Raw genomic sequence first — 144,179 nt, 5'->3', positions numbered from 1 at the left:
GAGGCAAGCTCAAACAGCCTACTTATGTGTTTTGATGTGTCCTTTTTGAGGAGGCAAGAGAGGGAATTGACAATGGTGACGCAGTAGATCTAATTTATCAATTCCACTTGATACCTCCTCAAATAAGCATGGTTCTAACCAGAACTTTATTTCAGCAAAATCAATAAAAGGGACTATCCGATTGCCATGATAATTCATCTAATTCACAAATGTCCTTAAAAGAATGAAATCTGCTGTTTTTACCTTGTCTAACCTTTAAGTAATTTCAATTCCTTTACCTTAAGCTAGTCTCCTTGACCATTTTCATTCGCACCTAGCAATCTGTGAGCTGACTACTATCAGGACAATTGATCCAGTAAACTTTCTTCCTCTGTCAGCCTTCAGAAATCATCTAGCTGACTCTCATATAAACAACTATCTGACTCAGCATCAGACAACATAGAATATTTGCCTATAAGTGGTATTTCTAATCATCAATGTCAATCATTTATATCTGAGCCTGATTACCGCAAATGCTATTTGTCTACTTTACATTAGGTCACTAGCTACTATTACTTGAAAAATAAACTGACTTATCAAAATTAAAATGCAGAAAGATCATTGCATCAAAATGAGTATCAATAATAATGGTGTCTAGATTTCTGTGAGTATCCAGCTTAGCAATGGCCAGATCTCTCCCTGTTCGCTCTGCTGTCTTTGGAGAGGCCTCTGACCTCCACTGAATACCTCCCCCACAATGATCCAAATGAAATTAAGAGCATATCCAGTGGGGAGGTACAAGACCAAAGCTACACTTTATAACATGACTCTTAGCAACTACAGATCACCACAATAACATATAATAAAGCAATTGCACTTTTAAATAAACTATTCATTATTTCATATTTGTTTAAATAGTTAAAATGCAATCATTATAGCTACATACCTGTAAGCATGTAGAAGTCACTAAAATATTTGGGCTGCTCACCCTAAAAATGAAATTATTGTTCCAGAATTATATTCAAACATTTCATAGTGATATATCTGCATCATTACGTATTACAACTGAAGTGTTAACTTTTCTGAATGCCGAATATCTTCCTAACATTTTCAGCATATTCTGTTTTTATTTCTACACCTACAGTTTTGTTTTCTCCTTAAGAAAGAAATGCTATCTGTAGCTTCTAAAGAAATCTAAAAATATTCTATTCGAATATGTAAACCATTTTTGTTATTGAGCTAGCTCTTACTCAACTCCCTTGACAGTTGATGTCAATTCCCCGATCAGGAAAGTTTCAGCTTAAGGAGAAAAATAGAAATCGCAAATGATCCCTGCTCCTAATTGCTATTTCATGCCCTTTACTAAAAACGAGAAAAAGTAAAAGTAAGAAAGATGATTTAGTAGCAATAGTGGTAAACAAATGCTGCACAGTATATTAGAAAACAGTATGAACTATCAATATGGTTATAAGTCAGTTTAAAATCATGATTTAACCATATTAATAATGGTATGTTAAAGGCCTCCAAATCAAGGAGGAAGGAAATTGAAGAGAAAATTTGGAATCTTTTTGGAGAGATGAATGCAAACAATAAACTTATCATTCTGAGAGATTTTTGTTATTGACTGAGTAAAAAGAATGATATATTTAAAATGTGTACAGATTCCATCAAGCGGTATGCCAGCAGACCTACGACAGCAAAGGTGTTGCTAAATTTGGTTATGATTAATGCAATACTGTAAATCGGAGTTAACTGAATTTGAGCTTGTTTGGGGCAGTGGTTAAAATATGACAAGGTTTAAGATCCAACTAGAAAGACAGAAAGTCATTCCAAAAACTAGTATCTTAAAACGACGTTATCTTGAAATACACTGAATAGAAATGAAAGTAACACTGGCAGGAGTACTCACTTTCATACTGGTACAGCCTCCAAATATGAATGCAATGTTTCCAGCAACTGCCAATCCATGGCCATACCTACAAATGACAAAACTTAATTTTAAAGATTGCCTTGACAAAAGAAAATTAAATTACATACAGGTAGAAGACAAAGATGGATGCCAGAGTGGATTGGTCCATGTTATTTTGTGAGTTTGCAACTTTACACCCTGGAGATATTTCTATTATTTCATGGAATGTGGACATCATTGGCTAGACCAATATTTATTGCCCACCCTTAATAATCCTAGAGAAGGTGTTGGTGTGCTGATTTCTTGAGCTGCGGCAATCCTTGGGTGTAGGAACTCCCAGAATGCTATTGGGAAAGAGGTTCCAAGAATGCTTATACAGTTCCAAATCAGAATGGCGTGTGGTTTGGTGGGAAACTTGAAAGTTGTGGTTTTCCACACGTCAGCTGAACTTTTCCATGTACATGATATTGGTACACGTATGGAAGGTATTGTTGGGGGAGACTCATGAGTTCTGCAGAGTACCTCGTAGATAGCACACATTGTTGCCACTGAGCATCAGTGGTGAAAGGACTGAATGTTCAAGGTGGTGGATGGGGTGTCAAATAAGAGGAAAGATTTGTCTCAAAAGCACCTGTTATGTGTGTTGTTGGGAACCCACTTTAAGAGAGTGGGTCAGATAACTGGAGGGGAAGCTTTGGGTCAGCATAGCTGTAAAGACATATAATAAATTGTTCCTGGTTCAAGTTTGACAGGCCTACCACTTGGTCTTTTTATAATTTCTAAATTGACCTTAATAACTAGCAAAGAGGCTGAGTCACAGTCCATTCATCATTTTTGTAAGGAAGGGAGGAGATTGAACATCACTAAGACTTTAAAAATGGTGCGAAATTGAAAACGTAATGTGATGGATTTGCGGGGAGAAAGACCAAAATATCAAGGGAAGTGGTCATGATGGGACAGTCGATGCCAGAGTAGAAAGGGTGCTCACATGGTGGCTGTGAGGTGACTCAGTTTGAAGCAAATGGCTGAACAGGGGATACTAACCTGGGAGCTTCCTAAAATCATCACTAAAATCATCAGTGTTCACTGAGGAGACTCAGGTTGTAAGTGGCCATTGGCTACCTAGACACAAGTGGCAAGAAAATAGTGGCGGCCCAATTTGTTGTGATGGGATTGTTCAAGAAACAGACAGAAAGTTGGATTCTGTATACTAAACAGTTTAATGCTTACTTGAAAGCAAATAGAATGGGTGATGACCCAATGGTACTGGTTTTCTTGAGCACCATTGGGAGCAAGACATTTGGAAACCTAAGGAGCCTGATGCAACCATAGAAATCAGTGGAGAAGACCTATAAAGAATTATATGGAATGTTGGAAAGTCCTTTTGCACCAAAGCCACTGATGATTGTGGAACACTTCTGATTTTATAAATGGGTACAACAGGAGGGAAAGTCCATCACCCAATTTGTAGCTGCCTTAAAGAGGTCAGCTGACAGTTGCAAAATCAGAGGGTTCCTCCAGGATGCCTTACAGGACCAGTTGGTTTGTGGCCTCCGACATGAAGACATTCAATGGAAGCTACTAACAAGGACAGACCTGGATTTCAAGCTAGCTTTCAAAATCATTACCTTGATGGAGTTAGCAGCCAGTGAAGCCATACAGTTGGGTGTTGACCCCAGGTGCATAAAGCAGTGGATGTTCAGCAGAGTGTGGGATGAACTACAAAATGCTGCCAATTGGGCAAGTTTGACCACATAGAGTCGATGTATTGGATTCAATAAGCCCAGTGATGAAAATTTAGATTAGATTAGACTTACAGTGTGGAAGGAAATGTAAGGAAGGAAAATGTAAGGAAGTAAGTCAAATTGCCCAAAATTGTCAGTTACAATCCATTCAAAAGGAAATAATCCTAAGGACAAGGCATAAGGTGTATGTCAACAGGGTTTGCAGAAGCAGAACGCTCAGCATTTCAGTTAAACATTCTGAAGCTGCAGGGTGAAATTGATTTTTTCTGGGTTCTTCCTAAATTTAGAAGCTTGCAGTGGTCTCTGATTCCTGAAGCAGGCTATCGGGAGAAGTTAAAAGCATTCCCATTGAACCTTGCCAAGATTATGCTGTGGACAAAGACAGGACAAGTAGTGTCATTAAAGGGCTATGTACTGGTGGAAGTACAGGTAAGGAACAGTGTGCAGAACTGCCTCTGTATGTAGTGAAAGGTGACTACATTGCATTATTTGTATGCTTCTGGTTATAGAAATTAAACTGGGGTGAGGTTAATAGGCTACAGTGAGGATCGCCGATGCTGGAGAGTCAGAATTGATAAAGTGTGGCACTGGAAAAGGCACAGCAGGTCAGGCAGCATCTGAGGAGCAAGAGAGTCAATGCTTCAGGCATAACCTTTCATTAGGACTGGGCAATCCTGATGAAGGGTTATGCCTGAAATGTCGACTCTCTTGTTCCTCAGATGCTGCCTGACCTACTGTGCCTTTTCCAGCGCCACACTTTATCAAGATTAATAGGCTGGCAGATTCAAACATGAGTTTGAAAGAAATCCTGGACAAGTACAAAGATGTCGTCAAGGGAATTCTGGATAAATGAAAGGAATCGAAATTAATACAGCTAAAGCCGGAGCTCGTGCAAAGAATCTGAAGGCACATCCAGCATAGTACACCATTTGATTTAAAGTGGAGGTGGAACTGGAACAGTTGGTGAACCTGGAAGTAAATACCAGTGAATGAGTCATTCCAATCATCTTGGTTTTAAATATGACTTCAGCCAGTGGAGAGATTTCCCCGGATTCTCATTAACTCCTGTTTTGCTAAGGCTTAGTAAGTTTGCAAATGACACCAAAATTGGAGATATACTAGACAGTGAAGAAGGTTACTTCAGGTTACAGCAGGATCTTAATCAGATGGGCCAATGGACTGAGGAGTTGCAGATGGAATTTAATTTAAATAGGAAGCGCTGCATTTTGGAAAAGCAAATCAGAGCAGGACTTATACACTTAATGGTAAGGTCTTGGGGAGTGTTGCTGAACAAAGAGACCTTGGAGTGCAGGTTCATAGTTCCTTGGTAGTAGAGTCATAGGTAGATAGGATAGTGAAGAAGGCATTTGGTATGCTTTCCTTTATTGGTCAGAGCATTAAGTATGGGAATTGGGAAGTCAGGTTGCGGCTGTACAGGATAGTTGTTAGGCCACTTTTTGAATCTTGCGTGCAACTTTGGTCTCCTTCCTATCAGAAGCATTTTGTGAAACTTGAAAGGGTTCAGAAAAGATTTACATGGATGTTGCCAGGGTTGAAGGATTTGAGCTATAGTGAGAGGCTGAATAGGCTGGAGCTGTTTTCCTTAGAGCGTTAGAGGCTGACTGGTGACCTTATAGAGGTTTATAAAATCATGAGAGGCATGGATAGGATAAATAGACAAGTTCCTTTCCTCGTCAAGAGTGTGGTGCTAGAAAAGCACAGCAGGTCAGGCAACATCCAAGGAGCAGGAGAATCGACGTTTCAGGCATTAGTTCTTCATCAGGAATGGTCTTTGGGGTCCAGGAGTCCAGAACTAGAGGGCATAGGTTTAGGTTGAGTGGGAAAAGATATAAAAGGGACCTAAGTGGCAACTTTTTCATGCAGAGGGTGGTGCATATATGGAATGAGCTGCCAGAGGAAGTGCTTGAGGTTTGTACAATTACAGCATTTAAAAGACATCTGGATGGGTATATGAATAGGAAGGGTTCAGAGGGATATGAGCCAAGTGCAGGCAAATGGGATTAGGTTAGGTTAGGTGAGGATACCTGATCAGCATGGATGAGTTGGATCGAAGGGTCTGTTTCTGTGCTGTACATCTCTATAAATATGGCTTTTTGATACCACAATCAAATATAGTCTTGATGTCAAGGAGAGTTGCTTGTCATTCACCTTTGGATTTTAGCTGTTTTGTCTACGTTCAGACCAAGGTGTAATGAGATCAGGAGCTGAGTGTCCTTGGCACAGCCCAAACTCATCAATGAGCAGTTTATTCTTTTGTAAGGTGCCATTTGATAACACTATCAACAGACGCCTCCATTTTTTTGCTGATGATCTAGAGGGAGGTACTTGGCCAGGTTGGATTTGTCCCGCTAGTTGGACACAGACATACTATGTAGCTGTCCACTATGCTGTTGGATGTTAATGTTATTGTGATAGTGACACAGCTTGGATAGTGACATGACTAATTCTGGAGCACATATATTCAGTAATATCATCAGAACTCTGTCAGGATCAGTTGCCTTTGCAGTGTCCAATACCTTTAACCATTTCTTGATTTCATATGAAGTGAACCAAATTGGCAAAAAAACCGACGTCTGTGATGCTGGGGAAATCAAAAGAAGGCCAAAATAGACCATCCATTCGATACTTTTGAGTCAGGGTCATATAGCCAGACAGTATGGAAACAGACCCTTCAGTCTAACTCGTCCAGGACAACAAGATATTCTAAATTAATCTAGTCACACTTGCCAGCATTTGGCCCATATGCCTTCCTATTCATGTACCCATCCAAGTGCCTTTTAAATGTTGTAATTGTACTAGCCTCCATCACTTCCTCTAGCAGCTTATTCCATATACGCAGCACCCGCTGTGTGAAAAAGTTGCCCCTTAGTTCCCTTTTAAATCTTTCCCCTGTCACCTTAAACCTATGCCCTCTAGTTTTGACTCCCTGACCCTCGGGAAAAGACATTGGCTATTCACCCTATCCATGCCCCTCAAAAATTTATAAACATCTATAAGGTCACCTGTTAGCCTCCAATGCTCCAAGGAAAAAAATCCAATTGAATATTTCATTTGATGTTTTGCACCAATGTCTTAGGCTCTAAATTAGTTGAGGATAGGGATATCTGTTTGGTCTGCACTCCTGTTGCTTTTTTAATTGTTCACTACCATTTATAACTAAATCTAACAAGCCCACAGTGCGTCCTGGATGTCCAACTTTGAGTTTCCAGATCTGTTCGCAGCAAAGTGTTTTCTTTTCATAGAATCCCTACAGTGCAGAAAGTGGCCATTTAGCCCATTGGGTCTGCATGAACCCACTAAAGAACATTCCACCCACACCCAGACCTGCCACCCCATCCCCCATCCCTGCATAGGGTTTTCACTATGGCTAAACCACCTCGCATACACATCCTTGGACAATAAAGGGCAATTTACCATGTCCAATCCACTTAACCTGCAAATCTTTGGGCTGTGGGTGAAACTGGAGCACCTGGAGGAAACCCACATGTACACTGTGAGAAAGTGCACAGGGATCCAAGGCTGGAATCAAACTCAGGTCCCTGGTTCTGTGAGACCACAGTGCTAACTACTATGCCACCATGCTGCCCAGTCGTGGTAATGGTAGTTCCATGCAATATGCTGGAGGGTATTCTCAATGTGAAGGAGGACATCATCCCCACACTGACTGTGTGATGGTCACTTCTCTTCCTACTATCATGGACACATGGATCTGCAACAGATGGATCGGTGATGATATGATCAAGTAAATTTTTCCATCTCATTGGTTGCCTCCCCACCTGCTACAGACTTAGTCTCGCAGCCACATCCTTTAGGTCTTGGCTGACTCAGTCAGTAGAAATGTTACTGATCCACTTTGGGAATGGACACGTAAGTCCAAAGTAGATTCTGCATCCTTGCCACTCTCAAATTCTCGATCCAAGCAGTGTAAAATATGGAGGAGTGTAAAATATGCAGATTCATCAGCAACAGAAGTTTTTCTTCCCACACTTGACCAGATACCATGGGACATCATGGGGTCCAGAGTCAATGTTGAGGACCACCAAGACAATTCATTCCTGACAGGATGCCACTGTGAGAAAATGAGGTCTGCAGATCAGAGTCAAAAGGAGTGACGCTGGAAAAGCACAGCAGATCAGGCAGCATTTGAGGAGCATGACAGTTAATGTCTCGGACATAAGCCCTTTATCAGGAATGTGTAGAGAGAAGGTAAGGGGGCTCAGAGATAAAAAAGGAGGGAGGGATGGGGCTGGGGTGTAAGAAGGTAGCTGAAAAGTGATAGGTACTTGCAGGTGGGGTAATGGTGATAGGTCAGAGCAGAGGTTGGAGCAGATCTGTGGGAAGGAAGATGGACAGGTGTGACAGTTCAAGAAGGCAGTGCTGAGTTGGAGGATTGGATCTGGGATGTGGTGGGGGGAAGGGAGGTGAGGAAACTGGTGAAATTAATGTTGATGCTGTGGGATTGGAGGACCCTAAGGCAGAAGATAAAGCAATCTTGCTCCAGACGTCGGGTGGCTAGGATTTGACAGCGGAGGAAGACCAGGACATGCATGTCTTTGGCAGAATGGGAGAGGGATTGAAGTGGTCGGCCAAAGGGCAGTGGCATATCACTGTACTGCTACTTCTGGTAAGTCTGTGGGTCATAACACATCCAGGGATGGCAATGGTTGAGTCTGGGACATTATCTGCAATGATTTTGAAGAAGGTAATGAATCGGATTCCATGAGAATTATTATGCTGTGAGACAGCTCTTCCAATTTTGGTTCAAGCCAGTGTGGCTTGCTTAGCCATTTCAGAGGTCAAAATCAACTAGGCAAAAGTGAAGACTGCAGATGCTGGAAATCACAGTCTAGATTAGAGTGGTGCTGGAAAAGCACAGCATGTCAGGCAGCATCTGAGGAGTATGAAAATTGACATTTCGGGCAAAAGCCCTTCACCAGGACTGAAGGCAGGGAGCTCCAGGGTAGAGAGTTAAATGGGCTCTCTCTGCCTTTTTTCTTTCTCTCTCAGAGGTCAGTTAACTGCATTGCTAGAGGTTTGAAATCACATGTAGGTCAGACCAGGTAAGGAGAGGGTTGCTTTTAATTTTAGATTTAATTTAAATTTTGCCATCTGCCATGGTGTGATTGAAACCCATGTCCCCAGGGCATTAGCCTTGAGTTCTAGACTACTCCTCCAGTGACATTATCACTAGATCACCACCTATCAATAATATTGGAAAAGTGCAAAGCAATAGAGAAGTGTCTTGTAATTTCCCATTATGTACTACTAGAAGTGATAGAGGAAAGGAAAAATGCCTTTTGTTCACTTGAGCTTCTTCTAAATAAATTTCCATTTGAAGGGTGGATGTTTTCATTTTAATTTCATTTCCAGTGAAATGAAAAGCCAGGGCAGGAATGTATGAGGCAAAAAAAAATTCAGATGTTGGAATCCTAGGTAGACAAACAGGAGGTTGGAAGAACACAGCAAGCCAGGCAGCATCAGGAGGTGGAGAAGTCAACTTTCCCAGAAGAAGGGTTACACCCAAAATGTTGACTTCTTCACCTCCTGATGCTGTCTGGCTTGCTGTGTTCTTCCAGCATCCAGCCTGTCTACCAGGGCAGGAATGTATAGCTGATAAAAACTTAGCGGAGTCAAACTGATATTATCAGTCAAGTGCATAGACCTTCATAAGTTATGCGGCTGTGAGATAGCTGACTTAGTAATGGTGCCAGACTTTTGACTAATTGAAACTTGGTAGCCAAATTCCTCAGACAATGGCCTATGGTCAAGTGAGAACTAAAGCATTGTGATTCTGTAAATATCACCAGTTGCATTATTTGACTAATAACTCAGGAAAGGGTAAATTGAACAGAACAACAGGTTAAAACTAAATGTCTTATGCCAGAAACATCGACTCTCCTGCTCCTTAGATGCTGCCTGACCTGCTGTGCTTTTCCAGCACCACACACTTTGACTCTGATCTCCAGTATCTGCACTCCTCACTTTCTCCTGAAGCTAATGTTCGTTAAGTTAAACAGTGAGGTATTCCTTGCATTCAGAATGGAGAAATAAATGTATAAAAGGATGTGTCAAAAATGATTCTTCAAGAACCTGTCAAGCCCGAATCTGCAGTTTACCCTTTGAGCTTGAAAATCTGTAAAGCAGTGAATAATTCCATGAAACTGTATTATTGTTCATATAATATCAAATATATATGTTATCACTATTAATAAACATTAAGTATACACTAATAACAAAGAATGCCAATAAGTGGCACTGAACTCCTTTACCTCAAGGGATTGCTTTTCTCCTTGTAAGTACAAAAGATTATTGTGGAACAGTGAGACTCAACACCATCAAGACATTTTTGGAAAACCATCAAAACTTTTTTTTCACCTTGCAGGACTGTCAGCAAATCCAGATCAAACCAATGGAAAGAAAGCCATTTTCCCACCACTTCCAAAGGCTCAAATTGAAATGATTTTTATTGGTCAACCTTGCCCTTGTGGGTTTAAATGCAGACATGGTATTGCAAATAATAGGCATCAGATGAGGACTGTTGTGGAAATCATAAAAGTCACACTAACACAAACTGCAGAAGAGAATGTTCTTTTGGAGTTGAAGCTGAACAGAGTTAGCAGTAAAATACATGTGGGTACAGAGAACTGCATTATGCAAATATCCTTTGGACTGCAATAATGGCAACATTGGGTGGCATTCTCCTAAGCTGATTAAAATTAAGAAACAAGAAAAATTACATTTCACGGAGGTATAGGATGTGTTGTTATTTAAGTATGATTGTAAAACTCACAATGACAATGCTGATTTGGAGATGCCAGTGTTGGACTGTTATCCTCAAAACTATTTCTCCAGAAGGGATACAGCAACAATGAAAAGCCAAATTAAACAAAATTTAGCACTGATTGTTGTATTATTAGCTGTGCACTTGCTTCTGATTTTAAACATCAATAGTCTCTATTTTGCAAAATACACAATAATGTACTTAATTCTATTTAATTTTTAATACAATTCTGCTTCACAGGTGGAACAATATAACAACGATATATGGGTTTATTTTCAAATGATTATCCTAATGCACTTGCCTCCCTTCGCTTCCACTTGGTGGCAGAGGTCTTGTTTCAAGGTGAGCCTTCAATATGAACAAATTTACTTGCGTCAAGGTTGTAGTGGAGTGGAGATCACAGGAACATAGAAAATAGGTGCAGGAGTAGGCCATTCGGCACTTCGAGCCTGCACCACCATTCGATATGACCATGGCTGATCATGCAATCTCAGTATCCCATTCCCACCCTCTCCCCATACCCCTTGATCCCTTTAGCTACACGGGCAACATATAGCTCCGTACTGAATATATCTAATGAGCTAGCTCCAACAGCTTCCTGTGATCTAGAATTCCACAGGTTCACGACTCTCTGAGGGAAGAAATGCTTCCTCATCTCAGTCTTGAATGGCTTGCCCCTTATTCTTCGACAATGATCCCAAGCGCTGGACTTCCCCAACATTGGGAAAATTCTGCTCACATCTAGCCTGTCTATTTCCATCAGGATTTTACATATTCATATGAGATCCACCCTCATTCTTCTGAATTCCAGTGAATACAAGCCTAGTTGATCCAGTCTTTCCTAAAAAGTCAGTCCTGCCATCCAGGGAATCTGTCTGCTAAACCTATACTGGACTCCCTCAACAGCCAGAATGTCCTTCCTCAAACTAGAAGACCAATATTGCACACAACACTCAAGCTGTGACCTCACCAAGGACCTGTATAACTTCAGCAAGACATCCTTATTCTGATACTCAAATCCTCTCCCTATGAAGGATACCATTAACTTGCCGCACCGCCTACTGCATCTGCATGCCAACCTTCAGAAACTGTTCCACCGTGACACCCACATCTCATTGCACCTCACCTTTTCCTAAACTGCCGCAATGAAGATAATAATCTGTCTTCCTCTTTTTGCAACCAAAATGGATAAATGTATCCACATTTATCCACATCATATTGCATTTGCTACATATTTGCCCATTCAGCTAGTCTGTCCAAGTAACCCTGCTGAGAAGCCTCTTAGCATCCTCCTCACAGCATAAGCTGCCACCCAGCTTAGTTTCATCTGCAAATTTGAAGAAGTTTCTTCAATTCCTTTGTCCAAGTCATTAATGTATATTGTGAACAGCTGAGGTCCAGTACCGAACCCGGTGGCCGCTCACTTGTCACTGCCTGCCACTCTGAAAAGGAGAAAGTGAGGACTGCAGATGCTGGAGATCAGAGTTGAAAATGTGTTGCTGGAAAAGCGCAGCAGGTCAGGCAGCATCCAAGGAGCAGGAGAATTGACGTTTCGGGCATGAGCCCTTCTTCAGGACCCATTTATTCCAACTCTCTGCTTCCTGTCTGCAAACCAGTTCTCTATCTATATATGAGTTTTAATTTCTGTTACTAATCTCTTGTGTGGAAACTTGTGAAAAGCCTTTTGAAAGTCCAGATTCACAACATTTACTCATTCACCATTGTCCATTCTACTGGTACATCCTCAAAATATTCCAGAAGATTTGACAAGCATGATTTTTCTTGAGTGAACTCATGTTGACTAGGACTGATGCTGTCACATTCTTAATGATTGACTCCAGCATTTCCCCCACCATCGATGTCAGGCTAACTGGCCTATAATTCCCCATTTTCTCTCTCTCCCTCCCTTTTCAAAGAGTGAGATACATTAGCTACCCTCCAGTCCATTGGAAATTAGTCGACAGAATGCTGGAAAATGATCACCAATGCATTTACTTTTCTCTGCCAGCAGTGAAATCTTTTCTCGATTGCCAGCAACTCTATTTTCCTCTATTCAATTTGTCAGAAATTGTAGCTTAACTATAAATAAATATTAAATCATAATTTGGTTTATAGAAATAAGGACACACATTTGACTATACAATGGGAGTTGAATTAGGGTCTACATGTCATGACATTATTATACCTTATCCCTCTAATACTCATCTGAAATCTACTGAGACTGGTGAGTTAAAAGTAAGAAACAAGGAAATGGTACCAAGATTTTGAGCTAGCAATATGTATATGTGTTCATAGTACAGGTAGGAGATATTGGAAATATCACAAGATTAGAAGAAAATAAAGAGTCAGAAAAGAGGGGGTTAATTAAAGTAGTCACTACTGCTTGAGCAGAATATTTGAAAAAATAATTTAACGCTGTTAAAATACTGGACCTGCATCCTTGGTACTTCAAAAAGTAGGCTGCAGAGATAACAGGTTAATTGGTTGCAATCTTTTAAAATTTCTTGAATTCTTGAGGGGTTTCAATGGATTGAAAACCTGCAAGAGTAACACCTGTGTTCAAAAAAGGAGGGAGCTAGAAAGGACTAAAATACAGACTAATATACAGCTTCTGACATTCTAGATTGTGACTCCCGCAAAGGGGTTGTCAGCCAGAATTTTGGTGTTGCAAACTCTGAGTCAGCAACATTTGCCAATGAATTCTGAATGCATACAGATACGTGGCCGCTTTAAACCATTTTAATAGTGGAGACCTTTTAATAGTGAATGTGGCCTAATTGTGGATCCTGGAGGCCTGAATGCCTGAATGTAAAGATTGGGTGCTTTATAATTTGGATTAAACAGCTTCCCCCAAGAAATAGCTCCACAGAGGCCAGTATTCTGTCACCAAGTCACCCATCATTTACATGTGGAGAGTCCTTGATAATGACCCAGCTGCGTCAGGCCAGCTCTCAGAGTTATCAGGATGTCTGACGCCCTGGTCTTATCTGTCAACCAGGATTGGACCAGGTTAACTTCCCTAAGCAGGGAACTCATATTCTGTGAGGTCCCCTGGGCTGACCTCATTACAATCACTACAACCTACAACTATTGTTCTTGTAGCTCTTTGATCACCTATCATACACCATCCCAACCCATCCATTCACTCACACAGATCTCCTCTCCTGCCCATGTTCCCACAAGAGTGCAGCCCCAGTATAGGCTACTCATTTCCACCAAATTCACAGGTCTATACTTCCATCCTCCAAATGAAAATGCTTAAGAAGTGTTGATCTGACATCTGTCATTGGGAAAATACTAAAATCCACTATTAAGGCTGTAGTTACAGAACACCTAGAAAATCATTGTTTTGTGAAAGAACTACAAAAATAAGTATCAATCTGGGTACCTTTGTATATGAATCCAAAACTGTTAATTTGTAGGTACTACAATTATTAGGAAGGCAAATTGATTGTTGACCTTTATTGCAAGGGCATTAAAGTATGAACATACAGATGTCTTGATACAACTGCGAGGACAGATGAGAACTGTCCTTACAGTTTCAGTCTCCTAACTTAAGGATGAATATACTTGTATTGAAAGAAGTTCAACGAAGGCTCACTGGGCAGATTTCTGCAAAGATAGTGGTTGCCTAATAAAGGTAAGGTTGAGCCTTTATCATGAGGGAATTTGTGCTTTAAAGTTTGCAATTTTTGAGGTAAACCCTAACTGGAAGGGAAACAGAAAATTGAAATTAAAAAGAGGAAGGTTGGTAAGGAAATAAAAACCTCAGATGGGAGAGATATTAAATGAACATTGTGGGTCAGTTTTTATTGTTGAGAAAGAAATGGAGGCTAGAGAACACGGAAATCAATGTTTATGTTTTGAAAACAGTTCTCATTACAGAAGAGTAAATACATAAAGGCAGACAAATCTCTAAGACTTGATCAAGTTTATCCGAGGATATTGTCAGAAGTTACAGAAGAAATTGTGGGGCCCTGAACAGAAATATTTGTATCATATGTAAACATGGGTGAAGTACTGGAGGGTGGCTGATTTTGTAACCTTTATTTAAGAAAGGGTGTAAGGAGAAGCCTAGAAACTATAGACCATTTGAGTCTGACATTGGTGGTGGGTTTATTGTTGGAGGTGATTCTGAAAGATCAGATATCCATGCATGTGGAGAGGCAAGGTATGATCACAAACCTGATTGAATTTTTTTAATGAAGCAACTAAGAAGATTGATGAGAACAGAGCAGTAGACGTTCTTTACTTAGATTTTTGTGAAGCTTTTGACAAGGTTCCACATCATAGACTAACTAATAAGATCAAATCACTTGGGATTCAGGATGAGCTTGCCATTTGGATACAAAATTAGCTTTATAGTAGGATACAGAAAATGGTGGTGGAGTGTTGCTTTTCAGAATGGAGGGCTGTGACTAGTAGTGTTCCACAGAGATCAGTACTGGGTCCACTTTATATTTTGTCATTTATATGAATGACTTGGATGAGAATATAGTAGGCATTGTTAGTGAGTTTGCTGATAACACCAAAATTGGTGAGATAGGGACAGTGAAGAAGGTTATTTAAGCTTACAAAGAGATATTAATCATTTGGGCAAATGTGCCAAGGAGTAGCAGATAGAGTTTAATGTGAGGTATTGCATTTTGGTAATGCAAACAAAGACATCACTTATACAGTTAATGGAAGGGCCTTGGGTAGTGTGGTCAAACAGACAGATCTAGGGGTTCAGCGACCTAATTGCTTGAGATTTGTATCACAGGTAGACTGGATAGTTTAGAAGTTATTTAGCACAATTGCTTTCATTGCTCGGATCTTTGAATATAGGAGATGGCATGTCATGTTGAAGACGTACAGGACATTGGTGAGGCTTCTTCTGGAGTATTGTATGCAGTTCTGGTTGCCCTGATATAGGAAGGATATTATTAAACTGGAGAGAGTTCAGAAAAAGATTTTCCAGATGTTGCTGGGAATGGAGGTTTGAGATATAAAAATGGACTGGAAAAGCTGGGACTTTTTTTCACTGAAGTGTAGGAAGTTGAGGCTTATAAAATCATGAGCAGCATAGATAAGGTGAATGAAAAAAGCCTTTTCTCTGGGGTGAGGGAGTTAAAAATTGGGGGTATATTTTTGAGGGGAGAGGACAAAGGTTTAAAAAAGACAAGAGGGCAATGTTTTTATGCAGAGAATGATTCATGTGTGGGTTGAACTGACAGACAAAGTGGTGGATGCAGATACATTTGCAATGCTTGAAAGACATTTTAATAAATTCACGAACAGGAAAGGTTTGGAAGGATATGGGCTAAACACAGGGGGCTGGGACTAGTTTAGTTTGGGAACATGATCGGTGTAGAATGGTTGGACCAAATGGTCTGTTTCCACGCTGTATAACTCTATGAATATAAGTTAAATGAGATTTGGAATCCTAAATATCTGTGAAGACAGTCTGTTGAAAGATCAATCCAGGCTTGATGAGAAAAGCAGGATAAAGTGCAGAAGGCAGAGTTTAGATCCAGAAGCTGAGAATAAGTTCCTGAACTTATTTCAGGTAACAACAGGTAATAGACCAAAGATAGGATGAGTGGATCTGCACCATTCAGACAGAATTGAGCAGACATGTGCCATTCAATGTGAAGAATGTGCCCATGGAACTAAGGTTGTTTGTGAGTTTCCATCAGCTAGGGATTAACGAGATATCAAAAGGAGAGGAGCTTAATTCTTTAATAGGAAGACTGAGTTTAAAAAAACCTTGTGATTGATTTTAATGCCATAAATGGTGCTTGGACTGCTCAGACAATTTGTAGGATCTACCTCAGCTGTATTTGCTATTTAAGGTATAATCTCCAGTTTATAATTGACCACAATTTGCCTGTGAATTTATGTTTGATTTACTTTGATTCTGCATGTTAGAATATTGGTTATCTAACATAGTATTTAGTAATGGCTTGTTTGCCTGTTGTATGGAAAAAGGTTGTTTGTCTTAAACCATGGAATCTTAGATTCGTGGACTCAGAGAGGTTCTTCAGCCGCTGGAGTCTACACCAAGTTACATCTTGTGGCATCATTGCTTTCATTAAAAAAAAACCTGGGATTTTGACCTCTTCTCTTCATACATAAAAAATACTGTTCCTTGCTGAGATTTTAGCAATGTTCATTGGAGTTAAGAGAATGAAAGGTGGTCTTGCTGAAGCATGGTAGCACAGTGGTTAGCACTGCTGCCTCACAGCACCAGGAACCTGGGTTCAATTCCAGCATTGGGTGACTGTCAATGTGAATTTTGCAGGTTCTCCCTGTGACTGGGCAAGTTTCCTCCGGGTGCTCTGGATTCCTTCTACGGTTCAAAGATGTGCAGGTTAGATGGATTGGTCATGCTAAACTTGTCCATGGTGTCTAGGATGTGCAATCTAGGTGGGTTAGCTGTGGGAAAATGCAGGTAGGGTAGAGTAGGTGGATCATAGTGGGATGCTGTTCAGAGGGTCAGTGTTGCCTTAATGAGGTGAATGGCCTGCTCCCTCACTATAGGGCTTCTATGCCATTCTATGCCAAAAGATTTTGAGGGGGTTTCACAGGGTGGATGCAGAGGGAACGCTTCCCCTTCTGGGGGTATCTTGAACGAGGGGGCATATTTTAGAAAATGCATTTAGAAATGCAGAAGAGGAAGAACTTCTTCTCTCAGAGGATTGTTAGTCTTATTTTCCACAGAGAGCAGGACATTGAATACATTGAAGACATTGAATACATTCGATCAACAGAAAGCCAAGGATATGGAGGACAGTCAGGTAGGATCTTGCTGAATGGTGTAGCAGTTTTTTAAATGTTTACTCCACTTTTTTATATTTATGAAGAAGAAATTATATGCAATTATGCAAAATTCACCTCTGCTAAGTGAGTTACACTGGCTTGTGGTTAAGTGATTTCCCAATTTTCAAATTATATCCTCAATTTCAATCTATCTATGGTCTTACCCCTTCCCATCTTAGTACCTAAGTCCAGCCCCAGAGTCTTCCCAGATAGCTGCACTCCTCCAATTCTGGCCCCTTGAGCATCTCTGATTTTAATTGGTTGTGTCTGTAGGTCTGGAATTCCATCCCTAACTCTCTTTTCTTTAACATAATCCTTGAAACTACTCTTCCTCTTTCAGTTTGGTGTCAAGCTTAATTTGATATCACTTTTGCATAAATAGAAATTGTTGTTATCTTTGTTGTTGTTGAAAGAAGGTCTCAAGCTTGCAGGTTATAAGCACACCACTAAACACCATGAAGCTCTTAAGGAATATATGACTGGTGACACTGAACTGTTCACAATGGAGTAGTCTCTAGAAATAAAGCCTCATCTTAGACTTCACCTTCTGTAGTGAGATATCACAAGAAGTCAAGGAAAAGGAAGTTTTTCCCTGTCCCCTGTCAATACCTGCATCTGAATAAGTGACATACATAGTTCAAAACATTCAAGCCTTCAACATTTAAAGCTTTTCCAGGCAAATGTGTGATTATCTCAATCTGTAATCACTTAAAATTAGCCAAGCAAAATTGTCACACAGATTCTCAATACATTTCATGTATTATCTGTTATTACTCTGACTGGAGATGATTTGTAAATATTATGTGGAAAAGATTATTAATTTACGGAAGACCATGGAGCTACAGAACATTACGTTAATAATGCATGTATATGTGTTCACATTAAATTCATCACTATTTGAGAAAAGAAAAGATATTTAGTTTGGTTTCCAGAAATGCTGAGCAATTTTAGTTAAAATTATAACATTTGAATTCTGTTCTAATAGCAGGATCATGTACATGTTTGAAGGGGAAATTGGTCAGTGTGTATTGTTCTTAATTCTGGGTGCTGGTTGAAGTAGTGCAGGAGTAGCTGCAGCCACCATCATGCACTTGTTGAAGTTTGCCTTGTTGTTGCTGCTCTCCAGTTACCTGCTATTATATTCTATAAATTCAACATTCTGATTATTATGTCAGCTCTCCCTGATTTATTCTCCAAACTACCAGCAGAATAATCCAAACATTGCAAATGTTGTGGGCAATTTTATCAAGACCATTAACGGGGTTTCCAGTCCAATATCTGTACTGTACAAAATAGATTCTCAATTGTAAATTTAAATTTGTATATTATACATACAAATTTCCCACTACATACTTCATTTGCCACTGAATTTATCTGGAACCTGGGGTTAAACTAACTCAGTAGAGGGGAGGGCTTTGATATTAGAAATGAATATTAGAAAGAAGATACAACATATATTGGATTGGAAAAATGAACAGCATTAGAAGAGGGTGGAATTGTGAGGCAGTCTAAGATGGATTTGGAGTGCATTCATGCAAGTACATGGAACATTGTTAGGATTATAGTGAGTTGCAGACACAAGTATCCGTGTGGAATTCTAGCTATGTGGCAACAAAGGAGATCTAATTTAAACAAGAGGAAAATTAAACATGTAAAATTCATTGAGAAAGAGGAAATACTTTAAAGAGTCCAGCTGGGAAGCATTGTGAGTTTCTGAGAAAAGTAAGGATGGTAATTGTAGAGCATCTGGCCACAATCTTCTAAACTTCATTGAATTGAGGAGCCTAGCCAGTGGACTAGAGGATTGCGAATGGTGTAGCACATTTCAACAACAGAGAGGAAATTAGGTGCAGCAATTACAAATCAGTTAGCTAAATGTCAATGGTCAGGAAACTTATAAGGGCAGGCAGTGGAACAGAACTAGAAATACAACTAGAAAACCAAAATCCAGCCTATTTTTTTCTGGGACATTAGTTCAAATCACACGATAGCAGATAATGCCATTTAAATTTGATATAGTTTTAAAATCTGAACTTAAATATTAGCCTCATGGTGACTGCCTACCCATTGTCATAAAAAACCCAGCTGATTCACTAATGCCTTTAGAGAAGAAAATCTACGTGGCCTATGTGTGACTCTAGACCTATGGCAATGGGCAATTAAGGATGGGAAATAACTGCTGGTAAAACCAGCAATGCTCATATCTCATTAATGAATAAACAAAAGAACAAAATGAAGTAGCATTCGGTTAATAATTGAAAGCCAACATAGATATATTAATTAAAATATCGTTTGACAAATGTGAGTGTTTTTGTTGAAATAAATGAGAAGATTAATAATGTACCTCATTATTTCCCACAGTCCAACCTGTGGAGATTTAAGGTCATCCAAAGTTTTGCTGCCTATATTCTTACTCACACCACATCCTGTTCAGCCATCACTCCTGTTTCACTGACCTACATTGACTTCTGGTTCTGCAAAACCCTGATTTCAAAATCCTTATTTTCAAATCCCTTGTTCCTCTGCTCCATGTCTTGTTTACCACGTCTCAATTCACAACACTGAGATAACAGCAATCCTCTAATTCCAGCCTCCTGAGCACCCACAGTTTTAATTGCTCCATCACAGGAAGCAGTCCTTCATCTGCCTAGGATCTAAGGTTTATGGTCCTTCTCTAAACCTCCTAACCTCTCTTTCCTCTTTTGAAATGCTTCTTAAAACTCAATTCTTTAACAAAGCTTTTACTATTGCTTTTCATGGCTCAATGTCAACTTTTTCTTTGTAATGTGCCCCGTATAGCATTAGTTAAAACACGATCCAAATACAGATTGTTGTTACTGTTGCAGCAGTTTGGGTGATGTTGAGAATGTATACTTCAAAAAGATATTTGGTAAAAAAAAACGCTTATGAACGAAAATGAAGGGATGACGGGGGAAATATACAATAAATTGTTTATGAGATGGGGGCAGAGTAATTGGTGAAAGCTTAAATTGAAGACAAGAATGAAGTGAGGTTCGCCTGGAATTCGTTCCTACTCATCCAACGGTCCACCTTCCATAAAACTTAAGGCCATCAAAGTTCTGTGCTTTCACTTTCTCGTCTGATGTCTCACGCAAGTGAGAAACACCTTGCTTGCAAAGAAGGCCGATTAATCAATTTATTTACTGAATGGAATCACACCTCAACATAGCACAGACGTTTCCAGAATTTATTCATTCACTAGATGTGGCATCAATAGCAGATAGCATCTATTGACCAAATGGCTTTTTGGGAGGTGTTAACGATCTATTCAGACATACAAATCAAGTTTAACAAAAATGTTTACTTCACATGTAAACATTCAGCGCCTTCTAGTACTATAACTAGTGCAGCAATTTTAACATACAGGAGTTGGAAAATGGATTTCTGAGTAGGAATTGAAAACGCATAAGCTTAAACCTATTCCATGTAACATAGATTTTAATATACTTGCAGAAATCTATATAGATTAAAGAGTTGGATTTCTTAGGTAAACTTCTGCACCCAAACTGCTGTTTTTTGTTTTCTGTAATTTACCTGGGACACGGAGGATCTCCCCTGACTTCTTTCTTAATCCAGTGTCCGCTTGCCAGGGCCATTTCGTGTAAGTTGCTGCAAACGGTTCACGTCAAATTCATTCTGCAATGTAAACAGTGAAAAATATATTCGTGATATTGAAGTATATACCTCAGATCAGCAAGAATTTGCAGATAGTTACGCTGCGTTGCAAAGCAATGTATTCCGATATGTCACCGCTAATTCTATAACATAACGTCCTGTAACCCTGCATTAACTACCTTCAATCGACAATTAAGATCGCTGCTATATCTACTCCAGATATAAATGCGCCTTATTCTGACGCTAACTCAATGTAATTGTAGACGTTTCACATTGTCCAGGTGCAGTTGCTACGCTACCTGCACACTGTCAATGATTACCAACTGAATAGCATTTCCGGGGTTCCAACTGTCAATAATATTGCCACACAAAAAAATAGTTAACGCTTCAAGATTTGTAACTAGCTGATTTTTAGTCACAAATTAAAATGCATATCAAGAATTGCTGGAGGTTTAGTTCGAATGAAAAGTTTATTTTTGTTTTTGTCCAACTACATATCCTGTGTACTCAACGAGTTTGAATGTATAGTAGAACTAAAGCACTAGTCAGAATGTTATACTTTCAAGCCACATCGAACTAAAGCACTGGGAACAACTTAAGATTTTTTTTTGTACGTCAACATGGAATTAAAGTGTTCCTTGCTATAAATTTGATGGATCTAAAAACAAATCAAAATCACATGTAACTTTCTATGCTTTGAAACATTTTTTTCTGGACTCAAAGACCATTTTAAAAATAATGAGTAATGAGAGGGCCTGTGGCCATGATGCACGTTAATGTTAAATCCCCAGTAAATCTTGCTTCTGCATCATACATAGCTTTGATCAGACATTTCAAAACATATTGACATTCAAAAATTGGTGCTTTTCTGGCAGCTGTTTTTAAAATGTTGCATTATTTATTCATGAAATCCATTTACACCAAGAAACCTGAGCTGAGTTTGCCGATTAAAACCTGAAATGGTCTCGATCTTCCAGGAACCCTCTTTAATCTGGTATGCTGATCTTTCGGGTTATGGTATATAATTCAAAATTCAATGGTGAACATAACTCCAAGGTAGAGTAAATTTCAATGGTTCAGCTCTGTCAACTAGCGATTTGGAGATGTTGTATTTGCATGGTGCCCACTAAATTAAAAAATCTAGTATTTAAGAACCACACTTTTTCTATTTTATAATTGTACATTGTCGTTCCCCATTTCAAAGTTAGTGCTACAAGGCCTCATCAACGAATGAACTGTATTCTAGCTGCAGGCTCAAACCAACAGAATACTATTTTAGGAGGTCAACATTATTGAACCTATAATTTGACAGCTTGACTCAGCAATATAACTAGGACCACTAGTCAGAATGTTATACTTTCAAGCCCCATCGAATTTCAAGCTGACATTCCAACACAGTGCACATCATGCATTGTCAAATGAGCTGTATTTTGAGTGATGTTAAACCAAAGTCCAAGGGGCTGACTCGGTGGGAGAAAGAGATCTGTTAGAAGAAGAAGGTTGTATATTAGGTTCTTAACAAAAATGTACCAAAAACTGCTAGTGATTTGTAATCTAAATGAAGGGCTTTTTGTTAAAGAATAACAAAATTCCGGGAGAGTGCTTCACACACCTTTTATCCACCAAACGAAGTGTTTCATTATTATATCACATATTAACTTTTATCACTATTTTCAGTAACATAATGACTATACAAAGATCTCCATCTACACCAATCATTAAAAAAGCTCCATATTTTGGGCACTATTAATCTCTCTTCAATTTTAGATTGTATTAGAGCTAATTTAAAAATTAGATTTTCTACAAAACAGTACTTTTCACGATAATGATTTGTATGAATTCTGAACAATATAATTTTGGCTTATGTAATACCTGGTATGCTTTAATTCCTGATGGAACTGGTTGGCACTTCTCACGCCCTGATGTACCTTATCATCACTGAATCCTCCACTATCAACATCCTGGAGGTTATCATTGACCAGAAACTCAACTGGACTTGACACACAAACACAGTGGCTACAAGCCTAAGTCAGAGGCTAGAAATGCTGCATCGAGTAACTTGCCTCCTGAATCCCCAAAGCCTTTCCATCATCTACAAGGGACAAGTCAGGAGTTTGATGTAATACTTCCCAGTTACCTTGATGAGTGCAGCCCCAGCAACACTCAAGAAGCTTGACACCATTCAGAACAAGCAGCCGCCCTGATTCACACTATATTCACAAGCATCCACTCCCTCCACCACTCATGCTCAGTAGTAGCAGTATAGTGCATACTATCTACTAGATAGAAAATCACCAAAGATCCTCTGGCAGGACCTTCTAAACTTCCATCTGGAAGGACAAGGGCTGCAGATACATGGGAACAGTATCACTTTCAAGTTCCCCTTCAAGCCACTTTTCATCCAGTCTTGGAAGTATATCGCCTATTCCTTCACTGTTGCTGGGTCAAAATCCTGAAATTCCCTCCCTACTGGCATCATGAGTGAACCCACAGCAGGAGGACTGCAGTTGTTCAAGAGATCAGCTCACCACTGCCTTCACAAGGCATCTAAAGTCTGGCAATATTCCTGATGAAGACCTTATGCTCAAAACATTAACTGTCGTGCTCCCCGGATGCTGCCTGACTAGCTGTGCTTTTCATCACACTTTTTGATGCTGGCAATGAATGCTGGCCAGCCAGTGATGCCCACATCCCACATCCCACAAATTAATAAGAAAAACATTTGTCATTATACTTCTGTTTTGTAAATGGTTGGCAAGTTTTGGGGAGTCAAGAGGTGAGTCATTCACCACAGAATTCCAAGCCTGCTGTTATAGCCACAATTTTTAGTGGCTGGTCTAGTTCAGTGCGGGATTCACTGATGATTATAGCGTTGAATAGTTAGATTCACTCTTGTTTGAAATGGCTATTGCCTGACATGAATGATACTTGCTACCTGGATTAGCGGTGCTGGAGGAGCACGGCAGTTCAGGCAGCATCCAAGGAGCAGCGAAATCGACGTTTTGGGCAAAAGCCCTTCATCAGTAATAAAGGCAGTGAGCCTGAAGCGTGGAGAGATAAGCTAGAAGAGGATGGAGGTGGGGAGAAAGTAGCATAGAGTACAATGGGTGAGTGGGGGAGGGGATGAAGGTGATTGGTCAGGGAGGAGAGGGTGGAGTGGATAGGTGGAAAAGGAGATAGCTGAAAATGTGTTGCTGGAAAAGCGCAGCAGGTCAGGCAGCATCCAAGGAACAGGAGATTCGACGTTTCAGGCATAAGCCCTTCTTCAAAAAAGGAGATAGGCAGGTAGGACAAGTCCGGAGGAAATGACCTGGAAGTTGCACTGGGAGAGGGACTCCCTGAGATTCTTGTAGAGAGAGGAGGAAAACTTCTTCAAGGCAGGCATCCTTGCAAGAGGATTCGCAGTAGGGTTAAAATCAACAAGGTAAAAACAATGACTGCAGATGCTGAAACTGGATTCTGGATTAGTGGTGTTGGAAGAGCACAGCAGTTCAGGCAGCATCCAAGGAGCAGCGAAATCAAAGTTTCAGGCAAAAGCCCTTCATCAGGAATAAAGGCAGTGAGCCTGAAGCGTGGAGATATAAGCTAGAGGAGGGTGGCGGTGGGGAGAAAGTACTTGCTACCTACCAGCCCAAGCCTGTATATTTTCCAGGGTCAACATAACAGTTGCAATTCTTTATCACTTGACTAGTTGTTCAGTGGGGTGCAATATTTTGGCTGCAAGTGACTGATACACGCTAGGAGAAGTCCACCACCTCCAGTCTTTTCTCAAAGTGATGCACCATTTCAGCTAGGTCGGATCTTGCTGTCCTTTCATAATTCCTGGGACAAAATCCTGGAACTCCCTACCAAACAGCACTTTGGGAGTACCTCCCCACATAGACTGTTGTGTTTCAAGAAGATTTAGTGCCTCCAATGTACTTGCATTCAAAATATTTATAAAGACAAAACCTGCCAATGACGTTCATATCACAACCCTGATTTTTTTTAAAAGGCAGGCCATATTTTGCATTACATGCGCATAGATAGAGGAGCATGCCAGTATATAACACAAATATGTATTTAATAGTTATTGTGCTTGCATCCATGATGGTTATTAGTAATGACAGCATGCTTGAAAGTATAAACGTATTGGCAATCTGCCCAGGATCGGAATGGTGGCTCAGTGGTTAGCACTGTTGCCTCATAACGACAGGGACCCGGGTTTTATTCCAGCCTCGGGCAGCTATCTGTGTGAAGTTTGCACATTCTTTGCATGGGTTTCCTGCCACAATTCAAAGATGTGTAGGTTAGGTGAATTGGCCATACTAAATTGCCCACTGTGTTCAGGGATGTGTAGTTCAGGTACATTAGTAAGGTGAGGTGTGGGTCTGGATAGGTTACTCTTCGGAGGGTCGGTGTGGACTTGTTGGGCTGAAGGGCCTGCTTCCACACTGTAGGAATTCTATAATTAAAGTCTGTCCTCTGCCCATTTCACCATATCCTTTGTTTTCCTCTTCAGTTGTTTATATAGCCTCCTATTTTCAAATTCCACGAGGAATGAAAAAAAAATTCTGGATTAGTGGTGCTGGAAGAGCACAGCAGTTCAGGCAGCATCCGAGGAGCAGTAAAATCAACATTTCGGGCTAAAGCCCTTCATCAGGAATGAAAAAAGCCTAGGGAAATTAGAACAGCTGGACCTGCTGAGGATATCCAATATCTTCTGTTTTCTTTTTAAGTTTAAATTTCACCATACATTTTGTTGTGTTGAAGCTTTGATAACTACGTTTGACTACCGTCCTGCTTCTAATTGTAGGCGCGTTGCGTTAAACCCATGTGACCTTCTCCGTGTAAGTTTGGGGCTGGGTTTTGTTGGAGTACTTGGTCGCTTTTTGGTTTCGAATTTGGCGCCTAAAGCAATGTTTCTCAGAGGCGTGTGGCTCTCGCGTTGTCAGATCCCGGCTCGTATGACGGCGGTGGCGGCAGCAGCAGCAGAGACAGGGGAGGAGCGCAGCGTGAGGTTGGAATGTGGTGGTGGAAGCGGCAGCAATGTAGCGGCTGGGAGCAGGGTTGAACTCGGATTGTATCCCTTAGGGCGTGAGAGCGGAGAGCCCGTACTCGACCAGACCCTAGCCCCTGCCGGACAGCAGCCGCCGCCGAGTCCCCGACCCACCCCCAAAACTCAGCAGCCGGAGGAAGAGGAGCGCCTTACAACGCTTGTAAAATGTGATAAAATGACACAGGAGAAAAACAAAAGAACAAGCCGCCCTGTCATGCTAACCAAAAATATCATGAGAGATCCGAGTGCAGTAAGTCACCTAGATTTTGTTTAAAAAACCGATTGCGCAGTGCTGTTTTCTAATAATGCTGCTGAAACAAAGACAAGGTTGGCTAGTTCACCTACTGCGGCCTGCTGCAGAGAAGTTTTTTTTCGCGTAGTCTTTTCGGGAAATGAAGAATTTGCAACAATTTCTGTTTCTTTAATGGCTGACTGAATGTCTCGCTTCAGTTTTCCCCTTGCTCACCATTTGTTTGGCATTTCATTGCGAAAAATTGGCCGAGTGAAGTGTTCATAGTGGATTTCTTTTAAGTTTTAGCGACTCGACATAGATGTTTCATTTTAAGAAAACGAAAACAAATTGCGTTTTATTCGGCTGGATGTTTACAGGTTGTACCGGTATCCACTGGATGTGTATCTATTTTACTACCTTTTGAAGTACATGTATAACAACAACTCTTTTGCATATACTCAAGATCTGTTATCTAATGGGAAACATTACTGTCATGTTACAATCAATATTTCGAAAATATATCGCTTCATTTTCAATGTACGTGTTGTCTGTCTATCGATTTTGGATTTTCGGGCAATTTTTGAAAACGCCAAGACAAATACAAGTAGACGATGTGTGGGATGAGGTTAGCAGCATCGTTTTACTTCAATAACAGACACCTATAAATGAAACCACTCGTGTTGTAATGTCCGGTGAAGCTGCCATCTTTTAAAGCGCACAGGACGTTTTTATGCTGATTTGTCTGCAATCGCAAATTATAGAGATAAAATGTGGTTAAATAAAAGTGCAATGAAGTTAGACCGTCTCTCGGATGTATTTTCGAATTAAGTTTCTTAATGATTCCTTAATTGATCAGCCATGATCTTATTGAATGGCGGAGCGGGCTCGAAGGGCCAGATGGCCTACTACTCCTATTCCTTATGCTCATCATAATGTTGAGGAAACTGCACTTACATTACCGTGAGTTCAGGTTGTTTGTGGTTTTCTAAAAAATTCCTTATTTTCCATGATTTCTTAGTAGAGGTGGTAGTAGTGTTTTTGGGCGTGGAGAGGGGAAATTTACCGCTCCATGGGTAACTAACTGTTGTTTCTCAAAAATAAGAAGAAAGTCGTATAACTCACTGATGATACAAATGATAACGTAGAAGGGGGTGTGGTTTGTGAAACTGGAATAAACACTAGGAGGAGATTTTGGAGGTGTCTAATGGATCTACGGTTTTATTTTATTAACACTATCATTATAGTGGACTGTTTATGAATTATAATACCATAAGATATAGGAGCAGAATTAGGCCATTCAACCCAATGAGTCTTTGATCATGGCTGATATATTTGTCAACCTCGTTCTCCTCCCTTCTCCCTGTAGCCCTTAATCCCCATACTAACCAGGAACCTATTTATCTGTCTCTCTCCAATGACTTGGGCTTCATTGCACTCTGCAACAAATCTGTCTACAGAGTCAGCACCCTGTGGCTGAAGAAATTCCTCCTCACTTCATCTCCTCTTCACCCTGAGCTGTGCCCCAGATCCTGGTTTCTCCTCCTAGTGGAGCTGAAAATGTGTTGCTGGTTAAAGCACAGCAGGTCAGGCAGCATCCAAGGAACTGGAAATTCGACGTTTCGGGCCAGAGCCCTTCATCCGCTCTGGCCCGAAACGTCGAATTTCCTGTTCCTTGGATGCTGCCTGACCTGCTGTGCTTTAACCAGCAACACATTTTCAGCTCTGATCTCCAGCATCTGCCGACCTCACTTTTTACTCTCCTCCTAGTGGAAACATCTTCAACTCCACTCAATTCAGGTCCCTCCAATATGCTGTAAGTTTCAATCAAATTCCCCCTCATCCTTGTAAACACCATTGTGTACAGGCCCAATGTCATCACTGCTGCTCATGTGACAAGCAGTTCATTCCTGTCATCATTCTTGAAAACTTTCCCCAGCACATTCTTCCTTTGATACGCAGCCCAAAACTACACACAGAAAGCAGTCTGACCAGAGCATTATTCAGCCTCAGTAGTTCATGTGCTCTTATTTTCTATCTCCCTTGAAATAAATGCTAACATTGCTTTCAATTTCCCAATTGCCAACTGAATCTGCAACCATAAGAGAATCCTGAACCAGGAATCGCAAGCCCCTATGTGTTTCAGATTTCTCTAAATCCTTTCCCCATTTAAGAAATAGTTTGCCATCTCTTCTTGCCAAAATATATAACTTCACACTTTTCTACATTGGGTTCCACTTGCCACTTTGCCCACTCACCCAGCGTGTCCCAGTCCTTCTGCAGCCTTGCTGCTTTCTTACTGCTATTTTTGTGTCATCTGCAAACTTAGCAACAATACCCTCAGTTCCTTCATCCATATCGTTAATGTGCAATGTGAACAGTTGTGGTTGCAACACTGACCCCTGTGAAATTCCCCTAGTCACTGGCTGCCATCCTAAAATAGTCCTTTTTGTCCCCCTTTTGCCAGTCAGCCAATCCTCTATCCATGCCAGTTACCTTGTCCCTGAAGAACTCTCTTTTATTTTGAAGCCTCCTGTGTGTCACCTTGTCAAAAGCCATTTGGAAAACTAATTAGATTATGTACACTGGCTCTCCTTTGCCTAATTTGCCCATTATCACCTCAAAGAATTCTAACAGATTTGTCAAACATGACCTCTCCTTGCTGAAGCCACGCTGATGCAATGTTACTTCAATACATGCTTCCAAGTACACCTCATTCTAATCCTTAATAATGGACTCTCAAATCCTGTCAACAACCATGATCTGACTGACCAGGCTATTATTTTGTGTCTTCTGCACTTTAAGTAATGGTGGTACAGTAGCCATTTCCCAGTTGTCTGGGACCCTTTCTGATTCCAGTGAATCCTGAAAGATCACCATCCAGGCCTCAATAAATCTCCTCAGCTATCTTCTTCAAAACTCTGTGTAGTTCATCCAAATCTGTGATTTGTCCACTTTCTGACTTTTCAGCTTGCCTAACGCCACCACCTTTGTGATGAACTCTACACTCACTGCGGCTGCTGACTCTTCATTGTAAAAACTGATGCAAAGTACCTGTTCAGTTTCACTGCCATTTCTTTATTCCCTATTACTACTATAGCCCCATTTTTTAGGGGCCCGATATCCACTCTTGCACCTCTTACTTTTTTTAGATATCCTTTCAACAACATCTCTGTGATACCTGCAAAATCATACCCACAAATTCAAACTGAGCTAGAAGCTCATTTACTTTTTGTGCTCTGTACATTTAAGTATGACCTCTTTAGTACTGCATTGATTGACCCCCTTCTCACATCTGTCCTATTATCTGCTGTTCCTGACGTTAGATTCCTGAAGTTTTTGCATACTTTTCCTTGCAACTGAACCCACCATCCCAAAAAAAACTAAGGTGTTTTTGAATTGCAAATAATATTTTGGAATTTTTTTATTGCAAAGTAACAGCATCATGACTGGTGTAATTTATTGAATGGAGTAGGATGAACGTGCTGACATTCTGCTTTGTTTTTAATTGTATTACAGAATGTTTACATGTTGTAACCAAGTTATAATTTGTGTAAAATTCCAAAGCCAGCATAATTTTGTATTTCCTTTGAAAAGGCAGATATGATTTTTTTTAGAAAACGGACATTTCTTTTCAGGTGATTTAATTTTTGGGTTCAGATAATGCTGCAAGTTTCAGTATTGCAATTTAGCATCCAAATATTTTCCAAGGTTATAATTATATTAAACCCCAAAATACCATCATCCTCTTTGTACTTAGTGCAACTGTGAACACACAACCCACCTGGTTCACTTTTTAAATAATTTTTGCTGTTTAAATATAAAAGTTGTTACTGAAGTAGCAAGCCATAAATTGAGCCCATTATTCCAGTTGTGGTATCAAATGTTTTTAAGGTACCCCCAGTACCCTAGTCTCTACCTGACTTTGAGACCATGGTTGATAGAAAACATGGACCAAGTGTCATACAGCATATAAATAGACCCTCCAGTCCAACCAGTCCATGCCAAACATGATCTCAAACTAAACTAGCCCCACCTGTCTACTCCTAGCCCATATTCCTCCAAGCCTTTGCTTTCATATACTTATTCAAATGTCTTTTAAACATTGGGAGAAAATGAGGACTGCAGATGCTGGACATCAGAGTTGAGAGTGTAGTGCTGGAAAAGGACAGCAGGTCACGCAGCATCCAAGGAGCAGGAGGATAAAGGGCTTATGCCCTAAACATAGATTCTCCTACTTCTTGGGTGCTGCCTGACCTTCTGTACAAAAGAAATTGCTCCTCTCGTTTTTAAATCTCTCTCTTTTCACCTTTTAAAAAATATGCCCTCGGTCTTGAAATCCCTGTTGGAAAAGACAATAACTAATGCCTCCATCTATACTCTTTATTAACTTCTACCAGCTCGCGCCTCAATCTTCTGCGCTCCAGGGAAAAAACGTCTCAGCCCATCCAGCCTTTCTTTATAACTCAAGCCTTCATATCCGTCACATCTTGGTAAATCTCTTCTGAACGTTTTCCAGCTTAATAATATCCTTCCTATAATTGGGCAAGGAAATCGATTCAGCTCAGTTGGCTGGATTGTTGGTTTACAGAGCAGTATGATGCCAACAGTAAGAGTTCAATTCCCATGACCAGTTTAAAGTCATCATGAAGGATTCTCCTTCTCAACCTCTTCCCTCGCCTGAGGTCTGGTAGCCTTCAGGTTAAATCACCACCTATCACGTCTCTCTGCGAGAGCAGCCCCTATGGTCTGGTAAGACTATAGCGACACTCAAATATTGGGCAACCAGATTGGACACAATATTACAGAAGGGGCCTCACCAATGTCCTGAAAGATCTCAACATCACCTCCCAACTGTGGTATTGAAAGAACACTGAAGGCAAGCACGCCAAACTCCTTTTTAACAACCCTGTCTCTGTGTGACATAATTATGTCCCTGAACTCCAAGGTCCCTCTTCAACATTATACAAGGCCCTACCATTAATTGTATAAGTCCTGCCCTGTTTGTTGCACTAAGATGCAATACCTCATAGTTATCCAGATTGAACTCTATCTGCCATTTTTCAGCCCATTGACACATTTGATTAAGATCCCTTTTGTAATTTTAATATGGTTAAGGCTTTCTATGCCACCAATTTTGGTGTCACCCATAAACTTAGTAAGCATGCTTTCTGTATTCATCCAAATCTTTGATTCAAATGACAAACAAAAGAGGACACCGAACTGACCCCTATAGAACTCCAGTCCGAAAAACAATCCTTCACATTGTCTCCTGTGTTAAGCCAATTTTGAATCCAATTGACAAGCTCGCCCTGAATCCCATGTGACCTGTCTTTGCTAATTAGTCTACTATGTGGAACCTTTACAAAGGCTTTATTAAAATCAAAGTAAACAATGTCTACTGCTCTGCCCTCATCAATCTTTTTAGTAACTTCCTCAAAAACTCAATCAAGTTTGTGGGACATGGTTTTCCTCTCAAAACCTCACTGACTATTCTAATTAATTTTTGCTTCCCTAAATGTCCATAAATCCTTTCTTTTACAATTAGCTCCAACACCTTTTACAAGAATAGTTGCAAAGACAGAAGAACCTCAATTATCCAGCATTCACTTATCCGAATTTCGGATTATCAGGAAAGATCGTAAAGTCCCGATACTTGGCTAAACTACGTTATCTGAACAAAGGTTCTTCTGTAAACAGATATAAACTACTCGCATATAAAACTGCTAACTAAAACTACAATTCTCTTGTCAACCTCTCCTTATACACACAGACAAATATACAGTCAAAATAATTTATTAGTAGATGTAGGCAAATTGGAAAGTCAGTTCTGCGATCTTTGCTTCCTACTTTCAATGTTGAGATGGTACTACTTCGTGAGCCAGGTCTTTGGTGTTCGGTTGTCTTTCACAAAAGCTTTCACTCATCTGTAAGAGGTGCAGAGCAACTGACTCGGTCAGAAAATATTTCTGACTTATTAATTCAACAATTACAGCTCACAGCATCTGAAGTAGATAAAACTGGTTTTCTTCAAATTTTGTTTTTTTTTAAAATTGCTGCAAACATGCAGCTTCTGGGGCAAACAGTAGCAAATCCTGTGCCATTTTTTGTGTCTCTAACTTCCCATTTCAACCTGCACAGTTAGCTGAGAACCAATTAACTTCACTTGAAAACAGCTTCTGATCAGCTTCACATCGCAGGAACCCTTAGGCACAGTAGGTGTCAAATAACTTGCTGCAAAATTGCTGACTTCATGGTAAATTACTGTTTTTTGAAGTTATTTCTCCTTGCCGTCCAGCTTTTAAAGATATAATGAAAAAACATTTTCGTGAAATACATTAATAAAACTTTATGTAATTGCAATAAATGTTTTTAAACAAATTACTTGTTATTGATTGCACATATTTTGTATATAATCTCGTCATTATGTTAACCCCCAGTTCAGTTAGGCAAAAGTTTGCATTATATCATGCAGCTTTTTGTATTGCAATGTGGTTTTTTTAAAAATGCCCCAGCAATGCTCAAGTAATTGGAGTACAACAGTGTTAAAATGATGTACCTTTTCACTATGGGCTACCAAGTCAAGTATACAATTGCTGCTCTAGCTATATTCATATTTAGTCATAAAAATGTACAGCATGGAAACAGACCCTTTGTTCCAACCTGTCCATGCCGACCAGATATCCCAACCCAATTTAGTCCCACCTGCCAGCATCCTGACCAAATCCCTCCCAATCCTTCCTATTCATTATACCCATTCAAATGCCTCTTAAATGTTGTAATTTTACCAGCCTCCATCACATCCTCTGGCAGCTCATTCCATGCACATACCACCCTCTGCATGAAAATGTTGCCCCTTAGATCCCTTTTATATCTTTCTCCTCTCACCCTAAACCTATGCCCTCTAGTTCTGGACTCCCTGACCCCAGAGAAAAGACTTTGCCTATTTATCCTATCCATACCCCTCATAATTTTGCAAACTTCTATAAGATCTCCCCTCAACCTCCGGCGCTCCATGGAAAACAGCCTCGGCCTGTTCAGCCTCTCTCCATAGCTGAAATCCTCCAACCGTGGCAACATCCTTAAATCTTTTCTGAACCCTTTCAAGTTTCACAACATCTTTCCGATAGGAAGGAGACCAGAAATGCACGCAATATTCTAATGACCTGTACAGCCGCAACATGATGTCTCAACTCCTGTACTCAATACTCTGACCAATAAAAGAAAGTATACCAAACACTGCCTTCACTATCCTATCTACCTGCAACTCCACTTTCAAGGAGCTATGAACTTGTGCTCTAAAGTGTCTCAGTTTAGCAACACTCTGTAGGACCTTACCATTAAGTGTATAAGTCTTGCTATGATTTGCTTTCCCAAAATTCAGCACCTTGCATTTATCTGAATTAAACTCCATCTGCCACTTCTCAGCCCATTGGCCCATCTGGTCAAGATCCTGTTGTAATCTAAGGTAACCCTCTTCACTGTCCACTATACCTCCAATTTTGGTGTCATCTGCAAACTTACTACCTGTACCTCTTATGCTCGCATCCAAATCATTTATGTAAATGACAAAATGTAGAGGACCCAGCACCGATCCGTATGGCACTCTACTGGTCACAGGCCTCCAGTCTGAAAAACAACCCTCCACCACCACCCTCTGATTTCTACCTCTGAGCCAGTTCTGTGTCCAAATGGCACGTTCTCTCTGTATTCCATGAGATCTAACGTTGTTAACCAGTCTCCCATGGGGAGCCTTGTCGAACGCTTTACTGAAGTGCACATAGATCACATATACTGCTCTGCCCTCATCAATCCTCTTTGTTACTTCAGAAACCTCAATCAAGTTTGTGAGACACGATTTCTCACGCACAGTCATGCTGACTCTTCCTAATCAGTCCTTGCCTTTCCAAACACCTGTACATCCTCACTCTCAGGATTCCCTCCAACAACTTGCCCACCACCGATGTCAAGCTCACTGGTCTGCAGTTCCCTGGCTTGTCCCTAGCACTCTTCTTAAACAGTGGCACCACGTTAGCCAACCTCCAGTCTTCCAGCACCTCACCTGTGACTATCGATGATACAGATATCTCAGCAAGAGGCCCAGCAATCGCTTCTCTAGCTTCCCACAGAGATCTAGGGTACACCTGATCAGGTCCTGGGGAGTTATTTACCTTTTATGTATTTCACGACATCCAGCACTTCCTCCTCTGTAATATGGACATTTTGTAAGGTGTCACCATCTATTTTGCTACTTTCTATATCTTCCATATCCTTTTCCACAGTAAATACTGATGCAAAATACTCATTTAGTATCTCCCCCATTTTCTGCGGCTCCACACAAAGGCCGCCTTGCTTATCTTTGAGGGGCACTATTCCTGATGAAGGGCTTATGCCCGAAACGTCGAATTTCCTATTCCTTGGATGCTGCCTAACCTGCTGTGCTTTAACCAGCAACACATTTTCAGCTGTGATCTCCAGCATCTGCAGACCTCATTTTTTACCCTTTGGGCCCTATTCTCTCCCTAGTTACCCTTTTGCCCTTAATGTATTTGTAAAAACCCTTTGGATTCTCCTTAACTCGATTTGCCAAAGCTATTTCATGTCCCCTTTTTGCCCTCCTGATTTCCCTCTTAAGTATTCTCCTGCATTTATACTCTTCTAAGGATTCACTCGATCTGTCATGTCTATACCTTACATATGCTTCGTTCTTTTTCTTAACCAAACCTTCAATTTCTTTAGACATCCAGCATTCCCTATATCCACCAGCCTTTCCTTTCTCCTAACAGGAATATACTTTCTCTGGATTCTCGTTATCTCATTTCTGAAGGCTTCCCATGTTTCTGCTGTCCTTTTACCTGCGACCATCTAGCCCCAATCAGCTTTTGAAAGTTCTTGCCTAGTACAGTCAAAATTGGCCTTTCTCCAATTTAGAACTTCAACTCCATCACTATTTTAAATCTAATAGAATTATGGTCGCTGGCCCCAAAGTACTCCCTCACTGACCCCACCCCCCCAGTCACCTGCCCTGCCTTATTTCCTAACAGTAGATCAGGTTTTGAACCTTTTCTAGTAGGTACATCCGTACACTGAATCAGAAAATTTTCTTGTACATACTTAACAAATTCCACTCAATCATAACCCTTAACACAATTGCAGTCCCAGTCTATGTTTGGAAAGTTAAAATCCCCTACCATAACCACCCTATTATTCTTCCAGATATTTGAGATCTCCTTACAAATTTGTTTCTCAATTTCCCTCTGACTCTTAGGGAGTCTATAATACAGTCCCTACAAGGTGATCATCCGTTTCTTATTTCTCAGTTCCACCCAAATAACTTCCCTGGATGTATTTCCTCTAATGCTATCTCTCATCAAAAATGCCACTCCCCCTCCTCTCTTGCCTCCCTCTCTGTCCTCCCTGTAGCATTTGTATCCTGGAACATTAAGCTGCTAATCCTGCCCATCCCTGAGCCATGTCTATGTAATTGCTATGATATCCCAAACCCATGTTCCTAACCATGCCCTGAGTTCATCTGCCTTCCCTGTTAGGTCCCTTGCATTGAAATACATGCAGTTTACTGTGTCAGTCTTACCTTGGCCCCGCCTGCCCTGACTATTTTTGACTTGTTTCTGTTCTCAACTGTACCAGTCTCAGATTGATCTCTTTCCTCACTATCCCCCTGGATCCCACCCCCCCACCTTACTAGTTTAAATCCTCCTGAACAGCTCTGGCAAATCTCCTTGGCAGTATATTAGTCCACTTCTAATTTAGGTGCAATCCGTCCTCCTTGTACAGGTCACTTCTACCCCAAAAGAGATTCCAATAGTCCAAAAATGTGAATCCTTCTCCCATATGCCAGCTCCTCAGCCATGCATTCATCTGCACTATCCTCCTATTCCTCCCCTCACTGACTCGTAGCACTTGGATATTACTAATCCAGATATTACTAATCTCGAGGACCACCTCTTTAAATTTCTGCCTAACTCTCTCTAATCTTCTTTCACAATCTAAACCTTTTCCATTCCAATGTCACTGGTTCCAATGTGGACAATTACCTCATGCTGGCTGCTCTTCCCCCATGAGAACATTCTGCACCTTGTCTGAAACATCCTTGATGCTGACACCAGGGAAGCAACACACCATTCTGCTTTTTCGCTGCTGGCCACAGAAATGTCTGTCTGTATCTCGGACTGGAGAGTCCTCTAACAGTTGATCTCTTGGAACCCAACATACCCCTCGTTGCATTAGAGCTAGTCTCAATACCGGAAACTTAGCTGTTCGTGCTACATTCCCCTGAGAATCCATCGCCCCCTACATTATCCAAAACAGCATACTTGTTTGAAATGGGTATAGCCACAGAAGGCTCCTGCAGCAGCTGCCTTAGCTCTTGTACCTTTTCTCGAGTTATCTCATCTCTGTGACTGTATCTGAGACACACCCCTCCCCCCCTTCCCCCCCCTTCCCCCACCCCCCTCTTCCTAAAACTGCCATCCATCACATACTGTTGCTGTTGCAAATTCCTCATTGCTTCTGTCTCTCCAACCGATCCATTCGATCTGAAAAGATTCACAACCAACAGCTTTTATTGCAGATATAATCCGCAGTAACCCTTAAATTCTCTTTATACTCCCACATCTGACAAGAAGTGCATATCACTCTACTAAAAGCCATTTTTGCTCCTTCACAATCCACAGACCCAGAAAATAACACCGTTTTATTCCTCCGCAAAACACTGCCCCAAGTCAAATGAATAGTTATGGCTTGTATGTTAAGTTTAATTGAGACCTATCTCAAAAAATATATAATCAAGTAAGAACTCACTACTGCAGACTTTCTGTAGGTTACACTTAAAAACAATACACTTATCTGCTTCTGTGCTGTGAACTTCACCCAAACAGTTCCTCCAAGATCAGTTGTGAATATCACTCTTAATTTTCCCAGAGACACTCTGACGTCCAGCGATACATGAATTCAAACATCAAAGGCAGTAACTGTGCAGGTTTGCTGCTGTCAATCTTTCCCCCCCTCCCTCTCCGACCTCACCATGTGCTTCCTTTGTTTTTCTCCCTTTTTAAAACTGCTGTTGTTTTGACTTTTGTTTTCCAAAGTTCCAAAACAATGCAACAGCATATAAAACAGTAATTACTGCTCCTGGAATTCGAGGAAATCACCTCCAATGTCTAAAGTACATCAATTAAAGGAGCAGCTGTTACAGCCAGAAATTTTTCCCGTCCTCCACCTTGGAGGGGAGGGAACATGAAGTGAAAGGCATTTTTAGGTTGAGTGGTGAATTGGTTCTTTCTGGTTGTCCATGAGAAAGACTTGAGTACTTTTAGCAGAAGTACACTCTCTCTCTGGTTAAAATGTATTGGTGTGCTGTAAGAAACCAATTATCAAGCTTTCTTGAGTGAAAAAGCAGTTTTTATTGTCTGTTAACTCTGAAAAATAGTAAACCATGACTCTAAGCATTTATAAGTACAGGTACAAAGTTGAAAAGTATGTGTCTGGTTTTAAAAAAAATAGATGATGACAACTTAACTGTTTACACTTCAGTTATACCCTAATGAAATTTAATATTTTAACCTGAGACCATGGTTGTGTAATTGGTTATTTTATTCAGGTTTTTAGAAACAAATATTGTTTGCTGTTTGAGTTTCTCTGATCTGCCAACAACAGATTGTTGATATACAAGCTTTTTTTTTGTTTTGATGTCTGAGTTAGTTATTTTCAAGGTTGTTAATTATAGCTGATGTTTCATCTTCAATATTTGAAACTTATTGTAAAAGTGTAAATCAAAATGTGAAATTAGGGCTTTTTCTTGCTAGGCAAGGTGGACTGGTTCTAATGACCTCTGATGAAAAAAATGTTAATTTCAGTTCAGATAATTTTGTTCCATGTCAATTTTGTGAAGGTTGGCTATCCAATGTGGTCAGTTATTTGCTGTAGCCATTTTAACTTTGTGCTTTTGATCCTCTAAAACCAGTTTGGCGCCTGAAAGTCCTGTGCATTAAAAATTAAAAATTGAACTTGAAAATTAGTGGTCCATACTTTATCATAGTCATGGCGATGTGCATACCAATATGTACAATGAATCTTATTTTAACATTTGAGCTATCAATTTTCTTTGTCCTCTATTTAGTATTTGAAGGAATGGAACACAATTACTACAAACACTTGTTTATGTACTTCTTGCTCATAACACCTAGCCTTTTATGCTGCGTAATTTATGTTTAACTTTAATTGTGCTGTGTGAATATTGTAAATGTACTTCAGTTTCCCATGCCACTAATCCTATAACATTTGTAAAAGGAGATTACTTTTGTTTCTCTTACAAAACTTGTCCACGAGCAGCTATTATTGAGTTCATTTCTTTCTCTCTTGTGCATTCATTCACAATCTTTTATCTATAGTTTATCAGTAATCAGGAGCTCATGGGAGATTGTGTGTGAAATGTGTTCTTGATTTTCTCATACAACTTGTTTACAATAATGTGAACTTTGAAACAAAAATGGAAATTCTGCAAATCTGGCAGCAACTGTGGAGTGAAAACATAATTAACAGGGAGTGAGTATTGTGGGAAGGGGAGGGAGGGGAGATTTTGGGAGGGGAGAGCAGGAGTAGCTAAACCAGTGGAGACAGAGCCTAGAGAGAGACAAAGACCGGCAGAAAAAGGAGCGGATAATGGTAAATACGGGAGAAGATAAAGCTGATAATCTGGACCATAAGCAGGTGAAAATGGATTACCAGTGCTGAGAATGACCCTCTGTCATGACAGGAGTGTGGGAATGGGTAAAAGACAGAGAGGAAGGTGTTCAAGTTCTAAAATTATCAATCTTGATATTAGGTCCTGAATACTGGGAAATGAGGTGCTGATCTTCCAGCTTGTGCAAAGTCTCACTGGAGCACTGCAGCAGGCCTGAGCTATTTAGTCATAGATGTCCAGCATGGAAACAGACCCTTTGGTCCAACTTGTGCATGCTGACCAGATATCCTAAATTAATCAATCTAGTTCAATTTGCCTGCACTTAGCCCACATTCCCCTTAAACCTATGCCCATCCCAGGGAAAAGGCCTTGTCTATTTACCATAGACATGCCCCTCATTTTATAAACCTCAAAAAGGTCACCCCTCAGCCTCCGATGCTCCAGGGAAAACAGCCCCAGCTTGTTCAGCCTTTCCCTGTAGCTCAAATCCTCCAAATCTGGCAGCATTCTTGTAAATCCCTTTTGAAAAAATCCTTTCAAATTTCACCATAACATGTAGAAGGGAGACCAGAATTGGACACAGCATTCCAAAAGTGTCCTAACTAATCCCTGAACAGTCACAACATGACTTCCCAACTCCTGTACTCAATACTCTGACCAATAAAGAAAAGCATACCAAAAGCTGCATTCACTATGAAAATGTGTTGCTGGTTAAAGCGCAGCAGGTCAGGCAGCATCCAAGGAATAGCCACCGAGGACATGCAGGTCCTTGGACTCCTCCACCGGCAGAACATAACAACCAACCACCCCATGGCTCAACACTTTAACTCTCCCTCCCACTCCACCGAGGACATGCAGGTCCTTGGACTCCTCCACCGGCAGAACATAACAACACGACGGCTGGTGGAGGAGCGCCTCATCGTCCGCCTGGGAACCCTCCAACCACAAGGAATGAACTCAGATTTCTCCAGTTTCCTTATTTCCCCTTCCCCCACCTTGTCTGTCGGTTCCCTCAACTCAGCACCGCCCTCCTAACCTGCAATCTTCTTCCTGACCTCTCTGCCCCCACCCCACTCCAGCCTATCACCCTCACCTTGACCTCCTTCCACCTATCACATCTCCATCGCCCCTCCCCTAACTCCCTCCTCCCTACCTTTTATCTTAGCCTGCTTGGCACACTCTCCTCATTCCTGATGAAGGGCTTATGCCCGAAACGTCGAATTTCCTATTCCTTGGATGCTGCCTAACCTGCTGTGCTTTAACCAGCAACACACTTTCAGCTGTGATCTTCAGCATCTGCAGACCTCATTTTTTACCCGCTGCATTCACTATCCCATCTTCCTGAAACTCCACTTTCAAGGAACTATGAACCTGCACTCCAAGGTCTCTTTGTTCAGCAACACTCCCCAAGACCTTACCATGGAGTGTATACGTCTTGCCCTAATTTGCCTTTCCAAAATGCAACACCTCAAGCTTATCTAAATTAAACTCCATTTGTTAATCCTCAGCCCATTGGCCCATCTGATCAAAAAACAATTGTACTCTGAGGTAACCTCCTTCGTTGTCCACTGCACCTCTAGTTTTGGTGTTGTCTGCAAACTTAGTAACTATACTTCCTACAGTCGTATCCAAATCATTTATATAAATGACGAAAAGCAGTGGACCCAGTGCCACCCTCTGTCTTCCATCTTCGAGTTCTGTATCCAAATAGCTAATTTTCCCTCCATTCCATGTGACCTAACCTTGTCAAACATCTTACTGAAGTCCATATAGTCACATCCACCCCGCCCTCATCAATCCTCTTTCTTACTACTTCAAAAAATTCAGTCAAGTTGGTGAGACATGATTTCCCACACACAAAGCCATGCTGACTATTCCTAATCAGTTCTTGGCTATCCAACTACATGAATTGGAGATCCGGTGTTGGACTGGGGTTTAAAAAGTTAAAAATCACACAACACCAGGTTATAGTCTAACGGGTTTAATTGGAAGCACACTAGCTTTCAGAGCGACACTCCTTCATCAGGTGATAGCGAGGCTCCTTCATCAGATTATCACCTGATGAAGGAGCCTCACTCTGAAAGCTAGTGTGCTTCCAATTAAACCTGTTGGACTATAACCTGGTGTTGTGCGATTTTTAAGCAACTACGTGAAAATCCTGTCCCTCAGGATTCCCTGCAACAACTTGTTGAAAGTGTTGGCATGAGAAGTGGCAGACAACTGAAAGCTCTGGGTCATTGTTTGGGCAGGACATAGGTGACCCATAAAGTGATCACCCAAACTGAGTTTTGTCTCTCCAAGGTAAAGGAGACCACACTGAGCAATAAATGTAGTAGTTTAGGTTGCGTGAAGTGCAGGTTCACCTGTAAAGTGTGCCTGGAGCCTTGCTTAGTGAGGAATGGTGAAGTGAATGGGCTGATGTCACATTTCTTGCGATTGCAGGGCAATGTTCTGTGGTGGTGAGAGGAGATGTTAGGACTAGAGGAGTAGAAGATCAGTGTGTCCAGGAGGGAACAGTCTGTGCAAAGTGCTGAAAAGAGAGGGAAGGACAATATGTCTGATGGTGACATCCTGCTGGAGGTGAAGGGAATGGCATTTTATTATTCTTTTGCATGTGAATGCTGGGATGGAAGATGAGAACCAAGGAGATCCTATTGGTGTAAGGGCAGAATTGCAGAAATGGTTGGACATAGCTGAGGGGCCTGTGAACAAATGTGGCAGAGAATCCTCTATTGTAGCCCCTACAGAAGGTGGCATCCACAGAATGGATGTGATGGCGCTAGAGAAACTGAAATGGAATGAAATCTTTACAGGGAGCAGGGTGTGAGGATATTAATAATCCCAGTAACTGTGGGAGGTAATGAAATTGTAATGATATCAGTGGCCAGCCTATCTGCAGAAATGGAAACACCAATGTTTAGGAAGGTAAGGGAGGAGACAGAGATGCATTGGCTGAACGTGAGGCCAGTGGAAATTAGAATTGAAGAGATTAACTTTCCAAGTCCAAATGAGAGAGGGAAGAAGGACCCATGATGTTATCCATGTATCCATGAAAGGGTTTTGAGGAGAGACTAAGTAGTACTGGAACAAGGAATGTTCCTCACACCCCACAAAGATGTGGCATAACTGGTGCCCACATGTGTAACTGGCCATGTCTTTGATCTGAAGAAAGCAAGGTGAGTTAAAGGAGTTGTTCTAAGTGAGGACAAGTTCAGCCAGTTGGAGGAGGGTGGTGGTGGATCGGGGTGGTTCAGGCCTTCTTTCCATCAAGAAAAGAGACCTGAGGCCATCCTGATGGGAGATGGATGTGTAAAGGGATTGTCCATCCATGGTGAAAAGGAGATGGCTGGTGCTGTGAGCTGGGAATTCTGAAACGGATGTAAAGCATCCAAAGAATCACAAAGCTTTGAAAACTCTTCCTTCTATTTTGTGGTTACATGTACATGACCATCATGCAAGATACGTCCATCTCTCAAGTATTGCCTTTTTTTTTGGAAGCAAGGAAATAAAGTGTAAACACTAAAAGAAACAAAAAGAATGTTGGAGGAACTCAGCAGATTTGACAGCATCTGTGGAGAAAGAAACAGTTAATATTTCAAGTCTGGTATGATTTCTGAAGTCTGATCGAAAGATCTGAAGACCTCTGATTTAGAAGAATCATCATACTGGACTGTAAACATTTAGCTCTGTTTCAGTGTCCACAGATGCTGCCATATTTGCTGAGTTTCTTCAACATTCAACGTATGTTTGAGTTTTTAGCATCCGCAATAATTTATCTTTAGTCAAGTGAAAGCATTGGCGTTCAATTTGCATAACTACTCGTAGCAGTGTGCTTTGCCTTACGGAGCTACATAGTGATTGTTGTGGAAGCAGTTCCATAGTTTTCCATCTGGTGAAGTGAATCTGCCAAATTTTGCAGGAAGCTGACTAAGGTTTCTTAAAATATGCTTCTGACTTAGCACTCACTTCCAAATAGAATCTTACAAAATTGGGTTGCGAGTGCCAACCTAAACACACTATATCTAATTGTAGTTTTTGCTGAGTTCCAAATTTTACGGATTGAATTTTTTATCCAAATTGAACCACTTTAATAGAAAGTTTGTTTCTCATATTTTAGAGCTGTGAGTTACAAAGTACTTTGACAAATCAACATAGGTTTTCAGATTTAGTGTTTGGAGCAGCAGCATTTTGGGGGTAAAGATGGTTTGCTTCTAAAAGCTGCTTGGAATTATTTTATCTTAAGTTTTTCTGCTTTAAATGTTGCTTTGAATTTATAGGTCATTCTCCTATAACCTCGTAATTTTGTTCCAGTGAAACCTTGTTGAATAAAAAATAGTTTAATTGAAGTAATGGGGATGTGGGAAAAGTGGAGTCGGGGTAGACCAAAACATATCACTTATGAACACTCAAAGATCACCCAAAAGTCTTAAGGCAAAGTGTTGCACAGCCTGAACGAATGAATCAAAAGTAAATTTAACACAATGCAATTAACAAATGTAATAAAGCTGCTGTCTGTGCAGTATCTCTCATAGAAAGCTGCGCTGTCAGCAGCAGACACCATGCATGTGCAGAATGGCATGGACATCAGCATTGCCGTCGTGCAAGCACATAGCATCATAGACATCAGCATATATGCCAACCGAAGCACGCAAACTGATCCTGCTGGAATTGCACTTTTGGGAATGGAGGGCAGTGTTCTTGAAAATTCCATTCCCTAATTCTTCAGCGATGTAATAGCCAAATTGCACTGCTGAAATGCATGTTATCCCAGAACTACCTGTATTTAAAGTATCGTGGCTCTACTAGCCTCCGTTTAGGAAGGATCTATTTACTGTTGGGAGTGCAGTGTAAATTTAACAGAATAAACTGAATTAAAGGAGTCACGTTTATGAGGGCATGTCACACAAATTAGGCTTGTACTCCTTTTACTGTAGGAGATTGAGGTGACCTAATTGAGATATTTGATGATGGGTTTGATAGCTCAGTTAAAATAGAATTGTTCCCTCCAATGGATAGTGCAGAACAATGGGAGTTAGATCTTTAAACATTATATTTAATATTATACTGTAAATATTTTGAACATGGGAGCATCTCCTTAGAGCTTGGCCTTTCGAGGAAAAATCAGAAAGTACTTCATGTAAAAAGTGATTTTTAAAAAAATAAGTTTGCTCTTGCATTTTTCCTGTTTTCCCAAAGATATTAAGGGTACGTACATTTGAAAATTTCAAGACTGAGATTGATCGTATTTTGTCAAGCAAAATGAGAATTGTGGAATAAGGTGTGCAAAATAGATTTAAGATACAAATCAACTTTGATCTAAGCTAGTGACTAAGGGTTCACGGAGGCTGAATATTTGTCTGAATTTTGTGTTGTACTTGTTTTGCTTCTAGTCAGCATACAACATGGTTTATGAAGTATCTCCTATTCTTTCAAATCAACGTGCGTCACTAGAGAGAGGGACCTTGTTGATAGTGAGAATTCCATCAACCAGGTTTGAACAAACTGATATTAAGGAAGGTGATGTGCAGGAAATTCTGGGAAGCATCAAGTTAGATAAGTCCTGAGGGCCAGACCAGATGTATGGAAGCGAGGAATGAGAGATTGCTGCGCCTCTGGCATCCTCACTCTCTCCACGGGGTTAGTACCAGATGATTAGAGAGAGATGAATATTATTCCTCTGTTAAAGTAAGGGATTAGGGAAATCCCTGGACCATGTATGCCAGCCAGTTTTATGTCTGGCATAGAGTAGATAGCCAGAGACTTCGGCCCAGGGCAGAAATGGCTGTATTAATTTTAAGGTGATTTGAGGAAGGTTTAGGGGAGATGTCAGAGGTAGGTCTTTTGCATAGAGAGTGGTGGGTGTGTGGAATGCACTGCCAGTGGTGGTAGCAGAGTCAAACATTAGGGAAATTTAAGCAACTGCTGGACAAGCATATGGATTGCAGTAAATTGAGGGGTGTGTAGGTTAGGTCGATTTTAGATCAAGATAAATGCTTGACACAACATCGTGGGCTGAAGGCCCTGGACTGTGCTGTTCTATGTTCTGTCCCCAGATTCAGTGAAGTAATGAACCATTGCCCGTGAGAGACCATATGTTCCTCCCTTTGTTGAAGAGAAAGAGAGACAAACACAAGTGGTTTTCTTGCTTTTGGAGCATCACTGCATCAACTGCACAACTGATATGAAGATTAAACCCTCACCATTAGTGTGCCATGCATGAGCTATGTAGCTGACTGAGCTAACTGACTCTGGGTTCAATATCAGTGAACTATTCCATTTGTGGCGACAGTCTACTCAATCTTACGGAATGCTTGGCAACAATTTGTAAAGCTTATTTTCAGAGAATCATGGAATTTTACGGGATAGAAGGATGCTATTTGACTTATTGTGCCTGAACTCGTTCCAAAAAGAGCTACCTAGCTAGTGCCATTCTGCAGCCCTATTTCTGTAGCTCTCTCAATCTCACTTTCAAAATATATCCAGCAAAATATATCCTATGGAGTTCACCACCACCACTCTCCTAGGCAGTGTATTTCAAATTCTGACACATCTGAGTAAAGAAGTTTCTTTATCTCACTCTTAGCTCTCTTGCTGACAGTTTTGAAGTGGGACCCCTACTTAGTGACATATGAACTAGTGTCATAGAGTCAGAGATGTACAGCATGGAAACAGACCCTTTGATCCAACTCATCCATGCCTACATCCCAACCCAATCTAGTCCCACCTGCCAGCATCTGGCCCATATCCCTCCAAATCCTTCCTATTCATATACCCATCCAGATGTTTTTTAAATGTTGCAATTGTACCAGCCGCCACCACTTCCTCTGGTAGCTCATTCCATACACGTACCACCATCTGAGTGAAAAAGTTGCCCCTTAGGTCTCTTTTATATCTTCCCCTCTCACCCTAAACCTATGCCCTCTAGTTCTGGACTCCCCCACCCCAAGGGAAAACACCTTGTTTATGTATCCTATCCATGTCCCTCATGATGTTATAAACCTCTATAAGGTCACCCCTTAGTCTCCGATGCTCCAGGGAAAACAGCCTGAGCCTATTCAGCCTTTCACTATAGCTCAAATCCTCCAACCCTGGCAACATCCTTGTAAATCTTTTCAAGTTTCACAAAATCTTTCCAATAGGAATGAGTTCAGGCACGCAATATTCCAATAGTGGCCTAACCTGTGACCTGTACAGCCGCAACATGACCTCCATATCTGATCAATAAAGGAAAGCATACTATCCTATCTACCTGCGACTCCACTTTCAAGGAGCAATGAATCTGCACTACAAGGTCTTTGTTCAGTAACACACCCTAGGACCTTACCATTAAGTGTATACGTCCTGCTAAGATTTGCTTTCCCAAAATGCAGCACCTCTCATTTATCTGAATTAAACTCCATCTGCCACTTCTCGGCCCATTGGCCCATCTGATCAAGATCCTGTTGTAATCTGAAGTAACCTCCTTCGCTGTCCACTACACCTCCAACTTGGTGTCATCTGCAAACTTACTAACTATACCTCGTATGCTCGCATCCACGCATCCAAATCATTTACATAAATGATAACAGTGGATCCAGCACCGATCCTTGTGGCACTCCCGTGGTCACAGGCCTCCAGTCTGAACAACAACCCTCCACCACCACCCTTTGTCGTCTTCCTTTTGAGCCATTTCTGTATTCAAATGGCAAGTTCTCCAAATGGGAGCGTTTGACCACAATGTAACTATAGTATTTTAACCATTACTTTTATGTGAAGTCTAATTGTTTACACAGCCTGCTTGCGAGCTCATCAGCTTGTTTCTAAGATTGCTAATCTTATCGCACACCTATTTGGTACCTGCATGAATGAATTAAGACTTGGCTCATGGAAACATTCTATTTTATTCCTGCACTGCAAGTTTAAGATCTGAAATTTTCAAATATCCAAGCATCAGTTTAAAATGCTACCACACTAAATGTTTCTCCACCTGTAAAGTTAGAATTCTAGTGCAAAATGTTGGAAATTCTCATTGTATGTGATTGCTTATGCCTAGAAAGATAGGAAAGTTGAACTGATGAATAATATTAATGTAGACACATTTAAGTGAGCAAAGAAATAAGTTTTTGTGATAGTTGTGGGCTGCAGAACACAGGGAAGAAAAGAGCTACATGTTTTCTAATCACAGTGTTCAAAGAGGTTATGGACCCAGGCATCCTCGCTCAGAGGTTGGGACACTGGCATGAGAATTTTACGAGTCTGCATCTACCGACTGTGTGCGCACCAAACTAGGAGAGTTGAGATGAAGGAGATTTTGCCAGCAGGGTGGAGTGCAAATCTCAAGAGGTGGTAATGAGTCTGCATAAAGTATTGTGTACTGTCCTGGTGCAATAATACCGTTCAATACTATCCAGATAATCTTAGCTACAAGGAGCAGTAAGTGATTGTTGTGGTTCTGTTCGCCGAGCTGGGAATTTGTGTTGCAGATGTTTCGTCCCCTGTCTAGGTGACATCCTCAGTGCTTGGGAGCCTCCTGTGAAGCGCTTCTGTGATCTTTCCTCCGGCATTGTAGTGGTTTGAATCTGCCACTACAAATGCCGGAGGAAAGATCACAGAAGCGCTTCACAGGAGACTCCCAAGCACTGAGGATGTCACCTAGACAGGGGACGAAACATCTGCAACACAAATTCCCAGCTCGGCGAACAGAACCACAACGAGCACCCGAGCTACAAATCTTCTCACAGACTTTGAGCAGTAGATGATCTTTGGATTCTTTCCTTTGGGGGAAGGAGATGATCAGAGGAGTGATTTGTTCCATGATTTATGATTCTCAAACATATAGATACATTTTATGTTCCAGTAGGCCAGTTATTAGACATAAGGACTTGGGTGTTTGAGTTGAGTGTTACTGGCAAGGCCAGTTTTCATTGATCATACTAAATTACTCTTTTACCAGATGGTGGTGTGATGCCTTCTTAAATCATGGCAGTCCATATTGTTAGGTATGTTCAGAGTGTTATTAAGGAGAGAATTCTAGGGTTTTAATGACGGTGGACAGATCGCAATCTTGTTCCAGGCCACGACAGTGTGCGAGTGGAAGGGGGTTACGCAGATGATGGTTCATCTATGCATCTATTCTCTGACCTTTTGGGTGGCAACATTTGTGAATTTGTAAAGGAGCATTCGAAGGATCAGGCAAGTTGTTGCACATACACCTTTGAAGGTGGTACAAATAAAAAGCTGCTTTGTCTCGGCTGATGTTGAACTACTTAGACTCAGAGGTACAGCGCAGAAACAGACCCTTCAGTCCAACTTGTCCATGCTGACCAGATATCCTAAATAAATATAGTCCCATTTGCCAGCATTTGGACAGAGCTGCACTTGACCAGGCTAAATGGAGAATTTTTCCATTGCTAATCTAAATTTGAGCATTGTTAATGATCAGTGGTCAGGTAAGTTAATCATTGCAAAGCCCAACCTCTGTCCTACTCTTTTAGCCATTATTTATATACAGGGCCAGTTCTGTTTTTGGTCATTGGTAATCCCCAGGTTCATATTGTAGTTTTGGTGATGGCAATGTTATCACCAAAATGTGGATGTTGCTGCTAGGCCCATTCTTTGATTAATAAATTCACATTCAACTATCAGCCATCGTGTGTTTTGAACCTTGGTGTCTCCATAAATGGGAAAAAGTGAGGACTGCAGATGCTGGAGATCAGAGCTTAAAAATGTGTTGCTGGAAAAGCGCAGCAGGTCAGACAGTATCAAAGGAGCAGGAGAATCGACGTTTCGGGCATAAGCCCTTCCTGAAGAAGGGCTGATGCCCGAAACATCGATTTTCCTGTTCCTTTGCTGCCTGACCTGCTGCGCTTTTTGAGCAATGCATTTTTAAGCTTTGTCTCCATAAATGGTTCCACACTAATACCACTAGGCCTCTTCCAAAGGTGAAATTGTCTTAGTCCTGGAGAACAAGAGATAGCTGGTGGTAATGACACCTCAGGTGAGGGGAGTGATTGAGAAGGAGAATCCTTTGTAATCCCAAACGGAGCAAGAATTGAACCCTCACTGGCACCACTCTGCATCAGAAACCAGCTGTCCAGCCCGCAGCTGCTGGATTGTTTCAGTACCTGTTTAGTTTTGAATGGTATATTTCTGGCCTTTTATAATAGTGAAGTTCAGACTCCTGTTTGAATGTGAAAATGTTCATCCAAATTAGATGGTTTAATTTTTACAAAAGATGATAAATTAACTCTGAAAAAGGTGGATAACTTAGAAAATTAGATGGGTGCTTAAGTGTGTGGATGATTGACTAACTTTTATTGGTTTTAATGCCTGCTGAGTTTAAATTCTCATCTACTTCCCTAGTCTTCCAAAAATTATGGTGCATGCCTCAATTATTAAATGCTGTGCTTCTCTTGTACACCTTCTCTTGCGCGTAGTCGACTTCTGTCACGGGCAAGCTGTTATGAGCATGAAATTACCTCTCTTTGAGAGAGCATAGACTACATAATTTAACACAATTATTTGGGGTATTTTGAAAGGTAGTTTTGGTTTAACTCTAGTTCCTGGGATAGCTTCTGCACAGCTAATTGTGAGGCAGATTTATGCTGCTATCAGTGCCTCTGCTGTTATAGATAATGGAGTTGCTGCAGAACCAGTCTTTGTAGATCAGGAGATTTGTAAAAATATATTGAAGCCACATGTTTGGTGACAGAATCAACTTGATCATGTTTCTTGGTTGTAAAAAAGGAACACTAGTAAGATGCATAATTAATCAAGGACTGGCTGTGATCAATATGTACTGAAGATAAGACGATGTAAATCCTATTACAAAGGAACCTCGATTATCTGAACGAGATGGGCAGGCATTATTTCGTTCGGATAATTGATTATTCAGTTAATTGATTTCTTCTGGTTTTCAGAGTTTTCTGTAAAGTCCGTTCCCCGTTCAGGAGAGTAGGCAGCCGCACACTGCGTGCGATCCCCCGCCCCAAAACCCTGTTCTCCCCAACCCTGCACGTTCACACCTCCGACCCCAATTTTGAAGCGCAACTTTCTAAAGCTGAAAATTTGACAAAATTGTACTAAACAAAAATTCAATCTGGCACTCAAAAAAAAAACAACAAATCGAAGCGGAAGTTAGAATCAACTCACCCAGTAAACCTGTTTGGGAGAGGTCACCGCACAGAAATGGATATGTAGATAGCTTTAATTATAGCTTAGCTATAAGTTTACAATTGTGAGTAGAGTGGGTTCTTTCTTGATTATATGTTATATATTGGGATTTGTCTCTTGGTTAAATTTGATAAACCTAAGCTGTAAGTATTAGCCTGGAGCGCTGTTTTGTAGACCAATAAGGTGGTGCTATTTTCTGGTCTGTAAAATGGAAGGAGCAAAATGGCCTTTAGTAGAGTGATATGCTGCTCTTGTGGATGTGGGAGTTCGGGAGAGATTAAGGGTTACTGAGGTTTATATCTGCAAAAAAAGTCGGTTGCAAATCTGGTCAGACTGAATGGATCAGTTGGAGCGACAGTTAGAGGCAGTGAGGAATTTATAAGAGCTGGGGGTGTGATGGATGGCAGTTATAGGAAGGGAGAAAAGTCACCAAAACAGTCAGGAAGATGGGTTAACTCAAAGGTAAGAGTTAGGCGGGTAGAACAGATGTCTTCTGTGGCTATCCCTATTTCAAACAAGTACGCTGTTTTGGAAAATGTAGTGGGTGATGGACTTTCAGGGGAATGTAGCACGAACAGCCAAGTTTCTGGTATCGAGACTGGCTGTAAGGTAATGAGAGATACGTTGTGTTCCAAGTGATCGATTGTGTTAGGGGACTCTCTAGTCTGAGGCACAGACAGACGTTTCTGCGGCCAACAGCAAAAAATCAGAATGGTGCGTTGCCTCCCTGGTGCTAGGATCAAGGATGTCTGAGGGTGCAGAATGTTCTCAAAAGGGAGGGACCAGCAGGAGGTCATTGTACACATTGGAACAAATAACATAGGAAGGCAAAAGGATGAGATTCTGAAGGGAGCATATTGAAAGTTAGGCAGGCATTTAAAAAGGAGGTCCTAGACGGTAGTAATATCAAGATTATTCCCCGTACTACATGCAATGAGGGTAGGAATAGGAGGATAGAATGGATGAATGTGAGGCTGAAGAGCTGGTGTGGGAGAAAGATTCACATTTTTGGATCATTTGAATCTCTCCTGAGGGAGAAGTGGCATGTATAAGAAGGATGGATTGCACTTGAATTTGAAGCAGGCTAATATACTGGCAAGGAGATTTGCCAGAGCTGCTGGGGAGGATTTATACTAGTAAGGAGGGGGAGTGGGACCCATGGAGATAGTGAGGAAAGAGATCAATCTGTGACTGGTACAGTTGAGAAAAGAAGCGAGTCAGTCGGGGCAGACAGGAACAAAGCAGAAAACAAGGTAGGACTGATAAATTAACCTGCATTTACTTCAATGCAAGTTGCCTAACAGGGAAGGCAGATGAACTCGGGGCATGGTTAGGCACATGGGACTGGGATATCATAGCAATTACAGAAACATGGCTCAGGGATGGATAGGACTGGTAGCTTAATATTCCAGCATACAAATGTTACAGGAAGAATCGAAAGGGAGGCAAGAGAGGAGGGGGTTGTACTGAGGGAGAATATCCTGGGGAATATGTCCAGGGAAGTTATTTAGATAGAACTCACAAATAATAAAGAGATGATCACCTTATTGGAATTGTACTAAAAGTCCACCACAATAGTCAGAGGGAAATTGAGAAACAAATTTGTAAGGAGATGTCAGTTAACTATAATAACAATAGGGTGGTTATGGTAGGAGATCTTAACTTTCCAAGCATAGACTGGTACTGCCATAGTGTTAAAGGTTTAGATGGAGAGGAATTTGTTAAGCGTGTACAAGACAATTTTCTGAGTCAGTATGTGGATGTACCTACGAGAGAAGGTGCAAAACTTGACCTACTGTTGGGAAATAAGGCAGGACAGGTGACTGAGGTGTCAGTGGGGGAGCACTTTGGGGCCAGCGACCATAATTCTATTTGTTTTAAAATAGTGATGGAAAAGGATAGACCAGATCTAAAAGTTGAACTTCTAAATTGGAGAAAGGCCAATTTTGATAGTATTAGGCAAGAACTTTCAAAAGCTGATTGGTGGCAGATATTCGCAGATAAAAGAACGGCTGGAAAATGTGAAACCTTCGGGAATGAGATAACAAGAATCCAGAGAAAGTATATTCCTGTTAGTGAAAGGAAAGGCTGGTAGGTATAGGGAATGCTGGATGACTAAAGAAATTGAGGGTTTGGTTAAGAAAAAGAACAAAACATATGTCAGGTACAGACAGGAGAGATCAAGTGAACCCTTAAAGTATAAAGGCAGTAGGAATATACTTAAGAACGAAGCCAGAAGGGTAAAAAGGGGATAAGAAATAGCTTTGGCAAATTGGGTTAAGGAGATTCCAAAGGGTTTTTACAAATACATTTAAGGACAAAAGGGTAACGAGGGAGAAGATAGGGCCCCTCAAAGATCAGCAAGGCAGCCTTTGTGTTGAACTGCAGGGGATGGGGAAAATATTAAATGAGTATTTTGCATCGGTATTTAATGTGGAAAATGAAATGGAAGATATAAAATGTGTGGAAATAGGCGGTGACATCTTGAAAAATGTCCATATGACAGAGGAGGAAGTACTGGCTGTCTTGAAACACAAAAGTGGATAAATCCCCAGGACCTGATCAGGTGTACCCTAGATCTGTGGGAAACTATGGAAGTGATGGCTGGACACCTTGCTGAGATATTTGTATCATCGATTGTCACAGGTGAGGTGCTGGAAGACAGGAGGTTGGCTAATGTGGTGCCACTGTGTTTTAGGAAGGTGGTAAGGACAAGACGGGGAACTATAGACTGATAAGCCAATGGTGGTGGGCAGGTTGTTGGAGGGAATCCTGACAGACTCATTTTATACTTAATTGGAAAGGCAAAGACTGATTAGGAATAGTCAACATGGCTTTGTGCGTGGGAAATCCTGTCTCACGAACTTAGTTAAGGTTTTTTGAAATAGTAACAAAAAGGATTAATGAGGGCAGAGTGGTGGAGATGATAGATTTATAAGCTTCAGTAAGGCTGATTAGCAATGTTAAATCTCATGGAATGTAGGGAGAACTAGCCATTTGGATACAGAACTGACTCAAAGGAAGAAGACAGAGGGTGGTGATGGAGAGTTGTTTTTCAGACTGGAAGCCTGTGACCAGTGGAGTGCCACAAGGATTGGTGCTGGGTCCACTACCTTTCATCATTTTAGATAAACAATTTGGATGTGAGCATAAGAGATATAGTTAGTAAGTTTGCAGATGACACCAAAATTGGAGGTGTAGTAGACAGCGAAGAAGATTACTTCAGATTACAATGGGATCTTGATCAGATGGGCAATGGGCTGAGAAGTGGCAGATGGAGTTTAATTCAGATAAATGTGAGGTGCTGCCTTTTGGGAAAGCAAATCTTAGCAGTACTTACACACTTAATGGTAAGGTCCTAGGGAGTGTTGTTGAGCAAAGAGATCTTGGGAGTGCAGATTCATAGCTCCTTGAAAGTGGAGTCGCAGGTAGATAGGATAATGAAGGTGTTTGGTGTGCTTTCCTTTATTGATCAGAGCATTGAGTATAGGAGTTGTGGGGTCATGTTGCGGCTATACAGGACACTGGTTTGGCCACTTTTTGAATATTACATAAAATTCTGGTCTCCTTCCTATTGAAAGGATGTTGTGAAACTTTGAAAGGGCTCAGAAAAAATTTACAAGGATTTTGCCAGGATTTGAGCTATAGGGAGAGGCTGAATAGGCTGGGGTGGTTTTCCCTGGAGCATCGGATGCTGAGGGGTAATCTTTTATAGAGGCTTACAAAGTAATGAGGGGAAGGGATCGGATAAATAGACAGTCTTTTCCCTGGGGTGAAGTCATCCAGAACTAGAGGGTATAGGTTTAGGGTGAGAGGGGAAAGATATAAAAGAAACCTAAGGGGCAACTTTTTCACTCAGATGATGGTACGTGTATGGAATGAGCTACCAGAGGAAGTGGTGGAGGCTAGTATAGTTGCAGGAATTAAAAGGCATTCTGGATGGGTAGATGCATAGGAAAGATTTTAGAGGGATATGGTCAAGTGGGACGAGACTAGTTTGGGATAGCTGGTTGGCATGGGCGCGTTGGATCAAAGGGTCCGTTTCCGAACTGTACATCTGACTCCAGAGTAATTGAGAGTGTGTGGTGTTCGGAGGTCAGTTGTATTACTGAACTAGTCAATTTGAAAGCATTCAAATTGATCTAGAGATGACTATGGTGTGTATTTATTTTATCAAAAGATTATTAAAACATAATTGATAAAACTATCAGAAAAAATGGAAAAAATGTACCACACTCATTGAGTTAAAAACAAAACTGAATTTCTTTGGCAGACTTTCTGCTGCGAGCATCGTAGATCATAGAATCCCTACAGTGTGGAAACAGACCATTTTATAGTGTTAAAGTGAAACAAATGTTTTTATAGAAAGCTAATTACAAGAGTTTTTTTTTAGACTAGAGATGCAGCATGCTAATTTACAGAATTGGCTGATATTTACAGCTGTAACTATTCTTTGCTTTTGAAGCACTCAGTCTAATTAAGAATTGAGCAGAGTTGCATGTGAAAATAAACATGGGTTATTGACATCTAAGGGAATAGATTGAATGAATAACACATTAGTTTAAATTTTCAGAAATTTAAATGTTCATTGTGTTTTGGGCCTACTAGTTGTAAAATGTAAGGTCCTTAGAACATTGTCCTATGAATTTGCAGAATATGGATATCACAGCAAGACCAGCCTTAATTGCCCTTGAGAAGCTGGTAGTGAGAACAGCTGTAATCCATGTTATGGAACTGATCCTGCAGTGCTCAAATGTAAAGATTTAAATTTAAAATTGATGAAGGAGTAGCAATTGGTTTTCAAGTTAGTGGTCTATTGCTTGGAAGGGATCTTGCCTGACCAACCACTATGCAGAAGACAAAAGATTTTCAAGTGGTTTAATCAGGAACAGGAAAATAAGTACCTATTGTAAACAACCTTACTCCTTAACAAATAGCAAAGAAAAATAGAGTTTGAGTATAATTTAAACCAAATAACAGATTAAATATCTAATCTCTTACACATGAATTCACAAATAAAACAGATGTTTTGACAAAATTGTTATGGGCGGAAGAAAAGGATGGAAAAGTATTTTAAAGTCATAAGTCCATTCATAAGGTAGTGTTATTTTGTAAGTTCTTCTACTGATTTTAGCAATGATGGCACAATGTTGTCTTCTTTTCTTCGATTCAGTAGCTGTTCAAGTAGACTTGGGTCTTTTGAAAGTTCTGGGGGGTTTTTTTGTCCTTCACACACACACTCTGAGAGAAGTGAAAGAGAATTTCCTCTGTTTGCTGCCTATATTGTCCTTGCATATCTGTAACAAATACAGCTGGACCAATCCAAGCACTTTCATCACAGGATATTTCTCAAGAGAATTACGGAATCAAATTTGATACCAAGACACACTAAAAAATCTATTGGGGTACTCTAGTTAAAGCGATTTGCTTTTTGAGAAGTGCATTAAAGAAGGAAAAAGCAAATTCAGAGTAGGAGGTGTTCATCTTTCTTGGAATTCTGTTTGTATCTTGCCAATTACATTCTGCCTTGTTACATACTGATATGACACTTCAGATGTCGCTAATAACTTTTCTAAGGGACTGAGATGAAGCTCCCCTTTCCCTCTAAGTCCTTCTTTGATCTTGTGGGCAACCATGTCAATCTTCACTGCCTCTTCACCATCTTAATGACTGACGTTCCACTGTCTGACTGCTACTTTCCGTATCCACATCTCCTCTTTCTGCACTGGTAAGGATCCATTCACAGTCCCCTCCTATTTCTCATTTGCATCTCATTTGTAGTATCATCCAAAAACACAGCATTGGTTTTCGTGTGTTGATGACACCCAGATCTACTGCATTCCTGCTACTTTCAACAGATTTGTTTCTATGTGATCAGAATGATATGGCCGAATACATAAAGTTCTGATAACTAAATATTGAAATAACCAAAAGCTTTCAGTCCCTAGCATGAACTGACCTCCTGAGGTATTGACTCCATCCTCTCTTTTTTCCCCCCCCCTCCCAACCACCACCACCACCACCAAACACAGTTTTGAGGCTGTGATACAATGTAACCATAACAATGTTGCATTTGACATTGTCAAGTTGGTGTGGCCACCCAAATGACATGTGCGCATACAGATACATATGTACAAATATGCCTCTCACTCACTCAGACCATGATCTTGTCAAAGCCTCCCGAGTGCTTCAGTGGGGAAGGGCGGACTCCCTACTGGAATCTACTCAACCTTCCCTAGTTCTTTCCCTGAGATCATTCAATTGCCTGGAATAAAATTCTGATAAGCAGTCCATTAAAGGTTTAGCATATATATTTAAACGTTGCCTACAGTATTACAGTTGCGGTGTAACAAGACACCAAGCCCTAGTCTAAAGGTTCTAAAATCTCAGGAGAGAACCGTCACCAGCACTTACCAATGACGTGCTCTCTGACTACTCTGAAAATGGCACTCACAATCTTTAGTATTTATACAATTTTTGCCCACTAAACATGTCGATCAAACATCTGCTGATGAACATGGTATCCCCTCCACATGCCTGCTGTGCTTGTGATGAACTTGTTAGTCTTTTGTTGACTGATCACATAACTAGAATAGCAATAACAAAACTGCCCTTGTACTGACTCGGATGATGACATTAAGTGTTGATATCCTCTAAAGTTTGGTGACATACTCGTCACCTCGTGTCCTTGTTTAAACCTGATTACTGATTGTCTTCTATGTCTTAAACCCATTCCTCATTGTTTTCCACCTCACATGCTTGATCAGTAAACTCTTTATTCAAACCCCTATTGCCTTTCCTTGTAGGTACTTTAAGTTTGAAGTGATCTGTCGAATGCTTTTGTTCCTCCGTAATGATCAATTTTGAAGTTTTGTGGCTGCCTGAATTTGTTCTCTTACAGAGTTGTACTTCCTGCTTTTCCCAGCAAAGCTTGAAACCTTTATTAAAGTTATCGTATTTAATACCTTTTCCTTTTTGCTTTATTTCTAACAATCTTTGGTTTCTTTAATTCTATGCTCTTCCTTCATGTCTTTTCTCAATTCATGCTTGTTCACAACTTTGTGACCTGTGGCTGTTCTCCCACTTTTTCTTTAGTCTTTCATGGGATGAGCGTATCGCTGGTAAGGCTAGCATTGTTCCCTGCCCCAACTCGCTGCAAAACTGCAAATGGTAGGAGCATAGAGCACTCAGGTCAGATGTGATCATATTGAATGGCAAAGCAAGGCTGAATGGTTGACTGTTGCTCCTGGTTCTTTGATCAACAAGCTTGGTTAACTGATATTAAAATTTGCTTTGCAATGTTCCTATGAATGCCTTGGAAAAATTTATTAGGTTGAAGATGCTATGTAAATCTGAATTTTTTTCCAGAGCTCAGCATTCTTGAATAAATCAAGGCAGCTATATTTATAATCCTAAATTAAAAATTTCACAACAGGTTTATTTGAAAGTAAAAGCTTTTAGAGCGCTGCTCCTTTGTCAGGTAGCTGGTGGGGCAGGATCATTGGACACAATTTATGGTAAAAGATCAAAGTGTCATATAACTGATACAATGTATTGAACAAACCTAAATTGCTATTAAGTCTTTCAATGATTTTTTATGGTTACAAAAGAACATCACTTCCATTCTAAGTGATTAAAGAAATAAAGAAAAGAGGACAAACTTTTAAAAATTCAGTATATTTATAATTAAATTAAAAGATCTGTTACATCATTACCTGAACAAATGCAAATAGTTTAGTGAACTGGGATTCATTCCAATAGATGTTTATTAAGGATTTATTGGAAGTGACATAAGATCAAGCTACCAGTACTTTTATGATTTTTTTTTAAACAAGTCACAAGATCCTGAGGATGTTTAGGTGCAAATATGGAGGAAAGGTCTGGCCACAATTGTCATGACTTTTGCATACCTTAATGTCAAGCTTGATCTCTTCTTGACTACTGTCCCTACCTGGTCTGGCCTACACATGATTCCAGAACCACCGTAATATAGTTGATCTTTTAAAACTTCTCTGGATTATTAGGGATAGGTAGATTAGATTAGATTACTTACAGTGTGGAAACAGGCCCTTCGGCCCAACAAGTCCACACCGACCCGCCGAAGCGCAACCCACCCATTCCCCTACCCCTACCCCTACATTTACCCCTTACCTAACAATACGGGCAATTTAGCATGGCCAATTCACCTGACCCGCACATTTTTGGACTGTGGGAGGAAACCGGAGCACCCGGAGGAAACCCACGCAGACAGGGGGAGAACGTGCAAACTCCACACAGTTAGTCGCCTGAGTCGGGAATTGAACCCGGGTCTCAGGCGCTGTGAGGCAGCAGTGCTAACCACTGTGCCACCGTGCCGCCCAAAGTAATAAATTCTGGCTTCGTCAGCAACACCCACATCCCCCCAAAGTTAAAATGTTTCGTGATCATCTTTTCCCAGTGGATAACTGGTTTCACAGATTGAATCAATATCTGCATCTAACAATGTGATCATGCTGCTCCTTTAACAAAGATAGGTTGTTTTTCAGAAAGGTCATGAAGACAGTGGTTCTGTTTTATCTATATTTATCTATTGTAAGAAGCTTTTCAGGTTTTTAAAAAAATCGCTTTAACAACAAAAGCTGAGCGGGGAGAACTGGCCACTCTCCTTTTTTCTTGGGTTTGGTTTGGGTTTTAGCAGCCTGGCTGTTCAGAGCTGCTGGACAGTTGTTAGTTGGAAATCCAGAAGAAACAGTTATATGGGAAAAGGTGAATCTTTCTGTCATCTTTCTCTCTCTCGTAGGATTTTGGATTTGATGGGCGGCACGGTGGCACAGTGGTTAGCACTGCTACCTCACAGTGCCAGGGACCTGGGTTCAATTCCCGCCTCAGGCGACTGACTGTGTGGAGTTTGCACGTTTTCCCCGTGTCTGCGTGGGTTTCCTCCGGGTGCTCTGGTTTCCTCCCACAGTCCAAAGATGTGCAGGTCAGGTGAATTGGCCATGCTAAATTGCCCGTAGTGTTAGGTAAGGGGTATATGTAGGGGTATGGGTGGGTTGTGCTTCGGCGGGTTGGTGTGGATTTGTTGGGCCGAAGGGCCTGTTTCCACACTGTAAGTAATCTAATCTAATCTAATTTTGCCTTTTTACCTTGGGGTATTTATGGGGGTTTGTTGCAGGAATTTGGAACAGCATTAAATTGGGATAGACTGTTAGATTTTTGGATAGATTGTTATTTTGCATTCTGTTTTCTTTCATTTGTTTAATTTGGTGAACTTACAAATAAATTCTGTTTTGTTTAAAACTAAGTGATTGTGTGATATTAAAGAGGTAACTTGCTCTGCTGACCTGCAGGAAATCGGATGTCCCGAGGCTAGGATGGGATGCCTCTGATTTACAGATTGTAAGAAATTTACATTACCGTCTCCTATTATTCAGAGCCATTTATGGCCATTTTCTTGCCATTCAGAGCTATTTACATTTTTATCCCCTATTCAGAAATCAATAAGAACATTATAGTTGGAATTCTGACGACTCCCTGTAATTAAAAAAAAAACACAATTCACACCAGATCTGGCCATTAAGGGATGATTTGCATTGCATTGTTTCTGAAGATGAAGTGGTCACTGCATTGTGTCTTGAGTGGCATGTGACTAGGGTGGCAATGGCTGGAGGGTTGTCTTGTGGGCATCACTAACTATGATGTAAAGATTTTATACAAAGGAAGGACTGTTTCCTTTGTTCGGAGAGAGCTTTTGCCATGACTCCTTAAGCCCTGAGAGGTATGTGTTAAAGATTCCTCCAGAAAGTTTGTGCTGTACTGTGCTGAATAAAATTTGGTGCTTGTTCACAGAAGTTGGTGTGTTGCAGTTACATTGTGTGTGAGAGTACCTACAGAAAAAGAACTTAACAGTTGGGCCAGCTGCAACACTCCTGGAATATCCACTTCACACCTGCTTAAAACAATTGACAAATGTTAGAATCCAGGCTACTTCCTTGAAATGTTTTGAGGGAGTCTGGCATGATCTATAACAACATTGATTCCTATAATGTTCGTTTGGAGAAAACCTGAAGGCATGTTTACGTTTTAGATTAAATTCCACTGTTTAAAATTGTGCTCAACTTTAATTTTACATTGGATTCCATTTTGAATGATAAACATTCCACTGGAATGTAGCCGTGCTTGTAATTCATATTTCTTCTAAAATAAATAATTCGGTTGCTGTGCATCATTTAGTCAAACAATCAGAAACTGTCAATTAAATTCTTCAATCTCTCTGACTTGTGTATCTCTAACATGGTAGTTAGAGTTTACTATTTTGGAAATTATGGTATCCTCCATTTGAAAATCACTAGGTTGCGCACATGTGTGTTACATTCCTCTGTCTGAAGTTTCTGAAGTCAGTTTACGTTCAGGACTTGAGTGCTACTATATAAGCCACTGCATTGTATTGTTAAATATGTACTGTGGATGAGCTGTCATACTGAAATGCCTTCTATGTAAACATACTTGACATTGATCCTGGGTGCAAAGTGGCTGCTGCACATAGTGAAACATAGCTACCTTTGAATTACTAATGGCTGTAAATTGCATTGGAATGTAAAACATTATCTAAATGTACATTTAAAAGATGCACATGTTGGCTGTCTTTTAAACACACCATTTCCCTATTTAAATTGCAGGGCAGGAAGCATACAGCTGTGTACGATCCTATTTCTTAAACGTTGCAATGGACTTTCTGGTCTGATGATGTCAACAACATTAGAGTATTCTCTTCTACTGCAAGATGTGCAATGCGTAGTTTATGGAACATTATAGGAAATTATTTAAGAGTCAAATGACAAATGAGTTTTCACAAGTTAAAAGGAGCTTCAGGAGTTGAATTTTTTGTGTCAATGACCAAGCAAAGAGCCGAACAAAACCAAACAAAATTTGTTTGATTTGACACTTGGTGGAGCACGAGATTGGGGGGAAGAAAGAGTGGTAGCCTCAATTTTTGTTCCAAATTTTAAAAAATTATGCATAGAGGGCAGACGACTGAAAAATTCATAACTTCCAATGTAAAATGACTATACATCTCTCCAGGCACATGATAGAAATACAGAGCTATGATGTTAAAGTTCAGGATGCTGACTAAGACTGGGCATTGACCAGAGGACACTGGAGCAAAAGTAAACCATTTATTGGAATGATGATAATCCTCCACTCTACTTTCCTGTCTTTTCACCATAACCCTTGATTCCCTGAGTTAAAAAGAAAATCCCTGCCTCATCCTTGAGTATGTTTAATGACTTGGCCTCTGCAACCATCTGTGGTTAAATACTCCACAAATTCACTACCATCTGAGAAGAAATTTCTCCTCATCTTTGTCTTAAATGTCCAACCCTTTGTTCTGAGGTTATGCTGTCTAGTCTCAGACTGTCCCATGGGGGAAAGAACATTTTCATATCTACTCTGATAAGTACTGTAAGCATCTCTGTTCCAATAAGGTCACCTTTCATTCTTCTAAATCCAGAGAGGGACAGGCTCAACCTACTCAACTTGTCTTCCTAAGACAACCCCTTCATTCTCAGGATCAGCCTTGTGAACTTTCTCTGAGCTACCTTGTATGCCAGTCTTTCTTACCTTCGATAAAGGGCTGAAAAGTATCCATAGTATTCCAGCTGTCGTCTGACAAGTGCCTTGTCTAGTTTTAGCAAGACCTCCTTACTTTTTTCCATTTGAAGTAAAAGCTCGTAGTGCATTTGGCTTCCCAATTACCTGTTGACCTTGAGTGTTAACTTTTTTTGTAATTTATGCTGAGAATTCCAAATTCCCCTATACTGTAGCTTTTGCCGTCTTTCTCCATTTTGACTAATGCTCAGCTGTTTTTTTCTGTTTGCCAAAAGGCATAACCTCATGTTTTCTTTCATTGTATTCCAAGTTTTTGCTAACTTATTTAACCTGTCTTTGCCCCACTGCAGACTGTCTGTTTATGTCAACCTCAGCACTTGGATATGCTATGTGTGAGGAAAGTGAATAAGTGACCCCAGCATTGATGCCACTAGTCACAGGTTGCCATCCTGAAAATGCATTCCTTTATCTCAAATGTGTCAACTATTAGTTAGAGAGTTCTGGGTCTAATATTTCCAAAACCATGACACACTCAGAAAAAGTGAATAGCCAAATGTATGGTACCTTATCACATGCCCTCTACAAATCAACATCTTTTTCTTTCCCTTTTTTACTATCTGGCTGTTCCATCCAAAAAGAATTTTAATAAATTTGTTCAGCACAATTTCCCATTCAGGAAACCATGCTATCTCTGCTTGATCATATTAAACATTTCTAAATGCTTTACTATTACAGAGCTTATACTAGCCTCTTACATTTTACCAGTTTCTTGTTAAGCTTCTTGGTTTAAGGTTACCTTTTTTGTCTCCCTGGGATTCTTACTACTAGCGCATCATAATCTCTACAGCTATTTCTTTTACTGTCTAAGATGCATCTCATTAGGTCCAAGGGACATATTGGACTTTAACCCGATTAGTTACCATAGTTTATTTTCTCTCCTCCTTTGACACCTTGAATATGTAGCATTTTTGGAATGTGATGAGTGTCTTCTAATTGCAAGAACTCATGCAAAGTATTATTCAACTCTCCTGTCATTTCCTGGTTCCCAATTATTTTCTCCCTAAGGGACGTATGCTCATTTTGACACTTATAATCTATTTTATATATTTAAACTCTTGCTGTCTATCTTGATATTACATGCAGGTTTACCCTCAAAGTTTATCTTCCCTTTCTAAGTTTTTATTTCTCCATCTTTTGTTGGTTTTGAAAACTTTCCTGATCCTTTCATTTATCACTAATCTTTGCCTCGTATCTTTTTTTCTTCTTACATGTGAGTGCTATCCTTAACTTCCCTGGTAAACCATGATTAGCTTAACCCCTTTCTTGCATTCTTTTTCACTGGCATAGATCTTTGTTTTAAACTGTGAACTATTTTCATAAATGTCTGTCATTGTCCCTCAACTGTTCTTGTTGCTAAGCTTCTTTCACAGTCCAGTCCAGCTAGCTTTGCCCTCATTAAGCTTAATACTGTGGTTTCCAACCCAAATTCCTCCCACTCACACTGGATGCTAAATTCAAACATGTTGTGGTCACTGTTTCCTAGGGGATTTTTTTTAGTCTGACGTCATTTCAGAAATCTGCCTCATTACACATCATATTCCTAGCTGGATTTGCAGCGTTGTTCTGCAAACTGTCCTGAATACACACTGAAGTCTTTCTCATGACTACCTGTATCAAACTGACTGTCGTTAGAAATGTGAAGATTAGAGTCAGCAATGATTAACCTTGGTAATATGACCTCATGTCTCATTTATTCTGTGTTCCACCATGTAGCTATTATTAAGGGACCTACAGTCTCTTTTTTTTTCCCCCTGGTTTCTTATGTTTGTGTAGGGATTCTACATCATCTAACCCAAAACAATTTCCATATTTATTTCATTCTGTACTAACATCTTGCCTGTTATTTTGAAAAGTCCCATGCCTATAAATATTTTAATTCCCAGTCATGGTTTCCTTGTAAATGTGCCTCCAGAATGACTGTAAAGGGCTGCGCTCTCATTAGAGAGAGACAACTGGTCGTGGTTTAACACAAGGGTCACTATGCCTCGGACGAGGTTAGAGGTTGCGAAAGGGAATTTTTCATGCTTAACCTCAGCTGGTGTGGGAATTGATGCTGTTGACATCACTCTGCATTGCAAACTAGCTGTCCAGCCTACCAAATTAACCAACTCTCTGTGAAGTATGATCATGTCCATAAGCTGTATTTATGCCATTAATTTAATTAATTTAATTTACTCTGAATACTATATACATTCAAGTAAAGAACCATTGATTTGCACTCTACAATTTTTTTTCTCTCTTTGCCTGTATCGATTTGTTTTTCAATTAGTTTAAAGCCCTCTCTTTGGCCCTAGTTTTCCAATTCACCAGTACATTGGTCCCAGAATAGTGCCCTCCAAATGAAACCCTTTTCACGCACACTAGTTGTTGAGCCAAGCATTACGTAAAGTTAGAGTCATACAACACGGAAACAGTCCAACTAGTCTATGCTGAACATAATCTCAAACTAAACTGATCCCAACTACACATTCTTGGCCCATATCCTTCTGAATTTTCCTATTTGTGTACTTATGTAAATGTCTTTTTAAATGTAATTATGCCCATATCCTCTGCTTCCTCAGGAAGCTCATTTCCCCATTGAACTACCCTCTGTAAAATAAAACTTTAAAAATGGCCCCTTTATCCCTTTTTTTTTAAAAATCTCGATCCTATCATCTTAAAAGTATCCCCCCTAGTTTTGAAATCCTCCATGCTCCACCTACTTTTATTTACTCTATGCCTGTGGCTTAGTTCATTATCCAGAGACTGTTGGAGGTTCTGCTTTTTTAATTTGGCTACAACTGTTTAAAATCTCTCAGCAGAACTCCCTTTCGAGTCCTAACAATGTTGGTTGTGCCAACGTGATTGATCACAAGTGAATACCTTCCCTCAGGTCCTTCAACCTAAGGAGAAGTCCTTAATTTAGCACCTGGCAGGCAAAACGAGCCTCTGGGCCTGCTGACCAAGGCTGCAAAGAATGGCTGCAAAGAACTCTGTACTTGTACTGTCTACTATCACCACTACATTCCCTGAATTGAATGGCTCCCTATAGTAAGATGGTGTGATCGATTTGCTCATCCTCCCAGCAGTCTCCATTATTGGCCTCACAGCTTGTAAGAACATCTTAACTTTTAAACCACTTTGTAGTCTGAGGCTCCTTGATTGTAATCCCCTGAGTCTTCAGTCCTGCTTCACTTGCAGTCTCACCTCCTATCCCTGATCACAGGCCAGTTCTGAATTATCTAGTCTGAAGGGTCTTGAGATTCTTACTGACTTGATGCAACTGCAATAAGCTAACTTCTGTGAACAGTCAAAATTTGTTAAGCATGTACAAGCTTTAAAGGAACTTTTTAACACTCTTCACAATGCACACGGAGCTGTGTCGAGATCTCTGAACAAGGGACCAGTTCTTCCTTTATACAAAATTCACTGTCAGTAATGCCTACAAGACAACACTCAGTCACTTCCCCATAGTCACCTGCCACTCATGGCACAATGCAGTGACTTGACCATTTCCAGAAACAATGTAATTTAGGTCATTCCTTAGTGGCAAGATCTGGTATATATCGTTTTTTCTTAACTGCGGGGTGTAGTCAGAATTATAATTGTAATGTTCTTATTGATTCTGAATAGGTGATGATAACGTAAACTGACTCTGAATACAGGGGAACCTTGATTATTTAAACTGCTGGGTGGGCTCTATTTTATTCGGATAATCGATTATTCGCTTAATTGATTTAAATGCCTTTCCTCTGGGTCTCGGAATTTTTAAAGCCTGTTCCCCATTCAGGAGACTACAGCAGCACACAGTGCGCGAGGCCCTGCCCTCAACACCACTCACGCACCCCCCCGCCCATTAACGTCCAGCACTGCCCCCTCCCCTGCCCAGCACTGCTTCCGCCCCCTCTCCGGGGCAGCCGAACTGGACACCAACAATAAGACTGCTGCTGCCGCCCTTGTGGGGTAAGTCTCCAAACAGCACACGTGCACACACTGTTTACTGCAACTTTTTGACAGGTTCCACCTCTGCTCTGTACAGGACAATGTTGGTCAGATTATCTGGGGAAGGGGGGTGGGTGTGGGTTTAGGGTACACTTCTCTGTAGAACACCGAGGGAAAGTATTGGGTGAGAGAGGGCGGGAGGCCAGTCATTTGAAGACGGTTCCTGTTTAATCACTGTAGACAAAAGACGCGATCACTGTTAGAAACACGCCTTTTGATGTAATGTTTCTATCGGGACCTCGAGTTTTCCTTTTGGATGATCTGATTTTCGGACAATTGGTATTCGGATAATTGGGGTTCCATTGTAGTAGGAGATGATGAGGTGTAAGTTTTTTATACATTCTACCTGCAAGACAGAGAAACATGCCACCCTTACCTCCTCCTTCTCTTCCCCCCCCCCCCCGGCATCCAATTTCTTACAGGTCAGCAAAGCAAATTAAGCCCATAACACCTCCGGGTGTGACCGACTCTGGCTCAAAGCTTTGGGTATTCCTTGAGCCACAAACATTTGTGACATGTTCACGCTGGATCATGTTTGTACTCAGCAGCTTCTACATATTGTAGCAACAACATCATCCTTCCTTCCTGCTGTCACTATCATATTTGATTTAATTACGCAAGATTTCCTGCTGTTTATATTTTACAGTAATGATGTTTTGTTTGTCATTTTAAAGTTTAAAAAATCCTATACTTTTTTTAAAAGCTAGAACAACAGCACTGGAGACCTAATCACAAACTGAATAGCTTTTCTTTTGCTTTAAGGACTAGAAATATTCACTGTTCCAACTCATCAACTTCTCTCCTTGCACTTGCATCAAGCTGGGCTCATGACATCACTGTGCAACTATTCTTAGCATTAGATAAGTTACGAAAATTATAAAAGCTTGGGTGAAAAATGTGACCTTCAAATTGACCATGGTAATTGTAGAATATCTGACTTACTTTGAATCTTCTCTTAGCCTGTGCTGTGTATAAAATGTGGTCTGAGAATTATTGATAGTGCTTATCTTGTAACTATTGTTGCAGTTACTTCGGGTAGCTTTATGATCACTGCCCTCCCTTTTTTTTTCAAAACTTTTGAATGAACAGAAAGTTACAGTTGGATGAATATAGGCTAGGAAAACCTGAATTTGATCAAAATCATATTTTGTAGATTTTTTTGTGATAATTTAAAATTGGAAGAATTAAGTTCTTTTTTCAGTAAGGTAAGTGTTCTAGAGTACAACATCAAAATTAATTGTTCAAAAATAGTGATTGAACATCAGCATGTAACAAAATGTTGTCTCTCTGGTATGTGAACTTTTGAGTCTTTAATTTAATATCGAAGTATACTGTCTCATTTCTGATCATAAAGTTTGCATAACAGTAACATAATTAGAACACAGAAATGAGAGTTCTTACTTTCAACTAATAAATGCTGTCAATCCTGAAATAAGAATTACATAGTACAAGTTGTCCTGGAATTGAGCCTGGATTTTAAGAAAATGCTTTTAGTACAATTGAATTAGGATCCTGGACTGGGGGTGTAATTTTTCTATAATAGATAGACCTCAGGCTATCTATTTCAACAGTCTAAAAGATGGTGTGCTCATCCATCTGCATTGGTCTTTAGGAGGATGATCCAATGCATGGAATGATGGGCCTACCATTTTTGATGGTTGAAAACTTAATCAAAGCTCTGAAATACAATTGGAGTACTTTGTACTTTATACTTGATTGATGAAATGGTTTTTTGGATATAAAATTATTGCAGAAACAAGAATGTTGAATAGGATCTATTTGTATAGAAATGTAAAAGTTCAGGTGCTGCGAGATGTTAGATGATGTAAATGTTTGATCCTTTTATAACCTGGAAGGTGAGATGCAATTTTCTGTTCTAATGGATAATTATTATTTGGTGATAATCAGTACAATATTCAATGGAACTTCAAGTATTTTGCTTTTTAAGGGCAACTTAAAAACACTCATTGCAATTTTAATACATTTTTCACTGGATGCTACTTGAATATAGTACTACAATGCTGGAAAAACAGGAAGACCAATAGAGGAAGTATGTCTGATATGGAACACTATGCAAAACCTTGTAAATTGTACTGAACTGTTTCAAGTCAAAAGCTTTTTGGTATTTTGAATATTTTTTGTTTTTTTCTTCTTGTTGACCGTGTTTTGCTCCTGTAGACAGATACTTAAAGACAAAGGCAGGCGGCATTGGGCAATATAATTGCAGCTAGGAAGTGTGATTTAGCCTGGGATAGGAGGTGGGCTAGAGGAAATTGACCAGGAATTTTGAAAGAGATGACCATGGATACAAGAAACAAACTGAGCAGAAAAGGAAGATGGGACAGCAGTCAGAAAACTGAAATAACAGAATATGTTTAAATGAAAGAATTCTAATTACGAAAATCAGCTTAATAGCTAGGTGTGGTGTCAGGTGTATGTATGTCATAATTCTCCATCTCCGTTTCTCATTTTACAGTATATTAGTTTGAGAATTGGAGAAATATTAAATACCATTGCTTTGAATGTTTAGTGTACTGAAATGCTGAACTTATATTGAATATTTAAAATAAATTACCTATGAAACATTTGGTTGCTTCGTAAGTTATTATAATTGATTTTGCTTTTATGTTAAACTGTCACTTATTTGTTTTTCAGCAACAAGGAATTGGTCGGCCTAGCGTTTATCATGCAGTAGTTGTCATCTTCTTAGAATTCTTTGCCTGGGGACTATTAACTACTCCAATGTTAACAGTAAGTACGGCCTGTTTCATGATACCTTTATGCAAATTGCTCAGCTTAAACAGATCTTTTTAATTGTTAGAGTTTACTGTTCCACAAAGGGTATCCCATCGACCTACATTTTCAGTATGAGTGAATCAATAACTTTTTTTGGTTTTGAATATTGGAAGCCAATGCTATCAGTGTTTGTCATTATGCATTATTTAAGAGACATGTTCCTGTTAGCTCATCCTTGTGAGGTGGAGACTGCACAGCTATCCTCATCCTGAATTCTAAGGGAGGCCAGCACGTGAGTGTAAAAGGTAAAACGGAAGCAATTGATACAGTCTTCAGCTAGACGTAGTGAGTTGATAATCCATTTTGGCCTCTTCTTGAGGTTACTAGCATTAGATGCTAGTTTTCAATAATTTCCTTTAATCTACATGATATCCAGAAATGGCTGAAGGCACTAGAAGATGCAAAGGGCTATTACTTCTGATATTTCCTAGAAATAATGCTGAAGATTTGTGCTCTCGAACTAGCTGTGTCCATAGTCGAACTGTTCCAGTACAGCAGTACACTTGCATCTAGCTAACAATGTTTGCCTGTTCATTGTGCACATAAAAAGCTGGATGCTAATTAGCTAGTTGTTACCCTTTCAGACAACTCTATCAGTAAAGTGATGGCAGGAGTTGTTGACATTACTATCAAGCGGAACTTGCAAAGAAATAATTTGCTTACTGATGCTCAGTTTGGGGCCTACCAGGGCCTCGTTAAGCCCTGTTCAGTTGTGGACAAAAAAGGATTCCAGAGGAGAATGAAGGATGAATAAACAGCGCTGGGTCCACTATTTTTTGTCATTTTTATATAAATGATTTGAATGTGAATGTAGGCTCTATGGTTAGTAAGTTTGTAGATGACATCAAAATTGTTGATATAGAAGACAGAAAAGAGGGTTCCCTCTGAGTGCACCAGAGACTTGATCAGATGGGCATATGGGCTGATGAGTGGCAGATAGAGCTTAATTTAAACAAATATAAGGTGCTTTATTTTGGTAGGTAAATTAGGGCTGGATTTGTACACTTAATGGTAAGCTCCTGGAGAGTGTTGCCAAACAAAGACACATTGGAGTGCAGATTCATAGTTCATTGAAAGCATAGTCGCAGGTTGACAGGATAGTGAAGAAGGCATTTGGTATGCTTGCCTTTTATTGGTCAGTGCATTGAGTAGAGGAGTTGGGACATCATGTTGCAGTTGTACAGGACATTGCTTAGATCACATTTGGAAAACTATGTGCAATTCTGATCTCCATCTTATAGGAAGTATGGTGTGGAATTTGAAAAGGTTCAGAAAAGATTTACAAGGATATTGCCTGGGTTAGAGAGTTTGATCTTTTGTGGGAGGCTGAATAGACTGGGGCTATTTTCCCTGGAGCATCAGAGGCAGTGGGGTGACCTTCGAGAAGTTTAATAAACTCATGCAGGGCCTGGATAGGGTGAGTAGACAAGTCTTTTTTCCCCCCAGGGTGAGGGAGTCCAAACCTAGAGGGGGTAGATTTAAAAGGGATCTAAGGGGCAACTTTTTCACGCGGAGAGTGGTGCATGTAAGGAATGAGCTGCTAGAGGAAGTGGTGGAGGTGGTTACAACTATAATATTTAAAAGGTGTCTGAATGGGTACATGAATAGGAAAGGTTTAGAATGATCTTGACCACATGCTGGCCAATTTAGGTAAATTTAGGATATCTTTTCGGCATGGATGAGTTGGATCAACGGGTCTGTTTCTGTGCTGTACATCTGAGTCTGACTGTCCTTGCACCATGACAGCATTTAACTCTCAAAACTGGAGTCAGCAGGAATTGAGGGTAACTCCTGGCCAGAATCCTACTTGGTACCAAAGAAGATGGTTCTATCTGTTGGAGATCTGTCACCTTTGCTCCACGATATTACTGTGGAAGCTCCACAGTATAATGTCCTAGGGCCGCACATCTTCAGCTTACCTCTACCATTGGGTCAGAAGTCAGGATATTCACTGATTGCACGATATTCGCTGATTGCACAATATTCCATATTTGCAATTCTGCTGATACTAAATCAGCCCAATCCACATGTGGCAAGGCCTGCGAACCTCTTACCTTGATAAGTGGCAAACTTTCCATGGCATTACCATCGTGAATCCCCAACCATCATAATCATGCAAGGTACTAAGAATCTAGAAACTGAACTGGATTAGCCATAGATGTAGGAGCAGATTAGAAGTTAGAAATTCCCTAAAAGTTGAAGTTCTAAATTGGAGAAAGGCCAATTTTGACGGTATTAGGCAAGAACTTTTGAAAGCTGGTTGGAGGCAGATGTTCGCAAGTAAAGGGACAGATCGAAAATGGGAAGCCTTCAGAAATGAGATAACAAGAATCCAGAGAAAGTATATTCCTGTCAGGGTGAAAGGGAAGGCTGGTAGGTATAGAGAATGCTGGATGACTAAAGAAATTGAGGGTTTGGTTAAGAAAAAGAAGGAAGCATATGTCAGGTATAGACAGGATCGATCGAGTGAATCCTTAGAAGAGTATAAAGAAAGTAGGAGTATACTTCAGAGGGAAATTGGGAGGGCAAAACAGGGACATGAGATAGTTTTGGCAAACAGAATTAAGGAGAATCCAAAGGGTTTTTACAAATATATTAAGGGCAAAAGGGTAACTAGGGAGAGAATAGGGCCCCTCAAAGATCAGAAAGGTGGCCTTTGTGTGGAACCACAGAAAATGGGGGAGATACTGAATGAATATTTTGCATCAGTATTTACTGTGGAAAAGGATATGGAAGATATAGACTGTAGGGAAATAGATGGTGACATCTTGCAAAATGTCCAGATTACAGAGGAGGAAGTGCTGGATGTCTTGAAACGGGTGAAGGTTGGTAAATCCCCAGGACCTGATCAGGTGTACCCGAGAACTCTGTGGGATGCCAGAGAAATGATTGCTGGGCCTGTTGCTGAGCTATTTGGATCATCAATAGTCACAGGTCAGGTGCCAGAAGACTGGAGGTTGGCAAACATGGTGCCACTGTTTAAGAAGGGCTGCAAAGACAAACCAGGGATCTATAGACCAGTGAGCCTGACCTTGATGGGCAAGTTGTTGGAGGGAATCCTGAGGGGCAGGATGTACATGTATTTGGTAAGGCAAGGACTGATCAGGGATAGTCAACATGGCTTTGTGCGTGGGAAATCATGTCTCTCAAACTTGATTGAGTTTTTTGAAGAAGTAATAAAGAGGCTTGATGAGGGCAGAGCAGTAGATGTGATCTATATGGACTTCAATAAGGCGTTCAACAAGGTTCCCCATGGGAGACTGATTAGCAAGGTTAGATCTCATGGAATAAAGGAAGAACTAGCCATTTGGATACAGAACTGGCTCAGAGGTAGAAATCAGAGGGTGGTGGTGGAGGGTTGTTTTTTAGACTGGAGGCCTGTGACCAGTGGAGTGCCATAAGGATCAGTGCTGGGTCCTCTACTTTTTGTCATTTACATAAATTTATTTTGATGCGAACATAAGAGGTACAGTTAGTAAGTTTGCAGATGACACCAAAATTGGAAGTGTAGTGGACAACGAAGAGGGTTACCTCAGATTACAACAGGATCTGGGCCAGGTGGGCCAATGGGCTGAGAAGTGGCAGATGGAGTTCAATTCAGATAAATGCGAGGTACTACATTTTGGGAAAGCAAATCTTAGCAGGACATATACATTTAATTGTAAGGTCCTAGGGAGTGTTGCTGAACAAAGAGACCATGGAGTGCAGGTTCATAGCTCCTTGAAAGTGGAGTCGCAGGTAGATAGGATAGTGAAGAAGGCATTTGGTATGCTTTTCTTTATTGGTCAGAGTACAGGAGTTGGGAGGTCATGTTGCGGCTGTACAGGACATTGGTTAGCCCACTGTTGGAATGTTGCATGCAACTCTGGTCTCCTTCCTATCAGAAGGATGTTGTGAAACTTGAAAGGGTTCAGAAAAGATTTACAAGGATGTTGCCAGGGTTGGAGGTCTTGAGCTATAGGGAGAGGCTGAACAGGCTGGGGCTGTTTTCCCTGGAGCGTCGGAGGCTGAGAGGTGACCTTATAGAGGTTTACAAAATTATTAGGGGCATGGATAGGATAGATAGACCAAGTCTTTTTCCTACGGTCAGGGAGTCTAGAACTAGAGGGCATCGGTTTAGAGTGAGAGGGGAAAGATATAAAAGAGACCTAAGGGGCAACGTTTTCACGCAGAAGGTGGTAAGTGTATGGAGTGAGCTGCCAGTGGAAGTGGTGGAGGCTGGTATAATTGCAACATTTAAGAGGCATTTGGATGGTTATATGAATAGGAAGGGTTTGGAGGGATATGGGCTGGGTGCTGGCATGTGGGACTAGATTGGGTTGGGATATCTGGTCAGCATGGACGGGTTGGACTGAAGGGTTTGTTTCCATGCTGTACATCTGACTTTAAGTAACTCCTTTCCTGTCTCCATAATGTCCGTTCACTATCTATGAGTCAGACATGTAAAAGAATACTCTCCGATGGCCTGGATGGGTGTGGCTGCATAAAATCTCAAGAAGCTCAACACCAAGCTGAAACATGCAAAAAATATGCTTGCATAAAAACTGCAGGGTTGTGGTATAAACCCCAGTTGTTTATACACAGTTTATAAATAGCATTCATGTCAGAGAATCTGTCACTCCTTTCTTGTCTGACGTATATAGAATGACTCTCCTGTCTCATTGTTATTTAAAACCTGTGAATGACAAAATCATTTTTAAACAAAAGCTATGATGTTTCTTGTTTTCTTAGTTTTGTTGAAGATTTGAATTGTCACCTGTGGCTCAGTGGCATTCTTGCCTCCACATCAAAATGTTGTGTTCAAGCAACATTCTTGGACTTTGAGCACAAAGCTCAAGGTTAAGTTTGTTGCTGCACTATTGAAGTTGTTTTCTTTTGGAAGAGTGGCTCGGTCTGTGCCTTCAGATGAAAGTGGAAGATCCCTTGGCACGACTTCAGAAAAGAGTGGGAGTTATCCTCGTGTTTAAACTTGATCCTTTTTATTGACATCACAAAAACCGATTGTTGTCTTTTATAGGAACTTGTTTGCAAATTGGCTGCATGGATCTTAGATTGCAACTGAATGCATTTCATTTGAACTCCATTGACTCATCAGAACTTTGGAGGAGTTCTGAAGTCATGGAAAAATATAATGTAAAAATATGTAATAGGACTACATATTTAAATAAAAGACCTTTGGCTTCAAAGGAAATAGAGCAGTTACTGATTTGTAAAATTTCCCAGCAAAACTAATTTAGTATTTTCAAACATTGTGGTAAAAACATGGATGCTGCCAAAGTAAGTCACAGTACCAAAATTTTGAAATTGCTGATACTTTTTTTTTGAAAGTCTAAGTATTGAGTTCTAATGATTGCATATCTAACATTTTTTTTTGACAGGTTCTGCATGAAACCTTTCCCAAGCATACATTTTTAATGAACGGCCTTATTCAGGGTGTGAAGGTAAGAATTGCGTATTTCAGTTATTAGTTTAGCAGAATCAGTTAATGCCCAATTTAATTCTCAAAGTGAGAGATAGTAAGGAAGAATGTAGCAAATGATTTTGTAGTGTCAAAGCTTTTAAGATCACTACAATTGTCGTATTTTAGTTAAAATTTCACTCTGTTTACACAAGCTAGAAAAGTTTATTGGGTTGGCAGCACCTATTGAGAGAAATAGAGTTAATATTTCATCAGGTTTTATGTGCCTTGAGAGTTTTATTTTTGCCTGCTGTTTTCTGAAACCAATTTACGAAGAATGCCAATTTGGCAGAATATTAACCCTTTTCAAAACTACAACTATAGTCACGATCTCTGTTGATACTTGTCGTTAATTCCCAGTAACTGTCCCACTTACTTACTTCAGAATTTGGTTAAGCTGTATTTTGGTATTGCACTGCTGAGTGCATTCTACAATGATTTTGGGCTCCCTTACATTATACACTCTCAAAACCACTGGACAAGCTGTAAGGAAGGCCTATATCTTTCGAATTTATTCTGTACCTCCATAACAACCTGGTGTTAGTGATGGAGAGTGTAAGATAAATGAGCCGCTGAGAGATCCAACCAATAAGAAGAGGTTGCCAGCCGATTATTGGTGACAGGCTAAGCAAACGTGTGCAAAAATAAACCAACCTCTTTCCTGAGAGTGATAATTTATTGTTTAATGCCCTATATGAATATACCTCTTTTCCCCCCCCCCCAAATAATTTGGAGTGATCCATTTTTCAGGATATAGCCATGCCTATTGTATTTTAAAATTTTAAAAATTTTGTGGTGACTGACTTGTGATGCAAGACTGCAAGTTCCATTGTACAATATTAGATTCTTTTCGCTTGAAGAAATGCAAACAGAAGGGAAAAAAATTCTTTGCCAATTAATTGAACAATCCTGTACTCCGTGTTCTGTCCTGGTGTGTTTGCCTTTTCAATTGGCAAGGACAATCACTTTCAAATAAATCCTACTGTTCTAACAATCCAAATTTTCAGCAATTCTTGTACTGATCAATAAAGTCACTTTCAAGTCAGTAAAGTAGGCACTGAAGCAATGCAGCTTGTTGGCAGGTTGACCTAGTTGGTAATCAAAACACATCAATGCAGACGTTTTTAAGAGTGTATGTTACATGTTCAAATTCACTTATAGAAATCAATAGACTTTTTTCACAGACTGAAAAAGGAACCTTGTGCACAAATCAAACCTGCTGAGGTTTGCTATGTCTTCTGGGTCCTACAAATTCGCAGTATTCTAATTTGAAATTTGCACTTTGAAACTCTAGCATTTGGTTTCTTTGCAACACTCCATGTGGTTGATAGGCTGATTCATTGCGACTCAGTACATGATTCCATTGCAGCAATAAAATGTGGCACCCCGAACCCATATTCTCAACAATTCACTCTGATTTACAAATAAACTAACAATATAATTTGATACGTGAGAAGTTTGGAAATGAATTTTGATTAGCACACCTATTGTAATGGAGAATGCACTAGTTAGACAATGGAACAAAAAATAAGAAGTTAGCTATCTTCCATCAAAGGCACATTTCTCATGGAATCTTATGACGAAGAAATATATTTGGCATACTTGTTACTAATAGTCAGTGTTTCCAAATGTAGATGAAGCTGCATTTCCAAAATTTCCTTCTCGCCCTCATAAACTCTATCCTAGACTAAAATTTATTTTTAAATTGGAGCAGTTAAATGAGCTCCCTTTGACATCGTGGTTCGAAATAAATCAAATGGGTGTTCTATTACTGCAAGCCTACCTTTTATGGTCAGTATGGGTGTTGGGAATCCTATAGTTCCACATGAGAGAAGATTGGGCAAATCAGCAGCATTGTCAATCAGGCAGAAAGAACATGTACCCTCTCTGTCAGTTTCAGTTTGACAAAATATGTGGCTGCTGGACTTGAGGCATTGGTCCATTCCGGAGGATAATCAGTGTCAATATGCCCCAGATAAATTTAAACAAATGTAGAAGTTCCTATCAGGCATCCTTTTAATTGATATATATTCTAATACAGCAAGTAGACCAATTGCACTTGTCAACCAATCAGCACTGTCTTCTGTTCAATTTAATTTGATATTCTTGTGAATGTTCTGAAGGTTGCAAGAAACCTTTTCATGAAAGTTTAATTTTTTTTCTCATTATATAAATAGGAAGGATTGAGAAGGATAAAGGCCAAATGCTGGCAAATGGGACTAGGTTAGGTTAAGATATCTGGTCAGCATGGATGAGTTCGACCGAAGGGTCTGTTTCCATGCTGTACATCTGATTTGATATTTGACTTTTTAAATAAATAAATCAAACACCTTATTCACTTTATTTTCTTTTCTAAAGATATTGGCCAGGATTTTCCAGTGGCCAGATTGTTTTCTGATGCATAGATGGAAGTTGCATATGGGAACCCTGTGGAATCCCCAATGCACCAAACTCCAAAGGAGCTGCCTAGGAATTTGCGCATTCCACTGGGTAGTTCCTCAACACCTGGAGCTTTCAAAAGTTATTGATTTAAATCTGAGTTTGGAGAGTTCTGAAGTGAAGTAAGTAGTTACTTAGTCCAATGTAGTGTATTTCCCGAAAAACTATTAAACTGACCTCCAGCTACTTCCAAAAACCTCTTTACACTGCTTCCATGTGCTTGCACATGCACTTTGACTCTGCAGCATATGTAGATCTCTTATTTATCATCATGTTTTTATATAATAGTTAAGGTGTGAATTGTAATCCTGCTTTGTCTACAAATTTATGCTATTGCTGGTCATCAAAGTTGGTACTAAATTTTAAGAAAATCTACACTTTGGATCTCATTAAGTCATTGTGAAAATCTTTTCTCTATCAGTACTAACTCCATTCCTTCTGCACTGACCACAGAATTATGGCTTTTTCAGGTATAGTAATCAGCTAAATGGGGTGCTGCATTCAGTTTAAGCTTTGTGCTGAGTTAGGTAATGGCAGTAGGGTTATTTTTTGTAATATTAAAACTAGTCGATGCTGCATTCTTCAGTTTTAAATGTGATGAAATGGATGTAAACACCACTTAGGTTCCCTTCGGTGTCCATCTTTGAAAATTTACTTCCAGCGCATGAAATTTAAGAATTTTAATTTGTTTTTCAGCCAGGATTGAAGGCTTTATCGTATCTGATGCTGATGTCAAACTAATACCTGCATTTATTTAAGTAATGCAGTTTAATTTTGTTTCCTTTTTTTTCCTTTTTAGGGTTTTTTATCATTTATGAGTGCTCCACTGATTGGTGCTTTGTCTGATGTGTGGGGGAGGAGATCGTTTCTTTTACTGACAGTGTTTTTCACATGTGTCCCAATTCCTTTAATGAGGATAAGTCCATGGTAAGGATTGTTTGTTAGAATGATGGAATCAGAGTTTTCACATGTGTTCAGATGGCACTTAAGAGATAATGGTGGGGAAAAAGTGAATTTTCTCAATACATTTTGATGACCTTTCCATGTGCTTAAAAAAGTGGGATAGTTATGGGTTTTTAACTATCCTGGAAGTGGACTATATCTCTAGACACTTTGCATTGTGTTTTAGATTGCCTTGTAACAAAATACAATGAGTAGCAGGTAATAATTCAGTGGTGAGATATGTTTTTTTAAGATGAAACTAGAATTTGTGGTCAAATTGAAGATAGGGAGGACTGTATAAAAGCTTAGAGCTCAGCTTTTAAATAGTTTTTAACTTTTCCCTCAAATAAAATCTAATACAGTCCACTTGGATGCTTTCTTTCCTTTGTAGAATGTCATAACCCCAAAATATAAGCCTTCATTTGCTCCTTCCAAAATTGCTCTGAAATTGTTTAGAAAGTAATCAACACACTCTTCTGTTTCTGAAAAATTTATGCTTAAAAAAGTACATCCTCAGTTGCAACATTAGTGCCTAATATACACTGAATTTCTGTACTTTCAAAATATCGTATGATTCCTGTATGAAATGAAAAATCCAAAAGGATTGTAGAATTTTTTTTGCTATTAATGGGTTGAGGGCAGCACTGTCTAGGCCAGCATTTCTTGCCCATCTGTAAATGCCCAAAGAGCAGTTAGGAGTCAGCCATATTGTTATGGGTCTGGAGTGACATCCAGACCAGATGTGGATGGCAGATTTCTTTCCCTAGAAGGATAGTCATGAACCAGATGGATTTTTGCAACAGTCAACAATGATGACACTCTTTCCATTCATGTCATTCTAGGTTTTGATTTGGTTCAAATTTCAGAGTCTGATTTGAACCCACTTCGCAGGAGCATTAACTTGGGCTTTTTACTGGTTCACTGGCACGGCCACTATGCTACCATGTCCCCTTGTGAATATCTCAGTTTCTGGGCTCAATTCTAATCTTCAAATTTGTTTTTCAAGAGTGAAATTTCGATTTCAACCTTTTTAATGTCAAAAGTCTCAATTGCAAATATAAGTATTCATGTTTAAAATATAAATTTTAATTAATTTAGAAACTAATTTCTTGTGATCCTTATCTTACTCTTGCCTGTACTTCTTTTATAGGTGGTATTTTGCCGTTATCTCAGTGTCTGGTGTTTTTGCAGTCACTTTTTCAGTAATATTTGCATATGTAGCTGACATTACTCAAGAACACGAGAGAAGTACAGCATATGGGCTGGTAGGATATACTTTTTATACTTTTTGCAAATAAAACTTTGGTTCTGCATTTTTTTTTTAGTTTCCTTTAAAATCATTTTTATTGTTGCCATCCTGTCTTCACTGTCTTTTGATTCCTGACCCCAATCCTGGTTAGGAATCTGAGTCGTAACTATCTTTGACTAAGTGTCTAGGTGGTACACTAACACTGCTGAGATAGATTTTCATCTTTTCCCATGACGGTCCCACCTGAGCATGTCCCTCTGGAAGATTAACAGCAGACACTTGATTCTAAAACGCACCTTAAATTGTGCGGCTCAGTGCATGTAACTTTCTCACCTGATTCAAAAGTAACAGATTCCACACACTCGAAGAATAGGAGAGTTTTTTTCCCCAATGACATGGTCAATATTTATTCTTCGGTCAGAACTGAAACCAATTCTGTTGTTATCACATTGGTAGGACACTACTTATTACATTTTCTACAGCATTACCAGTGACTATACTTGAAAAGGCAGCAAAGCACCTCGGAATACCTTCAGGTTGCGAAAGCTGCACTATAAATGAGAGTCCTTTTCTTCATCAGTCAAGTTTTTCTTCCGACCCACATTTAAGTATAAACAAGTATGATATAAAGTAGGTTTAAACGAATTGGGATTTCACTACTATTTCATTCTTGTACCTTCACTAAAGTGTTTCCATTTTAAATGGTTGAAAATATTGCAGGAATATATAAATACATTTCATGCAGTTGTATAGCAGGATGCAGTATTTCTTTTCCCTGCAATGTTATATTCTAGATGATCACGCTTTGGACTGGTGGTGAAAAGAACAGGAGTTCTTACTATTGTATCCATAATGTTGATAATCTGAAAACACACTGCTGCGTTTGGCATTGAGAAACTTCAAAGTTTTCACATGAAAAAGAATCCAAATATGCCCAATCACATTTGAGCAGTCACAGTTAGTGAAACTATGCTGATCTTGGGAATATTGCACTCAGCAGAAGCAATTTTGGGGAACAATTCCATTTTATAGATGTACTCAATTGTACTCAATCCAAAGGGCAATTTCCACTTGGTGGTTCTTTTAGAAATTTGACCTGCACTAGGTATCTGGGAGCAGTGTGCAACCTACCCCAATTTACTGCTACATGTACTAGCACTGGAACATTTTTGAAGACAATGAATGTATGCTTTTTCCTGGGTTTATCAGGAAATAAACATAATTTAACATAATTAAAGGTAAACAAAGAATGATGCTTTAATTCTTTTTACATATTTGGCCTCTGACAAAACAAAAATAATAATCTAAGTACTCTATAGTTGTTACATTTTCTTGGGGAAAACACTTAGAATTGAGAACATCTCTGCCTCATTGCCATACAGTTGTCGGGAAGTAGTGATTATTTTACCAAAAATAATTGCTTTCTTTCTTTTGAATGCTGAACTGAGACAAAGGAAAAGTAAGCTATTTTAGTTTTAAATCTCCAATTTGTAAACATAAGGAACAAAAACTGGCAACAGGTTGGTAGTAAATATTGTGGGTCACAAAATTGTATAACATTTTGGATGAATCGTTATAGAAAGAACTTCTAAACCTATAGAGTTTCTCTAGAATAATGCAAGGGATTCCGTGGAACTATAGATTCTGGGGCAGTTTCCAATATGCAGAGTTTCATTGATTTTAAATTGAGAGTAGTTTAGGTACCTGAAGAAATCTGTCATGCTTTGCTAATCGCACCCATAGACTAGAATGCATGCATGCCATTGTTCTATGGGAGGCAATGGCCTAGTGATATTCTCACTAGATTATTAATCTAGAGACCCAGATAATGTTCTAAGGGTATGCATTCAATCTGCATGTGACTTGTACATTCAACTTGGTCTGACCTCCATATGACTCCAGATGAATAGCAATATTGTTGACTCTTAACTGCTCTCTGGGCAGTTAAAGATGGGCATTAAATGCCAGCCTAGCAAGTAATGCTCTCACCCTGTGGATTGATTTTTAAAGAAAACAAATTAAGTGTCAGTGTTTAAGAGGGAGGGAAGTAGCTGAAGAGGAAATGACAACTACGCAGATGTCAGTGGCAAGGGCAGTGACATTCATTTCATTTATTTGTTCTAAACAACAAGAAACTAAATGAAATTTCTTGGTTGGGGATTGTTGTTGAGGCATGGAATTGAGTGATTGAGAGGAGCCATTCAATACTCAAAGGAAAAAATTGCATGTTTAATGCACATACGCTTGAAGCAGAAGGGGGTACTCCGAAGGATCAAGGGCAGCTTATTGTTCATTATTGTAGCAAATGACCAGCATAAACAAGTTACCCCAATTGATACATAAGCAGAAATCGGAGATGGCCATTCAGTCCTTAAGTCTGTTAAGCTTTCAGTAAGATCGTGGGTGATCTGATTTGTGGCCTTAAAACCACTTTTGGATTCCAATAACCCTTGACTTCCTTCTATTGTAAATTGATATCAATTCCACATAAAACTATCCATTATAAATATGTTTCAAAGTTACCTATAAACTGCAGACAATTCTGGAACTATCTTCACCTGTGAAATAAGACAACTTCACAGCTGTGAAATGAAGATCATGGACCACATGTATTCAATTAATGTTTTCCATGATTCAGTATTAGCTGCATTTAACATCTAGATGAAATTTGCATCTTGACATCCATTAAGTTTCTACAAGTGAGTTGCCCTCCCATATTAGATGGAAGTCTTATTTCACATTCATTGAGGTAAACTATTCCCAGAAAGTGGTCAAGTGACTCGTAAGCTGACCACAACAAATTTCAAGGAATCTTAGAATCGGTAGAGAATATAAGGAGACCGCTTGGGCTATCACGCTCATGTTTGTTGTGTGCAAAAGTAAATCGTGAGTTCAACTCTAATCCTTTCTGCCTAGCCTTGAATTTTTTTTCTTAGCCAGTTCACTTTCAAAAGTTACAGTTGAATCTGCATCCACCATATACTCCATCATTGATGCCTTCAATTCTTTTACCATTCACTTAAGTAGGTGTCTTGTGCTTCTTGAGCCTTACACCAATGGCCACCTCTTAGTGTCCTCCCTCTGCTGGTGAATCAGTTCTTCTGTTTTAATTAAAACTTGGCGAACACACACCAAAAGTAGATCAGTTAAAGAGTATACTCTCGAGGTGGGAGGATCCTTTAATGCTTGTTAGCATCGTTACTAACCAAACTGATCTTGTGAAGAAGTTATTACCATACTGAATTTGCGAAAGGTGGTGTGAGAACCAACAAAAGGGGCAAACCTACTTCATTTTTGTCAATCTACATGTCTCGGGTGTTACTGTTTGTGGAGTCCTCAAGTCCTGTTGTCTTGATTAGGATCCCCCCCCCCCCCATTGTTTTGTGGGCACTACCATGACGCTAAACTGTATTGATTGAAAAACTGGGCAGCCATAAATTTTATTCTGCCACAATCTAAGCTAGTAGTCAAACATGCTTCTCTCTGTCCTATTACCATTAGTCCAGGAGAACAACAGTTAGTGTGAACTGCACCTGAAAATGAACACCATTCTGATGAAGCTACAATATAGAACTGCATGCTATAGAGTTTAGCAATCAGGACTAACATCAGACTGCCATATCCAATTGTAATTAGTGATGGGCAATTAAACGACTTACAGGAGACTCCATGGACATATCTGACTTTTGGTGGATCCCAGCACTTGATTGCAAAAGACACGGCTGAATCTTTGGCAACTATTTTCACTCCGAAGTGCTGACTGGATGACCCAATTCAGCCTCGTGGCTTCGAACCCAGTATCACAAATTCTATTATCCATCTCGTTGAGAACATTCTACATGATTCTGAGAAATGGCTGAGTGTTTTGCTTACAATCAAGGCTTGTAAATTTCAGGCAGTACTGCCTACTGAACTTCTGGGCAAATAGTTCCAGTAACACTGGCATATACCTGTCAATGTGGAAAATTGTGCATGTCATGATAGTTTTAAATATATGGCAGTATTGGTTTAATAATTATACAATTGTTAGTACTAAAGTTAACACATTAAATAAAATTCAAGGAGGTTGTTCCACATGCTCCCAATTTTGCATCAGTTTCATTTCATGCTAGTGCTGTGACTTTTTGCTCTGAAGCAGAATTGGATTCTGTTGAAAAGAGGCATTTTGTTGAAGCTTTTCATATAATTATAGAGATGTACAGCAGGGAAACAGACCCTTCAGTCCAACTCGTCCATACTGACCAGATATCCTAAATTAATCTAGTCCCATTTGTCAGAACTAGGCCCATATCCCTCTAGATCTGTTCTATTGATATATCCATTCAGATGCCTTTTAATCCTGTAAATGTACTAGCCTCCTCCACTTCCTCTGGCAGCTCATTCCATACTAGTATCACCCTCTGTGTGAAAAGGATGACCCTCGGGTCCCTTTTTAAACCTTTCCCCTCTCCCTCTTATTTTGGATCTCCCCACCCATCCCAGGGAAAAGACCTTGTCTATTTAGCCTATCCATGCCCCTCATGATTTTATAAACCTCAAAGTCACCTCAGCCTACGATGGGGCTATTTTTGCTGGAGCAATCTAGTCAGCCTCTCCCTATAGTTCAAACCCTGCAACCCTGACTACATTCTTGTAAACCTTTACTGAGCCCTTTCAAATTTCACAACATCCTTCCAATAGCAGGAAGACCAGAATTGCATGCAGTGTCCTGTACAGTTGCAACATGACCTACCTAACTCTTGTACTCTGTACTGACCAAATGCTGCTTTGACTATTCTGTCTACTTCTTTCAAGGAGCTATGAACCTGCACTCCAATGTCTGATTGTTCAGCAACACTCTCCAGGACTTTACCATTATGTGTAAACGTCCTGCCCTGATTTGCCTTTCCAAAATGCAACACCTTGCGTTTATCTAAATTAAGCTCCATCTGCCACTCCTTAGCCAATTGGCCCATCTGATCAAGATTCAGTTGTACTCTGAGGTAACCTCCTTCACTGTCTACTTTACCCCCAATTTTGATGTCATCTGCAAGCTTACTAACTACACCTCCTATGTTCACATCCAAATCTTTTTTGGAAATGACTAAATGCAGTGTACTTAGTACCGATCCTTGTGACACACCGCTGGTCACGGGCCTCCAGTCTGAAAAGCAACTCTTCACTTCCATCCTCTGTCTTCTACCTTTGAGCCAGTTAGGTGTCCAAATGAATAGTTCTCCCAGTATTCCATGTGATCCACCCTTGCTAACCAGTCTACCATGAAGAACCTTGTTATACTGCCTTACTGAAGTCCATATAAATCATGTTCACTGCTCTGCCCTCATCAATTCTCTTCGTTACCACTTCAGAAGACTCCATTAAGTTAATGTGACATGATTTCCCACGCACAAAGCCATGTTGATAATCCCTAGTTCCTTCCCTTTCAAATGCATATGAATCCTGTCCCTCATGATCCCCTCCAACAACTTGCCCACCACCAATGGCTGGCTCACTGGTCAAGATTGCCAGTGAATTCCAAGAAGCTTGGCACTCATCCATGGACTCCATCGATAAACACATTGACCTAGACCCAATATATTAACTACAGCAATGAACAACCGGAATCAGCAATGGCAGTGAAACCAAATAAATTCCAACCAACACAGTGCAGCAACACATCACAGGAGGCTCCGCAGCACTAAGGATGTCACATAGAAATGGAATGAAACGTCTCCAAGCCAAGTTCACAGTTCAGTGAACATACCCACAACAACTGCAATCGGTGTATAGTTCTCCAGCTTTTCCTTACCACCTTTCCTAAATATTAGCACCACATTAGCCAACCTCCAGTCTTCTGGCACCTCACCTGTTACAAATTATGTTACAAATAACTCAGCAAGGTGTCCAGCAATTATTTCTCTAACTTCCCACACAGTTCTAGGGTACATCTGATTAGATCCTTTAGATTTGTCCACCTTAATGCATTTTAAGCCGTCCAGCAGAAATATAGACATTTTTCAAGATGTCACTATTTATTTCTTCACCTTCGACATCTTTCATATTCTTCACAGTAAACGCTAATGTACTATACTTGTTCAGTATCTCCCCCATGTCCTGCAGTTCCACACACAGGCAACCTGCTGACCTTTAAGGGGTCCTATTCTCTGAGGAGAAAGTGAGGACTGCAGATGCTGGAGATCAGAGCTGAAAATGTGTTGCTGGAAAAGCGTAACAGGTCAGGCAGCATCCAAGGAGCAGGAGAATCGACGTTTCGGGCATGAGTCCTTCAGGAATGAGGACAGTGTGTCCAGCAGGCTAAGATAAAAGGTAGGGGGCAGGGGCGTTGGAAATGCGATAGGTGGAAGGAGGTCAAGATGAGGTTGATAGGCCGGGGTGAGGCGCGGAGAAGTCAGGAAAAAGATTGCAGGTTAGGAAGGCGGTGCTGAGTTCGAGGGATTTGACTGAGACAAGGTTGGGGTAGAAATGAGGAGACTAGAGAAATTGGAGTTCATCCCTTGTGGTTGGAGGGTTCCTAGGCGGAAGATGAGGCGCTCTTCCTCCAGCTGTCGTGTACACCCGGATCAACCAACCAAACCACCCTGTGGCTCAACACTTCAACTCCCCCTCCCACTCCACCAAGGACATGCAGGTCCTTGGACTCCTCCATCGACGGCTGGAGGAAGAGCGTCTCATCTTCTGCCTAGGAACCCTCCAACCACCAGGGATGAACTCCGATTTCTCCAGTTTCCTCATTTCTCAGTCAAATCCCTCGAACTCAGCACTGCCTTCCTAATCTGCAATCTTCTTCCTGACCACTCCGTCCCCACCCCCACTCCGGCCTATCACCCTCGCCTCGACCTCCTTTCACCTTTCGCATTTCCAACGCCCCTCCCCCAAGTCCCTCCTCCCTACCTTTTATCTTAGCCTGCCGGACACACTTTCCTCATTCCTGAAGAAGGGCTCATGCCTGAAACGTCGATTCTCCTGCTCCTTGGATGCTGCCTGACCTGCGCTTTTCCAGCAACACATTTTCAGCTGGGGTCCTAGTCTTTCCCTGGTTACCCTTTTGTCCTTAGGGTTAAGGAGAATCCAAAGGGATTTTACAAATACACTATTTGTTAAAGCTATCTACATCACTTTTTGTCCTCCTGATCTCCCTCTTTATATTTTTCTAGGGATTCATTCGATCTCTACTGTCTATACCTGACGTGCTTCCTCCTTTTTCTTGACTAAAACCTCAGTTTCTCTTTAGTTGTCCAGTATTCCCTACCAGCATTGTCCTTCACCCAAACAGGAACATTTGTCTCATTTTGAGGGCTTCCAGCAGTCCCGTTACCTGCAGACATCCTCCACCAGTCAACTTTTGAAAGTTCTTGCCTAATACTGTCAAAACTGGCCTTCCACCAATTTAGAACTTCAACTTTTAGATCCAGTCTATCCTTTTCCATGATTACTTTAAAACTACAGTCTGTTCTGATATAACTGACAGTTCTGTTCCCATGTGATCCTGCTTGAAAAGAAAATCGCACAAAAGCAGGGCCATTTAAACGAATTGCACTGGAATCAGGTTATAGCCAATATAGGTAAGGGAAGTTCCCATTCTATAAATTCTTCATTCGTGTTATAGACAATTGGCATTAAAGAAACACGCGTTAAACACACTAGAATTATGGCCACTGGTCCCAAAGTGCTCTCTATTGACACCTCAGTCACCTGCCCTACCTTACTTCCCAAGCATAAGTAACGTTTTGCACCTTCTCGAGTACTGTATTGGAATATTTTCTTGTACAACTTACCAAATTCCTGTCCATCTAAACCCTTAACACTCTGAGAGTTCCAATCTCTGTTTGGAAAGTTAAAATTTCCTATCGTAACTCCCCCCTATTATTGTTACAGATAGCTGCAATCTCCTTACAAATTTATTTCTCAATTTCCTGTTGACTATTGGGAGGTATCAATAGCACAATCGCAATAAGATGATCATCCTTTTCTTGTTTCTCAGTTATACCCAACTAACTTCAGTGAATGTACTCCCAGGATTATCCTCCCTCAGTACAGCTGTAATGTTATCCCTACTCAAAATGCCTCTCCCTCACCTTCCTTACCCATGTTTTGTATCCTTCCTATAGTTTCTATACTCTGAAACATTAAGCTGCCAATCTTGTCTGTCCCTGAGTCGTGTTTCTGTAAATGCTGTGATATCCTTTTCCCATGTTCCCAACCAGGCCCTGAGTATGTCTCCCCTACCTGTTAGGCCTTAGTCATTGAAATCATTACAGTTTAACTTATGAGTTGTACTTTGTTCTCTGCTTTTTTTTTCCTGCCTGCCCTGACTGTTTTGTTTGATTTGGTCCCTCTCCCAACTGTACCAGTCTCAGGCTGATCTCTTTCCTCACTCCCTCCCTGGGTCCCACCAACCCTTTCTCCAATCCACCCCTCTCACTAGTTTTCATCTTTGATTGTTCAGGACAAATGTTATTAATTGCAAATTTCAAGCAATCGCAGTGTGTACTTGAGAAAGGGTGCTGATTGGATGGACTGTTGATTTTGGCGGAGACATTGCCATGCTGAAAGTGACAGGAAACTGCATGCTCCTCCATTTTGAGTAATTCAAAAAAGGCACAAAGCTTGAACATGTTCCTTTTTATAACTGGCCCCAGTGTATATATGTTGCTTCTGACAAGTGTAAATGAGTCCATATTAGAAGCTCAAAGTATTACATTTGTGAGATTACTGGCTATCTGGTTTAGCAGATGCTGCCACATCAGTTTTTTTTTGGGTTCTCCAAACACAGGCTGGTTGGGTATGGTCAATGCTTATTACTAGCAGAAATTGGATTACTGCAAAGCTATATCAAGGCTTTGTTATGGAATTTTGACTGTACTACTTCAAAGTAGATTATTCCAAGTATTTCCCACTTTAACATTCAGTGTTTGAATCAATTCTCTTTTTTTTACAAAAGTCGAATTATTAAGGCATCAGGATATATTTTTAGGTATTTTTCTTGTTGAAAACCTGTAATAAATCATGTCAACATGTTTTGTTTCACGTTTTCTCTTCCTCCTGTATCCAAATATTATGAACCTTTTTGATCCTAAATGAGCAATTTAATAGCAGTTGTTACTGATGTTAACCTGGCCTGGAAAGTTTGTAGTCTAATGTTTCAATTCAATTGAAATGCGCAGAGTGGAAACTATGTTTTTGTTGCAATCTGGTAGCATTTGGAAAGAAATTGAATAAGTGGGAGGTTTTCAAAAAAGAACAGGTTTTCTGATTCTCCAATTTCGCTGTTTAATGCACCTGTGTGAACACTGAGTTTAAAAATAAAATTGTGCCTGCATTACCTGGCCCTTTACAGTTTAAATGTACATCTTTGATCATGTGTAATATCTTTTATCCTGGTTGTCATTGGCAGAAATCCACAACTTGGTATATAAACTGTTGGTGGTATTCCCTCTTCAGTTAGATTTTATGGTGTTACGGACCTGACCAGACCCCCTCGAGATATATTAAGGAGGTAGCCTGGACCCTAACTTTATCGTACATTAAAGATAAATGTCGGTCTGTGTTCCAGATGCAATTTCAGTGGCCAAACTACTTGACATTAGGCAAATCACTATAGTTAACATATAACAAAAGAAAAAAGAATTTGGAATAACTTAACTCTGTTGGAAAAATAACAGAATAATAGATTATTTTACTACTAAAAAGTAACTATTCCAATGTCATAGCATCCCATTAAAAAAAAATACCCTTGGCAAAAGGCAAGTTCAGAAAAAAAAACATGTAGTCACATGCAGTTCTCCTATCCAGGAGGTGAAACCATCAAAAGACAATACTGAGAGAGTGGGTTACCAGTTGGGAGAGGTTCACTGCTTTCTAACCCTGCTGAGACCCCAGCAACGACTACTAAAAGCAATTAAAAATCTTGGATCTGTAAGAGCTTAATCGCACCCATTCAGGCTGCTTTTATTGTTCCAATTTTTTTTTTAAGAAATGCTCCAATGCTTCACAATTTGTTTAGCTTCTCACACTGCTCAGCACCTGTTCCCCAATCTCACTCTAAAAGGAACCAGGACAAAACATACACCTTAAAGTCACTGTGGATGAATCTGTGTTGCTTCGTGAGTTAATTTTTCTGTTCAGTACCTGCTGTTGTATTTTAACCAGAAACTTCTTTAAGTATATGAGGGATAAACAAATGCAAATAAGCAATATTTAAGATCTGACGTTCAATTCATATTAATTGACCATTTTATTGCATGATTAGATAATTTATCAATGATGTGCAGAAGGGTGATGATTCAACTTCGATACTAAGTATGATACAAATTCTGCTGAGCATCATTTATCCATAAAATAAATAGAACTTCCGTTCACTAAATATGGACCTAAACCTGGTGTGAGGTGCTGGCAACCCAACAAATGATGTGGATTCATCAAGTGCAGATTTATGTAATATAATGAATTCTGATCACTACAAGCAGCAGACTGTGTTGCCAGTTGATTGAATGCTGCTGCTTGTGGGAAAAAGGAGTCAGTGCAAACTCCCAGCCTTGCTGTCTCATTGGCTGCTCAATGTACCATTCCTAAAGAATTTGGAAGCATGTTGCGCCCATATGTTGACCAGATTAGGGTGATTACTGATGAAAAGCAGTGAGTTAGAGGGGTTGTCTACCCAATTAAGGACAGTTTAAGAAATTTATCCTACTTTTTTTTAATCCATGTATGCTTCACTTACGTTCATTTGATTTCATTATTTTGCCTTTAAAGTACAAAGAAAATTACAGCACAGAACAGACTCTCCGCCCCTTCAAATCTGCGCCGATCCAGATCCTCTATGCAAACCTGTCGCCTATTTTCTAAGGATCTGAATCCCTCTGCTTCCTGCCCATTCATGTATTATCTTAAATGACACTATTGCTTCCGCCCCTACCACATCAGCTGGCACCGTGACCCAGGCACCCACCACCTTCTGCACAAAGAGCTTTCTCTCTCAAACTCACCCCACCTTGAACTCATGACCTCTAGAAATTGAGTCCCCCACTTTGGGGGGAGAAAAAAATTCTTGCTGTCAACCTTTTCAAACTTGTCATGATTTTGTAGACCTCAATCTGGTTCCCCCTCAACCTCCTCCTTTCTAATGAAAATAATCTTAATCTATTCGACCTGTCTTCATAGCTAGTGCCCTCCATACCAGGCAACATTCTGGTTAACCTCCTCTGTACCCTCTTGAAAGATTCCAAATCTTTTTGGTAATGTGGCAACCAGAACTGTTACGCAGTACTCCAAATGTAGCTGAACCAATGTCCTGCACAATTGTAACATGACCTCCCAACTCTGTACTCAATATCCATCCAGTGAAGGAAAGCATGGCGTATGTCTTTTTGATCCCGCGATGGACATGGATTGCCACCTTCAGGCTACAATGGAACTGAAGACCCAGATCTCCCTGTACATCAATTTTCTCCAGGGCATTTCCTTTAATGTATAGTTCACTCTTGAATTGGATCTTCCAAAATGCATTACCCCTCATTTGCCCAGATTGAATTCTACCTGCCATTTCTCTGCCCAACTTTTCCATCTATCTATATTCTGCTGCATTCTGTGATAGTCCTCTTCATTATCTGCTACTTCATCAATCTTAAGGTCATCTGCAAACTTACTAATCAGATCACCTATGCTGTCTTCCAGATCATTTATGTACATCTCAAACAATAGCAGACCCAGCATAGACCCCGGGGAACACTACTGGTCACAGGTCTCCATTTTGAGAAGCTCCCTTCCACTACTGGTGGGCAGCACGGTGGCACAGTGGTTAACATTGCTGCTTCACATCGCCAGAGACCCGGGTTCTATTCCCGCCTCAGGCGACTGACTGTGTGGAGTTTGCACGTTCTCCCCGTGTCTGCTTGGGTGTCCTCTGGGTGCTCCGGTTTCCTCCCACAGTCCAAAGATGTGCAGGTCAGGTGAATTGGTCATGCTAAAATTGCCCGTAGTGTTAGGTAAAGGGGTAGGGGTATGGGTGGGTTGCGCTTCGGTGGGTCGGTGTGGACTTGTTGGGCTAGGGCCTGTTTCCACACTGTAAATAATCTAATCTAATTTACTACACTGTCTCCTGTTGCCCAGCCAGTACACCCTTGACCCCATGCAACTTCACTTTCTTCTTCAGCTTACTATGGAGAATCTTATGAAATGCCTTATTGAAGTCCGTGTATATGACATCTACAGCCCTTCCCTCATCAATCAACTTTGTCACTTCCTCAAAGGATTCTATTAAGTTGCTAAAACATGACCTTTGCTGCACAAAACCATGCTGCCTATCACTGATAAGCCTATTTTCTTCCAAATGTAAATAGTTACTATCCCTCCGTATCTTCTCTAACAGCTTCCTGACCACTAACATCAGGCTCACCTGATCTATAATTACCTGGTCTATAATTATAGATCACCAGGTCTATAATTACCTGGATTATCCTTGCTACCCTACTTAAGCAAGGGGACAACATTAGCAATTCTCCAGTCCTCCAGCACTTCACCCGCATTCAAGGAAGCTGCAAAGATATCAGTTAAGGCCCCAGCTATTTCCTCTATCACTTCCCTCAGTGACCTGGGATGGATCTCATCTGAACCTGGGACTTCTCCACCTTTTTAATGCCTTTTAGAATACCCAACACTTCCTTCCTCCTTATGCTGACTTGACTTAGAGTAATCAAACATTTATCCCTAACCTCAACATCCGTCATGTCACTCTCCTCAGTGAATACAGATTCGAAGTGCTCATTATGAATCTCACCCATTTTCTCTGACCCCACGCCTAACTTCCCTCCTTTTGTCCTTGAGTGGGCCAACCCTTTCTCTAGTTACCATCGTGCTCTTTTTATCCAAATAAAAGGCTTTGGGATTCTCCTTAACCCTGTTTGCTAAAGATATTTCGTGACCCTTTTAGCCGTCTTAATTTCTCATTTCAGATTGGTTGTACTTTCCTAATATTCTTCCAAAGCTTTGTCTGGTTTCAGTTGCCTACACGTTATGTATGCTCTCTTTTTCCTGTGAGCTAGTCTCTCAATTTCACCTGTCATCAATGGCTCCATAATCTTGCCATTTCTATCCCTAATTTTCCCAGGGACATGTCTGTCCTGTACTCTAACAACATGTTTGAAAGCCTCCCACATATCAAATGTAGATTTACCCTCAAACAGCTGCTCCCAATCTACATTGCTCAGCTCCTGCTGAATTTTGCTATAGTTAGACTTCCCCCCAATTTAGCGCACTCATCTTTGTTCATGAGTATTGCAATATTTGTGGAATTGTGATTGCTATTTCCAAAGTAATCCCCTACTAAAATTTAAACCATCTGGCTGGACTCATTTCCCAACACCAGATCCAGTATGGCCCCTTCCCGAATTGGACTGTTTACATACTGCTCTATAAAACCCTCCTGGATGCCCCCTACAAGTTCTGCTCTATCTAAACCCCTAACATTAAGTGAATCCCTGTTAATGTTGGGAAAATTTAAAATTTACCATCACGACTACCCTGTTGCTCCTACATCTTTCCATAATCTGTTCATGTACTCTGAAGGAGCAGTGCTTCTGCTTCCAAATAAACCTGTTGGACTGTAACCTGGTGTTATGAATTTTTAAGTTTGTCCAACCCAATCCCACACCAGCTCCTCTACATAATGTTCCCCTGGTGAGCCATTCTATCTCAAGCTGGCTGTTGGGAGGCCTATAGTACAGTCCCAATGCTACCGCACCCTTCTATTTCTGTCCTCTGCCCATATTGCCTCACTGCTTGAGTTCTCCATACTGGACTCCTTTAGCACAGCTGTGATATCCTCTGATCAGTAATGCACGTCCTCCACCTCCCTGTCTATCCCACTTCAAGATCACAAGACAGGAATGTTCCCTCCCAGTCGAGGAACACTACAGCAGTCAAGGACATTCGGCCTTTGATCTTCAGGTGACCATCCACCAAGGCAGACTTCAGCATATGTAACAATGCAGAGTGCCAAGCAGAGGCTACTAGCCAACTTTGGTACCCATGCAGACTGCCTCAACGGGACCTTCGGTTCACCCGGTAAACTACTCTCACTCGCTCTCATACACACACTCTTACATACTCTCAGACCCATTTGCAAACATGCACACATACACCCCACACGCTCGCACCTACGCATACGCCCCCTCTCAGGCTTATACACACACACACACACACACACACACACACACACACACAGTTTCTCTCGTGCACTGACACTAACATGCAGTCTGTCTGTCTGTCTCGTATATGCACACACAAGTACAAGTCTATGGGGTGAATTTGCATAGCAGAATTATCTTTGCAGATACAACCTATTTTGCTCAAAAACTGCATGATCTGCAGGCAGTCGATCCCTGTAATATTTTGTAAGTTCCATGTTGGAAATAGAATCTGTCCGACTCAAAATTGGGATGCAGGCATGCATTGTCTGAGCTGAGATATCATTTATTTTATATAAAACTTTAAACTATCTCGAGAACATGACTTAAAAGAAGTTCTGGGGTTTACTTAGTAAACCAAGACCTGCAACCCGTTATAAAAGACGAAAGACTTAACAGCAATCTAGGTTTCTTCAATATATCATTTCAGTTGCGTGACACTAATCTTTTGCTATAATCTTTTGCTGTAAATTCTGAGTCTGAAGGAGCAGTGCTCAGAAAGCTTCTGCTTCCAAATAAACCTGTTGGACTGTAACCTGGTGTTATGAATTTTTAAGTTTGTCCAACCCAATCCCACACCAGCTCCTCTACATAATGTTCCCCTGGTGAGCCATTCCCCCAACAGTATCCAAAACAGTACACCTGTTTTGGAGGAAGATGACCGCAGGGGACACCTGCACTGCCTTCCTGCTTTTTCTCTGGCTTTTGGACACCCAATCCCTTTCTCCCTCAGCAATCCAAATCTGCAATGTGACCAATTCAGTCAACGTACTATCCATGGCATCACAGATGCTCCAAAGTCAATCCACCCACAAATCGAGAGCCATCATGCAGTCTAACAACACACCAGAGTTGTCTTTTTGTTTTGTTTAGATGAGTGGAGTGGTTGAGAGATACTACCCTCAGTATAGTTCCTTTCACTAACTTTCTATCTAGTTTGCTCATTATTTGGAGGCTCTGGATTAATCAACCTTGTCAAGAAATATTTCTGCTTCCTGATAAGATCCAAAACAAATTAAACAATGGAAAAGACAATCTGGTGTGTTCAGCCCGTTCTGTCTTGTGTATGTCCTAGTCTCCAGTGTGACAAAACGTCAGAAACCTGTTTCTGCCTCCACAGATGCTGTCATGCTGGCTAAGTGTGTGCAGCACTTTACCTCCAATTTCCAGTGTGTTTTTTTTTGTTTTTATGTTAACCTACTCATATTTACAATTTCCTATGGTAAACTCAAGCGAATGAATCAACTAAAACCAAACAGAAGGTCGACACCACAAGGGCATCTATGAATGGATAATAAATGGTGGAATATGGAATTGCTTGGGTACAGTGCAGATAATAACATCAAACCAGAAAGTGCACATTGCTTTGAAGAATGCCTGCCTATTTTTCTATCCCTTTTATTTAGGGTAGGAAAATTGGATGGGTTGGCGCATGTCTGCACTGAACAGATCACAAGAAACATTGCTTTGTTGCAGTGCTGTTTACAGCATGTGATTTTCTTCTATTTGGAATTCATGATGTAAATGTAACTAAAATTGAACTTGGAAATTCTTTGAAGTAAAGTCTAGTTGCCACTGAGACATATTTTACTCCTTTTTGCAGTTTCACAGGTAGATGAGTTTGAAGTAACTTTGCTTTTCCCCATTTGACTGAGTTTGCAAAACAATTTCCAAAGAGGGGAGTATATTGCCGAGCTCATCTGCTTTGAAATATAGTTGTAATTTTTGAAAATTTAATTGCAGACAATTCCTGATGAAGGCAGATTAATTCTGGATTACATTAGTCTTAATATGTAAAAGTTTAATTTTGTAGTTCAAAATGCAACCTAATAAGACCATACTGTTCTAAAAAAATTGTAACTGCCAAATTTGATAGGAAAAAGTGAAGATTGCTGATATTCAAAAAAGTCTATATTTAATCGTTTACATTGTTGGTACTAATACTGTTAGAATAAACTAATGTCTGACAAAAGCAAGTTGTGTTTTATGTTTCATTGTGAAGTAATTAGCAGATGACCGCTTTCCTTCCAGTTGCGGTTGGTTTTACTACAGACATACTAAATGGTGCAAGTATAGCACCATCATTCTGAGGAGAAAAAAAGTGATTGTTTGTGCAGTCCCAGAATACTACTGCTAACTATGATCATCTAAAGAGTCATCATTAAGTTTAGTGGCAATAAATGGTGTATTGATTTTGTTCTAAATGATATTGATCTGTCAGAGTTGAGTCAGTTAAACAAGGTAAGTAACAATCCCTTTATCTGTTCACTGTCTGTGTTTTGTTTGCTGCTTCTTTTTAAGCTATTTAATTATGAGACAAACTTGTTTTCTCTCAATAAGGGACCTTGATCAGATGAGCTGATGGGCCGAGTTTGACAGATGGAGTTTAATTTAGATAATTATGAGGTGCTGCATTTTGGAAAGGCATATCAGGGCAGGATTAATGGTAAGGTTCTTGAGGAGAGTTGCAGAACAAAGAGACGAGTCAAGGTCCGTAGTCCCTTGAAAGTGGAGTCTCGGGTAGATAGGATAGTGAAGAAGGCATCTGCCTTTCTTGGTCACTGCATTGTGTAGGAGTTGGGAGGTCGTATTGCAGCTGTATAGGATAGTGGTTAGGTGAATTTTGGAATACTGCAAATAATTCTAGTCATCTTGCTATAAGGAAGGATGTTGTGAAATTTGAAAAGGTTCAGAAAAGATTTACAAGGATGTTGCCAGTGTTGGAGGACTTGAGTTCTAGGGAGAGGCTGAGTAGGTTGGAACTTTTTTTTCCTCCAGCGTCAGAGGCTGAGAAGTTTATAAAGTCATGAGGAATATCTGGTGAATAGCCAAGGTCTCTTCTCCGGGATGGGGGGAGTCTAAAACTAGAGGGCGAAAGTTTAAAATGAAAGGGAAAAGATTTAGTAAGGACCTAAGCGCCAACAACTTCATGGTGTGTGATGTGTGTGTAGAATGAAATGCCAGAGGAAGTGGAGGCTGGTACAATTACAGCATTTTAAAAGTCATCTGGATGGGTATATGGATGGGAAGGGTTTAGAAGGATTTGGGCCAAATGCTGACAAATGGGACTAGATTAATTTAGGATTTCTGATTGGAAAGAAGAGTTGAATTGAAGGATCTGTTTCCATGGTGTACAGCTTTATGACTCTAAATGAAAATCTCCATTTGACGGTATCTGTGGTGTCAGCAAATTTTTATTGTATCTATGAACTCTTAGAGATGCTGCTTTTCATTGCAAGTCTGGCAGTGCATTTGTTGAATTGTTTTCACTGTACTATTGTTAAACTTTGGCTTTTGTTTCACTCCTCTCTTCCTCCAATGCCAGAGAAATGAAATTGGTCAAAATTTAGATTGGTTTCACTTTTCTGTTAGAATACCATACATGAGTGAGTTAGAATTCCTGTAACAACCAGACACTTTTTACTGGTCAATGTACTATAGTGGGTTGGATGACACATTTGTTTGTGCAATAGTGTTCCTGATTACATGTGGGTTCTTCTCCTCTTCTCTTAGCATACGAGGAACGGCTGAGGATCCTGAGATTGTATTCATTGAGTTTAAAAGATTAAGGAGACACTTAATAGAAACTTACAAGATAATACATGGCTTGGAAAGGGTGGACGCTAGGAAATTTTTTCCATTAGGCGAGGAGACTAGGACCTGTGCACACAGCCTTAAAATTAGAGGGGGTCAATTCAGAACAGAAACGCGGAGACATTTCTTCAGCCAGAGAGTGGTGGGCCTGTGGAATTCATTGCCGCAGAGTGCATTGGAGGCTGGGATGCTAAATGTCTTCAAGGCAGAGTTTGATAGATTCTTGATGTCCTGAGGAATTAAGGGCTACGGGGAGAATGCGGGTAAGTGGAGTTGAAATGCCCATCAGCGATGATAGAATGACGGAGTGGACTCGATGGGCCAAATGGCCTTACTTCCACTCCTATGTCTTATGGTCTTCTGTCCCTTCAGTGAAATAACTGAAGGACAATACTTCAGAAGCTCAAAAATACCATGGAAGGGAAAATTGGTCTATGCTAGTAATGTGGTAGCTGGTAGTAGATCAGACTGTAATAATGTACCTGATTTTCATAAAAACCAGAAGAACTGCTGAAGCTATAAATCAGAAACTAAAACAGAAATTGCTGGAAAAGCACAGCAGGTCTGGCTGCATCTGTGGAGAGAAATCGGTTCTAAGGAAGGGTCTCGCACATGCCGCCAGACCTGCTGAGCTTTACCAGCACTTTCTGTTTTTGTACCTTTTTTTGTCTATTGAAGTTTGTTGAAAAGAAATATGCATAGATAAATTTCATCCCCACTATACATTATCCCAGGTTGTGTTATATTTTGAGAGATGTTCATGTTTCAGTTGCACCTTAATGATCCTGCAAGTAAAACCTTTCTTGGCTTCTTCTCTAGGTATCAGCAACTTTTGCAGCAAGCTTGGTAACCAGCCCTGCCATCGGTGCTTATCTTTCAAATAAATATGGTGATAACCTTGTGGTACTCGTAGCCACTGTGATTGCTGCATTGGACATTTGCTTTATCTTGGTAGCTGTCCCTGAATCTCTCCCTGAGAAAATTCGATCAGCTTCTCGAGGATCACCTTTCTCATGGGAGCAAGCAGACCCTTTTTCTGTAAGTATTTGATTATCTTTATATGAGCTAAACTTCTCCATCCATTGAAAACTGAGCTATCTGCATTTCTCCAGTTCTGGCATCTTGAGCGTTCCCAATTTTTACTGCTCCATTAATGTTTGCTGTGTCTTCAGCTGCGAAGGCCCTAAGCTCGGGAACTCCACCAAATCTACTTGCCTCTTTCAAGATGCCCTTTAAAACCTGCCTTTGACCAAGATTTGGTCATTGTCCTAATACCTTCTTTGGTATGGCTCTGTCATTTTATTTTGTTTTATCATGCTCCTGTGAAAGTACTTCAGTGTTAAAGGCACTATATGAATGCAAATTATTCTTGTTGATATCTATTTTTATTTTCTTAAAGTGCACTGACATAGTTTCACAATCTTGTACACTGGCTGATGTCTGCATTAAGTTTCTCTGATGTAGAACTTCATCGTTCATTTATGCATGAATTCATTTCACAATATGGATTGGACTTTTTCAGAATATCTCAAATTTTTGGCAACATCAGTATTTAGCAGATTTATAGAACTTAAAACTGTAAGCAGTATTGTAAAAAAAAAATGAAATTCTTAAACTGCTGCTTGTTGAAGCTCAGTATGAAAGCACTTGATTAAAAATGACCTTTTTCATACAAAAAGACCACAAACAAATTAGCACAGCATTAACAAGATTAAAGAGGTAAACATGTGGCTCAAAGATTGCTATGGGAGAAACTAGTTCAAATTTGATTCAGCATTGACACCTGTACTGGAGGTTGGAACAGCTCTGTCCTTCTATCAGGTTCCATCTGAATCATACCAGTGCCAGAGTCCTTGTGAACCACATAATAGCGGATTTTAACCAAAATAATGGGGAGGTGAGTTCAGTTGCATGGAAAAAAGGTAAAGTAAGGGAGAGCTCAAAGAGGCTATTAAAGTTTGCTGAACAGATAATAAGACAGAATATATAGAGAGTCAGGAAATTAACTTCAGGCAAAGTAGATAAGGGGCCCTCTATGACAAGGGGAGCAGTCAACACAGGACTCTTGAGGGTGTTGTACTTAAATGCATGCAGTAGATAAAACGGGGTAAGTGAACTTGTAATCCAGATTGAAATTGGCAAGTATGATGTTGTGGTTCTCAGAAGGACTTGGCTTCATGGTGACCAGTGCTGGGGACTAAATATCCAACAATATTATTGAAAGAGTGGGTAGAGGGAGTGGGGTTGTCTTGTTAAGAAATTAAATTTAAATCCATAACAAGAAGTGTTAGAGAGTCCAAAGGCTTAGAATTTGTGGGTGGAGTTGAGGAACCACAAAGGATAAAGACCTTGATAGGAGTTATATACAGGCTATTAACAGTAGTCAGAATGTGAGGAAGAAAATAGATCGAAAGATAGAAAAGGCATGCGAGAGAATTACTATTACAGTAATAGTAGGGACTGCAGTATGCAAATAGACTGAAAAAAATCAGGTTGGTAGTAATCTCACAAAAGGGAAATCATGTAATGGCTACTCGGTTTTTTTGGGAGCTGATTGTGATACAGCTCATGAATGAACAGACAATTCTGGATTTAATAATATGTAATGAAGTAGACTGAATTAGGAGGCCTGAGGTGATGGAACCCCAAGGATACAGTGATCATAATGTGGTAGAATTCACCCTGCAGTTTGAGGGAGAAGTTGGAAACAGGTATAATAGTATAATAATTGAGTAACCATAACCACAAAGACATGATGGAGAAACTGGCCAAACTAGATTGGAAGGGGAGCTTAACAGAAGAGATGGTAGAGCAGCAATGGTAGGAGTTTCTGGGGATAATTTGAGAAGTACCGCAGAAGCTCATCCCAAGGAAGAAGTAACATACCAAGGGAAGGATGAGGCAATCATGGCTGACAAGGGAGGTCAGGGACAGCATAAAAGCAAGTGAAAAAGCACACCATATGGTGCAGGTTAGTAGGAAGTTAGAGGATTGAGAAGCCTTTGAAGCAGAGCATAGCATTTTTTTTTTAAAAAGCAGTGGTGTGGAGGTGGAAAGGTGCATTTATAGATAGTGGTGATAATGGGGTCTTCTTCAGAATGACAGTCAGTGACTAATGGAGTTCCACAGGAGTCAGTTTTGGGACCACAATTATGCATGTCATACATTAATGATCTAGACAAAGGAACAGCGAGAACTGTTGCTAAGTTTACAGATGAGACAAAGATTTGTGGTGGGAGAGGTAGTGTTGAGCAATTGAGAAGGCTACAGAAGGACATAAACAGGCTAGGAATGTGGGCAAATAAGTGTCCGGTAGAATGCAATGTGGAGTAAGTGTGACATTATGTACTTAGGTAGGAAGAATAGAGGCTTGGACTATTTCTAAATGGCAAAAGACTTCAGAAATCTGAAGCCCTGAGGGAATTCGGAGCCCTATTCAGGATCGTTGTACGGTTAAAATGGGGGTGCGATTGGCAATTAGGAAGGCAAGTGTAATGTAAGGAATCAGTTCTGGAGGGTGAGAATATAAGAGGAGAGATGTACTGATGAAGCTGTATCAGGCTCTGGTCAGACTGAATTTGAAACATAGTGAGCAGTTTTGGGCCCCATACCTTAGGAAAGATGTGCCAGCATTTGAGGGGCTCCAAAGGATGTGTAAAAGAATGATTTCAGAGATGAAGAGCTTGTCTTGTGAGGAGCCATTGAGGTCTATAAGTTCTGTACTGATGGAGTTTAGAAGGATGAAGGGGGTCTGATTGAAACATAGAGTACAGGGAGGCCTGGATAGAGTGGACACAGAAGATGTTTCCACTGCAGGAGGGAAACGAGGACCCGAGGGCACAGCCTCAGAGTGAAGGGACGACTCTTTTTAGAACTGAGATAAGGGGGAATTTCTTCATCCAGAAGGTGGTTAATCTGTGGAACTCATTACCACAGGCAGCAGTGCAGGACAGATCATTGAGAGTCTTTGACATACATAGGCAGGGTCTTAATTGGTAAGGGAATCGAGGATTATGGGAATAGGAAGAAGAATCATATCAGCTGTGATCTACTGATGAAGCATATTTTGTCATAGAAATGGCCAGCACAGAAACAGACCCTTCGGTTTAACTCATCCACATTGACCAGATATCCTAAATTAATATAGTCCGATTTGTCAGCGTTTGGCCCATATCCCCCTCAAGCTTTCTACTCATATACCCTTCTAGATATCTGTTAAATGTTGTAATTGTACCAGCCTGCACCACTTCCTCAGGCAGCTTATTATGCACATGCACCACACTGTGTGAAAAAGTTGCCTCTTGTGTGCTTTTTTTAAATCTTGCCCCTCCCCTTAAACATATGCCCTCTAGTTTTGGATTCCCCTACCCTTGACTACTCACTGTCCATGCCCTTCATGATTTTATAAACCTCTATAAGTTCATCCCTCAGCCTCCGCTTCAGGGAAAATAGCCCTGGCCTATTCAGCCTCTCCCTATAGCTCAAACCCTCCAACCCTGGTAGCATCGTTGTAAATCGTTTCTGAACACTTAGAAGTTTTAGAACTCCCTTCCTAAAGCAGGGAGACCAGAATTGAATGCAGTATTCCAAAAGTTGCCTAACCAATATGCTGTGCAGTTACAACATGACCTCCCAACTCCTATGCTCAATGCACTGACCAATAAAGGCAAGCATAGCAAACGCTCACCTTCACTATTCTATCTACCTGCGACTCTGAATTCATATGAACCTGCACTCCAAGATCTTTGTTCAGCAACACTCCCGAGGACCTTCTCATTAAGTGTATAAGTTTCCCCTGATTTGCCTTCCTAAAATGCAGCACCTCTCATTTATTTAAATTAAACTCCATCTGCCACCCCTTGTCCTATCTGATCAAGATCCAGTTGTATTCTGAGGTAACCACCTTTTGTTGTCCATTACACCTCCAATTTGTGTCATCTGCAAATTTATTGACTACACCTCCTTTGTTCACATCCAAGTCATTTATATAAATGATGAAAAACAGTGGACCCAGCACCGATTCTTGTGGTACACTGCTGGTCACAAGGCTTCAGTCTAAAATGCAACTTTCCACCACCACATACTCTCCTGCCTTTGACCCAGTTGTATATCCAAATGGCTGATTCTCCCTGTATTCCATATGATCTAACCCTTGCTAATCAGTCTACCATGAGGAACCTTGTCAAACACCTTACTGAAGTCCATGCAGATTCTGTCCACTGCTCTGCCCTCATCAACCTTCTCAAAAAAAATCAATCAAGTTAGTGAGACACTATTTCCCACGCACAAAGATATGTTGACAATCCCTAATCAGTCCTTGCCTTTCCAAATACATGTAAATCCTGTCCCTCAAGATTCCTTTCAACAACTTGCCCACCACCATGTCAGTGTCACTGATCTGTAGTTCCTTGGCTTTTCCTTACCACCTTGTGTAAATATTGGCACCACGTTAGCCAACCTCCAGTCTTCTCGTACCTCACCTATGGCAATCGATGATAGAAATATCTCAGCAAAGGGCCCAGCAATCACTTCCCTAGCTTTCCACAGAGTTGTAGAGTACATTTGTTCAGGGACTTATTCACTTTTATGCGTGTTATAAGCCATCCACCGCCTCTGTAATATGGACGTTGTTCAAGATTTGGTATTTATTTCCCCACGTTATATATCTTTCATATCCTTCTCACCGTAAACACTGATGCAAAATACTTGTTTAGTAAACCCCCACCACCAATTTCCTGCAGTTGCACACAGTCAGCCTTGCTGATCTTTTAAGGGGCCCTATGCTCTTTTTTTTAAAAAAAATCACTATTCCAGGCTAACTTAGTACCTATGTTTGATATTTTTAAATTTTAATCTAGAGGCTGATCTCAAAGCATATAATCAAAAACAAGTCCACGCTACTCATTATTATAGATTTACAAAAGCAAAACAGTAAGGTTATGCTTTTAAAAAGCCAATTAGCTGCCCCTGTGCTATGAGTTCTCCCACACAAACTTCTCCAAGGTCAGCTGGGAATTTTGCTGTTTGTTAATTTTTTCTTAGATGAACTCAAATTTCCAGGTATACTTAAAATCAAACAGCAGAACAGTCAGCTGTGCAGGTTCGCTGCTGGGTTAGACAGCAGTGCAGGGTTATTTCTCCATTTGATTTGTTTCCCAGTGGTCACTGCCTTTGTCTTCCTCCCTTTTAAAGTGCTGATTTGTTTTTTTTTCCCAAATCTGAAACAATGCAACTGTTAATAAATCAGTAATTACTGCTCCTGGGATTTGAGGAAATCGGCTCCACACTGAATATACCTCATAAAAAGAGCAGGTCTTTTAGCCACAATTTTTTTTCCATCCTCCATCTTGGATTATCCAGAATCCTTGATGGACAGAATAGCATAATTCTGCTCCTATATCTTATGGTCTTCTAGTCTTAATTGGCTATTTAAGTCAGTTATATAAGATCTTTTAAAAATGTACATATTTCTTTATTAGGGGCAGCATGGTGGTTCAGTGTTTACCACTGCTGCCTCTCAGCGCCAGGGACCCGGGTTCAATTCCTGCCTTGGGCGACTATCTGTGTGGCGTTTGCATGTTCTCCCGGTGTCCATGTAGGATTCCTCCCAGTGCTTCGATTTCCTCCCACAATCCAAAGATGTGCAGGTCAGGTGAATTGGCCATGCTAGATTGCTATTAGTATTAGTCAGGGGTAAATATAGGGTAGGGAAATGGGTCTAGGTAGGTTACTCTTCAGAGGGTCGGTGTGGACTTATTGGGCCAAAAGGCCTGTTTCCATACTGTAGGGAATCTAATCTAACATTCCATTCTGTTCATTCTTTACAAACATCATTTCTGGCTTTTATTGAAACTGGAATTTGGCAACTTGGCTCAGGAATTGGCTTTTTAAATATACTAATATCGCAGTTTATAGGTCTGCCAAATGGTGTACAAAGAACAAAGAAAATTTACATTCCAGGAACAGGCCCTTCAGCCTTCCAAGCCTGAGCCGATCCAAATCTACTGTCTAAAACCTGTCTCCCAATTCCTAAGCATCTGTATCCCTCTGCTCCCCAACTACTCATGCGTCTGTCCAGAAACATCTTAAATGAATCTACCATGCCTGTCTCTATTACCTCTGCTGGTAATGCGTACCAGGCACCTACCGCCCTCTGTGAATTACTTGCCGAGCGTATCCCCCTTAAATTTTCACCTCTCACCTTGACCATTCGTTATTGAATCCTTCGCCCTGGGGAAAAAGCTTATCTCTATCCACACTTCGTGATTTTGTAAACCTCTATCAGGTTCCCCCTCAATATCCTTTTTTCTAACGAAAACAATCCTAACCTACTCAACCTCTCTTCATAGCTAGCACCTTCCATGCCAGACAACATCCTCGTAAACCTTCTCGGCATCCTCTCCAAAGTGACCAGAACTGTACAAAGTATTCTAAATGCGGCCAAACCAATGCCATGTACAATTTTAACATGTCTTGCCGTCTCTTATACTCAATACCCCATCCAATGAAGGCAAGTATACTCTTTGCCGCCTTGACCACTATCCACCTGTGCGCAACCTTCAGGGTACAATGGACCTACACTCCCAGGTCTCTCTGCTGATCAACTTTTCCCAAGGCTCTTACATTGAATGTATAATTCACTCTAGAATTAGATTAGCCTAAATGCATCGCCTCACATTTGTCTGGATTGAACTCCATCTGCTACTTTTCAGCCCAACTCTCCATTATATCTATATCCTCCTGTATGCTTTCTGCTACTCCACCAAATGGTGTATACTCCATTCCTGATCATGTTTAGGAATTTCAAGTTAACTGTTACTCCCAGTCCTTTTTAGTATTTTTTTCATCAATTCTGTTACTTCCTTACAGCTGTATTACTTTCCACTTATGATGTTCTGTGCAATGCTATTAAATTTCAGGATGTTGGACCAAGAATTTTAACATGTATGTTTCTGATCAGTTTTCCATTATAATGGAAGCAAGTAGTTTAAAAATGACAGAATTGTTTAAGGTAGCATCCTTTTCTTGCAGTCCTTGCGGAAAGTTGGGAAGGACATCACTGTGCTGCTCATCTGCATAACTGTATTTCTCTCATACCTGCCTGAAGCTGGACAGTACTCTAGTTTTTTTCTTTACCTTAAACAGGTGAGTCTCATGCATTTTTCATTGCATTTATTGCTGTCGTGTGCATTCTCACAATTGCTATTCAGTTCACCTTCAGTGTGCTGAAGCTGTTAAACTGAGGATATAGGCTGAAATACTTATTTTATCAACCACATTGTCACCTCCTGACGATGGTTTTGTAAATTATAGAAGTCTAGTAATTATGCAATTGAATCCTTTTAGCTAAACTTGATGTTTAGAAGGACTTTTTTTTCCATATGTCCACTTCCTAACTGCAGTTCCTTCATTGAAGCTGTTTATCATTTTCAGGGATGTGGTTTCAGTTGCTCACTGATATTTTGCCCAAGTAACCATTAATATTATATGAGGCTTAGTGAAGGTGGCGTTTGGTGTGCATTCCATTATTGGTCAGAATATGAAGTACAGGAATTAGGAGGTCATGTAATGGCTGTACAAGATTTTTGGAATATTACGTGCAAATCTGGTCTCCTTCCTATCAGAAGGATGTTGTGAAATTTGAAAGGGTTCAGAAAATATTTACAAGGATATTTCCAGGGTTGGAGGATTTGAGCTACAGGGAGAGGTTGAATCGGCTGGGGCTGCTTTTCCTGGAGTGTCGGAGACTGAGGGGTGACCTTATAGAGGTTTATAAAATTGAGGGGCATGGTTAGGATAAATAGACGATAAAGTATTTTCCCTGAGCTGGGGGAGTCCAGAACTAGAGGGCATAGGTTTAGGGTGAGAGGTAAAAGATATAAAAGAGACCTTGGGGGCAGCGTTTTCATGCAGAGGGTGGTATGTGTATGGCATGAGCTGCCAGAGGAAGTGATGGAGGTTAGTACGATTGCAACATTTAAATGGCATTTGGATGGGTATATGAATAGGAAGGGTTTGGGGGGGATATGGGCCAGGTCCTAGCAGATGGGACGAAACTCGGTTGGGATATCTGGTCGGCATGGACGAGTTGGACCGAAGGTTCTAATTCTGTGCTGTACATCTCTCTGACTATGATTTTGGATCAGGGTTAAATTTTCAGTGTTAATGTAGAATCATGGAAAATAGGAGCAGGAGTAGATTACTCTGTACTTTAAGCCTGCTGTGCCATTTAGTATGACCATGGTTGATCATCCAATTCAGTACCCTGTTCCTGCATTCTTCCTATACTCTTTGATCCCTTCACACCCCTGAAAGGACAATATTCAATGTTTTCATCTCGACTGCTTTCAGTGACAGTGTTCCATTTGCCCGCCATTCATTTGAGTGAAGAAATTTCTCATCTCAGTCAGAAATGGCCTATCACATTTCCTTAATCCATGGACCCATGGTTCTGAACTCCCTAGTCATCAGGAACATCCTTCTTGCGTTTATGCTGTCTAACTCTGTAGAATATTAGGTCTCTGTGAGATCCCTCCTCATTCATCTAACCAATGTAGACTCTCTTCCATACCTCAGTTATATTATACTGGCAATCAGTCTGGTAAACCTTGGTTGCACTCACTCCACTCTAACACACTCATTCAATTGGCGGAACTGGTCTTCACTCTTCTCCTTCAAATCCTCCTTCAGACCAAAGTAGCCATGGGCCTCCACGTGGGCCCCAGCTATGCCTGCCTTTTTGTAGGATACATGGAACCGTCCAACTTCTGCAGTTACGCTGGCACCATCCCCTACCTCTTCCTCTGCTACATTAATGACTCTATTGGCACCACCTCGTGCTCCCACGTGGAGGTTAAATAATTCATCACTAACATCTTCCACTCTGACCTTATATTCACCTGTACCGTCACAGTCACCTCCCTCCCCTTCCTGGACCTCTCCATCTCTGTCAACCGACTCAATATGGACATTTATTTCAAACGCACCGACTCCCACAGTTACTTGGACTACACCTCCCACCCCCACCTCTCCTATAAAAACACAGTCCCTTACTCCCATTTTCTCTGCCTCTGCCGTATCTGTTCCTCGGAGGAGCAGTTCCACTCCAGGGCATCCCAGATGGCCTCCTATTTCCTGGACTGCAATTTTCACTCCCACAGCTCTTCCATTTCCTGCACCTCTTCCCTTGAACCCCACCCCTCCAACTGTAGCAAGGATAGAACCCACCCCACTGGTGCTCACCTTACACCCCACTAATACCCAGATACAGCGCACTATCTTCCGCCACCTACAATCAGACCCCACCACCAGAGACTTATTTCCCTCCCCACCCCTATCAGCATTCTTCCGAGACCATTACCTCCCTGACTCCCACATTAGGTCTGCGTTCACCCACCAACCTACTCTTCGCACCAGGCACCTTCCCTTCCCACTGCAAGAGATGTAAAACCTATGCTCACACCTTGCCCCACCACGTGCATTCAAGGTCTCAAAGGATCTTTTCACATGTTAAAGACTTTTCTGCACATTCAATCACCTCATCTGCTGTGTCTGTTGCTCCCAATGTAGTTCCTCTACATCGGGGAGACAGGGCACCAACTTGTGGAGCATTTCCGGGAACATCTCTGGGACGTATACATCCAACAACCCCCCCACCCTGTGGCTGACCACTTCAACCCCTCCCCACCCCCCCCTCCCCACTCCACCAAGGACATGCATTGGCCACCTCCACCTCCAAATCCAAGACACCTGATAGCTGGAGGAAGAATGCCTCATCGTCTGCATTGGAACCCTTCAACCATGTGCATCAATATCGACTTTACTCGTTTCCAAATCTCCCCTTTCCCCATCTCATCCCAGATCCAACTGCCCCCTTGACTTGTCCTACCTGCCCATTTTCCTTCCCACCCTCCACCTCCCCACTGACACCAACAACAAGACTGCTGCTACTTTTGTGGGGTAAATCACACTTATGCTGCCACAGCCACACAAATGTTTACTGCACCTGGTTGACTGGTTCCACCTCTGTCCTGTACAGGGTAATGTTGGTCAGGTTATCTTGGGGGGGGGGTGGCGGTGGTTTATGGTACACGCTTCTGTAGAACTCCGGGGAAAGTGTCGGGGGAGAGAGAGGGCGCCAATGTGGAGTCACTGCCTGTTTAATCACTGTATACAAAAGATGTGACCACTGTTGGAAACTCATCTTTGATGAGGTTTCTATCTGGCCTGAAAATCTCCTTTGGATAATCAATTTTTGGATAATTGAGGTTCCTCTATTCCTCCTTTCATAGGTCATCGACTTTTCTTCTGGCAATCTGGCTGCCTTTATAGCTGTCGTGGGAATCCTGTCTATAATAGCACAGGTGGGTGTTGGGTAATTTGGTTCTTCTACCTACATTATCACCGGATATGTTTTGACTGTTTTAGAACAAGGGAATTAAAAGCATTTAATGGTTTAAAAGCTACAAATTCAGGTTCTAAATGATTTATGCATCTATTTGTGATCCCTCTTCAATGGAATGGTATCAATGACATCAAAGATACTTTTGAACTAAAATTTCTGAAAGAAATGTTGAAACAACATTGAAGTAGTGCAGGTAATTCAGGACATGACAGTGACATCATGGTGCTGCCACTGGGTTTCAAATCAGGGACATGCAAATGTGATACTCTATCTGGTTCACTGACATGCTTATGGAAGGTAAACTGATATTGTTACGTGGTCTGGCCTACAAGTGACTCCAGATCCATAGGATTGTGGTTGACTCTTCACTGCCCTCTGAAATTGCTTTGGAAGTCACTTAGTTCAGGGACAGTTGTTAATGGGCAATGAGTGCTGAACTTGCCAGTGATGCCCAAGACGCAAGAAAAGCTTAAATCTTAATTTAAAAAATTACAACGAAAAGCAAACCATGTGTTCCATCACATAATAAACACAATTTTTTAATTAATGATTGTATTGAACTTTTTCTTGCTGGTCTACTTGGACAGCACAGTGATTAGCACTGCTGCGGTTCGGCATCAGGAACCAGAGCTCAATTCCAGACTCTCTGTTTGTGTGGGTTTCTGACGGGTGTTCCATTTTCCTCCCAAAAGATGTGCAAGTTGGTTAGATTGGCCACAATAAATTATGCTGTCGTGTCCAGGGGTATGCAAGATAGGTGGATTAGCCCTGGTAGGTGTGAGGGTAGGTCTGGGTGGAATGCCCTTCAAATGGTCAGCATACTTGATGGGTTAAATGGCCTCTATTTGCACTATAGGAATTCTATGTTGGTTACTGTTATTGCCCCAGCCTATTACTGGACAAGTCAGATCCTAGTCTGAAATCTGACTGAATTGATCATATTATTTTTGTTTTTCTTCATACACCTGCGTTTAAACTTTCTCAGCTTTAAAACTTAATAATTTTCTGTCATCACTTGCAAGCAATGGTAGCAATGTGCACCATCTGTATTGCAGTACTTTGCCTTCATCTATATTTTCAAAATATGCAGTCTCTACCACTGTAAGAACAAAGACAACAGACGCATGAGAACACCACTGGTAGTTCTTGACAAATCGCACACTATCCCTGTCTTTGAACTATTATCATTGTTCCTCGCTGGCACTAGGATAAAACCTTGGAACTCTCTCCAACACCATGTGAACTGTGCCAGTTAAAGAAGTGGTTCACCATCAGTTTCTCAAAAACAGTTGGCAAAGGCAGAAAATGATGACTTTGCACTGTTTTTATTTGAGGAATAGATTTCTTTTCTGAAAGATTGTTAATCTAGAAATCCAGATACCATTCAGGGTACCTGAGTTTGAATTGGGCCATAGCAGATGGGGGTATTTAAATTCAATAAATATCTGCAATTAAGAATCTAATGATGACCATGAATTCATTGTCAGAAAAACCAATCTGGTTCACTAATGTCCTTTTAGGGAAGGAAACTGCCATCCTTCCCTTGTCTGGCCTACATGTGACTCCAGACCCACAGCAATGCGGTTGACACTTAACTGCCCACTTGGGGATGGGCAATAAATGCTGCCTACCAGCGATGCTGTCATCCCATGAATAAAGAAAACAAAATATACTCGAGACTTTCTATCTAATGCAACTGTGTTGGCATTCAATGATTTTTTTTGTATTTATTTCCTTCAAATTAGATCCATTATTTTTACTGCTGATTATTTTGGCAGGAGGAATTTCAATGCCTGGTGATTTTAACATTCATTATCAGACCAACATGATGTTCTTTGTATTTCTACTCTAATCACACTAAGCAAAGTCTGCCTTTGGCATAACCATTTTTTAGAAATTACTGTTCAGAATGTGAAGAAAGTTGATAACTTCAGCAAAAAATTCACTGTAGCATTAATTCTTTTTTTTTACTGTAGAAGTTGTCCTGGCTGCTTTATATCACTGACAATGATCTTAATTTATTAACATTCATGTAGTGCATATCCAATTTCGACCCTCCTGTCTCAAATCTCCATCAGTTCCATATGTGTCAACAGTGTAAAACAAAGCCCTACAACCCTTTTCAACAATTGGTTTTTCAGTTTGTAGTTTTAGTTAATTTGTTGAAGAGGAAAGCTTATTTTCTGAATTTACATTTGTATGTTACATACTTCATCTTATGGTGTTTGCAGATGAATTGGAGATGAAAGGTGTCACAACATATTTCGTCCCTTTTTCCAGTGCTCTAGTTTTAATGACGTTAAATGAATGTTCACCATAAGTGCAAGTTATGATGTTTTTCTTGTTCTCTTCTTTTTCATCTCTCGTCCTCAGTAAACAAACTGAGAACAGCTGACTCTGGAATGTTCTGATTTGTGATTTAATCTCAGCTGATATGAGCATTTATTCATTGAACCTTAAGGAAAATTCACATTTATTGTTAGTGGTTTGCAACTTCTTAATAAGAAATTGCAGTAAATTTGAATTGTATTTGTAAATCTGTTATTATGCAATAGAATTGAACATCTATCCAAGAAGGACTGCCATTAAAAATTTGAACCAATTAAAGTTTGATTTGAACAGTAGATTTTAAGTAATGATATTGCTGCTTTTCAGAATATTCAGATATCTGTTAATGTATCATTTAAAATATTGACATTTTTCCTGCAGGAATGTAGCGTTTCAGCCCACTCAATCAATCCATTCATATTTGTTAATAGTCAGAGGTACACTAATTTTTTTTTTGTCTATAATTTGTTTTCACAGACTGTATTTCTTAGTATCCTAATGAGATCCATAGGTAATAAGAACACTGTTCTCCTTGGCCTTGGATTTCAGATGTTACAGCTGACTTGGTATGGATTTGGATCCCAGCCCTGGTGAGCATGCATGCGTCATTTAGTCACCAGAATGTATTCTGTAAAATGCAGTTCTGCAAATTCAGTGATTGAAGCAGTGGTTCAAATTCTCTGTCCTCTTCATTCACCCCAGTGTTCAGTCTTGTTTTTGAGAATGAGATATTTTGATGTAAGCATGCTAATACACTTTTTATTTACTATTTGTTTTCTTAGGATGATGTGGGCAGCTGGAGCTGTGGCAGCAATGTCTAGTATTACTTTTCCAGCAGTCAGTGCTCTGGTTTCAAAAAATGCGGATTCTGATCAACAAGGTGAGCAACTTAGCACCTCAATTTTTCCTGGAATTAAACCACTTCCATAGTTTATCAATATTCAACTTGCAATCTCTCTCTCTCTCTCTCTCTCTCTCATAACACCGCAGTGAAAATCATTTTTGTTTTGTTATTTGCAATGTACATAAACTACCTCTAAATTCAGTGCCACATCAACTGAAATGGTTAAGATGCTTCTCTAGTTCCAATATGACTAATTATGTAAGTTTTTAATAACTTAATTGGCCTGCTGAATCAGGAGGTTCTGGGCTCAACTTGCATTGGAATAGGATATCTTAGCTGACATTTCAATACAGTATGGCTTGAAAGGATATTGGAGTGAGAGGGAGAGGATCCAGTTGTTGTGATCCATGTTGGCACTAATAACATAGGCAAGACTAGGAAGGAAGACCTGTTTGGGGAATATCAAACGCCAGGAAGGAAATTGAAGGACAGGTCCTTGAGGTCATAATCTCTGGATTACTGCCCGAGCCACGTGCTAATTGGCATGGGGATAAGAAAATTAGGGAAGTAAACACGTGAGAAAGAGGGATTCCATTTCATGGGACATTGGCATCAGTTTTGGAACCAGAGCCATCAGTACCGATGGGGCGGTCTCCACCTGAACCAATTTGGAACCAGTGTTATGGTGAAAAGGATAGATAGGGTGGTCACTAGGATTTTAAACTCGAGTCAGGAGGAAGGGAAAGGGAAAGCAACAGGGAGTATGGAGTCAAATAGAAAGGTAAGCAGCAGGTTAGTATGTGTGCAGGGTTTAGGTTCAAGGCAGACTAGGAATGAAGCAAAAAAGGAAGGATAACTTAGGACATATTACTTAGAGATGTTGGATGGGGATAAGAAAATTAGCATTAAGGATCTTTACCTGAATGCTCGTAGTATTCGTAACAAAAAGTAGATGAATTAACAGCACAAATCATCATGAATGATTATGATGTGGTAGGCATCACAGAGATGTGGTTGCAGAGGGGTCAGGACTGGCAATTTATCAAAAAGACAGGGAGGTGGGCAGAGGGGACAGGGTTGCCCTGTTAGTTAAGAATGAAATTAAATCTATGGCACTCCACAGATGATGTGGAGTCTGTGTGGGTGGAGTTGAGAAACCACAAAGGCAAAAAAAAATATAATGGGAGTTACGTAAAGACCTCCCAACAGTGGTCAGGACCACGGGCTCAACATGTACCAGGAAATAGGGCATGTCAGAAAGGTAAGGTCACGGTGATCATGGAGGGCTTCAATATGCAACTGGACTAGGTGAATAATGTTGCCAGTGGATCCAAAGAAAGGGAATTCTTGAAATACTTAGAGGATGGCTTTTTGGTACAGGTTGTGATAGAGCCCACAAGGGAGCAGGCTATTCTAGACTTAGTGCTATGTAATGAGCCAGACTTTATAAAAGTTCTTAAAGTAAGGGAAGGCTTAGGAGGCAGCGATCATAATATGGTAGAGTTCAGCCTGCAGTTTGAAAGAGAAAAGGCAAAATCGGATGTAATGGTGTTGCAGTTAAATAAAGGTAATTACAGGGGCATGAGAGAGGAACTGATGAAAATCGACTGGAAGCAGAGCCTAGTTGGGAAGACAGAGCAACAATGGCAAGAGTTTCTGGGTGTAATTGAGGACACAGTACAGAAGTTCGTCCCAAATAAAAGAAAGATTATCGGGGGTGAGGATTAGGCAGCCATGGCTGACAAAGGAAGTCAGGAAATGTATCACAGAAAAAGAGAGAGCCTATAAAGTGGCCAAGAGCACTGGGAAATCAGAAGATTGGGAAGACTTCAAGAACAGACAGAGGATAACAAAGAGAGAAATAAGGAAGGAGAGGATCAAATATTAAGGTAAGCTAGCCAGTAATATTAGAAATGATAGTAAAAGTTTCTTTCAATACATAAGAGCTGCAAATGTGTTGCTGGTCAAAGCACAGCAGGTTAGGCAGCATCTCAGGAATAGAGAATTCGACGTTTCGAGCATAGAAACAAACGAGGGGCAAAAGTAGAAATTGGGCCGCTCAATTGATGAAGAAAGGCTAGTGATGGGTAATAAGGAAATAGCTGAAAAACTTAATAAGTACTTGTGTCAGTCTTCACAGTGGAAGACATGAGTAATATCCCAACAATTAAGGAGAGTCGGAGGTATTGTTGAGTATAGTAGCCATTATGAAAGAGAGAGTGCTAAAAAGCTAAAAGATCTAAAAACTTTATAAATCTCCTGGCCCCGATGGGCTGCATCCTGGAGTTCTGAGGGAGGTGGCTGAGGAAATAGCGGAGGCATTGGTTGTGATCTTTCAAAAATCACTGGAGTCAGGGAAAGTCCCAGATGATTGGAAAATCGCTGTTGTAACCCCCTTGTTCAAGAGAGGATCAAGACTAAAGATGAAAAATTATAGGCCGATTAACCTGACCTCGGTTATAGGTAAAATTCTAGAATCCATGTTAAGGATGAGATTTCTAAATTCTTGGAAGTGCAGAGTCGGATTCAACCAAGTCAGCATGGTTTTAGTAAGGAGAGGTCATGCCTGACAAACCTGTTAGAATTCTTTGAAGTGGTAACTAGTAGGTTAGATCAGGGGAACCCTGTGGATATTATCTATCCAGACTTCCAAAAGGCCTTTGATAAGGTGCCTCATGAGAGGCTGCTGAGTAAGGTGAGGGCCCATGGTGTTCGAGGTGAGCTACTGGCATGGATTAAGGATTGGCTGTCTGACAGAAGGCAGAGAGTTGGGATAAAAGGTTCTTTTTCAGAATGGCAGCTGGTGACAAGTGCCCCGAAAGGTTCTCTTTATATTTTAACAATCTGGATGAAGGGACTAGGGCATTCTGGCGAAGTTCTGGGATCTGGGTGTGCTAGTCCAGGATTCTCTAAAGGTTGATTTGCTTGATTAAGAAAGCAAATGTAATGTCCTCATTTATCTTGAGGGTTGGAATACAAAAGCTGCGATGTGCTTTTGAGACTTTTTAAAATCTCTAGTTCGGCCCCATTTAGAATACTGCATCCAATTTTGGGCCCCACACCTCAGGAAGGACATATTGGCACTGGAGTCTGTCCAATGGAGATTCACATTCATGATCCCTGGAATTTTAGGCCTAACAGATGATGACTAGCTAAGGATCCTGGGATTGTATTCATCAGAGTTTAGAAGGTCAAGGGGAACTCTCATAGAAACTTACAAGATAATGCATGACTTAGAAAGGGTGGACCATGGGAATTTGTTTCCGTTAGATGGGGAGACTAGGACCTGTGGGCACAATCGTAGAATTAGAGGGGGTCAATTTAGAATGGAAATGAGACGTTTCTTCAGTCAGAGACTGTTGTGCCTATGGAATTCATTGCTACGGAGCACAGTGGAGGCCGGGACTTTAATGGCTTCAAGGCAGAGATTAATAAATTCTTGATCGCACGAGGATTTAGGGGCTGCCGGAAAAGTGTGGGTAAATGGAGTTGAAATGCCCATCAGCCATGGCGGAGTGAACTTGATGGGCCGAATGGCCTTACATCCAACCTATATCTTGTGTTCTAACAATTCATTGTTGCTGTAAAGACTTAGAGGAGATATTAAACTGAGATCCAGCCTAGCCTCCCAGGTGAATGCAAAAGACTGTTTTGAATAGATGGGGAATTCCTTCTGATGTAGCTGATATCTGTTCCTCAACTGACTTCACATGTTTGGGTTGTAATCCTATTTCTTTATGGTATTCCATATGTGTATTTAGGCTATTTCTCTATCGTGTAACTTCATGATACTTGCGGAGTGACCGTTCTTGCTCATCCCTTTGAGGTGCATATGATCCGGTTGGTAGGGTTCCAATGGTTATGTAAGTGACTACCAAGGCTAATCTGATCAGTGAAGATTCTGCTGCAACTGACAGTTTATCCCACATGATTGTATTTTGAACAAGTGGATGGCTTTTTCCTTGTTTTTTTTCTCTCTCTTCCTTTTGATATGTGCTTTTGAGAGAATCTGGCCCATTTCTTCTTTGATTGCACTTGGTGTAGTGCTCCTTGTTGAACTTCTTCCTGGATTTGATGCCCCTGTCACATTGTCCTGGTAATGCTCTCTTTGAACTTCATGAGGGCATAGGCTAGAGTGGAGCTCAGCATAAAAGATTCTGTTTTTGATAAGTGACTGTTAGAAATTCTGGCTACATGATCAACCCAAGTCAGTTGTGAATCAGCTGAATTCATTGACTGTAAACTGCTTTGGGGCAGTTTTAAAATTGTGAAAGATACCAGATAAATAAGCTAAGAATGTGAGAAACAGGAATAGACCAAACAGTCCCTCAAGTCTGTTATGCCATTTAGTCGACCAAGTTTGATCTTCTCTCCTCTTCATTGTCAGATTCCCATATTATTGATATGTCAATAAAAGCCAAAAACTGCGAATGCTAGAAGTTGGAAATGAAAACAGAAATGCTGGAAAGACTCAGCCGGTCTTGCAACATCTGTGCAGAGAAATCTGTTATTGTTTTGGGTCCAGTGATCCTTTCTCAGAATGATGGTCTATCTCAGTCTGAAATATATTTAACAGTGGAGTATCCACAACTCTGTGGCCGTGATTGTTGAGGATTTGCATTACTTTTATGTGCAGTTTTTTCCCCTTGTCAATTTTAGGTGATCTGCTCCTAGATTCTAGGAGCTAATAGTAACAAACTGTCTATGGAGTGAAGCCCTTTCAGAATCCTTGTTTTTGAGATCACCACTTATTCTTTTAAATTCCAGGGAATGTAGGCCCAATTTATTTGCATGATGATGACTAAACATTTCAACCCAGGAAGCAGTCTAGTGAATCCTCACTAATGTAAAGTATTATCAGTATGTTGGTGCAATATGTTTCCAATGTAAATCTATCCTTAAATATGGAAACCAAAGTATCGTTGAGTATTCTGCATGGTGTCATTAAAGGCCTTTGCAAATGTAGCAAATCTTGTACCCTAACTACCTTGCATGAAAGTGTACCTGCTGTACAAATACAGCTACGCAAGTCTCCCAGAATATTTACATTTACCTTTAAAAACATTCTCTTTTTTTTTTCTTTTTATGGCCATGATAAATAAGGTCACAATTCCAACATTATACTTCTGCCAATTTGTTGCCCATACACTCAACCTATCTATATTTCTTGTAGTCTTTTTGTGTGCTCCTCGCAACTTGCGTTGCCGTCTAGCCTTAAATCTGAAATTGCCCACAGAAGATTGTGTCCTGTCACCAAGTCACCCTTTAATTTACACCTGGAGCATGTTGACACTGAGCCAGCGCTGAGTGATAGGATGTCTGACACTCCTGTTCTGTATCTGCCAGTCAGGGCTCCCAATTGGGTCTATTAATCTGGTCCAATTAGGGAACTCATTCTATGAGATCTACCTGGCTGGCCTAATTACCATCGCTACAGATTCATCAGCAAACATCAATGTGTAATTCTGTTTCTTTGTCTATATTAAATACAGATTAATAAATATTCAACACTGACTATTGTGGCATTTTTAAATGGCATCTAGTGGAATGCTATATCTATTCCTACTGTGTGCTTCCTATCCATTAGTCACTTTTTAAAAAATATTCTTTAGTGTGTTGCTGGCAAGGCCAGCATTTGTTGCCTATCACAAATTGAAAAGGTGCTGGTGAGCTGCCTTCTTGAAATAATGCCATCTGCAGTAATTAGTTGCTGCTCAACTCTTAGCCTTCATCTTGTGTAGTACCTTTATTAGCAGCATCAGCCATTAATAAAGAAAAAACATATGAAAATACAGTCTGAAATAGATATGTTTGTGCACCCAGCACCTTCCATAGTTAAATGGTGACAAATTATATCTTGCTGAATTGAAGTCCAACATATTTGCTGGCTATTTATCCACCCTATCAGTTACATCTTTAGAATTCTAATAAATTTGTAAATCTGTCTCCTTTTTGTAAAATTCATTTGATTTTGTTTGTTTGTTATTATTTTCTAAGTGGTTTGTGTCTTAGAATACAGGCATCCTCTGCAGATTCCTCTTTATTTCTACTGCCAGTGCTGGGCTGACCGGCCTTCGATTCCCAGTTTCCTTTTCCCTCCTTTCTTGATGTATATAACAGTGGTAATTAGCAAATCTTCCAGCTCAATTCTCAAATCTAAAGTTTATTTGAAAATCAAAACCACCAACGTATTCAACATTCCCGAGTCTGTTCTTTCTAAACCAACAATCCAAAGCTGCTTGCCTTAGCAACTCCTGAAACATAAACAGATTATGTTTCTGATTTTCTGATTTCTGAAGGAGATGATTTACATTTAACTGAAATATTTTGTCATCTTCCAAATTGTCTGTGTTTTTTATCATTGGTGTGATTTATTTTTAAGATTTGGTGATGCATTTTAAAATGGAACTGCACAATTCCATCCATATTCATTAAAATTCACATTGACTAATAGAAAATAGATCATAATGAAAAGATACAAGATTCACAGGCAAAGATGTTGAGATTTTGCAAGGTTGAAATCCCTATGGTTTTTAGACTTTGCAACTCTGTCTAATTTTGAGGTTGAGGATTTGTTAGTTTTCCTTTGTCTATCAATATGTTTCCTTTGTGATCTTTGAGGTAACAGAGTAACCTTATTTGGGTAATAAGTTATTGGAAAGCATTGATACTTTGGCTGTTCTTAACACTTATTGGTTTTGGAAAGATATTCTGAGGAATTTGACTATGACTAGTGTCACTTTTCAGGAGCGAGTCAATCCTTTTGTCTTGGTCTAAATAGCTTTTGAATGCTACTGAGTAACAAAAGTATACCAAAGTAAGAGAACTTTGGTCTCGCACTTAAAAAATAGTTTTACTTAGCAGCTACTGCTTTGTAAGTGTGATTTGGAACCCAGTAGTTTTACTGTTGATAAAGCATTGCTGTTGTCTATTGGTGAGTCGATTTTGGTTTGCTTTTTGATTGTCTAAACTTCTGTTTTTGTTTCCTGTCATTGAAAGTTAAATTCTTTTGTAATTTCTTCGACTCCACTCAGTGGTGACTGAAAGAAATCTACAATAGGGGCTATGAGGTCAGAAGTAGCTATCATTCTTCTGCTTTATCATTACGTATTGGAGTTCTTTAACATTTATATGAGTGAGTTTAGTAAAAATAGTTTCATTAAAAAGTGTTGTTAATTATGTCTCTGCTTTATGCATATATTACATTGTAGATAAATCATTTTGCGTTGATTATTTTGTCAAAATTGAAACTGAAATAGACTACTTTTTTCCAATAAAAACTTCCACATATTGCTTAATTTTGTGCCTTGTCCCATTTTGCCAAAGTAGATATCCTGACTGCTTTTAAATTCTGTTTGATTCGTTCAATCGTCAAATGATGCAGTACTTCTCTGAAATCCTCCTAGAACAGAAGTCTATGAATGATGACTGCCAACTTCTCAATGACACAACTAGTTGACTGCAAACGTTTCTGTAACTCGTCAGAGTGTGAAGTCTCAGGTTTTAACATTCCACAAAAAATCTGGATCGAGCACAATTACCTGAGCATTAACTCAAGAAAGGCATGTCCACTTGCACACAGGTGGAACATGTGGGAGTCAATATCATGGTAGTTTCACTGGATTAGTAATCCAGAGCTTGAGGCTAACATTCTGGGAGCATGGGTTTGAGTCCCACTATATGGTGAAATTTCAATTCTTTAGAATTTGGAATTTAATTCTAGCCTAATGTGACCACATGAACACTGTTGATCTATGAAAATCCATCTACTTCACAAGCCTACTTTCAGGAAGGAAATCTGCACGTCAACTCTTAACTGCTCTGGGGACATTAGGGATGGGCTATATCACATGTACAATTTTTTTTAAAAAAGGATAGCTCAGGATGTGACTGCAGCCAGTGCATTGTGAACTTCCATTCCAAGAGATCTATTTCTGGTGACATCGCAATCGTCTGCACTCTGTCAGCTGAAAACATTGAGGGGATTGTTAATGTAAATCCAAACTACAGCTGCTTCCCTGGTCAGATGATTAAAAGGAATTACAAAAGAAGACTATTTTACTTATCTTTGTTAGAACTGTCCAGTCAGTCTCATTGCCCTGATCGCTCTTGCATTGTCCTGTGATTATCTGCTTTTTGGAATGTCATCATTCAATCAGCCTGTACTATCTATTTTTGTGTACTGCATCTGGATCGCAAAATTTGGTGTATTTCTTTTAAACCATTGGTTGCCTCTGGTTGTTCTAATCATCTTGGAGCTGTCTGTTCTGGTTTCTGATCTTCTACCATTGAAACAGTAACTGAAGAAAAGCTCTGAAAACAATTCAGGATTTTTATCACCTCTATCAAATCTCTTGATTGCTGTCTGCTTAAGGAGAGTAATACCAGTATAACTGCATATCTGACATTTCTTGTCTCTGGAATCATTGTAATACATCTCTTCTGCACCCTCTAAGACCTTGAAGTGTAATAGCTAGAATTGGACACAATACTTTAGTGGAGACCTAACTCCTGTTTTATAAAAGTTTAAGATCACTTTCTTTTTTTTAAGTAATTCATGGGATAGGACATATTGGCTTGTTCACCATTTATTGATCATCTCCAGCTGCCCTGTTTCGTTGAGTCGCTGCACTCCTTGGTGGGTAGGGATACCACAGTAATTACATGGTTGACCCAGTTCACTTTCTAGTCAATGGCAGCCTCCAGGATGTTGATTAGTGGGAGAATTCAGTGAAGGTATTGCTGTTGAACATTAGTGATGTATGGATTCTCTCACTTTAGAGATATTAATTGACTGATTCACTGTTTTATTAATAGCAGGAATGTGGTCTTGATTTGTCTGCTACCAAAGATTTTTATGTACATACAACCAGCTTTCTCTCTTCCCTTGCCCTCTTTAAAATTGTATCATTTTACATTGTATTACATATATTATCTCATTCCTCCTGTCTCTTTCCATTAAGTTTCATCTGTTGTGTGTTTGTCTTTCTGAAATTCATTGTCCACTTCACTGTTTACAATTGTGTTTTCTAGAGTCAGCATGGTGTTTTTTTTTAGTTATGACCTGTGTAAGATCATTTAATATATCAAAAGCAATATCAGTAACAACTCTTCCCTACTCTCTGCACTTTTTTACCTTAGCTAATTTTATGTTCATGTTACCTCCTGTTCATTAGTTCCATGGGCTTCAATTTTGCTTAAGTCTACTGTGTAGATTTGTCAAATATCTTTTGCAAGTGAAACCCAAATCAAAAGCTCTAGTCTTTAATAATCATCTTCATTACTTCAGAAAAGAGCTTATGTTAGTAAAATGTAACTTACCTTTAGCAAGTTTGTGTTGACTTTCATTTATTAGCCCATAGTCAAAATGCTACATAATGTTGTTCTGGATTATTACCTATTGAAGTTCTCAACTACCGTGTCAAGCTAGCTAACCTATAGTTGTCAGATTTATAGCCCTGCTTAAATAAAGAGTGGGTGATAACGTGCAAACCTACAGCCATCTAACCGGACACTTGAATCATTGATAAGTTGTGACCCTTGCCTGTGCAATTTCCACCTTTCTTCTGTCTGCAACTGAGGATGAATTCCATTCAGGTGGCCAATTTAAGTACCCCTCTATTTCCGTTCTTGTCCAGGCCAATTGTATTACAATTTCCACCTCTAAAGTTGCTTAGATGGTGATGAAGGCACATATGAATAATTCAATTGTTAGGTGCGACATGGCTGTTGACTCCTTGAAAAGATCTTTTTTTTCGACCCAAATCAAACATGGACCTTCCCTTGACTACCATTTTATTTTTTGTGTTTTTAAAATATTTTGGGGTTTTCTTTTTGAGCTAACCTTAAATCTGTTCTTGTGCTGTCTATTTGGCCTTATTATTGTCTTTTCTATAATTTCTTTGTACATAGTATTTTTAATTTGGTTCCTTTCATTCCTAGGGGAGAAAGTGAGGACTGCAGATGCTGGAGATCAGAGCTGAAAATGTGTTGCTGGAAAAGCGCAGCAGGTCAGGCAGCATCCAAGGAACAGGAGAGTCGACGTTTCTTCAGAGCTTATGCCCGAAACGTCGATTCTCCTGTTCTTTGGATGCTGCCTGACCTGCTGTGCTTTTCCAGCAACACATTTTCAGCTCCTTTCATTCCTAAGCCACCTTTCTGTCATACTTCATTTTTAAGTGGTGTGAAATTGAAATTGGCAGTGTCTGTGTGTTGGGTGTCAATTGGTGATGTTTGAGAACCAAATGGCACCTGTATTATGCTCTCATGGTTTCAATGCAGTGAATGGCCCCCAGAAAATTGCAGAACATGTTCCTTGTCATTTATCATGCAATATTTTGTGTCCCTGATGGTACAACTTTGGAGCTCAATGCATCAGAAGTGCCCCTTTGACCCCTCGCAGCTGAACCTACATTTAGCAGCAAGGAGGACATACACCAACATGATTACTTTATAAAGGAATCATCAGTCACATACAGGTTAAATATTGATTTCTTCAGGCCACTGCTTCTATAAGTAATTCTCACTAGTTTAAAGCTGCAGAAAATATACAAGGACAAAGTGACATCCTATTTATAATTCAACATTATGTGCTAGCCAACCAGAATTGGTGTGGAAGGTTATTTAGCTTTATTGACTTCAGGATAATTCCATAAGCCATTGGTTCCCAGATATGAGTGCCACTAGCAGCTGTTTCCCTTGTGGCACACTAAATGATTTTGAGAATAAATGCAGTAGGATAAACTACTGTGGTTGGAAGAAAAGCTCTCTGTGGACCAGTGTCTTCATGAGAGAATTCTATTCTCTGTATTGTAGATTTTAAGAGGAGCTGGTATAATGGTAATGTCACTGGACTCTCAATGCAGGGTTCCAGGCTGATGATGTGGACACCGGAGTTTAAATCCTACCAAATCATTTAAAATCAATGAATAAATGTGCAATTATAAACTAGTTTTGGTAATTGCACCTGTGAAATCATTATTGATTATTATAAAGCTACATTAGTTTATCAAATGTCCTTTAATAAAAGATTGATGTCCTTGCCTGAACTGGCTATATGTAATTTGCAACCCACAGAAATATGTTGGTTAGAGGGTAGGGCAAGACCAGAAACTCTTGTAACTATTGTACCTGAGAAAAAGGCATACAGTCGGAGCTTTTTGTCTTGCAGTCATCAACACCGATGCAAACTGCGAGTTGTCAAAATGAGTAGCAATTTATTCTACATGAGATCATAGGTCCATAAGAAATAGGAACAAGCTATTCACCCCTCGAGTCTGCTTCAACAATCAATCTGATCATCTGACTCCTTGCATGCCTACTTTCCTGTCCTTGCCCCATAATCCTTTATTCCCCTACCGATCACAAATCTAATTATCACAGACTTAAATATATACAAATACTTTGCCCCCATAGCTGCCTTTGGCAAGGAGTTCCAAAGACATTGAACCCCCAGTGGGAAGAAATTCCTGCTCATTTCAGTCTTAAATTGGCATCTCTCGATATGGAGACTGCACCCTCTGGTCCTAGACTCTCAAATGAGGGGAAATGTCTTCAACATTTACCTTGTCAGATCTCTTAAGAATCCTATATGTTTCAATGAGTTCACTTTCGATTCTTCTAAATTCCATTGAGTAGAATCCCACCTGTTTAATCTTTGCTCATAACCCTGTATGCCAGAAATCATTCATATGAACCTTCTCTGAACTGCTTTCAATAAAATAATACCTTCCCTTAAATAAGGAGTCTAAAACTGCTCACCGTACTTCGGGTGCAGTCTTGCCAGCGTCTTGTGCAATTATGGTAAAATTTCTCTACTCTTATACTCCAACCTCTGAAATAAAGGCCAACATTTAATTGGCCTTCCTGATTACCTGCTGTACATATTAGCTTTGTGTTTCATGCTCAAGTACCCCCAAGTCCCTCAATGTTGCAGCTTTCTGTTGTTTTTCTCAATTTAAATGATACCCTGTTCTTCCTTTCTTCCTTCCAATATGAACAACTTCACATTGTACCGCTTTACACTCAATTTGCCAACTTTTTGCATGCTCACTTAATCTATCAGTATCCCTCTGTAAACTGTATCCATCTTGCAGTCTGCCTTTCCACCAATTTTTCAGTTTCAAAATTGGTTATGCTACATTTGTTTCCTTCCTCAAGGTCAGTAACATAAACTGTAAACAGTTGTGATCCCAGCAGTGATCCCTCTCGAGCCCAACTGTCCTCCAACCTAAAGAAAACCCTTTTCCCTCTTGTTATTTCCTGTCCATTAGTCAATTCTCTATCCACATGAATATACCACCTCCAGCACTATGGACTCTTGTGTTTTAACCTTTGAGATTCCTGTTGAATACCTAGAAGTCCAAATACAACCCATCTAATTGTTCCTCTGTATCCCCAGTCTAGATGAGACATCCTCAAAAAACTTTTAATAAATTAGTCAGATACAGCTTCCCTTCCATGAAGCCATGTTGACTCAGCTTGATTAAATAATGATTTGCCAGATGTTCTGCTATTACTGTTTTCCTAATCGATTCCAACACTTTTCCACAATAGGTGTTAGGCTAATCAGCTTGTAGTTAGTTGCTTTTTGCCTCCCTCCTTTTGTTGAATATACATATTGCATTGGAAAGATTTTTAGTCCTCTAGTACTCCTTCAGAATCTAAGGATTTTTGGAAAATTGCAACCAGAGCATCCACTATCTCTTTAAATACGTCTTTTGGGATCCTGGAAAGCATGCCATCAGGGTCGGGGACTTGTCTAACCTTCAATCCTATTATTTCATTTAATTTCATTTCTGTCGTGATGATGGTACTTGACTCTTCCCCAGTATTCTTTAGTATTAATTGAAATGTTCAAAATATCTTCCTCTGTAAAGAGTGATGCAAAATATGTATTTAAGTCCTCTGCTGTTTCCTTCTTTCCCATAACTTTCTCTTAGGGGCCTGTTCACTTTTGATCTTTTCCTTCTTATAGATTTAAAACACACTCTTATCAGCTTTTATATTACTTGCTAGTTTGCATTGTAGTTTACTTTCTCAGTCTTTATTATCTTTTTAGTACTCCTTTGCTGTATCCTGAATTTATCCCAGTCTTCAGGGCTATTATTGGCCTTTTCTACCTCATGTATTTTTTTTCTGTCAACTTTATAGTCTCCTTAACTTCCTTGGTTAGCTCTGGTTGTTTTTCCCCCTCTTAGAATCATTCGCCTTTACTGTGATGTATTTTTGCTAAGAGTTATCAATTTCCTCAAATATTTGCCACAGCTTGCTTACTGTCATTCCTACTAATCTATCTGCTTAGTTTATTTCAGCTAACTCTATCCTCATTTCATTATAATGGTCTTCGTTTAAGTTAAACAGTTATTTCCACCCCAAGTTACTTTCTCTTGAACTGAATATTAAGTTTATTATGTTATGGTCACTTCTACATAAGGGTTCGTTTACTCTGAAGAAATTTATTAAACCTGCCTCATTTCCCATGAAAACATCCAAGGTAGTCTGCTGCCTCCATGACATCATGTTATAGGAAACTAATCCCTAATGCAGTCTATGAATTCATTCTCATGCTACACCTTCCAATTTGATTAACGCATTCCATATGAACATTAAAGTCACCCATAATTATTGGTCTATTCTACTTACGTGCAGATGAGGAAAGCGGCTTGATCAGTTGGAAAATGGATGCTGCTTGAGGCACTACTATGGAAAATACATCAGAATTGTGTTGTTGTAAGCACTTTAATTCAAACAAAGCTCAAAGCCTGGACATGTTCCTCTTGTTTCTACAAAGGGCAGGCCCTTATATGTGAATGTATGTGACTTGCAACCAGTGTAAGTGAGCCACATTGCAAATGGTAATTTGGAATTTTTCAGCAAGTGCTGTTCAATCACAGACTCACACCTAACATTGGAGGATCCCTACAGTGTGGAAACAGGCCATTGGGCCCAACAAGTCCATACCCACCCTCCGAAGAGCAACCCATCCAGACCCACTTCCCTACTCTATTATTCTACAAATACCCTGACTAATGCAAATAACTTGCACATCCCTGGATACTACGGGCAATTTAGCATGGCCAATCCACCTCACCTGCACATCTTTGGATTCTGGGAGGAAACCCACACAGACATGGGGAGAATGTGCAGACTACACACAGACAGTCCCCGAGGCTGGAATCAAACCTGCGTCCCTGGTGCTGAGAGGCAGTAGTGCTAATCACTAAGTCACAACATTGTATGTTTGGAATTTTGTAAGTCTGGTCTGAGTATTGCTTAGGTGATTCTATATGTCTATGGAGCAGATACGACTCCAATCGCTCATGTCAATTAGAGGCAATTTTTTTTTTGTTTTTTTTGTTTTTGCAGTGACTTTCCCTTAAATTTGTAAATGTCTTTCCTCTTCATCCTCTTTTTTTTGACTTGTCTGAGAAGCAAAGCTCTGCCCTGCACCTTTCTAAATGGTTTCCGATGAGCAATTCTGCGAGAGCCGGATTGCAGTTCTTAGGTTTGTATTTCTGGATATGCAAAACATTAAAATCCATTTGTAATGCTTCTTGGGTTTTATTTTTGTTGGTACTGAGTTATTGATTGTTGCTGTAGCCACCTAAACATCTATAAGTAATTAACATATGAACTCAAAAACATTAAGTATGAGAAAGCCTGATGACCCCTAAGCCTGCTCCACCATATGATTGTGGCCTCAACTCTACTTTGCCTAACAAAGGCTCATTGGATCTGAATCATCAACGTTTTCTTTCTACAGACACTACCAGACCTTCAGCATACTTTGTTTTTCCTTCCCTTTATTTGCTTATTTCCCATAACCCTTAACTCTTTATAATTCAAAAGTATTGGCCTTGACTACATTTCAATCTCAATGTACATGTCTGGAGCAAGTGGGATTTGAACCCAGACTTCCTGGTTCAGAGGTGGGGACAGTACCAATGCACCACAGGATTCCCCTTTAATATCAATGTACATGTCTGGAGCAAGTGGGATTTGAACCCAGACTTCCTGGTTCAGAGGTGGGGACAATCTCCACAGCTTGTGGCAGCACGGTGGTACAGTGGTTAGCACTGTTGCCTCAAAGCACCAGAGACCCGGGTTCAATTCCCGACTCAGGTGACTGACTGTGTGGAGTTTGCACGTTCTCCCCGTGTCTGCGTGGGTTTCCTCCGGGTGCTCCGGTTTCCTCCCACAGTCCAAAGATGTGCGGGTCAGGTGAATTGGCCATGCTAAATTGCCCGTAGTGTTAGGTAAGGGGTAAATGTAGGGGTATGGGTGAGTTGCGCTTCGGCGGGTCGGTGTGGACTTGTTGGGCCGAAGGGCCTGTTTCCACACTGTAAGTAATCTAATCTAAGTAATCTAATCTAATCTAAGCTCTTGGTGCGTAGAGAATTCTGAGGTGCACAGATTTTATTTAAAAGCCTCAGTATCTTCTGAATTAATTATCTTAATTTTATCTTTTGGGTATTTTAGGTGTTGTGCAAGGAATGATCACAGGAATCAGAGGGTTGTGCAATGGCCTTGGGCCTGCTCTGTATGGTTTTATTTTCTATATATTTCATGTGGAGCTGGAGGCAATCTCTGACAAGAAAGTCGATGTACAAAACTCCAAAGTAGAGGTAAAATTACATTTGATATGTTAGTTTCTCATTCATTTTCCTTCACTTATTTTTGCACTAATTGTAGCAAATCCAGTGTTTATCTCTTTTCTTATGTCGAAAATAGGAATGGAATAGAAAGGAATTGTATGCTATTTTCAGCAACAGATCTTCAAAAACAAAACCCTTGGGTTTCCATTGAATTTTTCCACCATTAGTAAATCTGACTTCTGTTCATATTTCACCTTTGGATTTGGATTGATCACAATGCTATTAAAGTTTTCCTTGGGTTTCACTTAGAAATTTAAAAGCAATGGTGTCAGTTTCTGCCTGCCTACTAATGACACTAGTGAATGATTGTGTGGATTTTAGAGAATAAATGATCTTAAGCTAATTGTAAAACGTCTGTGTGCTTGAGAGATAATGACTGATGATTAAAATGTTCTTCAAGAATGGAACAGATCGTATGTTAAATTAAATATTTTACCTTATCTCTGAATGTACCATCTTTGTGATGGGAAGGAAAATAAACTGTTCCCATTTTTAAAATTAGAATTGCTGCATCTGTGTTGCAAAATGTGAAAATTATGGCACTCTTAAGAGTTGCTTAACACAAAATCATGAAGTGGTTTGTATCCAAACCTCCAACCAATGTACCAAATTGCTATACAGTCAGAATGTTTAGTAAATAATTGATAATGTTATATAAAAAGAAGCAACAATAGATCATTGAACATTATACCACAGTACAGGCCCTTCAGCCCTCGACCTTGCACTGACCTGTGAAACCAATCTGAAGCCCATGTAACCTTCACTATTACATTTTCGTCCATATGTCTATCCAATGACCATTTAAATGGCCTTAAATTTGGCGAGTTTGCTACTATTGTAGGCAGTGTGTTACATGCCCCTATTACTCTGAGTAAAGAAACTACCTCTAATATTGTCCTATATCTATCACCCCTCAATTTAAAGCTATTTGCCCTCGTGGTAGCCATCATCTGAGGAAAAAGCCCCTCAATATTTGCATTCAAGTACAAATAATATTAGATATGAAACTTATTTTATTGCAGAATTTTGTATTGTCTACATGAATTCATTCAGGTTATTCCTCTTGCAAAGAATACAGACTTTGGCTTTTTAATAACTCTCGCAGTACAAAGTTGCTATTTTTGCACTAAGTGCATCAAACCATGGCCTTATTAAAAGGGAATTTTCTGCATTTCTCTTTGCTCGTTTTGATTGTATATTGCATAACCTTTTATTGCTTCAAAATTGTGTGCTCTTTAATGTCGATCATAAGGGTTGAACAGACTTAGATCCACTTTTTGAATCGTTTGAAGTTATCCTGTAATTCAAATCAAATTTTATAAAAACAAGCAATTTCATGAGTCTAATAAATAACTTCTTTTAATGGCCTTTCCTGTCCCCTCCACAACAGTTGTATGCTTGGGCCAGTTTTTTTGAATAAGTAAACTGATATTTTTTTCTCACCAAGGAAGATGTTTTCTAAGTAGCTTTCAATCAAAACTAACCATAAAGGCAATAAGGCCAAATCGCTGTGAAGTACATTCGGTTAGCTCCATAATTGCTTGTCCTTCTTTAGCATGTTTATTCCAGCCCATGTGTCATCCTGTTTTTTGAATATCCAAAGACTGTGTCCTTTATTCTTCCTTCTTGGAATATTGTCCTGTACTAACATCATCAAATATGTTCTCAACCTCCCTGAACCCTGAGGAGAAAGTGGGGACTTCAGATGCTGGATATCAGAGCTGAAATGTGTTGCTGGAAAAGCGCAGCAGGTCAGGCAGCATCAAAGGAGCAGGAGAATCGGGATTTCGGGCATAAGCCCTTCTTCATTCCCGAAATGTCGACTCTCCTGTTCCTTTGATGCTGCCTGACCTGCTGCGTTTTTCCAGAACACATTTTTCAGCTTCCTCCCTGAACCCTGCCATGATTTCTATATTGTCAGTTTATTTATCCAATATCTAATCTTGGGAGCCACAAGTCTCTCCATCTAAACATCAAAAACATTCAAGAGATTGGATTGTGTTTCATTCATAGAGTCATACAGCATAGTTGCTTCAGTCCATCTCATCCAGGCTGACTAGATATCCTAAATTAATCTAGTCCCATTTTCTAGTATTTGACTCATATTCTTCTTAAACCCTTTTTATTCATTAACCCATCCTGCGGCCTTTCCAATGTTGTAATGGTACTAGCCTCCACCACTTCATCTGCCTTCTCATTCAACACATGCATCACCCTCAGAAAAAAAAATTGTCCTTTACATTCTTTTCAAATCTTTTCCTCTCACCTTAAACCTATGCCCTCTATTTCTGGACTCCCCTATCCTAGGGAAAAGTCTTTAGCTACTCACTGTATCCATACCCTCTATAAGGTCACCCCTCAGCCTCCAGTGCTCCAGGGGAGAAAAAGCCCCAGCCCGTTCAGCATATCCCTATAACGCAAACCTCCAACTCTGGCAATATACTTGTAAATCTTTTCTGCATCCTTTCAAGTTTCATTTAGCAGGGAACCAGAATTGAGCGCAGTATTCCAAAAGTGGCCTAGCAAACTCCTGTACTCAATGAATTGACTAATTAAGGTCAATGCCTCTACATTATCCTGTCTACCTGTGACTCCACCTTCAAGGGACTATGATCCTGCACCCCAAGATGTAGGACTGCACGGTGGCACAGTGGTTAGCACTGCTGCCTCACAGCGCCTGAGACCCGGGTTCAATTCCCGACTCAGGCGACTGACTGTGTGGAGTTTGCATGTTCTCCCCGTGTCTGCGTGGGTTTCCTCTCACAGTCCAAAGATGTGCGGGTCAGGTGAATTGGCCATGCTAAATTGCCCGTAGTGTTAGGTAGGGGTAAATGTAGGGGTATGGGTGGGTTGCGCTTTGGGGGGTCGGTGTGGACTTGTTGGGCCGAAGGGCCTCTTTCCACACTGTAAGTCTGATCTAATCTAATCTCTTCGTTTGGCAACACTCCCCCGGGCCCTTCCATTAAGTGTATAACTCTTGTCCTGATTTGCCTACCAAAATGCAAATTTTATATCTAAATTAAACTCCATCTCCCAGTGCTTGGCCTATCTGATCTAGATCCCACCTTCTTTACTGTCCACTACACCACCAATTTTGATGTCATCTGCAAAGTTGCTAACCATTCCTTCTATATTCACATCCAAATCATTTGTATAAATGGCAAAAAGCAGATCACCGATCACAGGCCTCAGTCCGAAAAACAACACTTCACCACCACCCTTTGTCTCCTACCTTCAAGCCAATTTTGAATCCGTGTGGCTAGTTCCTCCCGGATTCCATGCGATCTAACCTTGCTAATCAGCCTACCATGTGGAACCGTGTCAAATGCTTTGCTGAAGTCAGTATCTATGAATTCCACCCCCCCACCCCCCCCCCCCCCCCCCCCACTCAAACCTCAGCCACTGTCTCAGGTTGAACCAGACTGCTCATCATATAAGCGATTATTATGTTCATAATCCCAGCATCACATCTGACCCCATATCTTGTGCATCATAAAGACTGGCTAGAACCACTTCCACGATGTCATGTCTTTGAGTCTGCTGCCACTGAAACCCTCATCCCTAGAAATTGTATTGTTTCAGAATTGATAATACAATGCTATAAATTGGGTTTACATCCACCGCCCTATGTAAAGTCTGTCTCATCCGAAAATGTATCTTTGTGCTGAACTTCTTCATTGCTGTTCCCCCAATTTCTTTGTTTTAAAGTTCTAATTCTTTTAAATGTCTCCATGGCCTCATTCCACCCTACTTTTTGAAACCTCTAAGCTCTAAAACTACCAACCTCCAAATTTTCTCTGAGTGTCTTTGCATCTTGGTCACCCTCTGCCCATTACTAGCAGCTATGTTTTCAATATGTTGAGCCAACTGCGAAAATTCTCTGTCTCTCCACTTCCCTCTTCTTTTAAGGTCCTTTTAAAAAGCTCCTTGATGTAAATTGCCTCTCCCAATATTCTGAGGGAAATTTGTTTGACTCTATTGTAAAGTAGCTATATAAATGTAAACTGTTCACAGCGGCTGATACCTTCATTCATTTCTTGTTGATTTCAGGATTCTATTATTCCTGGACCACCTTTCTTATTTGGAGCCATTACAGTCCTGGTAGCTTTTTTGGTTGCCTTATTTATTCCAGAGCAGAGCATCTCTGGAAAAGTTAGTAATGGAAGGAAGCATAGTAGCAATCTTGGCAACAATCCCACCACTCCACCCATTAGCAGTGATGAGGACAATGAGCCACTGCTGCAGGACAGCAGTGTGTGAGCTTTGAAGAAAAGGAGCAGCTCTAAACAAAAACACCATGTGTTGACGCCAGTGAATCTCCTGGACATTGAACGATTGAATGGTTTGGAAAAATTGGAAATAATTTTGAAGGGCTACTTTGAGGACTGCAGAAGTGGATGTAACTGTGTTTATGGTTGCTTCATTTCTATTGCAAGCTACTTACATCCAATGTTCAGCACTGCCAGTTCAAGTACTAAAAGTGTCATCCTGGTCAAAGTAGTTCCATACAGTACTGCTGACCAGCGCTCAGACTGTTTTGGAGAACGACACAGTCAGAGCCACGTCTCAGGGTTGTAACATACACACCAGTTGAAAGGGGAAAGGAACATTATTTGTGAAAATTCAGTCTGATATACTCAATATGTAATAAGCTCCTTCCCAATTTGATTTCACACTATGACCCCTTAGCTGTAATAGTTTCATACTATGACCTTTAAACCCAAAAATGATCAAATCTACCAAGTCCGTAAACATTTCAGTCTTTTTCTTTTTGTTGAATCCCTGAAACTCCATAGAATGTAAAGAGTGGGGAGAAGGGACTCAAATGATTTGCGTAGAAATATGTGTATAAATGTTTGAAGATAGCTATGCAAATCGAAATGGTCACTTGACTTTGCAAAGTATTGTGAAAGGCAGTCTATAAACCTACAGTTTGAACTTCCCTCAGCCTTCTTGCAAATTTGAACCAAATACATGGTGGACATATTTGCTTGTTTGTAGATGAATAAAGCAGCATTTATTCAATCACTGAAGTTATAACAAGTGTAGATCCTTATGAAAACATCTCAGACAGTTGAATTTCTAAAAGTAAAAGATACTTTTTTTTAATTTGTAGGGTTAATTGAAAGTCTGATGCATACCTCTTGACTTCTTCATTTTGTTAGAAGGCTGTGGTTGAAGTATCGCTGCTAAAGATTATTTTCTGATAACTTTTAGCTAAGCATAAAATTGACCTGTGAAAATACACAGTGGTTTTCTAAAGAAAAGCATAACTTGGATTATCTAATACTATTTTTGACATGAATTTTATATTTAATGTATGAGGCAAATGTGGTGATTGAATGAAAAGCTGCTTTTGTTTTGGAGTTAAAAAGGTTTCACTAAAACTTTAGAAAGTTGTCCAGTTTGGCCGATTAACCATGTTTCCTGTTCTTTCCTTGCACTTGGCCTTGCTAACTATGCAAAGGCTCAAATACTTAATCTGCTACCTCAGCTTTAGCCTATATGCAAGCAGCTTTGTAGGCCTGCTACCTTTAATTCCAGTCTCTTCTCTGCTACTCTGTGCATTAAGGCATAAGCTAAATGGATTGAGTTCACTTTTGAACCTGAGATGCTGCTTTTATGCAATTCTTTTGGCACTTAATATCAAGAAAGAAGCGTTCTAATGAACTGCTTGCCAGTTCAATCTGTTTTGAAGCACATTCCCATGAACCATCTTTGAACTGAGTGTACTTGGATAAGCTGACTGATGAAATTGTTCCATTGAATATAATTTTGCAATTAAAAAGCTTAATTTGGTAGAAATTAATAGAATTATGATTTATCATTATTCTACTCTCATTCTGGCATTTATTTTTACAACTTTGGAGAATGATTTTCCCTTTGTATTGGTTTTTAAACTGTCTAATATAATTGAAGATCATGTTTCCCAGACCTTCCAAAATGTATTTTCATGAATAAGATTGTCTTAATCATCTGCTTTAATGCTCACATGACAGGAAAACAAACTGATTATTCCCTCATCAATTTTTTTTCCCCTGATATTAAAGCTATTTTGCCATCAGATATTAAGAGATGCACTGAACAAGGTCATTTTGAGAGTACTTTATGCCTTATAATGTGACCATTTACTTGGTAATTTCAGTTGTTAAAAGAATTTTAACTTCAGTATCAGGTTGGAAACAACATCAGTTTTTTTTTAACTGGGATTTGTTTCATGGAGAAAGTAGCAAAAACCTAGACTTGGACTCTTTCTCAGAAGCTTTGCTTATCGGTATGTTTGGAGAAGTGATGTTTACTGACATTGAGCATTAATAAAATGTACCCTCTGATCAGTTTTACAGGGTGTGGTTAGATCACTGTTAGCACAACTTTAATAGTGATCCTTGTGTAACAAAGACTCCAAGAACCCTGTTTTAATTGTTTTTCTCAGTCCATCACAGTCTAAAATGAATTTTTCATTACAGAATTCAACTGTTTTGTTGTTCTTCAGATATGCTAAAGATAACATTGAAATCATGTTTCCAATTTAAAATTTCTACAGTTATTTCAGAGTAATTTAAAATGTGGCCCACCTTATTTCTCAATACTCTGGAGTTTGGTAGTGATCTGTATCCTCACAGATTGTTCTCATGTGCAATGTGTTGTATATTGTGAAGAGAATTCAGAAAAAAGAAGTAATCTTCAGTTTTTTAAGAAAAGTTGTATATTATAAAAATATATTTTTCTGAACTGAAATTCACAAAAGCAGAGATTTTCAGGCATCTTGGCACTGATATTGTTCGTATCCTATTGGTCATATTACCACTTTATTCAAATGTGCCTCATTGGAACTGTAAAAATGTAAAAAAAACCTTTAAAATAATTTATTAAAATAAGTAAACTCAACAAACCGGTCATAGTGCTGTGTCTTCCATTGTACCCATGATATTTATAATTAGTTACCTTTGTCATTTTTATTTTGGCTACTTGAAAAATTGTGTCTACTTTGCATATGATCTAGGTAATAATCCTACATAAAAGTTGAATTTGCTCCCTTGTTTCACTTTGGGATGATGATTAGGCTTTATGAATTGCATGTATTGCAAATAAAATGTCCATGCTAGGTTGTTCTTGGAATTCAGGGTTTGGGATAAGAAATCTGAGCAGCCGAATACCATGTACAGTAGCTAGTTGTGTACCCCACCATTCTATATGATTGTGGCTAATCTTCAGTTTTAACTCTACTTTCATGCCCATTCCGCATATCCACTGATTTTCCTTAAAAAACGAAAAAAAAATTAATGATGGTGCATCCACAATCGTCTGTTAGAAATTTTAAATATTTATAACCCTTTGAGTGAAGGAATTTCTGTTCTTCAGTCCTAAGTAACTGGTTCCTTATCTTAAGACTGTTCACCCATTTTTTTAGATTCAGTAGCTAGGGAGCAATTGCTGTCTATCCTATTGATCTCCATGAAAATCTTTCCTGTTTCAATGAGATCATCTATCATTCTTCTAAACTACTGAGTCTTTTATCATAGTCATAGAGATGTACAGCACAGAAACAGACTTTGGTCCAACTTGTCCACGCTGACCAGATATCGTAATCTATTCTCATTTGCTAGCACCTGACCCATTTCCCTGTAAACCCTTCCTATTCATATACCCATCCAGATGCTTTTTAAATGTTGTAATTGTACCAGTCTTCATCACTTCCTCTGGCAGCTCATTCCATAGATGTATCACCCTCTGCGTGAAAAAGTTGTCCCTCAGGTCCCTTTTAAATTTTCTTCCCCTCTCACCCTTGTTTGTTTACCCTATCCACTCCCTTCATTTTGTTTTAATATACCTCTATAAGGTCACCCCTCAGCCTTTAAGGAGACCTATTCCAACAGTGGCCTAACCAATGTCCTGTACAGCCGCAACATGACCTCCCAAATCCTGTACTCAATATTCTGACCAATAAAGGAAAGCATACCAAATGCTGCCTTCACTATCCTATCTACCTGCGACTCCATTTTCAAGGAGCTATGAACCTGCACTCCAAGGTCTCTTTGTTCAGCAATACTCCTCGGACCTTACCATTAAGTGTATAAGTCTTGAAAGGGTTCAGAATATATTTACAGGGATGTTGCCAGTGTTGGAGAATTTGAGCTATAGGTGGGACTAGATTGGGTTGGGATATCTGGTCGGCATGGACAGGTTGGACCGAAGGGTCTATTTCCATGCTGTACATCTCTATGACTCTGCTCCAGGGTAAACAACCCCAGCCTATTCAGCCTCTCCCTATAGTTCAAATCCTTTATCCTTGTAAATCTTATCTAAACATTTTCAAGTTTCACAACATTGTTCCAATAGGAGGGAGACCAAAATTGTGCACAGCATTCCAAAAGTGGCCTAACTAATATCCTGTACAGCTGCAACATGACATCCCAACTCCTATACTCAATGCACTGACCAGTAAAGGCAAGAATACCAAATACCATGTTCACTATCCTACCTACCTGGGACTCGACTTTCAAGGGAATATGAACCTGCACTCCAAGGTTTCTTTGTCCCCAGGACCTTACCTTTCAGTGTATAAAGTCATTTATCTAAATTAAACTCTACCTCCCATTCCTCAGCCCATTGGCCCATCTGATCAAGATCCCATTGTACTTCGAGGTAACCTCCTTCGCTGTCCACTACACCTCCAAATTTGTTGTCATATATAAACTTACTAAGTATACCTCCTATGTTCACATCCAAATCATTTATATCCACAGCACCATTCTAACAAGCCTTAACTGTATAGCCTGCATAGAAGGATCACCTTGGATATGGTGACCAGAACGGCATTGAATATTTTATACAAGATAATGGTTCTGAAAGAGGATTGGATCAAGCTCTGCAATCTGATGTCACAAGAAAAAGGCAGAATGTCTTGGGTTCTCTATTTGGGAGACAGGTCAATTATCTTAATGTTTAATAATGCCCATCATACAAATGTAACTTATATCTGGTTGCAGTCATACAATTAACTGCACTTAAGACCAAACTACTTGTTTGGTTGCCTTTTGATTTTTGTCTCTCACTTTAGAGTAAGTGAGACCTACAGACCAGATCAGAAATCCAGTCATTTTCATGCAACAACCTCCACAAAATCCTGTAAATTTGTAACAAGGCTAATTTATTGTTCTAATGCAATTCCCTTGCATTCAAGATCAGCATGCACTATGTCTTCCTAATTGGTGCACCTGCAAGTAATTTTGTTCTTTTTATGAGCATATTCCTAGTCACTCTGAATAGCAACATTTCCTAATGACATTGACTCATTTACTGTTCACTTCATGTGCCTGTGTATTTTTATTTGCTCATGGCTGAGCCATCATTTATTGCCTGTCCCTTGAGGTGGTGGTGGTGGTGAGCTGCACCTTTGAACTTCTGCAGTCTATGTGCTGTATGTCCACTCGTCATGCCTTTAGCAAGGAATTTTCCTGTCATCTTAGAATCCTTAGTGTGAAAACAGGCCATTCAGCCCATCAAGTCCACACCAACTCTCCAAAGACTTTACCACCCAGATCCAGTTCCCCCTTCCGTATCCCTAGCACCCTGCATTTCCCATGGCTGACCCACCTGGCCTGCACATCCCTGAACACAATGGGCAATTATCCATACAAAGATAGATTTGGGGGTACTAAGTTCTCTGATTTTTTTTTGTGGTAACTCTTGATGCTCTTTTTCAAATCAAGTACTGTTACAATTCTATTGACCTCCATAATTAAATCTTCCAATAAAAACTTATGAATTTATTTCATAAAACCAAGTTGACTTTGTCAGATCATACTTTGATTTTTAAAGACATTAAGATTTCCAGCAACAGACTCCAAAATTTCTATGATGAATAATGTCAGGTTAACTGATCGGTAGTTTTTTTTTTGAATAGTGGTATTATATTTGTGAACTTCCAACTTGCTGGGATTATTCAATGACCTGAAGTTTAGAAAGGCTGTACAGCTACCTCCATTTTTAGCCACTTAAGTTTCTTTTCCTTGCTTTTTCTGATTTTTGGTGACCTCTAATTCTGTGCTCTATTAACCTCTATAATTAACTTTATTTTTTAAGTATGCAGCAGCACATGCTCTTTCTTGCACAATACAAAACACAAACCAAAATTGTTGGCAAAGTCTCAGCAGGTCTGGTAGCATCTGTAGGGGTGAAGAAGGCAGAGTTAACATTTTGGGTCCAAATAAATAAGGTTCACTGAACAAATCAGCCTTTCCTCTCCATTTATTCTCAACACAGTAAATTTAAACCTTATTAGACCCTCAAAATTGATTCCCAATGGTTCCTAACCAGAATTTTGAATAAACAGTCCCAGGTTCCCTGAACGATCAAGTGTAGGCACCAGAAACAAATGCACATAAAATTAAACAAAATAATCAAATTGGTCTGTGCTCTAAACGTGTGAACTTTTGTTTTCAGCCCAATTTACACAAGACAGTCAGACAGATAAACACAGTTAAGAGATAAGTAATATGGCCAGTTTTGTGATTAACTTGTGATTTTCATGACGTCTTGTTCCACAGGTAGAGACGATGGTACCTTGGTTGATGTTCTGAAAATAACAATCTGGGTTACTTTTAAGTTCATTCAGATAAACACAGTAATACTTGGTTTTCTATTCTCTGAACTTCCAAAAGCTAGTTAGTCAGGGAGTTTTCAAATTTTCACGTTGTAGCCAATATCCAAATTTGTTTTTTTTTCCAGAATACGTTTTCCAAACCCCAGTTCGAACTCTGACCATTCCCTGTCATCTGCTGGAGCAATAAAGTCTTACCAGACTTGCTGGAACCAATTCTCAAGTACTGCAGTCATTAATAGCCAACTTTTGTGACCTGTTTAAATATCATGCTCTTCCCTAATGATGCATCTGCAGAACCTTTTGATCTGGAACCAAGCTATAACCAACCTCCTGGTCTGACCTCATGAATAAACAAAGGCATGTTTGGCCTGTTTCGCTTTTAACATGAGTTATTACCACAGTTCAAAAGTCAACTTTAGCTCCCAGTTCACAGCTCCAGCCAAAAAATAATGGTAAATGCAGATAGTGAAAACCAGCATGGGCTATAACAGAACTTAACAGATTTTTTTTCCTAGCTCTAAATTTTAGAAGAGTTCTGTGTTGCAGGGAAATATATCTCAAAACTAATAAGATTCTGTTTCATCCTCTACAGATTGCACCTGTGTGTTCTGATATACAGCTGCTACAGGAAACTGGCTACTCCTAGCTTCAATCTGTGTTTATGTTTGCCAGTTTATACACCTGTGTTAAACTTTGTGATACTGCAGCAAAATTAATATGCAAAAAACACAAGCTACTGCTTCAGAATTTTTAATTTTGTACTTAACATCTGAAAAAAGGAATATTTTTGGTTTATTGGGAAGGAGGTTGTGGCTGCATATTAAAGTAAAATACTCCAGTTCATTTCAGGTAGCACTCACCCCTCTCAAACCTTGTGAATATTTTTACTGATCGTGAATGCAATGTAGGATCTTCTGCCAGGTTTAACTTGAGCTGTAACAGTTCTTAGAAGAAACTACATTTAGTCTTCTCAAACACCAGTCCCTTCTGCCATAATCCATTCCTCCCCGTTCCACCTGCCTGTAATGTTCTGTTTCATGGATTATTTTCATCCATACAGCTAAGTGACCTCTACACACCTTGTGCAATGCAGATTTCTACTGACCAGTTACCTGCAATGCAACAAATGTTTGAAAATATTGCTATAAAAGCCTCTACAACTAATTGTGAATGATAATTGTTGGATTTACATAATACTGCTATTCTGGGATTGTGTGATGACTCTGACAATGAATAGCACAATGCCATCAAATAAGTCACAAATTATGGAGAATGCTCTTGAGTATTAAAATTGGGCTTACAAATAAAATACTTGGTTCTGGACCTCAAATTATTAATTATCTTAAAAGTTAAGAAAAATGTAAGAAATTAAGTTTTCTTTGAATATACAGTGGGTGTCAAATTGGAAGATTAAGAACTTTTAGATAGCCCTATTAGCATTGAAATGTTTAAATAGACATGTACCTTAAAACATTTATTTCTGAACCATTATTTTAAGCATGGTTCATTGACAATCTCATCTTTAGAAAGACATTACGGAGTTCTCTGTTTAATTTTCAAATTTAACTTCTCCCCCATTTTAATTTGCAGATCAGAAACTATTAGTAACGCAGTTGCCTGTGATTTCTACACATCAAACAAAACAATACTGACCTCTAGTGGCAACATATAATCAGTGTTTTAATGTATATCCTGGCTGTAGTCTCTGCCATATTTAGTTTGCATTGTGTGCTTTTTAACGACAGCTATATTTCGTTTAAATCTATTGCTTTGCTTGAATGGAGTTCCAAATAGTTCTTAAAACAATTCTAGACTTTTCCCCCCACCAGAGCAAACTTCTCACATGATTTTGGCCAACCTAGTAATTTCAAAGCCACAGCAAATTTCCTCATTCTTGATTACTATTGCAAACAATAATGAAGCTACTAGAATTACCAGACATCACTACAGATCTTACCAAGAATTAACAAAGTTTTTACAATGAAGTAGGATCATTATCAAATTAGTAACCCTTGACACCTACATATAATCTCAATATTGAATTATTGGAATGTCATAAATAGGTGGCTGAACAAAATATTGACATATTTACTTGATTTTATGCTCTGTGTTGAGCTGTCCTGCTCACTTGGATGTTTTGCAAATCCTTTTTAAGTTTTATTCATTCTGATTGATTGATACCAATGTGTGTTATTCTGCCTTGACTGTCTTAAATAAGTCAGTTTCTTCATCAAAATTAAATCAAAGTGTTGATACAAAATGTTGTCTCTTTCTATGGTCAACATAAACTGCTATTACTCAATTATCAAGTTACAGAATATCTTTGGGATCCGTTCTTCAGTCATTGATGTAATAAATCACCAGTACTGAGGTTTCCAGTGCTATGCCACACAAAGATCTTTGGATGTGGGAGGAAAGCAGAGCACCTGACAGAAACCCATGCAGCTAGGTGGAGAATGCACATCCCAAGATTTGAATCCAACCCAGGTCCCTGGCAATGTATTGCAGCAGTGCTAACCACTGTGTTATGGACCAGATCAGACCCTCCCCAAAATATAGTAAGGAGATAGATAGTGTCTAGGCCCTAACTTTTATATTTGTTTTAAAGGCAAGTATAAGATGCTGTGCTCCACATGTAATTCAATTGGTTCATCACTAGGCTTTAAGCAAAACACAATTTTATTTCCATTACAAATGAAAAGAACTGGCATAACTTTAACTCTACTGAAATATTAAGACAATATATGAGTCAACCATTAATCATCCAACTGTTCCAACATATGCAGCATCCCATAAACACAGCGTGAAACAATTCAGCAAAACAACTATGATTCTCACATTCTGTCTCACTCCAGTCCTGAACAGATGAACAATCTGCCTCTTGAATTTTAAAAGGAAGCTATGCTATCACTTCAGCAGATAATCCAGCTTTTGATCTTGCAGCAGCAGAAACACTCCTAAGTGAAACAAAACTTTCCTGGGTCAGTGTGAGCCCTGACCCCGCCCACTCATGCTCTTGTCTAATTTTAAAAAAACTAGGGATAACTCCAACTTTACCAATTGCCTGTCAGAAGCAGATATACCAGCACCATGGTTGCAACTTGCTCTGCAAGAGAAACAACATTAAAACAGCATTCAATGTTATTTTTGTTAGCTCTGTAATGGAGTTCTATGGTTTATATTTTTAAAAAAAGAGAAAATTTATAAAGGTCAATGCCCTTAAGCACATCTGTAAAACAGCTGAAAATATAATTGCATGCTTGGCAATTCTGTAAATCATGTTTACAACCTGAAGTGCACGGGAAAATCTATCTTGCCAATAGCCAGTTGACTGATAAATGGATAAGTGGATTATGTTACAAAAATTAAAGCTATGTAGTAAATGATATCTGAACTTGCAAAATGTATGTAATAGAGATTTGCACATTGTGACCATTTTACAATTTAACTGCTGTTTTTATGACTAATTTAAATTCTCTAAACTTTTTCCCATTCTAATGAGAGCCATCGAGCCATCTGGCTGTTTGGCAACAGTATTTTTTTCTTTTAACTTACTTGAAAAAACATTTGTGATTGGAAGCTGAATCTTTCAAAGGATTGTTTTGAATATACTAAAATTATGTATCACCAAATAACTATAACTTGTTTTAAAAAAAAGTGAGCATAAGTGAGGGCTGATGGGTGTGTAATGCACTATAATGTTCTACATCTCTCAAAGGCATAGTATTGTCACATATGCCACCCTAGTTAGCATGCAGATGTGAAATTTTCAAAACAAAATCACCAACAGAAGCAATGTCCAGCTGATGAAAGAGCAGCACTCTGAAAGCTTGTATTTTAAGATAAACCTGTTGGACTAAAATCTGCTGTTATGATTTTCAATTTTGTCCACCTCTGTTCAACACCAGCACCTCCACATCACGATTCAAAGTGGCAGCTCAGCACTTGGTGATGGACAATAAATGCTAGTCCAGGTAATAATGCCCACATCCTATGAATGATTTTTTTTTCAACAAAAAAGTTCTCAGCAAACAGTATCCATGACATCAAAGAGCTGCCAAGATTCCAGTGTGAAACAAAGTGTACCTGAACACTTCAGCCTAAAGCAATAGGCTTCTTTAAAAGTTCAACCCAATCAAGCCTTTGGTCATTTATAAAATAAGAGCCTTCAAGGGAGATAGGGCTATGATAAATCTCTTTATTTGAAATAATGGTACAAGGAATTTAACAAGGAAGATTTGGAGTAGAAGTTGTACAAGATCAATTCACCTGAAAGGATTAATGATATCAGAAAATAAATGCTACTCAGCAAGGTGTAAAGAACTGCTCCTGCTAGGAGCCAGTCAATGCTATATCAACTCTCCCAACCTCTAGTGTGGGTTTCATTGGATGAGACATTAAGAACAATCAAAGGACTGCACTTCAACAAGGGCAGCACACCAATATTGTACTGGGACATCATTAAATTGAGTTCAATCTACTGACCAAGACTTCAAATCCACAAAATTCTGATTCAGATACTCGTGTTACCAATGAAGCTAAACACTCTCTAAGAAATGTTTCTCTGAGTCTGGATAATGCAGTCAATGAGACAGCACATGTTCCTGACCTCAAAGAAATTTGCTCCTGATTATCAAGGCGATCAGTAATATCTATTGAGCATGATTCTCACACACATTAAACCAGGAAGGAAAGTGCATTCATTATCCTTCATTTTAAATTTTATTTTATGGAGTGAAGTCAAATTATTGATAGGAACTTGGAATAAAGCTGGAGGCTGTCACATCAAGAAATCCTTTTTTAAAAATAGTGAAACTTATAATGGAGAAATTTGGCACTCCAGAAATAAAAAAAATTATATTCCAGGGTCAGAAAAGGCTTCAGCAGCAACTGTGAACATAGCATGTTTTTAAAATCCTGTTTCAGCTCAGTTTACAAGGTACAGTTATTTCCAGAAAGAATACAGGGACAAATTTTCCTTGGTTTCTACTTAACTGCATTCAACAGGTTTGCCTTTGGCTAGTCTCTGCATAATCTCACTGACACTAATTTCTCCACTTCCACATACAACAGCATATGTGCACAATCTGGGAGTTGCTGCAGTTTCAGATGAGTGCTGATGGCAAAGGTCAGTTTCGATGTTATCAAAGACAATTTGAAATACAACATCATTCAGCTTATCATGTCCTTGCCTAACATACTACCACAAAGTGGAGACCAACCTACATAAAAGCAAGTGTCTTTTTGGAATTATCATTTAGGTAGTTAAATACAACAACTTATGTACACAATATTCAACTTACAAAAAACATTATAGTCAACCGTATTCTCATTGGGAACTAAAAGGTTCTCAACATTAGATGCACACGCTATTATTCTTATTTATTTTTAAATCAACTTAAGAGTAGTTTTTCTCTTTTTAACTCTTCATTGAATATTTTCAGCAATGGCAGGTTTACATTTTAGTGAATTGAAATTTTATAAAAATGTTCAATTTCTTTTGCATTAAGCTGAAAGAGTCCTGAATGGATTCTGGCAAAAATTGCAATTGGAACAAACCAAATTTCAGCAAGGTAAGTTTGGAATGCCTGCAAAACTAAGGAAAAAAACCTTTAAGTAGAGAAAATTGATACCTCTAAGATCTTCATGTGTTGTCCTAAAGTGTATGGAACCAAAATATTGAAGATGAGTTAATTAACCTTTTCTAGTTTGGGTATCCTTCAGTGTATAATGTTCAAGACAAATACAAAGTAACGTACTGAACACAAAACTTCTGAGAGAAAGGAACAGTATTATTTTATTTTGATACAGTCTCTATCCACACTCCCACTTCATCCTCAGCAGCTAACTTCAAAGTAAAACAATTCCATGTAAGGGTCCAGTGACTAACTAAATTCATTAGCTGCATTTACTTTTTTGGGTCAGTAAAGTCAAATAAAAGGTCTGCTTGCAATTGTGTTGGCTGGCTAGCTCCATCAACAATGATCCTAGGATGGAAAGAAAACACTGCCTCCTATAATCAATTCTAGGAAACAGCCTGGTTAAAAATATGTCGTCACATTCAAGTAATGGTTGGTGAGACTGGAGTATTGGCAAAAATCAGGCAGCTCATTTGTAAAATGAACGAATCCTTTGTAGAAAATACAGCAAAAAAACCACATACTGCAACAGCTGCTCATTCTGGTTGCAAAATTCTGAAATCAGAAGTCGTTAATACGGCACGAGATAAATTGTTTAACAGCTAGCAAACAAACAGATTGATTTATACACTTCAACTGCCTTTATGACCTAACAGAGGGTCAAACTGGCAGCAATAAATTGAAATATTTACTATTTGCTGCTACTGTAACATCAAGCTACCCTTACAAATGTAATGGCATAATTTCCATGAACTAAATGTTAAAAGATTTACTAAAGAGAGCATTTTGTTTAAAGTAAGCTGGGATAACATGGCTAAGCTCAATCAATTACTTCAGCCCTTCAAAATAAAAAAATCATAAGGCTTTCATGGATTTAGTAATTGAACACTGAAACATATTAACAATGATGTCCACTTACTGTCCTAGTCAATCTTCAATTTCAACTCTTGAGGCAAATGCAAATAAAAATATTAAAATGTGAATGAATTTCAACTAAAACTTACTTATTGTTAAACTAATTAACCTCTCCACAAAAAAAAAATCAGTATAATCAATTAACCTCTCAGTTTTTGGCAGACCTACGTAATACTTCCACACAGCATGTGCAGAAATGTTCCCAGCTTTACTCTCGTTGAGTACAGTCTACAGGAAGCACTCACACCAATTTGTTCAATGATTTAAGGCAAGGTACACTTCATTGTTTCAAATTAGTAAGCAAATAAATTTAAAAAAATATTGGGTCACTAAAATTTGTATCAATGCTAGAATTCTTAGGGGGAAAAGAATCAGATAGAATTTACAATTGTACTATCCAGTTGTCCTTTGATTGACAGATTTGAACTTGTTTGCAACACTGCATTTTCTCAGATATCATTTTCTGGCACTCATTCTCCACGGAGAATGGTCACTGGGGCATT

The 144,179-nt window shown here is 39.9% G+C and overlaps 1 protein-coding gene across 1 annotated transcript; it reads left to right on the top strand.

Annotated features, from left to right (window-relative positions):
• Positions 1-25,828: 25,828 nt before the first annotated feature.
• LOC132824221 (hippocampus abundant transcript 1 protein-like) lies at positions 25,829-133,408 on the top strand. The gene is made up of 12 exons (XM_060838529.1): positions 25,829-26,160; positions 68,279-68,374; positions 73,798-73,860; positions 77,116-77,243; positions 78,409-78,523; positions 97,104-97,322; positions 104,316-104,429; positions 107,576-107,647; positions 110,494-110,606; positions 110,799-110,896; positions 126,341-126,486; positions 130,567-133,408. Exons 1-12 carry the CDS (start codon positions 26,086-26,088, stop codon positions 130,774-130,776), a joined length of 1,449 nt encoding a protein of 482 aa, XP_060694512.1. The 5' UTR covers positions 25,829-26,085; the 3' UTR covers positions 130,777-133,408.
• Positions 133,409-144,179: the final 10,771 nt, after the last annotated feature.

This window comes from Hemiscyllium ocellatum, chromosome 2 (assembly GCF_020745735.1).
Source record: "Hemiscyllium ocellatum isolate sHemOce1 chromosome 2, sHemOce1.pat.X.cur, whole genome shotgun sequence".
Lineage (NCBI taxonomy): Eukaryota > Metazoa > Chordata > Chondrichthyes > Orectolobiformes > Hemiscylliidae > Hemiscyllium > Hemiscyllium ocellatum.
Note: the sequence above shows the minus strand (reverse complement) of the source record. Positions and strands in the feature narration are given on the sequence as shown.

What these genes read in the sequence shown, in the direction of transcription:
- LOC132824221 (XM_060838529.1), top strand. Translation starts at nt 26,086, where the DNA reads ATGACACAGGAGAAAAACAAAAGAACAAGCCGCCCTGTCATGCTAACC. An exon ending in TAACTACTCCAATGTTAACA is followed by an intron (nt 68,375 to 73,797) that starts GTAAGTACGGCC and finishes TTTTTTTGACAG; the next exon opens with GTTCTGCATGAAACCTTTCC. An exon ending in GCCTTATTCAGGGTGTGAAG is followed by an intron (nt 73,861 to 77,115) that starts GTAAGAATTGCG and finishes TTTCCTTTTTAG; the next exon opens with GGTTTTTTATCATTTATGAG.